General features: G+C 32.3%; 7 protein-coding genes, 20 non-coding genes and 1 pseudogene across 27 annotated transcripts; 6 read left to right on the forward strand and 22 right to left on the reverse strand.

Moving 5' to 3' along the window:
* Positions 1-11,380: 11,380 nt before the first annotated feature.
* On the reverse strand, positions 11,381-15,428 carry LOC131660423 (pentatricopeptide repeat-containing protein At4g21065-like). Its single transcript, XM_058929666.1, has one exon. The coding sequence runs from the start codon at positions 15,326-15,328 to the stop codon at positions 13,598-13,600; it is 1,731 nt and encodes a 576-aa protein (XP_058785649.1). The 5' UTR covers positions 15,329-15,428; the 3' UTR covers positions 11,381-13,597.
* A 1,532-nt stretch (positions 15,429-16,960) lies between these two features.
* On the forward strand, positions 16,961-19,676 carry LOC131660424 (beta-mannosyltransferase 1-like). Its single transcript, XM_058929667.1, has 3 exons — positions 16,961-17,063; positions 17,162-17,529; positions 19,125-19,676. The coding sequence occupies exons 1-3, from the start codon at positions 17,030-17,032 to the stop codon at positions 19,293-19,295; spliced, it is 573 nt and encodes a 190-aa protein (XP_058785650.1). The 5' UTR covers positions 16,961-17,029; the 3' UTR covers positions 19,296-19,676.
* A 6,467-nt stretch (positions 19,677-26,143) lies between these two features.
* TRNAK-UUU (transfer RNA lysine (anticodon UUU)) lies at positions 26,144-26,216 on the forward strand. The gene has a single exon. It is a non-coding gene; the product is annotated as a tRNA-Lys (tRNA).
* Positions 26,217-27,269: 1,053 nt separating this feature from the next.
* Positions 27,270-32,478, forward strand: LOC131660425 (uncharacterized; annotated as a pseudogene).
* Positions 32,479-34,399: 1,921 nt separating this feature from the next.
* LOC131654998 (late embryogenesis abundant protein-like) lies at positions 34,400-35,422 on the forward strand. The gene is made up of 2 exons (XM_058924911.1): positions 34,400-34,907; positions 34,998-35,422. Exons 1-2 carry the CDS (start codon positions 34,416-34,418, stop codon positions 35,253-35,255), a joined length of 750 nt encoding a protein of 249 aa, XP_058780894.1. The 5' UTR covers positions 34,400-34,415; the 3' UTR covers positions 35,256-35,422.
* An 11,399-nt stretch (positions 35,423-46,821) lies between these two features.
* LOC131660427 (bifunctional phosphatase IMPL2, chloroplastic-like) lies at positions 46,822-50,537 on the forward strand. The gene is made up of 9 exons (XM_058929669.1): positions 46,822-47,202; positions 47,283-47,361; positions 48,228-48,322; positions 48,412-48,461; positions 48,808-48,932; positions 49,118-49,184; positions 49,655-49,744; positions 49,893-50,004; positions 50,158-50,537. Exons 1-9 carry the CDS (start codon positions 46,953-46,955, stop codon positions 50,223-50,225), a joined length of 936 nt encoding a protein of 311 aa, XP_058785652.1. The 5' UTR covers positions 46,822-46,952; the 3' UTR covers positions 50,226-50,537.
* A 952-nt stretch (positions 50,538-51,489) lies between these two features.
* Positions 51,490-55,590, reverse strand: LOC131660426 (26S proteasome regulatory subunit 10B homolog A-like). The gene is made up of 11 exons (XM_058929668.1): positions 55,286-55,590; positions 54,858-54,996; positions 54,589-54,708; positions 53,426-53,562; positions 53,158-53,319; positions 52,993-53,079; positions 52,830-52,916; positions 52,604-52,741; positions 52,272-52,463; positions 52,075-52,173; positions 51,490-51,963 (listed from the first exon to the last, which is right to left on the reverse strand). Exons 2-11 carry the CDS (start codon positions 54,964-54,966, stop codon positions 51,889-51,891), a joined length of 1,206 nt encoding a protein of 401 aa, XP_058785651.1. The 5' UTR covers positions 54,967-54,996; positions 55,286-55,590; the 3' UTR covers positions 51,490-51,888.
* A 7,628-nt stretch (positions 55,591-63,218) lies between these two features.
* Positions 63,219-63,291, reverse strand: TRNAE-CUC (transfer RNA glutamic acid (anticodon CUC)). The gene has a single exon. It is a non-coding gene; the product is annotated as a tRNA-Glu (tRNA).
* A 1,409-nt stretch (positions 63,292-64,700) lies between these two features.
* Positions 64,701-64,773, reverse strand: TRNAE-CUC (transfer RNA glutamic acid (anticodon CUC)). Its single transcript has one exon. It is a non-coding gene; the product is annotated as a tRNA-Glu (tRNA).
* Positions 64,774-66,162: 1,389 nt separating this feature from the next.
* TRNAE-CUC (transfer RNA glutamic acid (anticodon CUC)) lies at positions 66,163-66,235 on the reverse strand. Its single transcript has one exon. It is a non-coding gene; the product is annotated as a tRNA-Glu (tRNA).
* A 1,412-nt stretch (positions 66,236-67,647) lies between these two features.
* TRNAE-CUC (transfer RNA glutamic acid (anticodon CUC)) lies at positions 67,648-67,720 on the reverse strand. Its single transcript has one exon. It is a non-coding gene; the product is annotated as a tRNA-Glu (tRNA).
* A 1,389-nt stretch (positions 67,721-69,109) lies between these two features.
* On the reverse strand, positions 69,110-69,182 carry TRNAE-UUC (transfer RNA glutamic acid (anticodon UUC)). The gene has a single exon. It is a non-coding gene; the product is annotated as a tRNA-Glu (tRNA).
* Positions 69,183-70,444: 1,262 nt separating this feature from the next.
* On the reverse strand, positions 70,445-70,517 carry TRNAE-CUC (transfer RNA glutamic acid (anticodon CUC)). Its single transcript has one exon. It is a non-coding gene; the product is annotated as a tRNA-Glu (tRNA).
* A 1,300-nt stretch (positions 70,518-71,817) lies between these two features.
* TRNAE-CUC (transfer RNA glutamic acid (anticodon CUC)) lies at positions 71,818-71,890 on the reverse strand. Its single transcript has one exon. It is a non-coding gene; the product is annotated as a tRNA-Glu (tRNA).
* A 2,032-nt stretch (positions 71,891-73,922) lies between these two features.
* On the reverse strand, positions 73,923-73,995 carry TRNAE-CUC (transfer RNA glutamic acid (anticodon CUC)). Its single transcript has one exon. It is a non-coding gene; the product is annotated as a tRNA-Glu (tRNA).
* An 11,854-nt stretch (positions 73,996-85,849) lies between these two features.
* Positions 85,850-85,922, reverse strand: TRNAE-CUC (transfer RNA glutamic acid (anticodon CUC)). The gene has a single exon. It is a non-coding gene; the product is annotated as a tRNA-Glu (tRNA).
* Positions 85,923-87,940: 2,018 nt separating this feature from the next.
* On the forward strand, positions 87,941-90,273 carry LOC131657633 (bifunctional phosphatase IMPL2, chloroplastic-like; the record flags this gene model as incomplete). The annotated part of the gene is made up of 7 exons (XM_058927008.1): positions 87,941-88,058; positions 88,148-88,197; positions 88,544-88,668; positions 88,854-88,920; positions 89,391-89,480; positions 89,629-89,740; positions 89,894-90,273. Coding segments are annotated over 7 exons (630 nt in total), but the record flags the coding sequence as incomplete, so codon positions are not given.
* A 951-nt stretch (positions 90,274-91,224) lies between these two features.
* LOC131660428 (26S proteasome regulatory subunit 10B homolog A-like) lies at positions 91,225-95,327 on the reverse strand. Its single transcript, XM_058929670.1, has 11 exons — positions 95,022-95,327; positions 94,594-94,732; positions 94,325-94,444; positions 93,162-93,298; positions 92,894-93,055; positions 92,729-92,815; positions 92,566-92,652; positions 92,340-92,477; positions 92,008-92,199; positions 91,811-91,909; positions 91,225-91,699 (listed from the first exon to the last, which is right to left on the reverse strand). Exons 2-11 carry the CDS (start codon positions 94,700-94,702, stop codon positions 91,625-91,627), a joined length of 1,206 nt encoding a protein of 401 aa, XP_058785653.1. The 5' UTR covers positions 94,703-94,732; positions 95,022-95,327; the 3' UTR covers positions 91,225-91,624.
* A 7,627-nt stretch (positions 95,328-102,954) lies between these two features.
* On the reverse strand, positions 102,955-103,027 carry TRNAE-CUC (transfer RNA glutamic acid (anticodon CUC)). The gene has a single exon. It is a non-coding gene; the product is annotated as a tRNA-Glu (tRNA).
* Positions 103,028-104,436: 1,409 nt separating this feature from the next.
* Positions 104,437-104,509, reverse strand: TRNAE-CUC (transfer RNA glutamic acid (anticodon CUC)). The gene has a single exon. It is a non-coding gene; the product is annotated as a tRNA-Glu (tRNA).
* A 1,388-nt stretch (positions 104,510-105,897) lies between these two features.
* TRNAE-CUC (transfer RNA glutamic acid (anticodon CUC)) lies at positions 105,898-105,970 on the reverse strand. Its single transcript has one exon. It is a non-coding gene; the product is annotated as a tRNA-Glu (tRNA).
* Positions 105,971-107,368: 1,398 nt separating this feature from the next.
* Positions 107,369-107,441, reverse strand: TRNAE-CUC (transfer RNA glutamic acid (anticodon CUC)). Its single transcript has one exon. It is a non-coding gene; the product is annotated as a tRNA-Glu (tRNA).
* Positions 107,442-108,831: 1,390 nt separating this feature from the next.
* TRNAE-CUC (transfer RNA glutamic acid (anticodon CUC)) lies at positions 108,832-108,904 on the reverse strand. The gene has a single exon. It is a non-coding gene; the product is annotated as a tRNA-Glu (tRNA).
* Positions 108,905-110,313: 1,409 nt separating this feature from the next.
* On the reverse strand, positions 110,314-110,386 carry TRNAE-CUC (transfer RNA glutamic acid (anticodon CUC)). The gene has a single exon. It is a non-coding gene; the product is annotated as a tRNA-Glu (tRNA).
* A 1,388-nt stretch (positions 110,387-111,774) lies between these two features.
* Positions 111,775-111,847, reverse strand: TRNAE-CUC (transfer RNA glutamic acid (anticodon CUC)). The gene has a single exon. It is a non-coding gene; the product is annotated as a tRNA-Glu (tRNA).
* A 1,401-nt stretch (positions 111,848-113,248) lies between these two features.
* TRNAE-CUC (transfer RNA glutamic acid (anticodon CUC)) lies at positions 113,249-113,321 on the reverse strand. The gene has a single exon. It is a non-coding gene; the product is annotated as a tRNA-Glu (tRNA).
* Positions 113,322-114,731: 1,410 nt separating this feature from the next.
* On the reverse strand, positions 114,732-114,804 carry TRNAE-CUC (transfer RNA glutamic acid (anticodon CUC)). Its single transcript has one exon. It is a non-coding gene; the product is annotated as a tRNA-Glu (tRNA).
* A 2,030-nt stretch (positions 114,805-116,834) lies between these two features.
* On the reverse strand, positions 116,835-116,907 carry TRNAE-CUC (transfer RNA glutamic acid (anticodon CUC)). Its single transcript has one exon. It is a non-coding gene; the product is annotated as a tRNA-Glu (tRNA).
* Positions 116,908-127,823: the final 10,916 nt, after the last annotated feature.

A 127,823-nucleotide genomic window follows, 5' to 3' on the forward strand; every position in this document is an offset into this window, starting at 1 on the left:
GTTTCAATTCAATTATTTAATTGAAGTGTATCATAAACAAAGAACTCTACATATTACGTGTAAATTGTCGATCAGAGATTAAAAATCGAACCCTAAACTAACCACTTACACCAAGTTAGTTCCCATATTGGCTAACTATTGTGATATAGTGTCCACCCACATGCATAGCACTTGTTTATACAATCAATTGGCAGTGTAGATTACACAAAAGTGATGTAACATAGACATTGTATAGATTAGTACACTTTAGCAATAAGTGTGGGGGTGCACCATTTTGTAGGTGCTACCCTTAAGTAAAGACATATAAGTTCCCATTTTCATGTTGGTTTGCCTTTGGAAACACAAATATATCAGTTATAACTTTGAGCTAAAGCAAAAGCTGTTACACCAAGTTCTTGGAAAGTAATGAAAAGTCATATTTTTTAGTTAAATATCAAGACATTAGTGCGCTCATTTTCTATGTACTATCACATAATTCCACGTGCAATGAACTATATGTATGTTAATCTATGGTTTGCATATGCCATGTTAAGTTCTGTGAGTACTTTTCTTGCATGAATCAATCTCATTAAATTAATGGTCCAGCATGTGGTTTAGTCACATGGAGAAACTTAAGCACTTAAATAACTTACTAATTATTTGTGAGGTTTATACCTATTTTTCTTTCTATTTATTGTATGTTTTGGAAGGATGTGTTAGAAAAAAATAAAAGAAGGATGGAGAGTTTCTTGCAATAGCAAAGGCTGCTTTGCTCATAGATATATAGGAAAAGTAAGCACGCCAACTTTTACTCATAAAGTAGTTTTAATTGGATGGAGTAAAGAAAACTATGTATTTATATTGGCAGCTTGTATATGACTTCAATTATAAAATTAGTGTATGGTGTAAACTAGGTACTTATGTAAGCAATTATGTAAATTAATCTATTAAATAAGATAGAATTGCAATAGGTGGTCAAATATTTTCTAGAAAGTTTTATTATTGTTTTCTAGAAAGTTTCAGCAATGTTGTATTAATCTTATGGTTGAATTTTGATTTGGGGGACCTTTCCTGGTTATGAATGGAATGTGAATTGAGATTTGATAGTGAATTTTTACCAAGAATTTCAATACTCTGTGCTTCAGTCCAACAGGGGATATGTGTAATCCAATTACAGTTGAATGCGCGATCTCAAGTATCCATTAATTTTTCATCCCTTAGATTTTTCTTCTTCTTTCACCTCTTAGTTCTAACTTGTATTGTATAAATATGAGGAAATCGTCTAATTTATTCTCTTTTTTTTTTTTTTTACTTTCTTGCTCAAACTCTTACTATTTCCGAAATAATTTTTCGTGATCTCTATTCCTTTCTTTAGACGCGTCTTCTTTGAAATGTTTGTGGATCTATGTGCTTGCAAGTTTTATTAGGACGTGATCGAAGCTCATAAACAAGCAAGATATGTCTATCCCTGATAACATCACGATTTTAATGATGATAACACATAAAGATGTAACATCCTTTAAAGTATGAGATATCTCGCCTTTCGCTCTCTTATTGTCTCTCTAAAATATATTTCATTCTCTCACACATTCTTAGTCATATTGCTTTGAGAAAAGTTCTTTTGTTTAGTGAGAAAGTTATTCTAGAAGGGATATTATAGTAAATTCACCAAGATTTATTTTTCCTCTTGAGTGAATTATTCTTCATTAGGAAGTGTTTGTTTGAGTTTGGAGTTGAACCTACTAAAAGCTCTTTTTGGATGATTAATGTTAGTCCCCATTTGGTTCGTGCGATCTGCCACTTGTTAATAAGGTCCCTTTTTGGGTTCGTGAAGAATAACCAGCGAAAAATCTCCACACCGGTCTTGAGCTCAACCTTTACAAAAGCTTAGTTGGTTTGTGGTCAACCTGGTATAAAATCTCGGTTTGGTTTGTGGTCAGACTGGTACAAAACATCAGTTCAGTTCGGAAGATAGCCAATTAAAAACTCCATCTTGGTTCAAGATAAGTTGGTACAAAATCTCCGTTTCACTTAGAGACTAACCGCTCAAAGCTCCATTCTTGTTTGGTGTGAAGACTAATCGTTTCATTCCACCGTTCGTTGTTTGATTTGAAGTAAACATGAAACTTCATTTTTTTTCCTTCTAAAATCTCTCAAGCATTATTGGACACTCTCCAGATTAATTCTTGGGGAGAAGAGTAGGTCATTTCCTTTAGACCTACCCTCTATAAGTCTCGGGTGTTATCTCTCTTCCCTAAACATTTTTACTTTTTGCTTAGTTTCTTTATTTTGATTTTCTACTGCATATCCAACCGTTTTTAGAAAATGGTTTTAAAATTTGATTTAGAAATAATTTTTTTTAACCAACATTTTTTCAAAACCCTAAAATTCACACCCCTCTTGTGTATGGAGTCACATATTCAACAAGTGGCATCAGAGTCTAACTCTGGTTCAAAGACTAATTGTCTTAGGAGGAGGATGACTTCCAACACTATTTTTAACACGAGATCTTTCCTAAACTCACCTCCATCGTTTAATGGTTATAGGTTTGAACTATGGATATCTATATTTAAAATTTTCATTCAAAGTCTTAATCATGAACTGTGGGGAACTATAACTAACGGCGCTTGTGGAGAAGTAGTAGATAAACCAAATTTTCTTTGGACCATAGAGGAAAAGAGAAAGTTTGAAGTTGATTTCAAATCAAATAATTTTTTAGTTACGTCTTTAGATGATATTCAATGTTTCTATGTTCTTAATTGTGTGCCCGCTAAGGAAATGTAGGACACACTTGAAATGATATATGGAGTTTCTCCAAGTGTCAAACAATATCGAATGAACACATGAGGCAAAGAGGATGAATGTTGTATTAATAAATTCTTCTCTAAATTTAGAAAATTTGAAAATAATGTTATAACGTTTGACAATAACAAATATCTAAGAGTTAAGAATTGGAATCAGAAATCTGATCCAATCCTTAAATCGAGAGATGTGAATGTTTATGACTTTCAAGAAAAATCAAAGAAAGAAGAAATTATTGAGAGGTTGAATTAATTATTTCATTTACTTAAGAATGAAGGTATGAGATAAAGGCTAGAAGAATCCTCGGCAACTTCATCAACACACTCATGCAAAAACAAGTCAACTCCAGTGATCTCCTTCGAAAGAACTGTCTATTAAGAAGTGTAACTTAGACCTTAAATATTATCTTGAGTTTCTAGAAAAGAATAATGAAATGCTTAAGCACGTAATAACTAATATTAAAAACCTAGCTGAAATATGAGATACTTGTGTCTAGATGAAAAAGAAAGTAACATATTAACATGAAACCCTAAGTATGGGGAAAGAAAAACTTTACTTAATTGTATCAAATCAAAGGCCTTCCTTAAATAAAACTGGATTAGGATTTAAGTCTAGTAGAACACATAATAAAGAATTAAATTGGAAGAAAGTAAATCGACATGTTTATAACTGTTCTCTGTGAAAATTTTGGCCATTTAGATTCGTTTTGCTTTGATAAATTGAGAAGGTATAAAGGTATCCAGTAACCCTAGACCTCTTAGAGCCACTAACACACCAGGGCTCAAGAAAATATGGGTGCTAAAGCTGAAAATCTAGTTTGTTTTGTAGGGATGTTTTACAGCTTTAATGAAGTCTTAGTGCATATTAAATGAAGTTGAGCAAAGCAAAAATATACCTTTGAGCATACAATAGTTTGAATTAAAGTCTATATATGGTCCAATGTTGCTCGTTGATGGTGTATATCAATGATCATGATCAAAGCAAGCCTCGTTGAGGATAGTCTCAACATCTCTGGTCTTTGATGATTAACTAAACTCTTAGTAGGATGAGAAGACCAGTCTACCGTAGAAATATTTATCTTGTATGTATTAACCAACTCTGATATCCAATGATCCATAGAGAAGGATCTGCAATAATATGTTGTTACTTCCTCGAAATGAAGAGTATTTATCAAGGTTACTTAGTAATCAAGATAGTACATTATTTAAAGGTTGAATGATCAGAAAAAATATAATTAACCATTTAAATAAGTGCTTTTAACAATCGTCCATCCGTTTAAAAAAACTTTGGTAATAAAATATATGGGTTTTTAATTTGTGTCAAGAAAGGGGTGCTAATAAATTGTCCAAGGTTCAAAAAGAAGTGATACTAAGCTAAAGTTCAATACAAGTCCTAAAAAGTCCAAAAAGATGAAATGCCCTAAATACTCTATTAGGCTCATGACCCAATCGATTAGATGAATTCAAATTCAAAATTTTGGCGCACCAAATAATTGATTACAACCATGAAAATCAGCGCAACAACTAGTTCTAACGCCCACCTGCCTAAATTGAATGCTCCTAATCAATTAGAACCCTCACCTAACAAGGTAATCAAAACTGGAGTAGGTATCAAACCAATATGCCTACGAGTTTAAGATTTTAAGGTTAGACCGGGATTAGACTTCAATTGAACAAGTTATAAGTGAATAAACTGGAGTAGGTGTGGTTTGCACTGAACTCGATTACCAATTTTCTTATGTTCTTTATTATTTTTACCTTGAAATATTATTGTTGTCATATTATGTTATTTCTGGACAAGTTGTCCTAGAAATCTGGTCCAACATATGTCCCTTGAGGAACAAAATTTCAATGAAGAAAGAGAAATCATGGCTAACCTTCCATATGCTTTAGCCATTGTAAGCTTGATGTACGCAATGGTCTATAAGAGACAAGACATTGGCCATACAGTGGGAATTATTAGTATGTTTATGTTGAATCCAAGTAAAGCTCTTAAGAAATAAGTTAAGTGGATTTTGAGGTATCTACGAGACACCACTAAGAAATGTTTGTACTTTGGCAAAGGAGAAATAAAAGTAGAGCGCTACGTTGATGCAGACTGTGTTGGTGATGATGATCATTGAAGAAGTATAATCGACTATATATTCATCACTGGTACTAAGGGAGTCAGCTGAATATCACATATAGAAAAGATTGTTGATTTATCCATTATAGAGGCTGAGTATGTAGCAGTAACAAAATCTAGCAAAGAATTGATATGGCTTCAAGGATTGTTAACGGAGTTGGATTTTACATAGGGAAAAAATGTTTTGTACAATTATAGTGTCAGTGTGATACATTTGGCAAAGAATTCACCATTTCATTCAAGAATAAAACATATTGGTCTTCATTATTACTTCATCAGATCTCTTCTTGAGGATGATGTGTTAACATTAAGCAAGTTTCAAGGAAGTGATAACCTAATTGATATGCTAACTAAGGTGGCGGCAATTTAAAAATTAGAGTTATGTTCAATTTCAGTTGGTCTACTAGAATAATTGAATGATAAGGGCCAATGTTTGATCGAGGTGTGAAGATCGATTGAAATCAGTGTAGGTCAAAAAAGAGAGAAAGAAGAATAAGCAAAAAGAAATAAAATAAAAATAATTAGAAATAAGAAAGGTATAAAGAAATTCAAGTACATGCTTGGGGAGAGAGAAAGAGATAAAACCTCTTTGTCATTTTTTGTTACCTACAAAAGTAGTGTGGTTTTATTTGTAATAACAAGTGAAAAGTGCATGCTACATCCAACAAATAAAGAGAAAAAAAATTAGTGATTAAATTTTGAGAGAAATATTTAAAGATGAGTATTTCTTAATTTCTTTTGAGAGAAATTAGTTGTGAATTTTATGAGAGAATGGTTATTATTAAACATTTTATATATTTAATTTTATATTAATTTTATTGTGTTTCGCATTATTCTTCTCTTTTACCATTTGACAATAGATAAAGTTTTAAATATTCTTTAAACAATTTGTAGATAGACATGCTCGTTTTTTTTTAATTTTAATTTAAGTAACATTTCAATTGCAACAATTTTAGTTAGAAGAGTGATGTCGACCTAATTGAGATCACCATCTTCCTCGCCTTTTTTTTTTTTTTAATTTAAGGTAACATTTCAATTGTTTTTTTTTTTATTTAAAGAAAGGACTGCCTATTTTAATCTCCTAATTAAATTAAATTAAGAAAATTGATTTAATTTTTTGAATTAAAAAGTCTAGCTAGTCAGCTAGCAAAACAGACTAACCCAATATAAAGATAAAATAATTTCACTCAAAAACATTAAGGGTCTGTTTGGTAAAAATAGCGGTTGGCTGATAAGCTAGCTGATAGCTTATAGCTTATGACTGATGGTTGATGACTGATGACTTATAGCTTATAGCGGATGGTTGAGACTGATAGTTTATAAGCTAATTGAAGTGTTTGATAAAATTAGCGGTTCAATTAACTTATAAATGTAAAATGACATAAAAGATATTTAATATATATTTATTTTATTTTAAATTAAAATAAATTATAAGGGTTAAAAATGAATTTTAATTAAAATAATAAGGATAAAAAAGGAAGAAAAAATGATAAGCTATAAGACATAAGCTAAAACGCTATTTGAAATAGCGTCTAGAAAATAAGCTATAAGCTAGTAAAATAAGCTATAAGCTCGTGATGAAAAGACTGTTACCAAACGGGTCTAAATTATCATATGAGTTTATAAGACATAAGACATAAGCTATAAGCTCGAAAATATGGCTTACCAAACAGAGCCTAAAACTTCTTTCATGCACTATACACGTTGAGGTGAAATTTTGTTCTCTTGCTCTCAATAGTTGCTTGTTGTCTTATCAACAATTTTTTAATCCCAAAACATGTAAGATATTTTGACAAATTTTGTAATTAAGTGAACGACACAACATTTTCCTAATATTTTTTAACTATGAAAATTAAGTTCTTTTCCCCTACCTAGCTATACCTAATATTCGAAAACTTTACACTTCTACGTCTTAAACAACGGGAACAAATATAAAATAATTAAGATATTTTTTTCTTCATACACATGTCATTTTTTAATTTATTTTATGAATAATAAGTACATGCACATGTCTTTGTATGGTACGTGTTGTTCCATAAAATACCAAAGTTTTGATAACAACTCAAAAATAATCAAACAAGTGTTGTTTATGAATATGGTTCATGTGTGTGTACTTAGGCAAGTTGTTTTCTTTGGGATCTTCTTTGGAAGATTAGGAAGAGAAGTCTTTGAAGAAAATGAATCATGAAAATAAAATAAAAGCAATAATAGTCATTTAATTTGCATTATATATTTTGTTCATAACAATAGAATATTTTAAACATGGAGGAATTTAAAAAATTAAATTGAGAGATGATTTAATTTTTTTAAAATTCTATGTTGTCGCAAAATTTTAAAAATTAAAATTAAAAATATTAATCATACATTTATCTTTTTATTTTTTTTTACAAAAATAAAAATAAATAAAGATTTTTCTCTTCTTCCTCTCATCTCATTCTCTTAAGCTTGTCACCCCCTTAATATTTCTAAAAGAGTAATACGATAAATAATTATATAACACTTAAATTTTTTTAACGCCTTATAATTTAAAAATGAAAAATAACATATTTTCTCCCCTCCAAAACATCCAACAATTTCTTTAAAGATTTTCCTCAAGTCTCAACTTTATAGCAGATGAGGTTAATATCCTCTCTTTATATACATCATCAATCACTAAAAACTTTAATAGAGGCAATTAAAGATGATATATGTTCGTTTACATTAGAACATCCCATGCCAATATGAAATGACCAATGCACCCTTTTGAATGCTTAAGCGTCATTTAGAGGATATTATTCTTCACTTTCAAAATAAGTGTCATACTTTTCACATTTTCATAATAAAAAAGAAAGATAATTTTATCAAATAGTCCTTATCAACTATTGGTGAATTCTTATTATTACTAATACAAAGGTTAAAAAATAATAAATATAAAGTATTAATGAGAGAACACAATTGAAAACTAAAGATTAAAATTACATTGAAAATTTAAAGTGACATTTATTTAGGACAAATAATTATTTCAAACATAACACTTCTTTTGGAAAGGATGGAATAGTTTTTTCATTGAAAGATATTTGTTTACAAGTCCAAACAAAAATCCATTTCACTTGCAATAGACTAATAAAATTTGTAGTATAGACTAATTTAAATGGTTGAAATTTAATTACTTATTTAATTAGAAAGTTAGAATATTAAAATGAGATGGTTTAAAATTACAAGTTTAAAATATTTTTTTTTTGATATGATCATAAGTTAGAATATTATGATAGAGGTGGTGGGTATAGAATAGGATATTAAAAATACAAATTTCATTTTCACCTTGGTGGAATTTTCTTCCCACACCCTTTTCCAATTTTAATTTTAATAACTTAAACCAAACGCACTCTTCAATAATATCAACATGCAATCTTTAGTTGTTCAAACAAAGAGTAACTTACATGGAAAGTAGTCCAATAGTTAAAACCATATAGAGATTAAAAAAAGCTCCAATATCCATCATAGAAACTTAATGGCCACCATTGAATTGGCATATATTTCTTTGCATGTACCAATATTTCAATTGGAAGGTTGACAATAAATTTGAAAGAATCATTTGATGTTTCAAACAGAATAAGGAATTATAATCTTCTCTTAAACATAATGGACAGAAATTCAATATATTATTTGAAACTTATTTTATCCACAATTATCATCCTAACCCATAGAAGAAGAAAAATCTCGAGATTAACAATTTGGATAAAAATATGGTTTTAGATAGAACATTATGAAAAAAAGTTAATTCATGTCAGTATAGTCAAGATCGAGTGTTGGGTTTTACGATCTTATGTGCTGAAGTTGTCTTTTAGTGCCACAATCTCCGAAAAAACTTTTTCCGTGCACTTTGTGGTCAAGATCATCGGTCGTAAGATAAGTAGCTCAAAAAACATAAATCAAACAAACAAGTCGAATCATCTAAGATATTATGTATTATCGTATCATGATAATCATATAAAAGACAACTTCAACACGTAAGATCGTAAGATCTTACGATCCATGATCTTGACCACAAAGTGCACCAAAAAAGTATTCTAATTATTTTTCCATGTATTATAATTTTCATGTCCTTGTGTGTGTATGTCAAATGACCATTTTACCCTTCGATAAGATCTTAAGTATCGTGCTACGATCATAGTTTTAAGATCTTTCAGAGACCGTCCGATCCTACTTAAGATCTTGTGTTTGACTATCTTAATCCATGTAGCCGATCCCACTTAGAGCATCCACATCCATACCACCCAATTTGGTGGTATAAATGGACCCCACTTAATATAATATATTATTTCACACTTCTCAATTATTTAAACCACTAATTAAAATTTGTAAATATTCATACTACCCATCTAAAAACTTAAAATGGGTCCCACTAATCACACAATATACACTAAAAAATTGAAAAGCACCGTAGCATTATTTGGATATGGTGGTTATGTAATACTACACCATTTGCATTCAATTATCCATACTATTATGACACAAGTGGTACATGTGGCAAATACCACCCCCTATATTTATGCTCTTAGTGGTATAATTGGTATAAAGCTTATTGCTGTTATTATTGTTGTATAGTCTTAACCCTCTCGTTTCTAAAGAAAAATGTGTCCGGTAATTCAGAATTTAGCCGATAAATAAGTAAAATCCGACAAATAATTGTTTCATTCATGATTCGAACTTCAATTCTTCTAAACGATTTAATTTATCTTTAGTTGAAGTTCATTATCTACTTGAGTCTAAACAATTGATTATTTTATTTTCAATTTTAATCTCTAGTAAGGAATAAAACCGTATATGCTTTATTTCTTATCAAACATATCTTTTTCCATTAATAACATTTCCCTTAACTCTGGTACACAAATGAAGAAAGAATAATTCCCAGTTTACAAAAGGGAAATAGATGAATGGACAATATAGTGGTCATGAAATAAAAGCATGAATCATATACATCTTTTAGTGATGCTCCATAATAGTGCTATATGTTATGTTATGTGAAGGAATGCAAGATTGTCTGTAAAGGAACAAAGATTCTCAGAATATTATTTCAATCAGATAATAAAGTTTCTCATACATCAAGGTTATATATTATCATTCAAAACCATTATTAGAAAAAGACAGTAAAAGAAGTAATAAGTCAAAAAAATACATTAAACCAATTATCAAGTTTTGTATATTGGAGTATTTGGTAATCACTTCTAAAATAGAAACTTTTTTGGTGCCTGTTTTTTGTTTTGAGTTAAATATACTAACTGATAAGATTCCCATACTAGGCTTGGTTAAGCTACAAAATGGTGACTCTTACTTGGTTTCCATTATTTGCCTAAGTGACAAAGTAAAGTTATAAAGGTGAAACCACTCAAATTTACATTTCATTTTCCTTTGCTTAAAACGAACAAAAAATTTGAAGACATTAATATTTTTTTTGGGTGCTCCTGCATTTGATGTCCCTGCACAGATACTAACTGAGCCGATTTAACGGGACAGTGAAGACATTAATTTAAACCAGCAACAGAAGTTATGAAAGTCGGTGTCCTTTGCTGTTCTGGTTTACATATAATTCTATTATTCTAAGTATGGGGTCTATATGATGTATTGATATAGGTGCAAACATTAGAAAATAGAGGCATGGGTGATGAAATCTCCCATGATGCTTTCTTTTTGGATTAGAATATTTGATTACATGTTTTGAAATTAAAGTTTAGGGTATTGTTTATTGGAAAGGGGGGTGAGCATGTGGCCAGCCATGCAATTGAATGGTTCACATGCTTTGGTAAAAAGTTGTCCTAACTCTGATTACATTTGACAGAAGTTTAGTATTTTAATTAAGATCTAATTGAAGTAGGTTAAAGTGATGTCATTCAGCAAGTGTGCTCTAGAATATGCCATCTTCTTAAAAATGAGTTAATCAATATATATAATGAGTTAAAAGTGTGAGAAAAAGGGTTTGCAAATCCTAGCTCATCTGACAAAAGCTGATATTGCTAGGCAGGACGTCATCACCAAGGTTCGAACCCTAGTAGTACTCACGGTTGTGTGTGAGTTTCTAGTAGTTATTACCATTTCGTCTAAGGATCCAAAAAATTGTGAGAAAAGGGGACGTGCACCGTCAATGTAAAATATAATATAATGAGTTCTCATTAGATGTCGGTTCAGTGAGTATATCCGTAAACTCTAAAAATATTCTTAAGTATGGTGTAACTGAGCATTATTAGAAAGGGAGAGGGTGAGAGGGAAGTAGTACTATTTAGTATTGGAGACACTATTCTTTTCCCTTTGCAAACACAGATTTTCAGTAAAAACTCATACGGTAACCAGAAACACATGAAATTAAAATTTTCTAAGAATTGAAGTTGGCAATATTCCTGAAAAACTAATAGGGAATATTGCCTCATGAACTGACAAAAGTACAGAAACTGATACCACTTGGAATCAAAATTAAGGTTAAGTTATGAAGCAATTCATATAGGTTCCTGACCATGGAAGTAATCTGATAAATTTAAAAACAGCTCCTGTCAGTTTCTCAAGTTCAATGCTACAAAGTAGTAAACAATAAGAAATGTCATTTTATAATATAGATGGTGACTTCACAGAGATCATAAGACAGCAAACAAGTTCTATTTTATCATAAATGACAGTATATCAGCAATGGTTTAGATCTCTCACTTTAACCTTTAAAATGAAGTTTAACTTCAGAGAAGCATTCCTTCATGTTTATAGTTCAAGATTGATGTCAGAATTTAAAGCGTCCTTGATTCCTATTTTGCCCCCAGTAATTTGCTCCTTAATTGATTGATAATTGTCCACCAGTCAGACTATTCTAGATTTTGAATTTTTCTGTTCACATAATCAATTATTAATTCTCAAATTCTTGATTTTGGACAAAAGATCTAAGCAGCTTTCTTCAGTGGTTGAATAGTTGGGTGCATGTTACCAACCAAACCCATGTTACAAACTACAAACACGAGGGAATCAGTTTGCTTCACCGTCAGAGCAGAACTATTATCAGGACAATAATCATGTTAAACTATGAGAATTAAAAAACAATTTCATTAGAAACAATTTTAAACTAGCCGAATTCATCTTAGCTTTTTTTATTGATTGTTGCTGTTTTCTATTCACCCCCTCCTTCTATCGACGTATATAAGGTGAACAATTTCATTTTATAGCATTTTTTCAGGTTCAAAACCTTCAAAGAATTCCTCCAAATAGAAACCATACAATAAGAAACATATGGCATTAATTTATTTTTGATTATCTAGTCCAAAATTTCTCTTTTTTTTTCTTTCCATGACAATAGTTGGAAGTTTTTTAATTAGAATAGTTCAAAGTTTTCTGAACATGACTAACTCTGATAGGACTCTGGGCTTAGGCCTAAGCCCAACAACTAAACCGAATAGGGAAGTTGGAGAGGAGTTGTATGATGTGGCATTTTGTTAGAAAAGGTGAGGGAATATAAGGAGAAGGAGGAAAATAGGGAGATCATTCAAGCATCTTTACTGTTAGAAACCTTTTGGTTGGGAACAGAGAGATTCATCTCTTATTTGAGCAGCATTTAGCTCTGGGATTACAAGGACTATCTTCTGAACAATTCTGGTTTTTAATAAAATTACATTGTTTTGCTTGTCTTTAATCCGGACTCCTATCACTCTGACGAAAAATATGAAATTGGATTCTGTGACGGGACTGGAGATAGGTCCATGAAGTTTGATTATAATTATGAATTTTAATTCGGACTCTTATTCTGGCTAGATAAATTATTTGTTCAATTCAATCATTAATTTTAAAAATCAACTGTGAATGCCAAAAAGAAAGGATAGGGACAACCTGTAAAGAGATTTTGATAGTTTGTAAGCTACATTAAGTTCAAACTTATGTGACACTGTAAATCTAAACAATGTATTATACAGCATTCAATCTAATTTTGTTGAGTGCAAAACTTCATATTTTTAATCTTATCTCCATATGAATACGACTTGGGGGAATAAGTACAATTATCATCAACAAGTATAATTTTGGTTCATTCTTAATGCAAAGTTTTTGACATAATTATCTAAGTCTGTGTATGCAAGTCATTAAAAAATCAACCTTTCTAAATAGTTATCATCTTTCAAAGTGTAAGTACTTAATGATTTGACAACACATAATCTAATAAAAATGTATATTCAATGAAACAACTTGATAAATTATCAAGTAGAAATATCTTTAGTTAAAGAACAGAATGTAATGACATACACGAAGGTAAGTATTTCACGAAGAAAAACATGCATATGCAGTTGCAACGTACCTGCAAATCGCCAACAGTATCTGACCAAAGAACTTCCAAAGAATGAGTTTGGTTCTCCATCTCTAGGTGTCCTATATGACCATATCTTAACCAAATAGAAACTGAATTATGTCGCAGTACTCTGAATAAGCACATTGTCATGGATTATGGATAGAACTATATCCCGTCTATTGGTATTTATAAAAAAAAAAAAAAAAAAAAGGGGCCATCACTCATGATTTATGTTTAAAATCTGAAAAAATGTCCATGCAAGTAAAAAAAATTCTTGGCATTTGCAATTTGTCTTGATAGCCAAATAAGGTATCAAAGCTAGCAGCTCATGTGACTGTACATGGGTTTTCTCTACAAGTTTTCCTTTTACACATTACAACATTTAATCCAAGGACAACTCTCATGCTACCAATAATCCTTACAAGAACAATCCCCATTTTTGAAATGATGGAATCGTATTCTGTCTCTTACGATGATGTCTCTTTGGTAAACCTTAGAGATTAGTTTCATGAATTCGTGACAGTCCTCGCAAGACCTTAGGTTCTTTACAATCCTGATTTTGGACCCAGGACGTATCCTGATCAGTCCATAAGCAAGCGCTAGCTTCTCACTATGATGAAGCAACTGAATGGCTTTCTCCTCATCATCCATCTCAAGCATTACCTCTGATACTTTAGGGTTATACCCTTGTTTTCTCAGCTTATCTACCATCTGATCCAATTCGACAAATATTTTCCCTGCTTCAGGGTGATTATAATCCCCCATGACAAATTCATGAACAACACCATCAATTTCAATCCTACTAGACCCTGGTGGCTTTACCAACCCCTTTTTATTCATCAATTCTCTCGTTTCTGCCTTGTCACACCACTTTCCTACAGACGCATAAACATTACTAGCAAGTATGTAACTTCCACTATCATGTTTACCCATACCTTGCAGCTCAAGGTGTTTCATCAAACGCTCGGCTCTTTCAGTATCTGCGTGAACTTTGCATGCCCATATCAAGGTCCTCCAAAGGACTGCATCAGGTTTCATTGGCATTGCATTAATGAAATCTTCAGCTTCCTTCAAACACCCTCCTCTTGCAAGAAGGTCCACCATGCAACCAAAATGTTGAATAGTGGGTTTCATACCGTAACGCTTCTGGACATCATTAAAAAACATATAACCTTCACGAACCAAGCCTGAATTCCTACACGCCGATAAAACAACCGTAACAGTCCTCTCATCAGGCACTACATTACACATTTCCATTTCAACAAACATATCAATCGCTTCTTTGCACATCCCGTGACAAGCAAGACCAGAAATCATCGCAGTCCAAACAAAAACATCTCTATCCACAACATCATCAAACACCTTTGTTGCACTCTCTAAACACCCACATTTCGAATACATATCAATAAGCGCAGTACAAACATTACCCTTCAAATAAATCCCCTTCTCCTTCACAATCCCATGCACTCTCCTCCCCACACTCAACGCTCCCGAATCCGCACAACCTCTCAAAACAGAAATCGCCGCAGCATCATTCACTTCAACCCCACTTACCAACATTCTCTCAAACAACTCAATCGCCTCAAGAGGAAGATCATGATTAACAAAACCATCAATCATCGACGTCCAAGAAACCACATCTCTATAAAACATTCTATCAAACACCTCACGTGCAACACCCAGTTCACCAACTTCAGAGTACATATGAACCAGCGCATTTTGAATATACAAATCAGAACCAAAACCCATCTTCGTAATCAACCCATGAACCTGTTTTCCTTGCGGAACAAGTTTCAAGCGCGCACAGCATTTTAAAACAAACGGATAAGTGAAGTTATCGGGTAAAGGCACATTGTGGTGATTGGTGGGTGATTGGAGCATGAAGAGGAAGAGGGAAAGTGCTTGGAGATGATGGGTGGGGTTGAGGGAATGAGAATAAGCTCGAATGATGGTGTTGTAGTAGTAAGAGTTGAGAGATGGGTTTGAGCTGAGGATGAGGCGAGCGTAGTTGAGGTTTCCGGAGGGGGAGAGAGCTGCGAAGGTGAAGAGGTTGGAGAGGTTTTGATGGTTTTGGGTTTGGGATTTGAGGAATTGAGCATGGAGTTGTAGAGCTTGGGACATGCTTGTTACTTCCATACTCAACCACCCTTACGGTTGTTACCATTGCACAACAAGGCCAAACCTCCCGTTTTTATTATCCTTACATTTTATCTGAAACCTGAGGCTCAATCTCTGGGCCCAAACGTTTTACAGCTAGATCATATATACGAGTTTATGAGAGGAGCAATCTCTGGATCCAAACGGTTTATGGCTAGATCATATATACGCACACAAAAATAATTTATTTTCAAATTTAAATTATTTTAACAATTTTCCATATTTTTTATTAAAATAATTAATAAATTATTTTAAATTTTTTCAAAAAATTTTGTTTCCCTCTTTTGAGTAATAATTATCATAACAATAATGTAGAAATATGATACCAGATAATTTATTGAAACGAAATTAACATACACTAAAAACTTTATGCGCGCCACGCAACAAGGTAACTAATAATGAAACTAGTGATACAATTTATTCAAAAGACTAAACAACTCTGAAATTTGACCTAAATTCCCCTGTGGGAACTCATTTTATTAAGACATGATGTGAAAGCTAGTTTATGGGGAGAAAGGATCATCGTCACAGAATTTGCATTGACATTTCTTGAAAAAGAGACCACATTGTCCAGAGAGTGCATTTTCTACTGTCTGACAGTAATGGTTACAAATTCCAGAATGGAAGCATCTTGCATGAGGCCATGTGTCACTGTTACGCAAACATATCTTGCTTGGTTTTGGTTCCTTATCTTCCGAAGAACCTGCACATTAAATAAACAACAACAATGTTAGTGTTTTCTAAACTATTAAAAAATGGTCACATAAAATACAATGTAGTACTAAATTAAACAAAATATAGTTTCACTTGCCATGGCCTGATGCTACAATGAGAATGACAGCAAAAAAAGCTGCAAAGACTTGAATACGATTAAGGAACATAGCCATGATTGTTAATTAATTGATATTATAAAATGAAATGAGGATGTGTGTGTATATATAGTAATAGTAATGTATGGTATATCTATTTTCATGCTTAAATGATGAACTCATGGTTAGGTTAAGTGCACAAATAATGTGTGCCTATGAAAGCATCATCATCTTAATTTTAATTTATTTATCTATAAAATAGAAAATAATTTCACTTTTACTTCATTCTATTTGTTCTTAATTTTTTTATATAATAATTATTAACGTATTTAATATTTGTTTTTTAATTTCTACCCATTATTACTATATATTAATTATATATTAATTATAATTTCAATAACCATTAAAATGAGAATTATAGAAAAAAAATAAAAAATGGTGACAATTATTATTATTATTATTATTTTAATATAGAATTAATATAATTAGGGTTTGTATTTAGAATTAAAAAGAAATTAATAAAAAAAAAAAGAAGTAAAAGTAAGCTACGTTATAAGCTGAATTGATAATATTAGTAAAAAAAATCTAAAGAAAGTGAAGTCCCCACGAGCATTACCTAAAAACAGCCGAACATCACCGCCGATTTCAGCAAGAAGCCAACACCCACCGTGATCTCTCCGCCATCGACAACATACTACCGCGAGCATTACCTAAAAACGGCCGAACATCACCGCCTTATATCTATTTGCCTTGTTTTATCTCTTCTCCACTCCGTTCATAATCGCCGAAGCTGTGGAACTCAAAATAAGGTTCTTTCTTTTAACCCATTCTCTTCTTCACTCTTTATTTATCGTTCTTCCATTCCATTCCGATGCGATTCTTTGTTAGGGTTTATGCTAGTTACAGTTAGGTTTATCCTTCTTAACTCAAAATTAGAATTGATTTTCTTGATACAAACACTATTCTGTTGTTTGTTTATTAAATCATCTTTTATATTTTGCAGTAAGATCCCAATTCAATGATGTGGAGGACTATGTTGCGTTCACACGCGCGTTCATTCGCCACCGTGAAAATCACAAGTTCCTATCGCCCAGCTCCTTTGTTGGAAGCTGGCAAGCTCCCAAGGATCCTAAGGAAGCCGAAGCAGTGCTTGCTCAGCTTCGGAGAGACTACGCAAAGCAAGTGAAGGAGGTTCGGAAGGAATATATAAGAGAAATGGAGGCTATGGCATTGGAGAAGCAACGGAAGGATGAGACTCAGAGGGAAGCACTTAGAGTTGCTAATGAAGAGCGTAAGAAACTTAAGGCTCAGGCTGCACAAGTTAGGGCTCAGGAACGAAATATTGCTCAACAACAGTTTCGAGAAACCCTTGTAAGTCATCTTTTCAATTTAGTATTTTGGAAATTGAATCTACGATTTGCATGTTGTGAATGAGTATGAGGATTTTTTGAGATGAATTGAAGATGATCAAGAGTTTATTATGATTTGGATTAAGGACTTGTTTGGTTAAACAACTTAATTAAGCACTTATAGCATAGTTACTTTTCACATAACTGCTTATGTATAAACTATTTATATAACTATATGAAATACAGGTAAACTATTTTTATGTTTGAAACAAACTGTTTTCATAAGCTATACTAAAGAACTTATGGAAGTAAGCTGAAAAAAGATTATGGATAAATCATTAGTTGTTTTCAGAAGCTCTCCAAAACAGTTTCTCATGTGTTTATGTCAGTAGATAAGCTTAAATAAGCCAATCAAAGAGGGTCGAAGTAAGCTGTAAACAGCTTATGGACAAATCATAAGTTTTTTACATAAGTTATCCCAAGCAATTTTCCAAGTGTCTATGCCGGTAGATAACTCAAATAAGACAATTCAATCGCCTTTCATTTGTATGCGTTGTGAGTTTAACTTATATTCAATTGCGTATTCCTATATAAATATTTATGAAGATATTTTAGGAATGATCTGACAAAGTGAAATTATGGTGTAATTTGTGCGTAAAAATGATTTACATTGTCTATGTATATAAATTAATCTTCTCATCACAATTTTGCTTCAAATAGGGAAACAAATATTTATATAAATTAATCTATCATTACAATTTTGCTTTTAATGGTCAAAATAGCTATTTAGATTTGCTTTTCCTTATTTTGAAATTTGAATATATTGTTTGAAAATTTGTTTGTTTATGTTTCATTTTTTGATTTGCACTTGTTTGTTTTCAATACTTGTTATTAGTTAGTTTAGGTGTTCTTGGTTTTCTTGATGACTGCTGATGTTGACCAACTATTGAGGAAACCTATCATTCTTATTAACTAGTAAAAATCTCGTACAAGAGCACGGCTCTAAGAAAAATAGTGGAAAACATATGTCTGAGATTCAACCACGTTCCATTAGTGTAAACTTTTTGTATGAATGATAGTTTCCTCCTTCTGATGGTTATGATAAGCTTTGTATTAGATTTTTCACTAGTGTTATCCAAATCCTAAACATGTCTATTGTCCCTGTTTTGATTTGACATTACAAACAATGACATTAGACTCTTGTAGTCTTGCTGTTGCTAGTTGAGAGATAGGCTGGTCACTGTTTATGGACAGTTTATTTATGTATCACGACTCAAAATCACTTACCTAATAACTTCAATGAGAATATATGTCTCATTTTATTACTATTTAATTAATTGGAAAGATAGCTGTTAAATATATAAAACCAAATGGATGTTGGGGTTGTCTATGAATTAACTTGTGTCTTTTTTTATATGTTCATATTTGAGATTTTAAATTTAACTTGTTCTTTTTTAACTTGGTCTAAACTTTAAATTTTAATAACCCATTGTTGGTATAGATTTTGCTTATTGCTATTTATACATTATGTTTGTTTCATATTTTTCAATAACCTAGTCATTGTTGGTATAGATTATGCTTATTGCTATTGATATATTTCTTATGTTCGTGGATTAGTTAAAAGAGAGAGCAGAGAAACTTGAAAATTGGAGGATGAAAGCCAAAAAGCATGAAGAGAAGAAGGCCGAGAAGAAAGAATTGTTGCATCAACGAAGTTCATTGTGGGTTGATGAAGCCGAACTCGAGAAGGAAATAACAAATGTTGTAATTGCTACAACGTATCTTTGAGCGGTTGAGCCCTTTGCAGTTTCATATCTACTTGGTGGGCCCCAATGTTCAAAGAAGCCTCATAGAAATAACTCTTATATGTTGAGCATATCATGTGCTTAGTTGTTGTTCTACACTAGTTGCATCATGAAGCATGGACACAAGTCTTTAGTTGGTTGGTCTTTTCGAATTTTGAAGCAAGTGCATAGGCATGAATTGCAAACCATGCTGCAATCTTTTACATGACTTGGTAGAATAATCAGATGGTGAATTTCATGCAGATTCCCTTCTGATTAACATTGTGAAACAGTGCTTTTAATTAGTTTTTTTTCTTTCTTCCTGACATTTCGTTAATTCAAAAGGGTTGTTTTGTTAATGATGGATATGAATAGTTTTCTGATATTCTGGTTTGAAGCGCAAATTACAGAATTTCCAAGTTTGTTAAATTCTGCAATAGCCAATTATAGACCTTTAATTATCTGGTAGCATTTGTGTATAAAAACAATATGTATGAAAACATCTTTCATGGATGGATTAGTCATCAGGCACACTCTTAAAGCCTTACCTCAATTCAAGTTGCAAACTGCAAGTATAGTTTGAATCTATAATTCTATATTAACTTGGGGAGCTCCTAATGAATTCATTAACTGTCTTTTTGTTCACGCTTTTCTCACAGTAGACAAACCAATTGCTTATAGATGCTTCCAGGTTCAGCCATCAGCCTCTCTTGACTTCCTATTTCAGCAACCTTTCTGTGTTGCAGCACTGCAATGCTGTCTCCGTTGCAAATGTCAAGAGACTGTGAGCTACCAAAATTTGTCTTCCGAACTTCCATAAGCTTATCAAGAGCTTTTTGGACAACTCTTTCTGTTATTGTATCCAGTGCACCTGTTTCTTCATCCAACAGAATAATGGTTGGATATTTCAGAATAGCTCTAGCAATTGTTACCCTTTGTTTTTGTCCTCTTGATAACTGTACCCTTCAGTCATTCTACTGATGAATTCATGAGCATTTGCTGCCTTCATTATATCTATTTTTGATAGTGGTGGCAAAATGAGCTGGTGCTTAAGCCCGCTTAAAAATATGAGGTAGAATAACTTGAGATTAATAAATTAGATAGAAGCGTGGTCTTTTTGATCATGTAGCTGAGTCTTACTTTTGTGGGACTAAGTTCGTTTCTTGTTGTTGATCTCCCTGGAACTATATATTAACTTCACTGGATTTTGATAAGCCATCTCACAGGCTTATGTTTCTCATACAAAATGTCTCTCAAATTAACTAAATATCATGCATCATACATACAGATATATGAAAAATTAAAAGAATAGGGTTATGGACACTGACACTATTATTTGGTCAAGCCAATGGAAAAATCTTAGTTAAACCTATGAACGGTCTTGCTTCTCCAAGCTTTGACTTTCATGGTTGTCCCTTATGATTTGTCCTTCTTGTCTTCTCCATTATATTGCATTAATGAGAATACTCATTTTAATATGAGGGTATAATATACAAACATGGTCGTGGGATTGATTCGCGTTATATATTTATTATTATTATTATTATTATTATTATTATTATTATTATTATTATTATTATTATTATTATTATTATTATTATTTGTTTATAACTACCGGTTTTGTTCAGTTCGGGGGTCAGAATACTGACATCAGGTCAACTGGTTGCATTGACATTTAGGATCTGTTTGGTTCAACGGGGGGAGAGGAGGGGAGAGAATTTAATAGAGGGGAGGGGAATGGAGGGGAGGGAATTTAACTAAATATATGTTTGGTTCAAAGAAGGGGAGGGGAGAGAAGGTGAGGGGTTTTTACCAACATGTATGTTTGGTTCACAAGGGGAGGGGAGGGATTTTAAAATTAAATTACCTTTTTATCCTTATAAATATTGTTATTTGTTCTTCGTAAAAATAATTCTAAATAACAATAGTATTGAGTAAATTTTCCCAAATAAAAACTTTTTCGTTCATAAATCATACTATAACACTAAACAACATCACACATTAGTTGAACTATAGATCTTCAACGCAAATCAAACAATTATCTGATCTTGATGATTCATCTAATCTAATAAAATAATTTCTATAATTAAAAATACATAGAATAATATTATAATGTTAAAAAAAAGACACAAATAGCAACCGCAATGAAACGTGAAATAACATAGAAAAATCTAGTCTTTAATAATTCAATAAGGACAATCTTGAAATTAAAAAAAATAATTGAGGATAAAATAGAGAAAATAATAAAATTTTGATTAATGAATCTTCCCTCCCCTCCAAATTTCCCCAATTTGGAGGGGAGCAAAAAGTGAGTCTAGGAGGGAATTTGCTCCCCTCCCCTCCCCTCTCTTCATAAAAAATGAACCAAACACATTTATTTATAAATATCCCCTCCCCTCCATCTACTTCCAACCAAACAGACCCTTAAGGATGTTATAATTTTTTTTCTATATTATTTAAAACTATTTTATTTTCTTACACTTAATATTTTTATATTTAATAATGTCTCACATTTAAGTAACACTTAATAATTTAATGAATGGATTAAATAATTTTGACACTTTATTACTACCTCTATTTTTTATTATATGTCGTTTTGGACTTTTTACAAATGTTTAAAATAATATTATTGTATGGAAACGAGAAATTATGAAGGTTTTACAAAATTATCCTTTGTTAATGACATGTGGAAGATAAAATTACATAATTGAAAAGAGAGAATAATAAATATTTAAGGATATAATAGAAAAAATATCAATAATTATTCATTGAAATTATAAAACGACTTAATTTAAATACAATATTTTTCAAAACGACTTATAATAAAAAAACAGAGGGAAGTACTTTACAAATAAACATAATAAAGAAAATATTTTTACTATCAATAATAAATATGTTACAAGTTTTAAATTCAATCATAATTCAATGACATATAAGGTTACACCTACAAATGGCTAGAACACTTTAAACATCTTCAAACATATATTATTCTTGTAATATATATTAATAATTAATAAAACAAAATTAAAACGAAAAGACTAAGAAAATAATTATTCACTAATCACCATGCAAAATAATGATAGAAACACATCTCTATTATCATTAATTTTATTGTTTTGAAAAAACACATTTCACGAAGGTAACATGGATTCCGTTGTATGTTTCCATATAATTTTTTTTTTCAATTGTATATTTTGCATGACTAAAATAGGTTTTAGTAAGAGCAAATAACAAGTTGTCTTAGCTTAGCTATTAGAATGTGTGGCTTTTAACCACGTGGTCGTGGGTTCGAGTCCCACCAACGGTGTTATATATTTATTTTGACATTTACGAGTGTTATTTTTTTTCTATATTATTTAATGTAATTGAAAACTACTTTATTTTTTTTACACATAATATTTTTATATTTAGGCTCTATTTGGCAAGTCATATTTTAAGTTCATAGCTTATAACTTATAAGTTCATATGATGATAAAAGACCTGTTTAGTAATAGTCTTTTTATCACGAACTAATAACAGCTTATTTTTTCAGATGGTATTTTAAATAGTGTTTTAGCTTATGACTTATATCTTATAATTTATTCTTTCAATAATACCCTTATAAATTTTAATTATTTTAAATGTGCATTTAATTATTAATTAATAAAAGTCTTTTTATGTCATATTACATTTACAAGCTAGTTAAACCGTTAATTTTACCAAACACTTTAATTACCTTATTAGCTACCAGTCATCAGACACAACTATAAGGTATCAGCCATCAGCCATAAACTATCGGTCATCAATTATAAGCTAACTTATCACCTAGTCGTTAATTTTACCAAACAGGGCCTTAGGCTCTGTTTGACAAGACATAATTTTGAGCTTATAGCTTATAAACTTTTATGGCAATTTAAACCTGTTTGATAACGGTCTTTTCATCATAAGTTAAAAGCTTATTTTGCTAACTTATAGCTTACTTTTTAGATTCTGTTTTAAATAGCGTTTTAACTTATAGCTTATAGCTTATAATTTTTTCTTCCTTGTTTATCCTTATTATTTTAACAAAAGTCCACTTTTATCCTTTATAATTTATTTTAATTTAAAATAAAATAATTATTATTAAATATCTTTTATGTCATTTTACATTTATAAGTTAGTTGAACCGCTAATTTTACTAAACTCTTCAATTAGCTAATCAGCTATTAGTCTCAAGTCTCAACCATCAGCTATAAGCTATCAGCCATCAGCCACAAACTATAAGCTATCAGTTAGTTTATTAGTCAACCGCTATTTTTACCAAACAGACCCTTAATAATGTCTCACATTTAAGTAACACTTAACAATTTAATGAATGAATTAAATATTTTTGACAATTAAATTACTTTACAAATAAACATAATAAATATATACAAATTATTATAAATTATAAAGTTAATACAAATTTTTAATTCGATCATAATTTAAAGACATCTAAGGTTACACCTACAAATAATTAGAACACTTTGAGCATCTTCAAAAATATATTATTCTTATAATATATGTTAATAATTTATAAAATAAAAACAAAAATACTAAGATAATAATCATTAACCATGCAATATAATGATATATCATTAATTTTATTGTTTTGAAAAATTATTAATGGAGGTCTTGGGCTGCGAAAAGGATGGAGGTCTTGGGCTGCGAAATCTTGAAACAATGAACCGAGTTTGCATGATGAAGCTTGGGGGCAAAATTATTAATGGCAACAAGGATCTCTGGTGTCGAGTGCTTCGAGGAAAATACAAGGTGGAGGATGTGACTACTGACTTTAAAGCTGGTAGTTTGGATTCAAATCTTTGGAAAGCTATAGTAAAGACTGCTCCAACCTTAATGGAGCTAGGGAAATGGAGCATTGGCAATGGGGAAAATATTCATGCTTGGCAAGATAGTTGGATTGAGAGAGGTTGCTGCATGAAGGATAGAAATATATGTATTCCTACTCATTTAACAGATGCTAAGGTTTGTGATCTTGTGGGGGTCGATGGTGAGTGGGATTGACATATTTTAAGCTGGCTGCCTCATCAATTAAGGCTGCAGATTACAGCAATTCACCCTCCGCTAGGGGATTCGCATGAGGATAAATTTGAAGTCTCTTCCAAGGATGATGAAGGCCTGTCTATAAGCAGCACTTATAAGCTTTTGATGGAGTATAATGAATCGGTTCTCAGCAAGAAGTGGAAGAGGATATGGGATCTTCGAGTTCCGGAAAGAGTCCGATTTTTTATTTGGATGCTGCACCATGATAGACTTCTTACGGCAGTTAGAATGGGACAGTTTGGGCTGAGTAATGCTGTTTGTGGTGTGTGTGGTAATTATTTAGAAAGCATCATGCATGTGTTTAGAGATTGCATGCAGATTAGAAGTATTTGGGATAGAACTATTCTTAGGGATATTGCTCACCGTTTCTATACAGTTGAGTTACAGGAATGGTTGCATCTTAATATGGAAGGCAATTTTGTTACTAGCATTCAAGGTGTTGGTAATTGGCCAGAATTTTGGTCCACAGCTTGTCATGCAATTTGGAACTGGCGAAATAAAGAAAAGCACGCTGAGAATTTCCGTAGACCTGTAGATTTGATTAGTGATATTGCTACAAATATTCTTCATTACAAGGCTGCTGCTTGTAATAATCTTGTCATGGAGCGAGACAAAATCACATTTCAACTTAAATGGTGCAGGCCAGAAAATGGATTTATCAAAGTCAATGTTGATGGGGCTCACTCTAGTGGTGGAGGATCTAGTTGTGGAGGGCTTCTTCGAGATGAGGAGGGAAGATGGTGTGGGGGTTTTGCTAGAGGAGGGGGTAGTAGTAATTCCTTGGTGGCAGAACTGTGGGGTATTCATGAGGGGCTGAAATTGGTGGTGGAGAAAGGTTTTAAGTATGTGGTGCTTGAGTCGGATTCGAAAGAAGCTGTGGATATTAGTAATAGGCAGAGTGGAAGTAATTTGAGCAATAGCAATTTGGTGCGTAAAATCCATTTTTGGATGAATGCTTTAGAGAAGGTGGAAATTCGGCATATATATCGTGAGTGTAACGGTTGTGCGAATCGTCTTGCTAGCTTCGGTAAAGAGTTTAAGATTGGTTATGTGTCTTTTCCAACGATCCCTAGTTGGCTTGTTGATTTTTTTGTTCAAGATTCTAAGGGTGTTTTGTACCCTAGAATTGTGTGTGTTTAGTCCTTTTGTTCCTTGGGCTTAGGCCCTCCCCTTAATCAAAAAAAAAAAAAACACATTTCATGAAGTTAACATGGATTCAGTTGTATGTTTTTATATAATTATTTTTTTTTCAATTGTATACTTTGCATGACTAAAATGGATTTTTTAAAAGAAAAGTTAACAAGCCGTCTTATCTTAGTTGGTAAAGCGTGTGATTTTAACCACGTGGTAGTGGGTTCGATCCCACAGACGACAATATATATTTATTTTGACATTTAAGGGTGTTATGCTCTTTTTATATATGTTATTTAATGTAATTTAAAACTACTTTGTTTTTTTGCACTCACTTAATTTGATATTTAATAGTGTCTCACATTTAAATAACACTTAATAATTCGATCATAATTCAATGACATCTAAGGTTACACCTACAAATGGATAGAGCACTTTGAGAATCTTCAAACATATATTATTCTTGTAATATATATTAATAAAACAAAATTAAAACGAAAAAACTAAGACAATAATCATTAACCAATCACCATGCAAAATAACGATAGAAACACATTTCAAGAAGTTAACTTGGAATCAGTTGTGTGCTTCCATATAATTATTTATTTCAATTATAAATTTTACATGACTAAAATGGATTTTAGTAAGAGCAAAGCAAAAGCCGTCTTAGCTCAGCTGGTAGAGCGCGTGGCTTTTAACCACGTGGTCGTGGGTTCGATTCCCACAGACGGCGTTATATATTTATTTTAACATTTTAACATTTCAGGTTGTTATGCTCTTTATATATATATATATATATATATATATATATTATTTAATGTAATTTAAAATTACTTTTTTTTTTACATTTAATAGTGTCTCACATTTAAGTAACTTCAATGACATTTAAAGTTACAGCGCTAGAACACTTTGAGCATCTTCAAATATATATTATTTACTAGTTAATAAGAATGACAGGTTTCCTCAATAGTTGGTCAACATTAGCCGTCATCAAGAAAACCAAGAACACCTAAACTAACTAATAACAAGTAATGAAAACAAACAAGTGCAAATCAAAAAATGAAACATAAACACACAAATTTTCAAACAATATATTCAAATTTCAAAATAAGGAAAAGCAAATCTAAATAGCTATTTTGACCATTAAAAGGAAAATTGTAATGATAGATTAATTTATATAAATAGTTATTTCTCTATTTGAAGTAAAATTGTAATGAGAAGATTAATTTATAAACGTAGACAATGTAAATCATTTTTACGCACAAATTACACCATAATGTCACTTTGTCAGATCATTCCTAAAATATCTTCATAAATATTTATATAGGAATATGCCATTGAATATAAGTTACACTCACAATGCATACAAATAAAAGGCGATTGAATTGTCTTATTTGAGTTATCTACCGACATAAACACTTGGAAAATTGCTTGGGATAACTTATGGAAAAAACTTATGATTTATCCATAAGTTGTTTACATCTTACTTCCACCCTCTTTGATTGGCTTATTTAAGCTTATCTACTGACATAAACACATGTGAAACTGTTTTGGAGAGCTTATGAAAACAACTAATGATTTATCCATAATCTTTTTTCAGATTACTTCCATAAGTTCTTTAGTATACCTTATGAAAACAGTTTGTTTCAAACATAAAAATAGCTTACCTGTATTTCATATAGTTATATAAATAGTTTATACATAAGCAGTTATGTGAAAAGCAACTATGTTATAAGTGCTTAATTAAGTTGTTTAACCAAACAAGTCCTTAATCCAAATCATAATAAACTCTTCATCATCTTCAATTCATCTCAAAAAATCCTTATTCTCATTCACAACATGCAATTCGTAGATTCAATTTCCAAAATACTAAATTGAAAAGATGACTTACAAGGGTCTCTCGAAATTGTTGTTGAGCAATATTTCATTCCTGAGCTCTAACTTCTGCAGCCTGAGCCTTAAGTTTCTTACGCTCTTCATTAGCAACTCTAAGTGCTTCCCTCTGAGTCTTATCCTTGTGTTGCTTCTCCAATTCCATAGCCTTCATTTCTCTTATATATTCCTTCCGAACCTCCTTCACTTGCTTTGCGTAGTCTCTCCGAAGCTGAGCAAGCATTGCTTCGGCTTCCTTAGGATCCTTCGGAGCTTGCCAGCTTCCAACAAAGGAGATCGGCGATAGGAACTTGTGATTTTCACGGTGGTTGTTATGGTGGAAGTGTGACGCACGTGTGGCGAATGAACGCGCGTGTGAACGCCCGATGGTTCTTTTAATTATTACATTCTTTTTTCTTTATGGGAATTATTTCATCCTTATGTACAAAAAAAAAACCTTAAATTACATTTACTCAGTAGTTAATAAATTATAAATTATTTTTGACCAAGGCATTAATATTTTCCAAAGCTACATCTAGTTTGGACAAAAGAATTTCCACTAGTAAAGTGGCAGGCAGGTAGCAACAGAGAGTCCCAAACGGCGCACAACAATCAAACCGTTCCCAACACTCTCATCATATTCTTCATCTTCTCTCTCTGAATTTGCCGATTTCAACAATAGGTTTTCATCGATTGCACCTCTGTATTCGCCGATTTAATTTTCCTATAATTCATGTTTATGCGCCTAATTTCAAAATCATAGCTTTAATTACGATAATAACAATATTAATAATTATTTATTTTTATTATTCATAGTTTTTGGGTCTTGACTTTGAATACCGTTTTTTCAGTATTTATTATGGATCCTTCTGACTTTACCACTCTGCTTCATCTCTAGGATTTTCCATTTCCCTTTATTTATATATTTCATCACTCTTTCACTCTCTATCTAGCTCAATCGTTTTATCCTTTTTTTGTAGGGAAATTTCATTTCTGTTTTTCTTCCCAATTCCTACTGATTTTAGGTTACTACACACTTTTTCCCCAATTCTTCTGTTTTCTAATATACTGATTGTATTGCTTTTGATGTGTATTTCGTTGTAGCACTGACACCTCTGAAGAAAGACTTGTTGTGTCAGACACCCACACAGACATTTGTGATTATATTTAATTTATTAATTTTTTTCATATTATTACGCATGGTGGCGTGTCAGTGTCAGTATTGTGTTCCGGTGTGTCCGTACTTCATAGTTTTTTTTTGTTTTTTTAGAAGTGTTTTAAATTGAAATTGTGTTTAACTTCAAAAATAGACTGGTTGAGTGTCAATGATAGTTTGTTTTTCTGGATTATGGTTTTCAGTTTTTCATTGTCACGGTATTGTTCTTTGCAATTGATTATATGTTTTTTCTGGTCACTGTTGCAGGATGAGAGTTGTTGTTTAGATCTGTGTTTTAGGATGCAATTGGTGATTTGGTGGCTGCTTTTTAGTGTAAGAAGCTAAAGGCCGTTGATACTTCGTAATGGGTGCTGCTTGTTTTGTTGCTGCTAAAGATAAAACTGTACAGAGTGGATCGACTAATGAGAATTCACATCGGAATATTTGGTGTTCGCCGACGTGGAGCTTTCGTTGGGATCATCGAGGAGGACACGTAGCTGGTGAAAATACTTCAATAATCTGGTTTTCGGATGGGAATAGCAGGAATGATGGATCGGAGAATAAAAATGAATCGGGTCGTGTATTAGATGATGGAAGTCCGTTGCAGAACTCTCAACCGAATGCTAGCCGAAAATCTCCGATTTCTGAAGGGACTGGTGCAAATGTTAGAGATTCAAATTCAGGTAACCTTCAAACAAACAGTTAGATGTCTGCATTTAACTTTGGACCTACATGGGTTGGACTGTTTAGAATTGTATTTTGTGTCAGTTATTTTACAATTCATGTTGTTTAGATCCCACATCAATTAGAAATATGGCCAAGATATTCCATATACGACTGGAAAAAAACTTCACCTTAAGAACTAACTTGTCGGGTTAAGTTATATATAGACCAAAGTTTGAGATATATGTCCATATTCTAGATGTCTAGTTGTAAATGCGATGGGGTGTTGTTACTGGGCCACCCACACTTGCCCATGCTTTAATTAGAGTTGGAAAATGAGCATTTACCCACCCACCAAAAACCCACTCAAAATAACGGGGCAGGGAAGACATTGCATCCCTAAAGCCTAAAAGTGACAAAAAAGCATGCCCGCCTCCACTATAAATCAGGATGGGGCAGGATTGACAGAGTAGAGGGTACGGACCTAAAACCTTGGTTCCGCCTGGAAAAAATTGCAGGTTTGTTTTTATGCCACTAATAATGCTTGGGCTATGCTTGACATTAATTACTATCTTTTGATGTTTAGTTAGGCTACTTGGTGAGGTACATCACATTAAATTTTGAGACATGGTTATGCCTTCTCAAATATACGTCTATCAACACTAATAAATTTTTTCCTATCCTACCCTCAAATTAATGCCATATGATTCACTCCCAGGTCAATTATACTACACTGCAAATTTATGACAATGTTTAACACTCACTAGTTAGTAATAATGTTTTTGTAGGTTGTTAGTACTTCCTCCATCTCATATTTAAGTGTCTTTTAAGGTTATGCACTCTTTAAGAAAATCATATTTCTATGCTAAAATGAGTTCCATTTACCAAAGGTCCTTTATTATTAGTAATTGGTTAGTGGAGTGGTTGAGTGATTTGAGCTACAATGAATAAGGGTATAGTAGTAAAAATAATAATAATTGTTTCACGAATAATCTGAAAAAACAAATAGTATGAGACACATGGATATCTTAAATGAGACATTTAATATGAGATGGAGGGAGGGAGTAAGCCCTTTCATTTATTTGCAATTTTTCTTAAGCTGTGTTAAAAAATGAAAACCTAAAGCAATACTTTTGTGGGTTAAGTACAAACTCAAGTTCTAAGATGGTTTCAGAGTCTTTTTTTATCCAATTAAAGCTTAATAAGAGATTTGCATCAAATAAACATGACAAAATAATGACATTGACTGTAAACTTGTAATCATGATGGTGTTGATGATAGTCCATTATTTGTGTTAGCCTCAGTTAAATCTGACTACCTGAACCTTTTTTCTAAGTTTTAAACTAGGTAATCAAAAGCTCTGCTTTATGTTAACCTGTAATACCATACTACAGGCAGTCAATTCTGCAAGTTTTTTTCTTATTAAATGTAAGTATGGTATGACACCATTACAATGTAACCGATCCAGTCATTGACGATTGTTCTGTCAACTGGTCAACTGGTTCTTATGTAGTATCTGGCATGGTTATTCATGTGTATTGCAGATGTATCTATTTCAAGGTCTGTGTCTATCGATGCAAGCATGGAACATGTGAGATGATACAATGATTTTTTTTTTTTATAAAAAATTCTTTCATTTTTGCTTAGATTTTGTTGGTAATGGTATGGTTTCTTTTACACTCTACTAACTATAATAAATCACTTTCTAGGCAAATGGGTTGGGAGAATCATCGTTAGCATCTTGGCCATCATCTGCAAAACCATTATTGCATTCAACTCCATTGTTGGCATCTCCTTTATCATCCCAACACCACATGCTTCCACCTAGCTTTACCCCATCAAGGTGGTCCGGTCATTCCCCAAGACACCAGCTGTTATGGCCAACTTCTGATATTCGAATGCAAGCATGTAAGTCGCCCGGCAGCTTCTCTCTGTCAGAGGAAAGACCTGTGTTTCCTTCATGGAGCAACAGATCAAGAATGCGCTCCTGTGGGGGATCTTCAGATGGTTGGTCTATACCTGGCTTCTCTGAGTTGATGGGAGCTCACCACAGACAAAGATGGTCATTGGATAGTGAGTCCTTTGGTTCTAATTATAAAAGGATAGCTAGATCCGGTAGTTGGTTTTCAACCTTGCCCGTTGATTTGAGAACATGTGGCGTTTGCTCAAAGGTTTTAAAGGAGAAGTCTCCTTGGAATACCCAAAAGATATATATAAATAATGACCTTTCTGTAGTTGCCGTTCTTATCTGTGGACACGTCTATCATGCTGAATGTTTGGAGAATATGACAGCTGATATTAGTAAGTACGATCCAGCTTGCCCAGTCTGTAGCTTTGGTGAGAAACAAACTGTGGAGTTGTCCAAAAAAGTTCTGGACGAGAAATGGATTTGAAGGCTAAAAATCAGACATTGGAGAATCGGGTTGACTACAGTGATATTGAAAATGATGATTCCATTGCATTTTATAGCATTAAAGTGAAAGAACCTATAGGTAAAGGCAAAGGTAAAGTTACTCGGATGGACTCCAGTTCTCGTGGGAGAAGCTCCTTTGGGAAACCTTTTTTGAGACGATTCTTTACATTTGGATCAAAAGGTTCCAAATCCACGATAGATAGTCACCCTACAAAAAAGAAGGGCTTCTTTTGGACAAAATCAAGCAAATAATAAGCTTCTTCTTGGTTATTTGGAGGTTAGTTTCCTTTTTTTTTCTTTGTATTGCATGCACCAAATTATCAGAAGCATCCTCAATAATTGCTAATTCAATGTATAACAATAAAGAAAGAAATACGTTTTTGCTCCTTTTCCAATTTATAGATAGAAAGTTATTTTACTTCCGGATTCTTTCTGGTCTGGCTTCATGCAGCAGAAATCGAACTTTCATAGTTCAAACTCCTTGTTAGACTTAGTTACATAGACTTTAGCTGTTTAGCTTAGCATTCTAGAAAGCCCAAGTGATTCTTTAGATTAACACGATTCTTTTCACCACCTTTATAGCAGGCTCTACTCCACTGTTGATAATCTCTGCACCATTCAAAGGATTATGGAGCATCTATACGCACTACTAATCTGTGATTTCAAGAAAATTAGAGGCTGAAGTTACTATGTAAAGAACACATACAAGTATCTTTTTGTGTTGTACAGGTTGATTTGTTTATTTTATGGATATGATTCATATATCCAAATGATGTTATGTCGTCCATGATTCTTCTTGTATGTAAGGCATGGCAATAGCCCAATGGTGTTTCTGGTGTCGGACGATAGTCTCTACAGATTAATAGACAATCGCGATACAAATTATTTTGATTGACTTTGGTTGGTTGCTTTTAATAAAAAGAAAGTTTCTGATCTGCTATCATCAAATTTGTGCCTAAATTAATTAGTGCTATGTGAAGCAAAATTGTAATTTTCATCACTTGAACTTATTTTAAAAGCCAATTGAATCTTAGACCTGTACCCTATTTCATTAAATGGTATTTTCTTCTCTTCTTGCTTTATCACCAGCTCCATTGATTCATTATTACGCGAATCCGTTGACTTCATCAACTATAACTTTGGTGTTGGAGAGTTTAACTTAGTAAGAGGGCTCTGTTAGATGACACAAATAAAAGATGAATGAATTATTATCTATTATGATCCATATAATATTTGACGAAATGGAGATTTCAGAACATCAAATATTCTTTCTTCAAGTCAAACTTTATTGTCAAAACTCAATAATAAATTGATATTAAAGTTTGTGTTGAGAGAAAGAATATAACAAGAAAGTAATACTGGAGTCTAGAGAAAGGAAAAAAAAGTAATATTTAAATCTATTTGAAAATTGTTATAAGACATAATTTACTCGTTTAACTAGATTTCACAACACTCTTAACACAAGAGTATAAGAGAAAAAAAAAATTCAAATACAAATTTAAAATATTTCTGATAATGAAGAACTTGAATTCTTTATATAATATTGAACTCTCTTCCTTTACGATATTAAGTGATGTGTGACTTCTTCAATATGTATATTTTTAATCAAACTCAACAATCTTCACTTTGATTGAAAATATCACATTAGTTTTCATTATTTTCATTGACAATCATACTCCATCATAAAAGTATAGTCCCTTGGTTTCATCGACAATCATAGTTCAAAAACTATCATACTCCACCATGAAGACTATATTTCATTTGAAATTAAACCACTCGAAAATTTTCATATTATATCATCGACAATCATATACTATATCAAGACAAATATATTTCACTTGAAGCTAAATTGCTCAGAAAATTTCACATGCCGAACGGATATCAGACTGAAAATTATGGTGCAACTTTTATATTGATGGGAAGCTCTTCAACCACCGACATCATAATACACCTTGTGTAATATTGATTGTATCTAACATTTTTTTTTTTGAACTTTCTAGAGGTACAAAACAATTCTCCCATCAATTTCTTCTAGGCTAAATTGCTTAGCGAAACTTGTAATTCTAGCTCAACAACTCTTTCACACCACCATTCTTCTTTTTTGATGTGAAAGATCAAACAAAGTTACAACCACATAACATATTAAAAACTTTAATATAGTAAATTTCCATCCTCTGATGATCCATTCCGCCCTTCCGTATAGCCAGATCGAAACAAAATTTTTTTTTGGAGTTGGTGAAAATATACATATTAAAAGAAATCATACATCGCTCAAAAATTTTATAAAGGAAGACGGAGTATATATAAAATATTCCCATTTCTTCATTTGATTGATTTAAACTCTTATTTTGTTTTTTCTTTTTTAAGCTCTGGAGTGTGGTGATTCTATTCTTGGTTATGTTTGGAGTGTCGTGTTTGTATCAGCTCTGATGTCTGTTTAACCTGTTATTAATTTTAATGCAATTAGCTTTTGTCACACAAAAAAAAAAAATATATCAGCAGCTGAGAGAGATAACAAATGTGCATGCTCAGTACATCGCCATTGGACACATGTAAGTACTGAATATATTTATATACTCCTGGATAAGATGATTTATCATTCAAAAGTTCAAAAAGCAAGCAAGCAAACAAAATGTAGAGCAGAAGCTTGCAATGGGACACGTGTCCTCATGCATGTTACGTGGCAACGGATATGATCGATACCGTGTTCACCACCTACGTGTTAGCACAAAGCAACATGCACACGCCACACTGAATTCTCCACCGCCCATTGTTTCTTCTTTTGCTTTTATATAATAACAACCCAACAACAATATAACAACAAATGCATGCAGAAAATGGCTGGAGTACAGATAAGAGACGAATTTGGAAACCCAATTCCACTAACTGATGAACTCGGTAACCCAGTTAAGTTAACTGACGAACATGGCAATCCTATCCACCTTACTGGTGTAGTAACCACCGCCCCCACCGCTACTCTTGATAATCCCACTAGAGGTTCCGGTACGGCCACCACTGCTCTTAATAATCCCACTGCAGGTTCTGGTTTTGGAACTTCTGGTACAGCCACCACTACTCTTGATAATCCCACTACAGGTTCTGGGGCCACCAGTACTCTTGATAATCCCACTACAGGTTCTGGTTTTGGAACTTACGGTACTGGTACTTACGGTGGTGGTGCAACTACACACACTAAAACAACAGTGGCAGATCTAATTTCCACCGAACCAGCCAGACAGAAGGTCCATCACACTGATCAGCCTGCAGGAAGAGGACTCCCTCGTTCCACCAGTTCAAGTTCAAGCTCTAGCTCTAGCTCAGTATGTATAATACTATCTCTATCTCTATATAATGTATCTTACTGATTCTGATTGGTTTGTTTTTGGTTGAAATTGTTTTTTTAAATTAAGTCGGAGGATGATGGAGAAGGTGGGAGGAGGAAGAAGAAAGGAATGAAAGATAAGATAAAGGAGAAGCTTCCAGGAGGAGGAGGAAGAAACAAGGACGAGCATAATTCAGAGACAACTACTAATGTTCCGGCTGCTGGTGGTCACAACCCCCAGCCAACAGCAACGGCAACCCACCATGCGGCTGAGGCAAGTCATCATGAGAAGAAGGGTATACTTGAGAAGATCAAAGATAAATTGCCTGGACACCACAACCATTGAAGTTATCTATATCTATATATTTTCTGTGTGAGGGTTCTATATATGTAAATTAATCTGGATGATCTATTTAGTTAATCTAGTTTGTGTGTATTGTACTAAATGACTAATATTGAGTATTTTAATTTAACCTTTTCAGAGGTTATTAATAAATTGACTCATTATTAATAGTCTTGTTGGTTTGGGTTTTTAGCTATTTCCAAGGAAAAACAAATTCTTTAATTATAAACTAGGGCGGTCTAAATAGGGGTGGAAATAGGCTGGGCGAGCTAGGCTTTGCTAAGCCTAAGCCTGGCCTGTCAAAAAAACTGAAGTTTAAGTCTGGCCTGTGGTCTGTCGTAGGCTTATTTTTTAGGCCTGAGTCTGGCCTTTTCGAAGGCCTGGTTAGCCTGTTAGCCTATATAAAAGCCTATTTGTTTTAGACATATGTATATAAGCAATTACAATAATGTTTAAATAGACTAACTAACTAAAAGATCAAGAGACTAAAAATTTGTTTGCATTGACTTATTTTAACTTACCTCTTAGCATAATTTTTACATGACTATTTGTTTAAGAAAACTTATGAAAACAATGTTCATCAAATGTTTTCATCTTATTTTTACAAGTTCTTCAAGATAATCAAATTTTATTTATGTATTTTAATTCAAAGTATAAAACATAACATAATGATAATAAAAAAGTATCCATATTTATTTAAATAGGTCGGCCTGATAGGTTTAAAAGGCTTCTTTTACGGCCTGAGGCCTAGCCTTTTTAACTAAATAGGCTTATAAAAAAGTCTAGCCCTTTTCTATTTAAAAATAATGTGTGGTCTGGCCTGAGCCTATATAGGCTAGCCTGTAGGCCCCTGTTATCGGCCTGGCCTATTTCCTCCCCTAGGTCCAAAAAAACAAACGAAATAATATGAGCCGGAGGTTATCTATTGCTACATCCATCCCAAAGCTGTTAAATGTATGAATATGCAAAGAGTTCTTCGTTTCATGATACATATAGCACCATGACTTTCCATTAACTTTAATAATTTTAATAAAAATGTTTAGTATAAAAGCTAATTCTCGTGATTATATTGCAATATTGCGTCCACAGCTAAATACATGTTGAATAAGGTTGAGAAGATTAAATTGAATATGAATCACTTGTTGGAGTTTTTATTTTAAATTTCTTTATCCACCTCTCTCTTTTTTTGGCCACCTCTGATGAAAAACCCAAAATACTCTTTTGGAAATGCATTTTTGAAACGTTTTTTTTTTTTTAAATTTGTCTTATTTCAGAAATACATTTCTGAAAACACGAAAAAAAATGTGTTTTCGGAGATGCATTTTCGAAAACACCCCCTTTTCAAAAATCCATTTCCGAAAACACATTTTTCAATAATTATTAAAAAATTAAAATCAAGGTGAATCAATACAATTAATAGGTATAAAATGAAGGTGAATCAATAAAATGAAGGTGAATCAATAAAATCAAGGTGAATCAAAATTTTCTAAACAATTTTAAAGTTAAAAATTATTTTACTAACTTATATAAATCAAAAACATTTTAATTCCATAAGTAAATTTTGAATTATATATAATTAAATATAAAATTTATTCATTAAATAAAATTAAGACAAAATCATTTTTTAATTTTTTTAAACTAAATAAAAAATTATAATTCATTTTTAATTATGAATCAGAATAGAAATATATAATAATAATTACTAATTTTGTAAGTGAAATATATGAATATATAATATATAAGTATATAATAATTATTATAAATTAAAACACTCATTTTTATAATTTTTATAATTATTATATAAATATAAAAGTATATTTATAATTAATATATAATAATTATTATATAAATATATAAATATATAATAATTTTTGTAAATAAATATTAATTATTATAATTATTATATAAATATAAAAATTAAAACATTCATTTTTTTTAATTTTTTTTGTAAATACATAATAATAATTATAAATATATAAATATATAAATAAAAATTATAACTCATTTTATAAGTGAAATTATTTTAGTTTTTTTAATTAAAATTATTTTAATTTTTAAAATATGAATCAGAATAGAAATATATAATAATTATTATTCATAACTCATAAATTATATTAAAATATATAACTATTATTATTCATTACTCATAAATTATACCAAATTTATGATATATGAATTAATTAATATCCTAAATTTAATTTTTGGAATTTTTAGATTTTTTTTTTGTTTTTTCGGAGATGCATCTCCGAATTAATCAAAATCTCAATTTTTGGGATTTTTTCGAAAATACACTTCAGAAGTCTGGAAAAATTTAGAAAAAAAATATTTCGGAAATGCATTTCCGAAGCAGAGGTAAAGTGGGGTTTTCGCTGGGAGTGACCCCCCATAGTGAGGTGGATAAAGAATTTTTATTTTTTTGACTTTATACCACCGGTTCAATCCGGTTCGATTTCGGGCGGGGATCGAACCGTGATTCTCCCAACCAAGTCCAGCGCCAATTACTACTGGACCAACGAACGATGGATAAAATAATAGTTATAATTTAAACATTATTATATTTTAGGATTTAAAAATGGTTTTGAAACATAAATAATAAATAAAAACACTTTTGAAACATAAATAATAAATAAAAACGAGGGTTTTGAAACATAAATAATAAATCAAAACGGTTTTGAAACATAAGAAACATAAATGAACAATAATAGATAAACATAAATGAACAATAATAAATAAAAAGAAACATAAACGAACTTAACGAATTTGATGTGTGTATTTAATGAACGAATTTGAAGGTCTTCATTGGTTAGAAGAAGGTCTTCATTGGTTAGAAGAATACCATATAGCTGTATTCAATGGCAAAGTCAGAAAAATTATAAAGCTTGGACAAAATTTACACTAACGATACATTAGAAGGAAGCATTCAGAATCAGGCTAACAAATTTTGGCTCAGATACATGAGTCATTGCCTGGTCAATTGCTTGAGCAGTCGATCTAGACATCCTTTCATTGCTATTACGGTACGCCTCTTGTGCTATCCATAATAGATAATTCCAAAGGGGTGGTTTTTGCAAGAAAGCATCTCCATTTGCAAAGGAATTCCACCTTGAGAAAGCTTTTGAGAACTGGATGTCTCCTTGAAATTACTATAACAAAAAATATGTAGAGAGAAATATATCAAACAAAACAAGTGTTCTAATTTTACAAATTAGTCTTCTTCACAATTCAAGGGAGTACTATCCAAATAATACCTTGGCATTTCACATTTCAAAACTTCAACGGAGATCATGTAAGGTGTTTCTCCCTAGAATTCAAGAGAATTGCTTCATCTTCTGGCATATGAAGCACGCCATACATGCCTTTTCTCAGTGGAAAACAGACTCCTAGAAATATATGACTAGAAGGATTCATATAGAAGTAAGATATCTACTTATCATAATAAATGGAAAATCAGTAACTTGTTTTGTAGACATAAAAAATATATATCTTTACAGTAAGGAACTAAAAACTGTCAACAATTGCAATTACACTAAAAAACTTCATGAACATATAATTCTTTGATGCTTCTTGAATATATAAATCACTAGACAATGTTTCGTAAACACGATAACAGCAACTCGGACCTGCAACCAAGAGATTTCAAGACAGAAAAACAAAAGAACATGGCTCAGGAATTTCGCCGAACACTTGGTGTGCATAGCATGAAATGATAATTTCAGCAACAGTTACTCACTGATTCATAAACCACAACCTGCAACAACAATGAATAACATCACAACAACAATTCCGCATCGAAAAATCGAGTTTAAAAGTGAAAGAAAAAGAAGAAGAAAAGAATTCGCGACGATTCATCATCTAAACACGATCATTGTTCCTTCCTAAGTGAGAGAGAGACCGTTGACTTTGATATTTTGATTCTTGAGTGAGAGAGAGACCAATGCGATGAGATTTTGAAGTTCATGCGAGATACAGAAGAGCCCGGGCAGCTGTCCTAGGTCGTCGGGCGCTGGCGTCGCCCCTGGCTGTAGTTTGGTGAAGACGTATCTGAATGTTGACGAAGGTGAGATAAGTGTCATAGTGAAGACGAATCTGAATGTTGACATAGGTGAGATAAGTGACAAATGTTAGGGTTTTTTTTTGGAGAAACGACTATTATGTATTGAGCAAGAGATAATTGTGCTTTTATGTAAATAAATATTACCTTTAACCACAATTGAGAAGATGAACAGTGATGAAATTATTGAATTTTACACCGTGGTTGACTAAAAGAATAGTTTTGATATATAAGAACAATCTCATTTGTGACCATAAAATGGAAAATTGAAGCAGCTGAGAATTGAACCATGTAACTTGTACATTTCACAACGGGTTTCAACTATAACATATGTCTTTTAGTAAATACAAAAAAAATATCTAAAAATAATTTATTATCACGGTTAATATTGAGGCTGTTGTAATATTTTTGTAATAGTGTTGTGGTAAGCCTTGATTTCAAACTATGATCGGTGTGAAAGAGATATTTTTGAATTTTTACTAGTGTGTAATGAACCATTCTCTTATTTAAACTAAATTACGGTCAAGATTAAGTTCAATTGAATTCTTGGACTTTAGCTTATCTCCTTCTCGATATGTGTACAACTTTTAGATGATAGTCATTTAAAACGAACAAAATATTTTTTATAAATAAAAAAGTAGAAATAATATTCTTACTAAATAAAATATAAAGTGAAAAGTATTATATTATAAGTGATGTCAATAGTATAAATTAAAGATTATGATTGAAATGAAAATAAATAATTAATATTTTATTTTAAAAAATGGGTCACCCATTTTAAAATATTTATTTTAGGGTTTAATATACTTCACCCCCTGCCAATAGCGAGTTTCGGTTTGGCCCCCTTGATTGTTTTTTTTAGCGAACGCCCCTTATAAAACTCAAAACCTGGATTTACCAAACCCTTTTACCACATTTGCTGACTGGGCTTTGACTTGGAGATGATGTGGCAAAAGAGTTGTATAATTAATTAATTGAATTATATTTAACCACTAATACCTCCACTTTCCACCACCACCACCTCCACCTCCACCTCCATTGCCACTTCCTCCATATCCATTATCCCTGCTTCCACCATAACCAACACCACCATATCCTCATCCTCCCCCACCATGCAATGTATTCTGTGTGCTTCAACATCTTTCTTTTGGTTAGTAATTTCATGAGTTTGGTTTTATGTTGAATATCAATACGTGCCTGCCCCTCCTCTGCGTTCTTTATTTCCAATGGCAAGTGATGATGCTTTAGACTTGTTGTCTAAGATGTTTAGATATGACACAAAGGAATGAATTTCAGTGCAGCAGGCATTAGAACACTAGAACACAGGTATTACCTTTTAAAGATTCTGTTAACGAAAAAATTAATTTATTTTTTTTTCGTTTTCCTTAATTTAATCTCATCTTCCACACCAATATAGGAAAGATCCTGTTATTTTGAATTTGAAAGATTGATAAAATTATGCAGACTGAGGTGAACTTGTCCTAATTAAGTAATGTTACAAATAATTAAAATATGAAATAAAAAATATTCACAGAACCGATAATTTTCTGTGTGGCAATATTTTCAAAACCGAAAAACAACAGTTTTGGTGTTGAGTTTATGGCTATGATGTGTTGCATTGCAATTGTTGAAGTTGTGCTTTAGTTGTGAGTTGGCAGTGAGAACAATTTGTGCAGATTGTTGAGAGATCGGTAATGATGAATTTATAGTGCAGGTTGTTGTGAATGATGATGATAGTGCTGCGACTCGGTGTCGGTTTCCCGTTGTCGGTATTGGTTCTGATTTCTCCTGTGTGTTGTCGCTGATGTCGTGCGATGGGTGTTGAAGCCTTGAGGATGTTGCCTTGAGGATGTTGTCCTCTTATTGATATAAAACTTATAAATATAAAAAAAATCTTTCAATGTAATGTTTTGATGCAAGTATTCATATACATGATGCAGGTAGCAAATAATGTCACTTGATTTTTCTATCTTTGGATTAAAACCTCCCAACAGACCAACAATTAACAGGTTAGTGGATAAGTATATAATAATATGGATCATCCAAACGTTTCAAAGCTGCATAATAATGTTTTTCTTTTGTTCTGCAGTGCTGACAGATCACATGGAGAAGCTGCTATGAATGTTTAGAGATGTTTACATGAAGAAGTTGCAGTGCAAGCTGATAAGCATCTCATTTCAGCAGCCGAGGGCATTTTTTGTAGCCATTGCGGATCGTTGTTGATGTTGTAGTGCATCGTTTGGTTGAAGATGTTGTGTCTAATGTTGGGATTGTGGATATGGAGGAAGTGGAGGTGGAGGTGGTGGTGGTGGAAAGTGGAGGTATTAGTGGTTAAATATAATTCAATTAGTTAATTATACAACTCTTTTGCCACATTATCTCCAAGTCAAAGCCCAGTCAGCAAATGTGGTAAAAGGGTTTGGTAAATCCAGATTTTGGATTTTATAAGGGGCGTTTGCTAAAAAAAAAAACATTCAAGGGGGCCAAACCGAAACTCGCTATATTGACAGGGGGTGAAGTATATTAAACCCTTTATTTTACAAATAGATCATTATTTTGTGAGAAGTGAATATATCACAAAAATACAAAATTTATTTTTGAAGTAATTATAATTTATCTTTTATAAATGTATTCACTATTTATAGGAAAAATGTGATTTTTATTTTTTAAAAATTGATTGTAACACTCCATACATAAATGGCTAGTATATTATGCATGAAACATTAAAAATTGATATTGAGTACATACAAAAGGCAAGATATAAGATGATCCATTTTAAAATACAACATGAAATTCTCATAAGAATTACAAAACATGTTTCTTCAGTGGATCTGTACAGCGGAAAATGAGATCTGACGAGGTCTCCGAGCCATCACCACTTCTAAGTCTTTAGTCCAAACCTGCTACTGACCAAACACTACTAAACTGCACCTGAAAAAAATAAGTTGATTGGGGTGAGATTACTAAATCTCAGTGATTCCTCCTATCCTATGGGTCCACTCGGATCTACAAGGTACATGCATCAAAACCGAATCCACCATTGATTCGGGGTTTATCCTCACATCCGGTACAAGTACGGAGAAAACAAGGAATCGTCCATCATAGGACTCATCATATCACAAGTATATCACAAACAAGTATGCAAAACCCGTATCCATATACGGGGAATCAAGAAGTGTAATAAACCTCTGCTAGATTATAGAATGAACGCACTCTCGATGGGTTCGCCCATGCCTATTGTCAAGGGACTTGTACAAGCACACTGCAAGATGGTTAAACGGGTTCGCGCAAGCCTAAATGGTCGCGAGATGACCTTAACCTAATTGGCGTCATTGTCCCATTAACCTTCTTCACGCAAGTGAGTTACGCCAAGTACAAACCGCCACCTTGACGCATGAGCCCACAGGGCGAAAGCCTAATAGTATTCTACATGACTTCACTAGAGGTGAGTTACCGAAAATGTATTGGCCTACGTGGCCACATAATCCCACCATACCGAGCACGCAAGTGTGTTAACGCCAAGTGAGTAAAAAGCCCCGTATGGCACTCACGAGCACACTGCAATGGTAGCTCAGGTGCACGACCTTTGATCACATCATCGGACTATTCTACGGACCCCATGGTCCGGGAAAATACCTTGACTTCATAGTAAGAGGTATATCCCAACCTAGCCCCCGGCCACTTCAATTCAAGCATACGCACACACAACAAGCGTAAGGTCATAAACAACATCAAAACATGTTATTAGCAAGGATTTAGGCATAATCTCTCAAACCCTTAAACCCCAAAAAGCTCCCAATTAGATAAAACCCCATTTTCTATCTAAAGAACTCACCATAGGTTTAGAGAGGTTAAGATTGTGTTGTTGCTACCATTGGACTCCCTCCTTAATCAACACTTCACCTCTAACATGATCAAACCCGTAACCACTCTTTGACACACATTCAGCATGGACCTCCCAACTTCAAAATCGTTTTTCTCCACAAATAAACAAGCTATTAGAACGAAATAATATACCAAATCGAAGAGACTTCCGTGTAGAATCCAAATCTTCGAGAATTACCTGAATCGGAGTTGTGAGCAGAGAGTCATGATCAGTTTAGTGAGAGCTGTCCATGGAGTACGAAAATGGAAACTTGAAATGAGTTGCAAGACTTCTTCCACTTCTCTCTCCACTTCTCTTTCACAAAATTCTGAATTTGGAATGATGTGCCTCTACCAACCAATCAAATGTCATGCAATATAAGGTTAAGGTCCAATGTGCCCCTCAACTAAACCAAAATTACCACCTTGCCATTTGGTTTGCTTCTAACCAACATCTTTCTATTCCAACTAACCTTCTCTTAATTATCATTAATCCATTATTTCCCTCTTAACACCTCATAATTATATGAATAATCATGCCTAGAATAATATGGGGTATTACATTCTCCTGACAAATACTAATATTCTTTTATCAAAATTATAACAAAAAAAATTATGTAAATAACCATTTTTTTAATTTTGTTCTCATAATAATTATCATTTTCACTTATTTCTCAAAGTAATTCACTTTTAAACCAAAATAAAATAAAATTAAGAGGTGTTTTTAATTGAATTGGCGACTGTATGTGATGTAGTCAATATAAATGGTGACTGCATACATTTCATAAGAGGTATCAGCACTTCGATCTTGTATATTGTCGTCAATTCAATTGTGACATCTCTTATGAATTGTATGTCATTATCATTTGAATTGGTTAGTCGATCATATAGATTGTCGTCAATTCAATTGTGACATCTCTCATGAATTGTATGCCATTACCATTTGAATTGGTTATACCACATGGCAGTGGTAAATCAATTGACCATACCTTTTATTCTTTTAAATAGAGGTGTTAATCTATAATATAAGAAAATAAGTGGTTCTGGCTTTTACAAAATTACCCATCCTTACTTTTTGTACACCTATTAAAATAAGGGTTAATGAACATTTTGGTCCTTATAAATATTGCAGATTTCGTTTTTAGTCCCTCCAAAATTTTCCTTTAAGAAATCGTCCCTTCAAAATTTTTCGTCTAAACTATTAGTCCCTAACGTCAATTTGCTAGAGATTAGCTACGACTTTAGCCACCGATTAGCTACGAAATTTGACGTTAGGGACTAATAGTTTGGAAGAAAAATTTTGAAAGGACGATTTCTTGAAGGAAAATTTTGGAGGGACTAAAAATGAAATTTGAAATATTTAAAGGGACGAAAAAGTTCATTAACCCTTAAAATAATTGGTTTTTTGGTCTATCCACACAATTGTCCATTATAATCTTAATATTTTATTCAACTATATTATAACTTATTTTCACCATTCTTTCTCTCTCTTCACCTTTTTAGTTTTCTACCATAATCTCTCTATACTTCATTTACTCTTTAAAAAAAATGGTATTTATGATCCACAAAATTTTAATAAAAAATAATAATACGGGAAAAAAATTATTATTGATCTAAATATTTTTGTATACAAACATTTACTATTCATTCAGATATTTTTGTAAATGATACCTAAACATAAATAATATTTGTATCACAAAAATCTATTATTGATCTAAATATTTTTATATAAGAAAAATATTATTTATGATCCAAAAAAAATTTATTCAAAAATGGTATGCAAGAAAAAATCTATTATTGATCTAAATATTTTTTATACGAAAATTTACTATTCACTCAAATATTTTTATAAATGATATATAAACAAAAATAATATTTGTATACAGAAAATTTTTATTATTGATCTAAATATTTTTATATACGGAAAATGATATTTATGATCTAAAAAAATTTATTCAAAAATGGTATACGGGAAAAAATATATTACTGATCTAAATATTTTTATATACGAAAATTTACTATTGATATAGATATTTTTGTAACCATTACCTAAACATAAATAATATTTGTATACGGGAAAAATCTATAATTGATCTAAATATTTTTCTATACGAAAAATGGTGTTTATGATCCCAAAAAGTTTAATTCAAAAATGATATACGAGAAAGAATTTATTATTGATCTAAATATTTTTATATACGAACATTTACTATTGATCCAGATATATTTATAAACGATACCTAAACATAAATAATATTGTATGCGGAAAAAAATATATAATTGACCTAAATATTTTTCTATATGAAAAATACTATTTATGATCCAAAAAAATTTAATTCAAAAATGGTATACGGGAAAAAATATATTAATGATATAAATTTTTTTATATACAAAAATTTACTATTGATCCAAATATATTTATAAACGATACCTAAACATAAATAATATTGTATACGGGAAAAAAATCTATAGTTGACCTAAATATTTTTCTATATGAAAAATTGTATTTATGATCCAAAAAAATTTAATTCAAAAATGGTATACGGGAAAAAATCTATTAATGATCTAAATATTTTTATATACAAAAATTTACTATTGATTCAGATATTTTAGTAAACGATACCTAAACATAAATAATATTTGTCTACGGGAATTTTTTTTATTGATCTAAATATTTTTCTATATGAAAAATGGTACTTATGATAAAAAAAATTTAATTCAAAAATGGTATACGGAAAAAAGTCTATTATTGATTTAAATATTTTTATATAAAAAATTTACTATTGATCCAGATATTTTTGTAAATGATACTGAACATAAATAATATTTAAATACGGGAAAAATCTATTATTGATCTAAATATTTTTATATACGAAAAATGTAATTTATGATCCATAAAAAATTTATTCAAAAATGATATACGGGAAAAAATCTATTATTGATCTAAATATTTTTTTATACGTAAATTTACTATTCATTCAAATATTTTTATAAATGATACCTAAACAAAAAAATATCTGTATACGGAAAAAAATTATTATTGATCTAAATATTTTTATATACGAAAAATGGTATTTAGATCCATAAAAAATTTTTTCAAAAATGGTATATGAGAAAAAAATTTATTATTGATCTAAATATTTTTATATACAAAAATTTACAATTTATCCAGATATTTTTGTAAATGATATCTAAACAGAAATAATATTTGAATACGGGAAAAAATATATTCTTGTCTATATATATTTATATATAAGAAAGATGATATTTATGATTCAAATATTTATGATCCAAGAATGATATAAGAGAAAAAAAAATTAGTATTGATCTAAATATTTTGATATACGAAAAATTTATTATTGATCTAAATAATTTTGCATTTTAAATATTCTATTTAAAATAATATATTATGTAAATAAATGCGCGTATCAGACCAGAACTCGTGCGTATGCACGGATTTGTCACTAGTTCATATGACAACACTTCTTTAGTCTAATTTTTTTATTTAAAATAGATTACTATAGGTAAAAATGAGAGTGATTATAAAAAACTAAAATAAAAAAGATGCTTGTTTGTAGAAATATTTTCAAAATTGTAGCTCAACTATTCCGTCAAAAAAATTATACTTTAATTAAAGTTACTATTATTTAATCCCAAAAAATAAGCGCTTATTTACCGGTGTTGTGTACTCTACTCGGTGGTGGTGCTCCGGTGGTGTTAGAATCCATAAAAAATAGGGAAATTGATTAAGTAGCCACCGTAACCACCTCCGCAACTGAACTGAAATGTTGCTATCACAGTGCCATCTTCTTCACTCTCAAATTCCTAATAACACCTCCCTTCTCCATCTCCAATCAAACAAATTGACCTCTCCGTCATCTTCCAGACTCAGACTCAGAGCCATGGCCTCCTCCTCGCATCCTCACCAACTTATTCACTTCGCCGATGTCGCTAACAAAGCCGCCGACGCCGCCGGAGACGTCATCCGCAAATATTTCAGAAAAAAATTCGACATTATTCACAAACAGGATCTCAGTAAGTAATTCACTCACGATTTCTTCAATACTTCACTTTCATGATTATTGTGATAATAATGTTTTGACTCTCTCACGCAGGTCCTGTCACCATTGCTGATCAATCCGCTGAGGAAGCTATGGTTTCTGTCATTCTTGACAATTTCCCTTCTCATGCTGTGTAACTCTTTTTCCCTACTTTTTTTATTGCACTTTAGTTCTAGAATATTTGCAAAAGTTGTTATAGTTTTCTTTCAGTTCTGAGATTGGGATCAATTTATGTTGAGCTTTGCATTTACATTGGAATTTGGATGTTGTTGGTTTCTCTATAATATAGAAAGTTAAATGACAATGGGATTTGTCCTTGTTTGGATAAATAGCTTACTTGCAGCTTATCATGGAGAGTGTGTAAGCTATTTCTATAGTATTGGATACAATAAAGTTAGTTTTTTTTTAAACAAGCTATGAGCTGTTTTTTTAAGTTATCTCTGAGAACTTATGGAAAGAAAGTGAAAAAACAACCAACAACAATGTCATAAGTTGTTTTCATGAGTTCTCTTAAATAGACTCACAAAACTTATGTTAGTAGATAAGCTCAAATAGACTCATAAGTTGTTTTCGTGAGTTCTCTCAAATAGACTCAAAGCAGATCTTTAGGGTTGTTTAGATTGGTTTATTTGAACTTACGGAAGAACTTATGAAAACAATTTATCACAATTTCATAAATTGTTTTTCAGTTTATTTCCATAAGTTCTCCATAATAACTTTCGAAAACAACTTATGGTTTAGAAGAAAACAGTGTGAATTTATTTTATCATTTACTATAAAAAGTGCTTATAATAAGAGCTTATGTATGATAAACATTTTTGCAAATTAAGTTGTTAATCTAAACAGAATTTTAGACTGAAATTGTTTCTGCATTTTGTTGATGTGGACTTGGAATTTGGAAGTAATAACTAGGAAAACATAACCTACAACCGGATTGTAGATTCTGTACTATAAATTATTGAAACACTGAACCTGGATTTCACACCAATTAAATTGCAGTTATGGAGAGGAAAAAGGGTGGAGGTGTAAACAAAACAGTGCTGATTATGTTTGGGTATTAGATCCCATTGATGGAACTAAGAGCTTTATCACTGGTATATTTCCTTAACCTCATTAATATTGGGTCACTAAGAGTACTCGAACTTACATTTTTTTAACTTTCCTCATTTTTATTCCATTTCAGGAAAACCCTTATTTGGCACTCTCATTGCTCTTTTGCAAAATGGCACACCAGTAAGTCATTATCTCATCTCTTACTACTTCAATGCCTATGTAGAATTTGACGGTGTCATTTTATTTTCCTATGAAATTATTGAATCTGTCTTATTGAAGAGTGAAAAAAAACAGGATTGTCAATCATCTTATAGTCTTTTCAATTTAATCAGTTAATTGAGTAGACAAATTGAGGATGTTAAAAATCACCTTGATTTCGTTAATATTTTACCTACGTGTTTGAATTGTAGACAAACTGAGGATGTTATTAAGATGAACTACAAGATGCAATCAGCCGTGTTATCGTTTTCAGTTTGTTGAGTGAGTATTATACTTTATGTTTTGACTTTTGTTTCCTTTTCATCAGATCCTTGGCATAATTGATCAACCTGTTTTAAAAGAAAGATGGATTGGGATAACTGGAAAGAAAACTACTCTGAATGGACAAGAAGTGTCCACACGCACTTGTGCGGACCTTTCTCAAGCATACCTGTAGGCTTTTCTTCTTTTTCCTTTGCAAACTTTATTATGAACAGTTCTTAAGTTCTAGAGGGATAACAAGGATTTTCTAGAAAACCGCAGTTAATATTTTTTTCATCTACTGCTTTCAACATGGTTGCCATGGATTTCACAATTCTTTATGGTAGCTAATTTAAATTAATCTATTCACAACCCAGGTACACTACAAGCCCGCATCTTTTTAGTGGAGATGCAGAAGAGGCATTTATCCGAGTTAGAGACAAGGTCTGTTGCATTTCTTTACCAAATTGTAAACATAAAGATAGTGCATATAATAATATCATTAATAGATAAATATGTCTATCAAGTACTTGCTTTGATGCGGTATGTTTTTCATAAATAGAATACTAGTTCAATTTCTATTTATGACATGGGTCTTGTTTCTTAACAACCAGAATTGGCATATAAATTCACTGATGTTATCAATTCAATCTATCTATCATTGTTGTGTATTGCTGACTCCACCTTTCCTAGTCAAGTGATTTCTTAATCCTATGCACTGTGTAAATATCTAGCCCTGTCAGCTTACAGTATTGCACTACTGTTTGGCTTGTTCTTATTTATGTGTATGCTGTGAACTATTCTATGAATGATGATTGTTTCTGACAGTAATGATGATATATAATTTTCTTTCCCAAAAGATACATCTAGATTTCTTATCGTCATTCAGATATTCTATCTTTTGCACTCCTCAGGTTAAAATTCCATTATACGGTTGTGACTGCTATGCATATGCTCTTTTATCTTCTGGCTTTGTGGATCTTGTAGTTGAGTCCGGTCTGAAGGTATTCACTATTGTCCAATCTTTGGTTGCTTGTTTTATTTAAGAATTTTGTGATCTTTCAGAGAAAAACTCAGATGATTAAAACCATATATGGGTTGTTATACTCATTATCTAAATATTTTCCTTGGGCAAACTTTTGTGTTTTTCAGCCGTACGACTTTCTTGCATTGATACCTGTTATTGAAGGCTCTGGAGGTGTCATAACTGATTGGAAAGGACATCAACTCCGTTGGGAAGCTTCGCCACTTTCAATCGCTACAAGTAAATTCTCATTCAACATCTCTCCTTTAAAGTCTTGCCTGATTTCTAATCCTTTCTTGAGTAGTATTTGACAGACATAATAAAACAGAATAGAACATATGGATTTTTGCTCTCTTTGGTTCCATTGTTGTCTTAAAGAATTGCCTGTTACAGGTTTTAATGTTGTAGCCGCCGGTGACAAACAGATTCATCAACAAGCTCTAGATTCATTAAAATGGTAGTATGGATGCTTCAAGTCTCTAATCTTCTTCAGAAGCCAATTTCTAGTTTAGATGTTCCTAAAGACGCGTATTATGATTCCATTGTCACGCATCTATTTATCAAAATCTGAGATGTACTATATAAGGAAAGGTGAGTAGTCAGTGAAGGATAATTGTCAGAGTACAAATGTAGAAGAGATGCTAATTCAGTCTTAGGACATGGTTTCGTTCAGAGTGGCAAAACTTATTCTTAAGAATGGAATGCTGAAAATAAAATGTAACTTTGTTTGTTATGAAAGAATAAAAATATGTTCCTAGATGCAATTTATACCAGAGGTATTCTTTTTCTTCCCATGAAGACAGGATTTTTAAGAATCAACCAATTTAAAGAACAAAAAATTTTAAATCCATAAATAAGTTGTAAATAATTCAATCAAAACACTAGAGAAATAGATATTAACAAATATCATTTTCCTATTTATAAAATAGAATTCATAAATTCATAATAAAAGAAAATATAAATAAAATGTAAATAGTCCTAACAAAAAATAATTATACCAACTAAACTGAACCAACTTGTACATCAGGGAACAAGTATTTAAGGCTCAAAATGAAGGGTGGAGAGGACCGCCCCTAGCAAGTTGAGGACGGGGCATTCACAGAATACTGTAGGGTGGAGGACCGCCCATAGCAAGTTGAGGGCAGGGCATTCCTAGGGAGACAAGGCGTTCACCACGAGATACTTTACATTAATCGTTTTGAAGTCATTTTGAATAAGTAAAATTTCACATAAGCTCTTTTACCTCAATCTTGATTTAAATCAATAAGATAACTGAATTATCTATATTACCTTACATCCATTCACTTCTTTTTGGTGTAATCATAAAACCACTCTCTTCAAACTCAAATTTAACAAAATCAGTTTTATAAAATTCAATTTAATCAAAATCACGTTTGCTTGTTTACAATTCATAATAGCAACTCAAAATCCTGTTTGTTAAACACTCTTGATAGTTAATCCACATATACGATAGACTTCTCTTGCTTTCAAATATTAAAAGAAAGATACAATGTCATGTGAATATTTTGAAAGATGTGATTCTGTGAGGAGCGTCACCTTCTAAAACCCTTGCTTTAGAAATAAAACAAAAATCTTTTTTATAATTAAAACACAGGATTCCACATAAAAGTTCACTGACTATTAATTGCACTGCCAAAGAAATATTTAAACTTATGTGTTGGTGTAGTGGTCGAGCACCATATACCAAATACTGAAGAAAAAAAAAACATTAAATAACTAAACTCCAACAAATTTGAATACAAGTTCTTTATGTTGAAGGATGAACTTTCACATCAAAACAACTAAGACAAATAAATTGCAATCAAACTTCCAAGAAAAAAAAATTAAATAAAAATTTCATTTTGGTACTTCACATCCAAAAATGACTTCCCTTAATATTTTGCTTAAGACCTACGAATGAGGTAGGCCAACCTTGAATACTGTAAGTATGTAACACTAACCTATAGTTGAACTGCAAATCCAACAAAAACTATCCAAGCTTACAAAGCAAAAGTATGTCAATTGGTGGGCTAGAAGAGACCAAACAATGAAAATGGAGTACTAGTTGCTCCAGAAGTTCTTTGGGTGGTGCAAGATAAATAGATGTACCACAAAAAATGAGATTTATTCTTTCCCAAAATCCGCATTGTAATGGGCACTTGCTTCCAGTTTCTTTGCTTCAGTCAATTTGCGGACGGCCTGGAAGTTCAGAAAGATGTAAGGATGACGAGAATTTCAGATAGGCATCCTACTCCAAAATTTATGAAACTTAAAGGATCTATTAAGTGTTATGAAATGTAAGCACTTTACCTTCATGAAATCTTCATGAATTACATAATCACGTTCTGCACGAATGGCAGCCATCCCAGCTTCAGTGCAAACATTACGAAGATCAGCACCATTGAACCCCTGAAGTCAATAAAATACATAGAACCATAAGGAACAGAAGGTGAAATATATTTCAACATGCATGAGTATCCTTAAAACTTCTGCTTTTTTTACTGTACCTCAGCAAGCTTAACAACTGCTTCATAATCAATTTCACCATGCTTTGCAATTCCAGCAGCATGGATTTTGAGGACTTCCATCCTGGACTGCTCATTTGGTAGTGGAATTTCAATTTTCCGATCAAGTCGGCCCGGGCGAAGAAGGGCAGGGTCAAGAACATCAGGCCTATTTGTAGCCATAATAATTTTAACCTAGATATAACATCAAAGTTAAGCCGCTATTTTATGTAGAGATTATGGAAGCAACAAAGAAAAAGCCAATAAATGTAATCAACTTTCTAGTTAGTGTAGATCTCCAAAACGTTAAGAATAATCAACAGGATGGGAATCACCTTTCCAAGCTGATCAAATCCATCTAGCTGGTTAAGAAGCTCCATGAGGGTTCTTTGAATTTCCCGATCAGCACTTGTTCCCTCACTGAAACGCCGTCCACCAATGGCATCAATCTCATCCATGAATATGATGCAAGGCTAAACAAAACGATAGAAACAGTAAAAATCAATTCTGAGTAGGTATTTAGAATGAAAACCAGTTTGACGGAATAAAAGTTCTTCCTACCTGATGATCACGAGCATATCCAAACATTTCCCTAATCAGTCTTGAACTTTCACCAATATACTTATCAATTATAGCACTGGATACAACCTGAAATGAAGTATAACTTTGATTAAAATGACACATCAAGCATTTGGTGCACAGAGCGCAAAGAACAAAATACAACCTTCAAGAAGTTAGCTTCAATATTGCTGGCAATTGCTCTCGCTAATAATGTCTTCCCAGTTCCAGGAGGTCCATAGAGAAGAACACCCTGAGAGAAGTAAATTTAGTTACTTTTCCTTTAATAAATAGTTAGTCATAAGTCATAGAAATGTCAGTATATCCTTACCTTCGGTGGTTTGATTCCAACCCTAAGAAAAAGCTCGGGATTCATTAGAGGCAGTTCAATTGATTCCCTTAGTTCTCGAATCTGATCTGAAAGCCCTCCAACTGCAGAATAGCTAACATTCCCAGGGTCTTCGTGTAGCATATTATACACAACTGGGTCAACCTATTAAATAGTGATAGTGATTAAAACACAAACATGACATCACTGTAAAAGGGGTTATCATGAGCACAAAAAAAGTCCAAGATTAGATGATGGATGGGGTATATACTTCACGGGGAAGAATTCGCATAATGGTTAGTGTAGTCATATCCAGCACAACTCGAGTTCCTGAAGCCAGCTTCTCCTTGTCCACCTTACTACGACAGCCCACAACATACCTTGGTCCACTGCTCGCTTTAACAATCACTAAAAACATTCAAGTAAAATGCACTGCTTAGATGATCCATCTTCAACCAATCCACTAATTCATGACTAAGAGAAGAACAATCATAATAGAGTTTACAAAAGAAAAACAACAATGCATAAATAAAGGTTATGCTTGTTCGAGCAGGTAAATATTGGGAAGGTGAAAAACTAAATATCATTTCCATCCTCAATTCTAAATACAAGAATATCATAATGTTTTCCAAAATTTGTATGAAAATGGCAAAACATTCTCAAACCAAGCTAGCCCTTAGAATAAGTGTTGTCAATAGTGAGTTGCGAAGAATAGTGGTTTGTTCACATTCCGCTACACTACAATCCTATAGACCCGCATAGCCACTGCGAAACAATAGAAAATTGGTAGATTCTACTATGCTATAGTCGATAGTTGACAACACAGCTTAGAATGCAAATCACTTTGCACTCGTTTGTTTGCTACAATCATAAATGTGTGAAGTTTGAAAATGGAATTCCAGTAGTAATTTACAACACATGGCACGAAGGTGAGTTGAAAGTGATTTCCCATCTTCTAATAAGCCACAAGTAGTAAAAAATCAAAACCTATCTGTTCTACGCCGCTCACAAAGCAAAGGAAGCGAACGCGAACAGGTGTTCCCTCATTCTTGCCAAAAGTAGACAACTCCGCACCCTGAGGCATCACTCTTAGGTATCCAAATTCATTATCACTCTCAAATCACTTTTCATTCTCTCTCACTAACATGAGCGTTGGAGTGCTAACCTTGCAGGTCAGCCCCCTCTCTGCCACACCAAAAACTTGCTCCACCATATCAAGATTTTCCTGCACCGTTCACCAAACAACTCGGGTTCCAGCACGGAACACTATCCACCCCAATCCCATTTCCACTAATTCAAACAATCATAACCTAAATTTAACCGAATCACCAAACACCCAATTCATAAAACATGCTAAACTTACTCAATCATACAAAAAAACATACATGTAATGTAGATTCATTATAGGTAAAATGCACGATAAATGAATCTTACTGCGTTGATCATCAAGAGGCCTAAGAACCTCGCCAACAATTTGACCAACACTCTGAAAAGACTTCAAATCATCCTCTGTTTTATTGAAATCCTTCTTCGCATTCCGCAATTTCTCTCTAACTGAACACAAGACAACATAAATTCAATGAAAAACAACAAAGAAATAGCAATTCGCACAGTAAAAAAATATTCGAAAAATCAATGAAATAAGAGAATGTGAATAATAGTAATAATAATTAAAGAGAAATAATTAGGGTTTTGGTGTTCACCTGATCGAATTCGGGAATCGAGTTCCTTGTGATTGAGAAGCTTTCTGCGATAATCTTTGACGGCATTGTTACGACGTCGTATGGCATCATCGGACTCGGTTGACGACATGGTGTTCCAACGTTAGGTTAAAGACTGAAACTGAACTCAGATGTTTTGTTGTTAATATGAATAAAATATGATATAGGTGCTACTCTTTCTTGTTTGCCCAATATATATATATATATATATATATATATGGAATAAAACACATCTTGAGAAGTAATTATTATTATTATTTTATTAAAATGAGACACAATTTGACACGTGGCAGTGGGCATAAGAGTCTTTTCCATGACATATATATTTCTTATATTATAGATTAAAAATAAAGGAATAAACAAATTGATTCACAGTGACATAAGAATAGACGTATATGAGAAGAATTTACCTGGGAGGGAGTTCCGGAAGGGAGGTAGCACGGTGCACAAATTGATTCACACTGAGCTAAGTAATAATCCCTTGACAATTGTTAGAAACCGTGTACGGGTATCGTTGGTTCTTGGCTTCAACCTGGGATTAGCTGCAAAATTGATGATAAGTTTCATGCTCAGAACGACAATCCATGCCAACTTGTACGCTCAATTGTTTGTTTTGTTTCATGGAAGCAAAGAAAACAAGAGCAAGTAGAACGATAGAGTGAGAGAGAGGCGCCGCTGGCCCTCTTCGATCTGTTTTAGGTTTTTTCTAAAAAAAACAACCTTCTTTGTTAGACCCGGTCCGGCTCAAACTTTTTTTATTTTATTATTTCAGTTTTTGGGCTTTTCTCCCCATTCCGGTTTTTGACACTCCGTGGCCTAATAATTCTCTTTTAGTTTCATTTAAATATTTTCTTTAAAAGGGGATTTAGTATTTTAATTTAAGTATAGAATTTATTTTTCCAATCTCTTATTTAAAATACCAAAAAAATATATATTGTTAGGACAAAGTTTTCTTTTTATGTATTTTTCATATGTTTAGAACTATGTTTTTAATTAAAACATATTAATACTCCAAAAATATTTTAGATATTTATGTTTATGATTTTATTACCATTCCCTAGATGTTACTTTTGAAGTTAGCAATGTGGATCTTACCTTCAACAAGAACATTGAGGGTATTTTTATTTGGTCGTATCATGTTAATGGTAATCACATAGATAAAAGCAGATACACGTGGCTTCTTAAAGACATTGATAGAGTCGCCACCCAAAACATTGTTGATATATCCCTAAAGACCAATGATCTTATTATTGAACTTTAATACCATGTTTCATTGGTTTAGTTAATTGGAAAAAAAATTGCTCCCCAAAAAATCATGGATGGCCTCGGAATCATAGCGGCCAGGATGCAAACACTTATCTTTTGGAAAAACTAGTATGTTCCAAGCAAATAGGTATTCTTCTGGTGCCTAAATTCTCTTTCACGCTATCGTTGTAGACTTTCCCACTTGGAGTTCCACAATCAATACCAAGAATGTTTTCAATAGATTTTTGTTTAGAGTGCTAGTTCTAAAACTTCGTCATTCAAGTTGAGTCACTAGATCTCCCTTAAGGTTCTTTGTGTCATTGCCCTTTATGTTCATTTTCATAATTTAACTCTTCATATGAAAAGATGTTTGCTCAAATAATTTTCCCATGCTCAAATAATTTTCCCCACCTATGCATCAATTAAATATATGGAGATTTAAATTGATAAGTTGGCTCAGTAGCTCTCACAACCATCTCAAGTAAGCACCACAATTATAAATCCAATAAAGCATAACATCGTAAATGTTATTACTACAAGATGCCATGAAGCTATCAGAGAACAACCTCTCAAAGAAACAATAAATGTGAGTGAAACATATCTCGACTTCACAAGCGTGGAGATGGAAATTCGAGAGCTTGTTGAAAAAGAGAAAAATGTTTAAGAAGAACCAACCAAAAAGTTGTCGAGGTCAGAGATAAGACATCTTTATCATCATAGATTTCTTGAACAAAAAGATGACAAGAGTTTGGAAATATTTTGTGGATGTGTTCAAAAACTTCCAAAACATTTGATATCCTAAATTACTAGAGAAAATGCTCATAAATAGATGAATTTTCAATAATTCAAGTGTTGCACCCTATTACTGCGGGGTGGTAACCGGTTACAGGGTCAAAAAATGCTTTTGATACCTGATAAGTTGTTCTGGAGTTAATGTAACCGGCTACCGTAAAAGTGGTAACCTGTTACACCTGAGGTGTTTTGTTTTTATTTTTGGTTATGCTTCAGTGGTAATTGGTTACCAGTCAAAATTTTGGGTTTTTAGACAATTTTAGGGGTGTTCAAAACTAAACTGGTCCAATATAAAACCATAAAATTGAACCGAACCAAACTTAAACCGTAAAAAATCGCTTATGGTTCGGATGTATTTGGGTCATTTTTAACAAAACCTCACGGTTTGATTTGGCTTGCGGTTTGTAATTTATAAATCGAACCAAACCGCATTACGTTACAACCAACATTCACTTAACCCATGTCAAAACAAATTATGGCTTGATGCCTCTTTCATTATCTTTTCCTCTATAAATAATACATACAGCCTCAATAATTACATAATTATCACTACTAATTACAAATATCTTGATTTGAATTATAATTATATACAATTACTAATTTCCTAAGTTATATAAAATATAATAGGAAACTAATAATATCATATTTCCTTATTGACATTCCCCCTCAAATTGATGCGCCTTGTCAAGCATCATCAATTTGCTAACGAGAAATTGATGTCGAGGACGAGGAAAAGCCTTGGTGAATATATCAGCAAGCTGAAGTTGTGAGGTGACATGCGGAAGAGATATAGTGTGATTCTCAAAGGCTTCCCGAATAGAATGACAATCCACCTCGATATGCTTAGTTCGTTCGTGAAAAACAGGATTGGCAGCAATTTGAATAGCACTAGTATTGTCAGCATAGAGAGGTATTGCTGTTTGCTGAGAGAAACCAAGGTCAGTTAGAAGACCATGAAGCCAAATAATTTCCGAACAGGCTGTTGGCATAGCTCGATATTCAGATTCAGTGGAGGACTTGGAAACTCGTGCTTGTTTTTTTACTTTTCCAAGAAATTAAAGCGGAACCAAGAAACATGCACCAACCGGTGACATATCGTCGAGTATCAGGACAACCTGCCCAATCAGCATCGTTATAGCCAACCAAATCAATGGATGATCCAATAGGAAAGAAGAGGCCACGGTGAGAGCTACCTTTCAAGCAACGAATGATGCGACGAACAACAGCCAAATGAAGGTGTCGAGGAGTGTGCCTAAATTGACTGACTTGTTGGACTGCAAATGAGATGTCGGGGCGCGTAATTGTTAGATAATTAAGACTCCCCACTAGTTGACGATATAAAAGTGTACCAGGCAAAAGATCACCCTCATCACGATGGTATTTGACGTTAACTTCAAGAGGAGTATCCACCGGAGCAGCAGATTGGAGCCCCGCCAAGGAGATTAGATCTGTAGTATACTTGTGTTGATGAAGAAAAATGCCATTGGAATTAGAATGAACTTCAAGACCCAAGAAATAATGCAGGCAACCAAGATCTTTCATCTGAAATGAGGCTTGAAGTTGTTGTTTAAGTTGTTGTATGGCCACTTGATTAGAACCAGTAATGACCATGTCATCAACATAAATAAGAAGAAGCACAATTCCAGTAGTCGTGCGATGGATGAATAAGGAGGACTCATATTGACTTTGAGTAAAAGAAAATCCAAGAACAATAGATAGAAATTTTTCATACCATGCCCGAGGAGCTTGTCGCAGGCCATATAAAGAGCGTTTAAGCTTGCAAACACCTGGAGAGGATGAAAATAGACCCTGAGGAGAAGTCATATAAATATTTTCTTCAAGGTCCCCAAATATTTTATTCAAGGTCCCCATGAAGAAAAACATTCTTCACATCCATTTGATGAAGGGACCAGCCTGCAGAAGCAGCAATAGAAAGCATTGTTCTAATGGTAGTCATCTTGGCTACAGGAGCAAACGTCTCATCATAGTTTATTCTATATTCTTGTTTGTTTCCCAAAGCGACCAAGCGAGCCTTGTAACGATTGAGAGAACCATCAGAATTCAACTTCAGAGAATATACCCATTTGCAACCTATGGGCTTCACATCAGGTGGACAAGAGACAACGTCCCAAGTAAAGTTATCCTGGAGTGCTTGTAGTTCATCTTGCATTGCTTTAACCCAACATGGGTCTTTAACTGCCTGTGAATAACATGTAGGAACAACTATATTCGATCAGGTGGTAGATAAAGAAGTATGCCAAGAACCATACCTATCTGGGGGGTGAGACTCTCTTGTGGATTTCCGCAGTGGTTCTAGCGCAGGTTCAGGTGGCGGATCAGTGTTGAGAAGTGGCGGGGAGCGCCTAACATACACAAGTCCGGGTTTAAAACGCTTTATAGACCGAGAGACCTCTTGGAAATTGGGTAGAATAGAAACATCATAAGAATTATGGGAAAGATGCGGGAAAAAGAATTGATGATCAAAGAAAATCACATAGCGAGAAATACGGATGCGATGTGCAGAGGCATCATAACACAAGAATCCTTTTTGATTAAGACTATATCCCATAAATGCACATTGGACAGATTGTGCCTCAAGCTTATGACATTCACGAGGCGATAAGTGAAGAAAACATACACAACCGAAAGTGTGAAGATTATGATAATTGGGATGAGTGTTAAAAAGACGAAAGAAAGGTGTATCAAATCTAGAACCTGAGATGGAAGACGGTTGATCAATAAAACATCGGTGGACAAAGCTTCAACCCAAAATTTTGATGGAACAGAGGCTTGAAGCAGTAATGTTCTTGTAACATCAAGCAAGTGCCGGTTTTTGCGTTCAGCAATGCCATTTTGTTGAGGTGTATAAGGACAAGACCGTTGAAAAATAATTCGTTTTTGCTGTAAGTATTTTTGAAACTCGTGAGAGGTATACTCTCCTCCCGAGCCAGTGCGTAAAATCTTAATGCTGGTTTGAAATTGGTTCTCAAGATATGCCACAAAGTTCTTAAACATAGTGAAAACCTCAGCTTTAGAGCGTAATAAATATAACCAAGTAAATCGACTATAGTCATCTATACACGCCACAAAATATTTATATTTAGCATGAGATAAAATAGGAGACATACCCTAAACATCACTATGAATAACATCAAAACATTTGGTAGCACGGTGAGTAGGAGAAGAAAAAGGAAGAGTTTTACTTTTACCAAGTTTGCAAACAACACAAGGAATGGAAGAACTAGACATAACTGTCTTGTTTCCAATCAATCCACTTTTTATTAAATGAGAGAAAACGACAGAATTCGGGTGACCCAACTTTCTATGCCAATCCTCACATTGATGAGGAACATTATTACAAGTAAAAGAAACATTACTAGAATTAAACTGGAGAGGAAACAAACAACCCACTTTATGCCCCCTCGCGATCACTTTCCCCGACACGTGATCCTGCACAGAACAACCAGCACGAGAGAAATTAACATCGCAATTATTATCCACCAATTGTCCAACTGAAATCAAATTTGAAACAAGTCCAGGGGATACAAACACATCCCGAAAAGAGGAATTAATGTCACCAACAACACTTATAGGAAGAGTATTACCATCTGCAATCTGAATTTTTCGGTGCCGTTGTATGTGTGAACATTATGCAAATTTTCAAGGGAGCCAGTCATGTGATTGGAGGCCCCGGAATCAATAAACCAAGGTGGAGAGGCAGTGTAATAATTACCTTGGATGCCTAAGGCAGAGAGGGCAGAGAGTACCATTTGTTGCACACTTTCTGGAGTCAAGGCAGCAACAACATTGTTGGAGGCAGCAGCGGCATAGGTCTGGCCTATTGGCATGAAAGGCCTGCACTGGTCTCTTTTTGGGCCAGGTCAGGCATTCTGCAATGATGTGACCATGTTGCTTACAGTAGTTACAAAATTTCTTGTTACAATTGCGAGCAATGTGGCCAAACTGTTTGCAGGAAAAACATTGAACTTGCTTCATATCACGCGATTTCCCTTTACTTTGGGCAGAATAGGCCACAGAAACGACATCCATAGTAGTATTGTCGTTTGACATGGCCCCTTGAGTTAACAGACGCTGCTCCTCCCGCAGTAATTCTCCAAGACACACATCTAAAGAAGGAGGTGGAGATCGATTCAGCAGTCCAGCACGTACAGCTTCAAATTCTGGTCTAAGTTTCATTAAAAACTGATCCCGCTTGCTGACTTCATAAATAGTTTGAACAACAATGAGTGCGGCCCCAGAAAGATCACCATGTAAAATAATTGAATGTTCAGCCCACAGATTAAGGAACCCAGAATAGTAGTCTTGAATCGAAAGACCGCTTTGACGATAATTAGCTATGTCAAGTTCCAACTGGAATCTTTTTGCATCATTGTTTTGGTTGTAAATGCGCTTCAGGTAATCCCACATGTCCTTAGCAGTAGAATAGGAACGCAGATTATTAACCATGTGGGGTTCGATGTACGCGAGAATCCAAGATATAATTTGAGCATCCTTTGTATGCCATGCCTCCAATGCAGTTTTGTCAGTTGGAAGTGTTGAAGTACCATCAACATGGCCCCACACACCTTTTCCTTTCACGTACATCCTAAATTGAAACTCTCAAGCAGCATAATTTTTGGCCGTAAAACGAACACAGAAGAAGTTCTCTTTTTCCATGAGAAAACGGCGAATAACGAAACGAAGTGATCAAAAATAGATCGCACAATACTCGTGCGCAAGGAACAAAAAGAGTTGATCAACTACTATTGCAGTAGTTGTTACTCCTCTAAGGGTTTTTTTTTATAAAAAACTAACAAGACCAGAGAACTAAGAGGAAAAAAATCACGGTTCAAGATTCAAGAGCTCTTGATACCGTGTCAAAACAAATTCTGGCTTGATGCCTCTTTCATTATCTTTTCCTCTATAAATAATACAGCCCCAATAATTACATAATTATCACTACTAATTACAAATATCTTGATTTGAATTATAATTATATACAATTACTAATTTCCTAAGTTATACAAAATATAGTAGGAAACTAATAATATCATATTTCCTTATTGACAACCCACATCCAACCCAAATTCAAACCTGTTATACTTTAATCTTACGATTACAAATGATTTTTCAATTTCGCACACTCGAGGTTTCAGTTTAAGTCTTCTCAAATCTCGCCTAGCAATATCACGCCTTCTTCTCATCTTCTTTTCCATGTACATATCACCTCTTCTTCTCTAGTCTCTCATCTCTTAAGTTCTTTCTTTTCCATTTTATTATTTTTATTCTACTGTTCTCTCTTCCAACTACGTTTTTAATATTTCTTTTATTCTCTAATCTCTCCTATCTTTTGTTCTTTCTTTTTCATCTTCTCTAATCTTTCACTTCTCTCTTTTTTTCTATTTCATTATAATGTTTTGATATTGTTTTATGCTACTATTTTTATGTTTTTATTCCACTTTTATCTAATTTTATTTATGTATATTAAATGAAAAGTTGTTGTCTAAATATGACGATTTTTGCTATTATTTGATAACGTATAAATGACTAAATACAAAGTTATGTTGTCATCTATATGTGTATGTATGACTCAATAATTTTAAAAAAAATCGAACCAACCCAAACTGCATTAGCTTTATGTGATTTGATTCGGATTTATTTATAAAAGTCAACAGAACTGCACACTTTTTCTCTTGCGCTTCGGATATTTTTCACCTCAAAATCGCTCAAATCGCATCGCAAACACCTCTAAGCAATTTTATGGCTTATTTTGGTTTGCAATTTATTTTATATGAATACCCTCATTTAATATAATATTTTGGCTAATAATTATATTAGTTTATTAATGCAATTTAGATGCTCTCTATCTTCCTCTCTCTCTCGCACACATTTCTCTTCATCTATCACTATCTTCTTCTCTACAAGCACCAAAAATCTCCATTGATTTACAAAGTGTAACCGTATATTCTAACAATAATTGCTAAATAATTGCTAAATTTATGAAAGACATCATCACTTCTAAAAAGATATCAATATCAATAGATAATAAAACAATTCTTCTCCACAATCACCAAAACCCTCTAAAAGAAAAAAAAACAATTATATTTGTTTTTGAAAAAAGTCACTTACAATTTTTTTAAAATAAATAAAAATAAACTAACGTAATAATCAAATTTTTTTGAGAAGAAAGGAAAGAAGAGGATGTATTAATTTCGGTACTATTATTTATTTTTTTAAATGGTTACCAGTACTAATAACACAACCATTTATATGCTACGCTTAATGCATATAGAAAACATTAAAAATTTCCGTAGCCGGGACTTGAACCCGGGTCTCTCGGGTGAGAGCCAAGTATCCTGACCAACTAGACTACAACAGAATGCTGACATTATCTTTTCCTCTATAAATAATACAGCCTCAATGATTACATAATTAACACTACTAATTACAAATATCTTGATTTGAATTATAATTATATACAATTACTAATTTCCTAAGTTATACAAAATATAGTAGGAAACTAATAATATCATATTTCCTTATTGACAACCCACATCCAACCCAAATTCAAACCTGTTATACTTTAATCTTACGATTACAAATGATTTTTCAATTTCGCACACTCGAGGTTTCAGTTTAAGTCTTCTCAAATCTCGCCTAGCAATATCACGCCTTCTTCTCATCTTCTTTTCCATGTACATATCACCTCTTCTTCTCTAGTCTCTCATCTCTTAAGTTCTTTCTTTTCCATTTTATTATTTTTATTCTACTGTTCTCTCTTCCAACTACGTTTTTAATATTTCTTTTATTCTCTAATCTCTCCTATCTTTTGTTCTTTCTTTTTCATCTTCTCTAATCTTTCACTTCTCTCTTTTTTTCTATTTCATTATAATGTTTTGATATTGTTTTATGCTACTATTTTTATGTTTTTATTCCACTTTTATCTAATTTTATTTATGTATATTAAATGAAAAGTTGTTGTCTAAATATGACGATTTCTGCTATTATTTGATAACATATAAATGACTAAATACAAAGTTATGTTGTCATCTATATGTGTATGTATGACTCAATAATTTTAAAAAAAAACTGAACCAACCCAAACTGCATTAGCTTTATGTGATTTGATTCGGATTTATTTATAAAAGTCAACAGAACTGCACACTTTTTCTCTTGCGGTTCGGATATTTTTCACCTCAAAATCACTCAAACCGCATCGCAAACACCTCTAAGCAATTTTATGGCTTATTTTGGGTTGCAATTTATTTTATATGAATACCCTCATTTAATATAATATTTTGGCTAATAATTACATTAGTTTATTAATGCAATTTAGATGCTCTCTATCTTCCTCTCTCTCTCTCGCACACATTTCTCTTCATCTATCACTATCTTCTTCTCCACAAGCACCAAAAATCTCCATTGATTTACAAAGTGTAACCGTATATTCTAACAATAATTGCTAAATAATTGCTAAATTTATGAAAGACATCGTCACTTCTAAAAAGATATCAATATCAATAGGTAATAAAACAATTCTTCTCCACAAACACCAAAACCCTCTAAAAGAAAAAAAAACAATTATATTTGTTTTTGAAAATAGTCACTTACAATTTTTTTAAAATAAATAAAAATAAACTAAAGTAATAATCAAATTTTTTAGAGAAGAAAGGAAAGAAGAGGATGTATTAATTTCGGTACAATTATTTATTTTTTTAAATGGTTACCAGTACTAGTAACACAACCATTTATATGCTACGCTTAATGCATATAGAAAACATTAAAAATTTCCGTTGCCGGGACTTGAACCCGGGTCTCTCGGGTGAGAGCCGAGTATCCTGACCAACTAGACTACAACGGAATGCTGACATTATCTTTTCCTCTATAAATAATACAGCCTCAATGATTACATAATTATCACTACTAATTACAAATATCTTGATTTGAATTATAATTATATACAATTACTAATTTCCTAAGTTATACAAAATATAGTAGGAAACTAATAATATCATATTTCCTTATTGACAACCCACATTCAACCCAAATTCAAACCTATTATACTTTAATCTTACGATTACAAATGATTTTTCAATTTCGCACACTCGAGGTTTCAGTTTAAGTCTTCTCAAATCTCGCCTAGCGATATCACGCCTTCTTCTCATCTTCTTTTCCATGTACATATCACCTCTTCTTCTCTAGTCTCTCATCTCTTAAGTTCTTTCTTTTCCATTTTATTATTTTTATTCTATTGTTCTCTCTTCCAACTACGTTTTTGATATTCCTTTTATTCTCTAATCTCTCCTATCTTTTGTTCTTTCTTTTTCATCTTCTCTAATCTTTCACTTCTCTCTTTTTTTCTATTTCATTATAATGTTTTGATATTGTTTTATGCTACTATTTTTATGTTTTTATTCCACTTTTATCTAATTTTATTTATGTATATTAAATGAAAAGTTGTTGTCTAAATATGACGATTTTTGCTATTATTTGATAACGTATAAATGACTAAATACAAAGTTATGTTGTCATCTATATGTGTATGTATGACTCAATAATTTAAAAAAAAAAACGAACCAACCCAAACTGCATTAGCTTTATGTGATTTGATTCGGATTTATTTATAAAAGTCAACAGAACTGCACACTTTTTCTCTTGCGGTTCGGATATTTTTCACCTCAAAATCGCTCAAACCGCATCGCAAACACCTCTAAGCAATTTTATGGCTTATTTTGGGTTGCAATTTATTTTATATGAATACCCTCATTTAATATAATATTTTGGCTAATAATTATATTAGTTTATTAATGCAATTTAGATGCTCTCTATCTTCCTCTCTCTCTCGCACACATTTCTCTTCATCTATCACTATCTTCTTCTCCACAAGCACCAAAAATCTCCATTGATTTACAAAGTGTAACCGTATATTCTAACAATAATTGCTAAATAATTGTTAAATTTATGAAAGACATCATCACTTCTAAAAAGATATCAATATCAATAGGTAATAAAACAATTCTTCTCCACAAACACCAAAACCCTCTAAAAGAAAAAAAAACAATTATATTTGTTTTTGAAAAAAGTCACTTACAATTTTTTTAAAATAAATAAAAATAAACTAAAGTAATAATCAAATTTTTTTGAGAAGAAAGGAAAGAAGAGGATGTATTAATTTCGGTACAATTATTTATTTTTTTAAATGGTTACCAGTACTATGCTACGCTTAATGCATATAGAAAACATTAAAAATTTCCGTTGCCGGGACTTGAACCCAGGTCTCTCGGGTGAGAGCCGAGTATCCTGACCAACTAGACTACAACGGAATGCTGACATTATCTTTTCCTCTATAAATAATACAGCCTCAATGATTACATAATTATCACTACTAATTACAAATATCTTGATTTGAATTATAATTATATACAATTACTAATTTCCTAAGTTATACAAAATATAGTAGGAAACTAATAATATCATATTTCCTTATTGACAACCCACATCCAACCCAAATTCAAACCTGTTATACTTTAATCTTACGATTACAAATGATTTTTCAATTTCGCACACTCGAGGTTTCAGTTTAAGTCTTCTCAAATCTCGCCTAGCAATATCACGCCTTCTTCTCATCTTCTTTTCCATGTACATATCACCTCTTCTTCTCTAGTCTCTCATCTCTTAAGTTCTTTCTTTTCCATTTTATTATTTTTATTCTACTGTTCTCTCTTCCAACTACGTTTTTAATATTCCTTTTGTTCTCTAATCTCTCCTATCTTTTGTTCTTTCTTTTTCATCTTCTCTAATCTTTCACTTCTCTCTTTTTATCTATTTCATTATAATGTTTTGATATTGTTTTATGCTACTATTTTTATGTTTTTATTCCACTTTTATCTAATTTTATTTATGTATATTAAATGAAAAGTTGTTGTCTAAATATGACGATTTTTGCTATTATTTGATAACGTATAAATGACTAAATACAAAGTTATGTTGTCATCTATATGTGTATGTATGACTCAATAATTTTAAAAAAAAACCGAACCAACCCAAACTGCATTAGCTTTTTGTGATTTGATTCGGATTTATTTATAAAAGTCAACAGAACTGCACACTTTTTCTCTTGCGGTTCGGATATTTTTCACCTCAAAATCGCTCAAACCGCATCGCAAACACCTCTAAGCAATTTTATGGCTTATTTTGGGTTGCAATTTATTTTATATGAATACCCTCATTTAATATAATATTTTGGCTAATAATTATATTAGTTTATTAATGCAATTTAGATGCTCTCTATCTTCCTCTCTCTCTCTCTCGCACACATTTCTCTTCATCTATCACTATCTTCTTCTCCACAAGCACCAAAAATCTCCATTGATTTACAAAGTGTAACCGTATATTCTAACAATAATTGCTAAATAATTGCTAAATTTATGAAAGACTTCATCACTTCTAAAAAGATATCAATATCAATAGGTAATAAAACAATTCTTCTCCACAAACACCAAAACCCTCTAAAAGAAAAAAAAAACAATTATATTTGTTTTTGAAAAAAGTCACTTACAATTTTTTTAAAATAAATAAAAATAAACTAAAGTAATAATCAAATTTTTTTGAGAAGAAAGGAAAGAAGAGGATGTATTAATTTCGGTACAATTATTTATTTTTTTAAATGGTTACCAGTACTAATAACACAACCATTTATATGCTACGCTTAATGCATATAGAAAACATTAAAAATTTCCGTTGCCGGGACTTGAACCCGAGTCTCTCGGGTGAGAGCCGAGTATCCTGACCAACTAGACTACAACGGAATGCTGACATTATCTTTTCCTCTATAAATAATACAGCCTCAATGATTACATAATTATCACTACTAATTACAAATATCTTGATTTGAATTATAATTATATACAATTACTAATTTCCTAAGTTATACAAAATATAGTAGGAAACTAATAATATCATATTTCCTTATTGACAACCCACATTCAACCCAAATTCAAACCTATTATACTTTAATCTTACGATTACAAATGATTTTTCAATTTCGCACACTCGAGGTTTCAGTTTAAGTCTTCTCAAATCTCGCCTAGCGATATCACGCCTTCTTCTCATCTTCTTTTCCATGTACATATCACCTCTTCTTCTCTAGTCTCTCATCTCTTAAGTTCTTTCTTTTCCATTTTATTATTTTTATTCTATTGTTCTCTCTTCCAACTACGTTTTTGATATTCCTTTTATTCTCTAATCTCTCCTATCTTTTGTTCTTTCTTTTTCATCTTCTCTAATCTTTCACTTCTCTCTTTTTTTCTATTTCATTATAATGTTTTGATATTGTTTTATGCTACTATTTTTATGTTTTTATTCCACTTTTATCTAATTTTATTTATGTATATTAAATGAAAAGTTGTTGTCTAAATATGACGATTTTTGCTATTATTTGATAACGTATAAATGACTAAATACAAAGTTATGTTGTCATCTATATGTGTATGTATGACTCAATAATTTAAAAAAAAAAACGAACCAACCCAAACTGCATTAGCTTTATGTGATTTGATTCGGATTTATTTATAAAAGTCAACAGAACTGCACACTTTTTCTCTTGCGGTTCGGATATTTTTCACCTCAAAATCGCTCAAACCGCATCGCAAACACCTCTAAGCAATTTTATGGCTTATTTTGGGTTGCAATTTATTTTATATGAATACCCTCATTTAATATAATATTTTGGCTAATAATTATATTAGTTTATTAATGCAATTTAGATGCTCTCTATCTTCCTCTCTCTCTCGCACACATTTCTCTTCATCTATCACTATCTTCTTCTCCACAAGCACCAAAAATCTCCATTGATTTACAAATTGTAACCGTATATTCTAACAATAATTGCTAAATAATTGTTAAATTTATGAAAGACATCATCACTTCTAAAAAGATATCAATATCAATAGGTAATAAAACAATTCTTCTCCACAAACACCAAAACCCTCTAAAAGAAAAAAAAACAATTATATTTGTTTTTGAAAAAAGTCACTTACAATTTTTTTAAAATAAATAAAAATAAACTAAAGTAATAATCAAATTTTTTTGAGAAGAAAGGAAAGAAGAGGATGTATTAATTTCGGTACAATTATTTATTTTTTTAAATGGTTACCAGTACTATGCTATGCTTAATGCATATAGAAAACATTAAAAATTTCCGTTGCCGGGACTTGAACCCAGGTCTCTCGGGTGAAAGCCGAGTATCCTGACCAACTAGACTACAACGGAATGCTGACATTATCTTTTCCTCTATAAATAATACAGCCTCAATGATTACATAATTATCACTACTAATTACAAATATCTTGATTTGAATTATAATTATATACAATTACTAATTTCCTAAGTTATACAAAATATAGTAGGAAACTAATAATATCATATTTCCTTATTGACAACCCACATCCAACCCAAATTCAAACCTGTTATACTTTAATCTTACGATTACAAATGATTTTTCAATTTCGCACACTCGAGGTTTCAGTTTAAGTCTTCTCAAATCTCGCCTAGCAATATCACGCCTTCTTCTCATCTTCTTTTCCATGTACATATCACCTCTTCTTCTCTAGTCTCTCATCTCTTAAGTTCTTTCTTTTCCATTTTATTATTTTTATTCTACTGTTCTCTCTTCCAACTACGTTTTTAATATTCCTTTTGTTCTCTAATCTCTCCTATCTTTTGTTCTTTCTTTTTCATCTTCTCTAATCTTTCACTTCTCTCTTTTTATCTATTTCATTATAATGTTTTGATATTGTTTTATGCTACTATTTTTATGTTTTTATTCCACTTTTATCTAATTTTATTTATGTATATTAAATGAAAAGTTGTTGTCTAAATATGACGATTTTTGCTATTATTTGATAACGTATAAATGACTAAATACAAAGTTATGTTGTCATCTATATGTGTATGTATGACTCAATAATTTTAAAAAAAAACCGAACCAACCCAAACTGCATTAGCTTTATGTGATTTGATTCGGATTTATTTATAAAAGTCAACAGAACTGCACACTTTTTCTCTTGCGGTTCGGATATTTTTCACCTCAAAATCGCTCAAACCGCATCGCAAACACCTCTAAGCAATTTTATGGCTTATTTTGGGTTGCAATTTATTTTATATGAATACCCTCATTTAATATAATATTTTGGCTAATAATTATATTAGTTTATTAATGCAATTTAGATGCTCTCTATCTTCCTCTCTCTCTCTCGCACACATTTCTCTTCATCTATCACTATCTTCTTCTCCACAAGCACCAAAAATCTCCATTGATTTACAAAGTGTAACCGTATATTCTAACAATAATTGCTAAATAATTGCTAAATTTATGAAAGACTTCATCACTTCTAAAAAGATATCAATATCAATAGGTAATAAAACAATTCTTCTCCACAAACACCAAAACCCTCTAAAAGAAAAAAAAAACAATTATATTTGTTTTTGAAAAAAGTCACTTACGCTTAATGCATATAGAAAACATTAAAAATTTCCGTTGCCGGGACTTGAACCCGGGTCCCTCGGGTGAGAGCCGAGTATCCTGACCAACTAGACTACAACGCAATGCTGACATTATCTTTTCCTCTATAAATAATACAGCCTCAATGATTACATAATTATCACTACTAATTACAAATATCTTGATTTGAATTATAATTATATACAATTACTAATTTCCTAAGTTATACAAAATATAGTAGGAAACTAATAATATCATATTTCCTTATTGACAACCCACATCCAACCCAAATTCAAACCTGTTATACTTTAATCTTACGATTACAAATGATTTTTCAATTTCGCACACTCGAGGTTTCAGTTTAAGTCTTCTCAAATCTCGCCTAGCGATATCACGCCTTCTTCTCATCTTCTTTTCCATGTACATATCACCTCTTCTTCTCTAGTCTCTCATCTCTTAACTTCTTTCTTTTCCATTTTATTATTTTTATTCTACTGTTCTCTCTTCCAACTACGTTTTTAATATTCCTTTTATTCTCTAATCTCTCCTATCTTTTGTTCTTTCTTTTTCATCTTCTCTAATCTTTCACTTCTCTCTTTTTTTCTATTTCATTATAATGTTTTGATATTGTTTTATGCTACTATTTTTATGTTTTTATTCCACTTTTATCTAATTTTATTTATGTATATTAAATAAAAAGTTGTTGTCTAAATATGACGATTTTTGCTATTATTTGATAACGTATAAATGACTAAATACAAAGTTATGTTGTCATCTATATGTGTATGTATGACTCAATAATTTTAAAAAAAAACGAACCAACCCAAACTGCATTAGCTTTATGTGATTTGATTCGGATTTATTTATAAAAGTCAACAGAACTGCACACTTTTTCTCTTGCGGTTCAGATATTTTTCACCTCAAAATCGCTCAAACCGCATCGCAAACACCTCTAAGCAATTTTATGGCTTATTTTGGGTTGCATTTTATTTTAGATGAATACCCTCATTTAATATAATATTTTGGCTAATAATTATATTAGTTTATTAATGCAATTTAGATGCTCTCTATCTTCCTCTCTCTCTCTCTCGCACACATTTCTCTTCATCTATCACTATCTTCTTCTCCACAAGCACCAAAAATCTCCATAGATTTACAAAGTGTAACCGTATATTCTAACAATAATTGCTAAATAATTGCTAAATTTATGAAAGACATCATCACTTCTAAAAAGATATCAATATCAATAGGTAATAAAACAATTCTTCTCCACAAACACCAAAACCCTCTAAAAGAAAAAAAAACAATTATATTTGTTTTTGAAAAAAGTCACTTACAATTTTTTTAAAATAAATAAAAATAAACTAAAGTAATAATCAAATGCATATAGAAAACATTAAAAATTTCCGTTGCCGGGACTTGAACCCGGGTCTCTCGGGTGAGAGCCGAGTATCCTGACCAACTAGACTACAACGGAATGTTGACATTATCTTTTCCTCTATAAATAATACAGCCTCAATGATTACATAATTATCACTACTAATTACAAATATCTTGATTTGAATTATAATTATATACAATTACTAATTTCCTAAGTTATACAAAATATAGTAGGAAACTAATAATATCATATTTCCTTATTGACAACCCACATCCAACCCAAATTCAAACCTGTTATACTTTAATCTTACGATTACAAATGATTTTTCAATTTCGCACACTCGAGGTTTCAGTTTAAGTCTTCTCAAATCTCGCCTAGCGATATCATGCCTTCTTCTCATCTTCTTTTCCATGTACATATCACCTCTTCTTCTCTAGTCTCTCATCTCTTAAGTTCTTTCTTTTCCATTTTATTATTTTTATTCTACTGTTCTCTCTTCCAACTACGTTTTTGATATTCCTTTTATTCTCTAATCTCTCCTATCTTTTGTTCTTTCTTTTTCATCTTCTCTAATCTTTCACTTCTCTCTTTTTTTCTATTTCATTATAATGTTTTGATATTGTTTTATGCTACTATTTTTATGTTTTTATTCCACTTTTATCTAATTTTATTTATGTATATTAAATGAAAAGTTGTTGTCTAAATATGACGATTTTTGCTATTATTTGATAACGTATAAATGACTAAATACAAAGTTATGTTGTCATCTATATGTGTATGTATGACTCAATAATTTTAAAAAAAAACCGAACCAACCCAAACTGCATTAGCTTTATGTGATTTGATTCGGATTTATTTATAAAACCTGGGTCTCTCAGGTGAGAGCCGAGTATCCTGACCAACTAGACTACAAAGGAATGCTGATATTATCTTTTCCTCTATAAATAATAGAGCCTCAATAATTACATAATTATCACTACTAATTACAAATATCTTGATTTGAATTATAATTATATACAATTACTAATTTCTTAAGTTATACAAAATATAGTAGGAAACTAATAATATCATATTTCCTTATTGACAACCCACATCCAACCCAAATTCAAATCTGTTATACTTTAATCTTACGATTACAAATGATTTTTCAATTTCGCGCACTCAAGGTTTCTGTTAAAGTCTTCTCAAATCTCGCCTAGCGATATCATGCCTTCTTCTCATCTTCTTTTCCATGTACATATCACCTCTTCTTCTCTAGTCTCTCATCTCTTAAGTTCTTTCTTTTCCATTTTATTATTTTTATTCTACTGTTCTCTCTTCCAACTACGTTTTTGATATTCCTTTTATTCTCTAATCTCTCCTATCTTTTATTCTTTCTTTTTCATCTTCTCTAATCTTTCACTTCTCTCTTTTTTTCTATTTCATTATAATGTTTTGATATTGTTTTATGCTACTATTTTTATGTTTTTATTCCACTTTTATCTAATTTTATTTATGTATATTAAATGAAAAGTTGTTGTCTAAATATGACGATTTTTGCTATTATTTGATAACGTATAAATGACTAAATAAAAAGTTATGTTGTCATCTAAATGTGTATGTATGACTCAATAATTTTAAAAAAAACCGAACCAACCCAAACTGCATTAGCTTTATGTGATTTGATTCGGATTTATTTATAAATGTCAACAGAACTGCACACTTTTTCTCTTGCGGTTCGGATATTTTTCACCTCAAAATCGCTCAAACCGCATCGCAAACACCTCTAAGCAATTTTATGGCTTATTTTGGGTTGCAATTTATTTTATATGAATACCCTCATTTAATATAATATTTTGGCTAATAATTATATTAGTTTATTAATGCAATTTAGATGCTCTCTATCTTCCTCTCTCTCTCGCACACATTTCTAAAAAAACAATTATATTGTTTTTGAAAAAAGTCACTTACAATTTTTTTAAAATAAATAAAAATAAACTAAAGTAATAATCAAATTTTTTTGAGAAGAAAGGAAAGAAGATGATGTATTAATTTCGGTACAATTATTTATTTTTTTTAAATGGTTACTAGTACTAATAACACAACCATTTATATGCTACGCTTAATGCATATAGAAAACATTAAAAATTTCCGTTGCCGGGACTTGAACCCGGGTCTCTCAAGTGAGAGCCAAGTATCCTGACCAACTAGACTACAACGGAATGCTGGCATTATCTTTTCCTCTATAAATAATACAGCCTCAATAATTACATAATTATCACTACTAATTACAAATATCTTGATTTGAATTATAATTATATACAATTACTAACTAGTAAAGGACCCGTGCGTTCGCACGGGTCACGTAAAGTCGATATAAATAATAAATAAATATATAACGATGGTTAATAAATATATATAAAAGTGTCATACTCTAATTTTTGACCCCCCTGAGATGGCATATCTTCAGGATTTTTCATCAGGTCAAGACAAGTTCCCAGAGCAGTCATTTCTCCATCTGGTACCTAATCAAGGAGGCTCAAAGACAAGAAAGCTCAGGCAAAGGATCAATCAATACAAGGATTAGTCCCTAATACAATCATGAGGCTCAAAGACTTCACTTTTCTCACCTATGATTGATTAGACATCCAGTCATATGAGTACAGGTTTACTCAGGTCACCAGATTAGGGTTTTGAGCCTATCAAGGACTGAAATCAGGGATCACATTTGGGAAACCCTAAAAAACCTCAGAGGGTCATTCAAAGACATCAATCATCTTCAAATAACTCATATTACAAGGTCTACTGGACATCACACTTCAATTCAAAGTCTACAGTCATTACTTTCACATGGTCGACAAATTAGGGTTTTGACCTAATTCACCAAGATAGTTGACTTCTGATCAGGGCATGAATCCAAAACTCAAGACATGATTTAAGGATCTCTACTACCTCCATATAATCCATTTATATCATCCATTTGGGGAGAAGATCTTATTTCTACACAAAAGCCCAAAAAGTCACTTTGTCAGGAAAAAGTCAACTGTGAAGGATCATCATTGACTTTTAAGGTTTTTGGTCAAAAAATGACTTTCAAAGATCAATATCATCAATATATGGATGTCAAAGTCATTTGGCCAAAGAAATTCAAAGAAATTCATCAAGGAGCGAAAAGTCGGGAATTAGGGTTTTTGAAGGCATGGTGAGATCTCAAAATTTCACCTACACAACTCAAAAAACTTCCAACATGAAAGTTGTAGATCTTGCAAAATAAAACAACATCTTACAAAGGAACTTTTTTCAAAAGATCAACCATTTATGAAGTTTTGGAAATTTTGAAGTTTAGGTCATAAACACTTGGAAATTTTTCTAAGTGTTTTAACCTAGTTTTCTTCCAACTTTGACCTCATTTTTCACAAATTTCCCAAATGATTCTGAAGAAGACATAAACTAATGATTTGAAGTAGGTGTTTAGGGCTTTCCAAATTGTGTTCAACCTTCTCCAAATTCAATTTGAGCTAGGAGTTATGCTTGTTCAAAGTTGGCCTCATGAAGTAAAATTATAGGTCATGGACACTTTTGGACTTTGCAAATTTTGTGCAAATAACCTCTCTTATGGATGCTACACGACCCATAACACATCTGAAACCATGCCATGCATTCATTTTCACCATGCCATAAGGATTGAAGAAGATTCTAAAAACAAGAACATGTGATTATGTAATGATTACATTTGTGAATTTATGGCAAATTGATGAATCACCCAAGGAATCTTCTCACCAACCAATTAGAGCTCATTTCTGGCTCAGAATTGTCCCCTAAGATCAAGCAAAATCGAGGGCTAGGGGATTGATCAAATGGAATCAAAATTCTCATCATTGCATAAGAGATATTTGCAAAATTCCTTCATGGCTAAGAAAGCAAATCAACTTCACTAAGGAAGCTCACTCCTCTGCAGCTATACTGATCCATTTGCCTATAAATACAGATGCATTCCTCATTCAAAAATACACCAAAGCAACCATATTACTTGCTTTCTCTTTCTCTCCTCTTGTTCATTGTTTTTCAAAGTTCTTTGGCAAGAAGAATCGATTTCTTCAAACCAGAGCTTATCTTTGGGAAGTGAGCATTCTAACATCTCAAGGGAGGTCATTTGAGGTGATCCAAGCACCTGGATCACTTCTGTAAGTGGAGGAACACCATTGTTGCTCTCACTTTGGAGCATTTGCAGTTGGAGGTCCATGGAGTGATTCAGGAGGTTTCAAGCCAAGCCAATCATCCAGACACACTCCTCAGGTCATAGTGAAGCTAACCAGATGGCTGCAGCTCACCTGTAACTCCAAATTCAACAACCTCCATGTTCACTTGAAGCTGAAATCGAAGGAGGTCCATAGAACAATTCAGAAGGATTCAGGCTACAATAAGCATCCAGTTAGCATCATTGAGTCTCAGGGAAGCTATTGAGATCATTCATTCAAGCTCAGTTGCTCTCAATCATCCTCACGACCTTCAGTTTCAGAGGTAAGTTTCTGAACTCCCTCTCTTTAATTTAAGTACTCTTTGTGAAATATCTCGATTCTATCTTGTTCAGCATCATCAGAGGATTGAAAACCCTCTATCATCATCCATTTATCTTTCAGTATAGTCATTTAATTTGATTTTGAAATTTTAGGGTTCTTCACGATTTCTGGTAAATTAGTTAGATGTAGTTAATATTAATTCATGTTAGTTACATATTTAGAATCGTGAGTGAATTTAGAGCAAGTTTCATGTTTACATCGTGGCAAATGGTTGAGAAACGAGTGAGTTCAGAAATTCAAATTCATGGAGCTTGAGGTTGAAGACGAAGATGGTGGTGGCGCGCAAAATTCAAATCTCAGGGCAGAGTTTATTTTATTTTGAGTGATATGCGTTTTATTAATGACTAAACAACTTGCCCTAGTGGCCACACATGCGCCCTTAGTATCATCATGCCACAAGTCTGGGGTTCGAATCCCCCTCGCCCCAGACTTTTTGTTTCTTTTATTTTTCAAAGATTTACAACTTGTTTTGAAACATAACCAAATGGATGCAAGTTACTATCACCACACGCGCGTTGGCTCAGTGGTGTTTGTTTTGTGTGTGTGACTTAGAGGGCGTGAGTTCAAGCCTTGGTGAAGACATTTCTATATTTTTTACCACTTTTCACACTTATTTTCTTCACAACTTCACATAAATATTTAACCTATCAAATTAATTTATTTTCACTTCATTTTTCACACACTTATCATTTAATATACTTATTTTGTGAATAATCAAAAAAATCATAAAAATATTATTTATTTCTTGAATTTTAATTAGGTTTAAAATAGTATGTTTTTAAGTGTTTTCTTAAATACTTTAAATATATATTCTCACTTTATTTTAACCTAATCACTTTGTAAATAATTTTATGATAAAACCCTAATTATTTAGGTCTTAATTAAATAAAAATCTTAATTTTTACTTTAATTAAGTTGACTTTTGTCAAATCTCAAAACTATTTTCAATCTCTGATAAAATCAAATGATTAGGGTTTTCAAACAACAAAACCTTGTGTCATTCCAGATCATTTTCAAATTGCTTTTGCACCAGTACTGCAAAGTACTGGGCCTCTAATAGAGTGTAAGTCCCAAAAACCTTCTCTTCTTAGCTTGTTTTCAAAACTGTATTTTCAAAATCTTCTTTCTGTTTTCAAAACATTCTTCTGGTATTTGAAGGGCATTATTCCCGGTGAAACTCTTCAGATACCTATGTGACCTTTGTCCATCTTCACTTCTTCTGTTTTCAAAAACCATTTACTATTTATCATATATATTCAACTGTTATCAACAAAACAACAAAAATACTGTTGAGGCTCTGTACATACTTCTTCAAAGGCCTCCACTCCATCCAGGTTAGGCTTTACAAGCTTTCAATTTACAGTCTTCATTTAAAATACTGTCAAATATAAACTGTGCATATATTAGTTTAGAACTACGTTTGAGTATAAACCTTAGGACAGTTAAACTATATATATATTATAGGAATATGGCCTAGGATTGAGAATGTCTTCCCGGTGAAGGCTCTTTCCTAATTAGAGATCTGTAGTTCAAACCCCCAAGATGAATTATTCCCGGTGAAACATCTTGGTAAAAACCTTAGAATCCAAAATATAGGACACATCCACCCAAAGAGGAATTATTCCCGGTGAAACCTCTTACCCATTTGCTTAGAGCCAAAATAAGTTCAAAACCACATAGCTTTCTCTTGTGCTATAACAAGGACCCTCGATTAGCCTCCTCTTGGGCTTTGTACAAGGACCCACAGGCTTCTTAAAAGCATTTCCAGCTTCCTCTTGAGCTTGTATACAAGGACCCATCAGGTTTCTTATAAACATAGGAACAGGTCTTTAGTCACCTTTTAGCCTACCCTGGTGAGTTTCTTCCAATTTAAACCAGACTTTAAACAAGCTAAGTTTGTCTCAATTTCACATTGAGTACACTTTTTGGAATGAGAGACATGGACAGTCTCTGTCACCCTTATCTTCATCAATCTTCCTTAGCAGAGTCTAGGATCTATGTTTTGATCATCCTCAGCATTGAGTCAGCCTTCATCTTGGGCTTTAAACAAGAAGTCTCCACTAGATAATCTTTCTGCCAATCCTTTCATCCCTTAATAATGGAGTGCTACCCAAATCAATCACTTTGTCAAAACCCCTGGAAAGGGTTAGCCTCCAACATCTGTCTAAAATGTCAAAATCCCTGGAAAGGGTTAGCTTCCACACATTCCTTCATTTCAATAAAAACCCCTGGAAAGGGTTAGCCTCCAACATCTGTCTAAAATGTCAAAATCCCTGGAAAGGGTTAGCTTCCACACATTCTTTCATTTAACAAAAACCCCTGGAAAGGGTTAGCCTCCAAAGTCAATTAATAAAAAGTCAAAGACTCATTGCTCTTAGGAGATAATTTCCCCAAAAGAGTCAAAACCCCTGGAAAGGGTCAGCCTCCAAAAAAACATGATAAAGTCAGTCTTTTTTAACAGACAAATTCACCAGCTGAGTCAAAATCCCTGGAAAGGGTTAGCTTCCAAAGAGAAACAGTCTTTTAATAAATAAAATCTCCTCAGTAGAGTCAAAACCAACAAAAACAGTTAGCCTCAACCTTGGGCTTCATACAAGGCACCCAAACAATAAAACTCCCCTGTCAAGAGTCAGCCTCAACCTTGGGCATTGTGCAAGGCAGATAATAGAGTCTCCCCAGTAAGTCCTTCATCACTTAGTAGCCACAACCTTGGGCTTTGTACAAGGCAGATAAACCATATCTTTCATGTGTCAAAGATTCCTAACACTTAGGATCTTTCCCCATATAGTCATCCATACTTAATTCATTTAAGAGTCCGCCACAACCTTGGGCTTTGTACAAGGCAGAAAATAATGTTTTCCCTAGCAACAGTTAGCCACAACCTTGGGCTTTGTACAAGGCACACAAATAGAGTCTCCCTAAGTAGAGTCAGCCTCAATTCTGGGCTTTGTACAGAACACAAAATACCCTGTAATTAACCCCCAGTGGAGTCATCTCTCAGAGTCAAATAATAATTAATTAATCAATCAAAAAGCCTCAAGCTTGGGCCTCATACAAGCCAGCTAAATTCAAATCTTTTATACAGTAGATAGACATAGCTTATCTCTATAAAGAGATATTTTTACTACTCTACCACATTCAAACAAACAGACATTTCAATTTCAATTTCAACCAAAGTCTCCCATTTAGGACTCTGAAAGACATGCTCTGGCACATCCCCAGACTTGTACACTTTCCCTAATTTGGACGAGCAACTTTCTTTCATTTAAGAGGCATCTGACTGGCATACTTGCACACACACAAGTAAGGTCCCCCTCTTGAATGAAATGAATTCAGTTATTCTGTCACACTTTCAAAATGTTTGTGGTAGAATAGTACTAATACCTCTCTGTAGAGATAATTTCATGTCTCTTTACTGTAAACAGAGATTTAATTCCAAGCTTCAACCTTGAGCTTCAAGCAAGGCACAAAAACAATTAATTTCCCTAGTTAGTTCCCCGAACTACATTAAGCTCTGACTTCCACTAGGGATATGTAGGCATGAGGTTCACAAGGAATCTCAGCGAGCTAATAAAATACCAAAAATAGTCAGTCTGTCTGTCTGTCTGTCTTTTCAAATCAATTCAATTCTCTCTCCTAACACAAAGGAGAAACTTTCCCAATCATTAGCAGCAAACACAAACACAATGACACAGAGAAGGTTCCTGTAGAGTACTACAGATATGTAGGGTGTTTAAACACTTCCCTATGTATAACCGACTTCCCGGACTCCAGAATTTCTAGTCTAGGTGTAAATCCCCACACTTAGCAAACTCCTAGGGTTTAGTTGAGATCTTTTTTCCCCTTTCCTATTCGTAGGACAAATAAGAAAGTTCGTGTGATATCGTAGGAAGAACTGAAATAAAATTCATCCCACCACGGGCGCATTCTCCTTCCAAATTTCGCGTGAAGGGTTTAGCGTGCCGTCCTCCCAAGTGAAACGGGGAGGTAAAAGAAAACGACACCACAAAAAGATACGCAAATTAAAAAGAAAAATCATTTGAAATTATAATTGTCATATAAATATTAATTTAATTTAGTTAGAAATTTATATAATTAAGTAATCATATACCTTTGTGTTCGCACACATCATATAATATCATTACAAATCTATCATGAGTAGTCATCTACCCGTTCGTTTGCACGGATTGCACAATGTTATAAATAATAAAATAAATATAATATATGAGATTATATTTATTTGATTCGGTAACATGTACCAAATTTTTTGTCCAATTTTGTTCATTGTCACCCATACCCCCTATCTTATTATAATCATTTGAAATCTTTTTCACTTATTTTAAATAAATTTTTTGATATATTTAATAGATTTATTTTTTCAAAAATATCAGTTATGGCTTAATATTAACATATAAAAAATAAAGAAAATAAATAATATAGTAATGGTTAAAAATATAAATAAAATATATACAAATTAAGTAGCTTTGTCCCGTCGAAAAATGTATATTTTAGTAGAAAAATAAAGAAATTAATTAAGAAATCATTTACCTGTGCGTTCGCACATTTTGTATAATATCGTTATAAGTAGTAAATTAATATAATATAGTGATGGTTAAAAATGTATATAAAATACAAAAAGAATAACAAATTTTTGTTCTTATAACAAATTATGTATTCACCAGTCATAATTGTCTCAAGTTAAATGTAATTTTATAAGTAGTTTCAGCCCGTCAAATTTTTGTTTTTATAAGAAATTATGTATTCAACTATCATAACTGTCTCATGTTAAATGTAAAGTGGCAAATAATAACGATATGCCATCAATATTGATGACATATCGTTATTATTGTCACTTGACTCAATTACATATTAGTTAAAAAATTAAATCTAAATAATATAAACAATATTTTTCCTTTTATAAAAATAAGGATCCAGGTAAATAAATAAATAAAAGTCAAATGATCCATTATTAAAGAAGGTTTATAACTATGTATTAAAAATTTAAATAGATATTATTGTTAATTATTATCCATGTATCACATATATTAATAGTTATAGATAAATTTAAAGAATAAATTAATCTAAAAATATATATTAGTCTAAAATAATATATTATTTAAAATTAAATCAAATTAATTTTTGAAGATATAAAAACGTGTTATCAATACCTCTTAGGATGCAAAGAACGTGTTATCAATTCCTTATTAATACCTGGATAATAAAAGGTATAAATCAAGTTAATATATAGAATATTAGATTTAGAATATTAATTTATTGGAATAGGCCATTTATTGGAATATGCAAGTTTGACCGTTTTGAAAAGTTTAAAAACCGTTTTCTTTATCTTTTTATTTAAATAAGTGGTTATCCATATAGATTTGCTTATTCTCTTATGTGTTTTTAAGTTTTCATTGTCTTGTGCGGTGTTTGTTGGTTTTCCCGTCTTTAGTACGGTGTTTGTTGGTTTTCCCGTCTTAGTACGGTGTTTGTTGGTTCAGATGGACACATTTACTTCAAATCATTGCAGATTTGAGGAAGACTTGGGCGTCAATGTTGCAGATCCAGAAGTATGAATATTTTGGTGACTTTTATTTTGTCATATTTGTAGGCACTTTTAATTTGCCGTTGTATGCTATTAACCTAGGTGTTGCAAGATTGTTTGCAGATTCACCTTTTTTCGTTTTTAGCAATCTTGAATTTGTAATGATCGATGTATTTTTCAATTTGAATGAATGAATATCTTTTTAGTCAAAAAAAAAAAACAAATGCGTGTAACCTAAATTCCAATAATAAATGTGACAGTATGAAATATTTGGTAATTATTAGAATTAAATATATGGTGGAAAAACAGGTTATTTAAAATTAAATCAAATTAATTTTTGAAGATATAAAAACGTGTTATCAATACCTCCTATAATGCAAAGAACGTGTTATCAATTCCTTGTTAATACCTGATAATAAAATGTATAAATCAAATTAATATATAGAATATTAGATTTGGAATATTAATTTATTGGAATAGGCCATTTATTGGAATATGCAACCATTTTGAAAAGTTAAAAAACAGCGTGTAAACTAAATCACAATCATAAATATGAGAATATGAAATATTCACACGTGTAAATTAAATCTTAATCATAAATGTGACAGTATAAAATATTCCTTCTAATTATTATATTATAGTACTATAGATAAAAATATGTAGCTATCAAAATTTCAAAAACACAATTTATTATCATTATTAAAAATATTATATAGAATATTAGAATTTGAAATATTAATTTATTAGAATATGTCACTTATTTATTTTTTCATCACTGAATATGTCATTTATTAGAATAGGCAAGTTTAACCATTTTGAAAAAGTTAAGAAACAGGATGCGTGTAAAGCAAATCCCAACCAATCATAAATGTAACAGGTATGAAATACTCCTTCTAATTATTATATTATATTATTATATTATATTTCATAAGGATAGTAAACTAACATCCAAAATATCCTTCTAATTATTATATTATATTATATTATATTATTATATTATACTTCATAAAGATAATATACTGACATCCAAATATATACTAACATTCAAATATATTATGGAATGAGAGATTTATAAAATATTATATTATTTAAAAATATAAATCATATTAATTTTTGAAAGATACATTATAAAATAATATATTTTTTATTACTTATAATTAAAAAAAATATTTATTAAATAATTATTTCTCTTAGTTTTTTTTTACAAATAAGAGCGTTATTTTATAATAAAGAGTAAGATTTTTTTTTAAAATCATATATTTTTCTAAAAAAATGGTTGGTAATTTTAATTATTGTGTTTGATCTTTCAAAAATAAATTGGTATATTATTGTGTATAATTTTAACATATATAAATTATTAAATTATTAAATACTAATGTACAGATTTATCACAGTAATCATTAAATAGATTTATTACAGTAATCAATAAATAGATTTATTAAAATAACAAATAATGAATTTATTATAAATTATCTGATTTTTTATGCAATAACAATTGCTATCTTTAAAAATAAATAAACTATCTTTGTCAAAATACATATATTATAATTATTAAAAGTTAAAATATTGTATACTGTAGGCTTGTTTATTTTACATATAATTTATTGGTTCACATGGTATATTTTTATTTGTAATTGAATTCCTATTTATAATAGTATACATGTATTTGAGAATTGACCATTAACCATTAAGTTTTTATGCAACAATTTTAATAATAAAAAATAAATAAATAAATAAATAAATAAATAAGGGAAAAGAGAGAAAACGTGGGATATTTTGTAACCTCAGATTGTTCTCTCTCATACCACTTCATCATCTCCTTCACTCTCACCACCTATTCCCACCATTGTTGATTTCTCTCACCATAAAAACTCAATCGATTTGAAAATTGTGAATACTGTTCCACTCGTTTCTTTGTCCTCACCATGAATCCACAAACCAAATTCTCAAACATTAGACTATCATCATTTAATTTCAAAATTTCCTCAAAAACCCTATAGTTCTAAAGCTAAATTAAATGACAATGGTATGCAATTTTACACAATAGTTATGGGGTTATTAGTCAGTGGAAGATATCACATATATTAGTAATGAGAAAATAATATAATGAAACGACATGAAAATTTATGACCCAGAGCTAGTCCATTGATTTTTGATTTCGGGGGAGCTCCAAAGTATTAGGTAGGTGTCAAAATCTTCTCTTCTTTCATAAGCTCCATCTTTGTTCTTCTTGCGGTTTATGTTGTTGCTTCTGTCAGTGATGAGTTTTTGTGATGCTTGCTGTTGAATTGTTTGCAAGTTTAATGAGGTTGTACGTTTCAGTTATGTTTCACAGTAGAGGTGTAGAGCTTTGATGTATTTTGCTTATTGAACCTTTTGCAATAGAGGAAATTGAAAGAAACTGTGAATGAGGATAGAAATAAATAGAAGGGGCAAATAAAGTTTGAAGTTTGAATCCAAAGGTTTTTAGTGTATTTCCAATGCGTTTTTGGTGTATTTCCAAGACAGTATGCGTGCAAAAGTAAGGAATCAAAACATTGGAATATTAACTGAAAATGCTACTACACGTTACACGGTACTCAATACGTTTTTTTGTAAAAGAAAATGGACAATTGAAAAGTTATTAAATGATGAAAAAATCTACTCATTAATGAAAGTATTAAAGAAGATACAATTACCGCTATGTCCCTGAATATCACTTTCAAATTGGTGAATATAAGGATATTGAAAGAATTTCATATGTCATGTACTTTATTATATTAAAAGTAGATTTCCTAAGTTATACAAAATATAGTAGGAAACTAATAATATCATATTTCCTTATTGAAAACCCACATCCAACCCAAATTCAAACCTGTTATACTTTAATCTTACGATTACAAATGATTTTTCAATTTCGCACACTCAAGGTTTCAGTTTAAGTCTTCTCAAATCTCGCCTAGCGATATCACGCCTTCTTCTCATCTTTTTTGCCATGTACATATCACCTCTTCTTCTCTAGTCTCTCATTTCTTAAGTTCTTTCTTTTCCATTTTATTATTTTTATTCTACTGTACTCTCTTCCAACTACGTTTTTAATGTTCCTTTTATTCTCTAATCTCTCCTATCTTTTGTTCTTTCTTTTTCATCTTCTCTAATCTTTCACTTCTCTCTTTTTTTCTATTTCATTATAATATTTTGATATTGTTTTATGCTACTATTTTTATGTTTTTATTCCACTTTTATCTAATTTTATTTATGTATATTAAATGAAAAGTTGTTGTCTAAATATGACGATTTTTGCTATTATTTGATAACGTATAAATGACTAAATACAAAGTTATGTTGTCATCTATATGTGTATGTATGACTCAATAATTTAAAAAAAAACCGAACCAACTCAAACTGCATTAGCTTTATGTGATTTGATTCGGATTTATTTATAAAAGTCAACAGAACTACATACTTTTTCTCTTGCGGTTCAGATATTTTTCACCTCAAAATCGCTCAAACCGCATCGCAAACACCTCTAAGCAATTTTATGGCTTATTTTGGGTTGCAATTTATTTTATATGAATACCCTCATTTAATATAATATTTTGGCTAATATTTATATTAGTTTATTAATGCAATTTAGATGCTCTCTCTCTCTCGCACACATTTCTCTTCATCTATCACTATCTTCTTCTCCACAAACACCAAAAATCTCCATTGATTTACAAAGTGTAACCGTATATTCTAACAATAATTGCTAAATAATTGCTAAATTTATGAAAGACATCATCACTTCTAAAAAGATATCAATATCAATAGGTAATAAAACAATTCTTCTCCACAAACACCAAAACCCTCTAAAAGAAAAAAAAAGAAGGATGTATTAATTTCGGTACAATTATTTATTTTTTTAAATGGTTAGTAGTACTAATAACAACCATTTATATGCTATATATAATGCATATAGAAAACATTACAAATTTTCATTGCCGGGATTTGAACCCGGGTCTCTCAGGTGAGAGCCGAGTATCCTGACCAACTAGACTACAATGGAATGCTGGCATTGTTGTTAATTTTTAAAATTATAATTATAGTATTGAAGCATGGTTTTGGTAGTTTACACATGCAGAATGCAGATTGGCAAAGATGTTACAGCAAGTCTACTAAGCTGCAATGGATTCAAAGACCGACACCAAAACAATATTTGTCTTTTTGGTTAATTGAATCTCATTGGTTTGATTGTTTATGTGTGCGCAATATATTTGGAACGGAAGGATTCTCACACCCTTAGTTCGTGGAGAGGCAGTCAGAGAAAATATGGTTCACATATTTTTTTTAGCATCTCTAATGTGAGAATAAATTTTGATTGTTTGTGGATTTAAATTGTCACATTGTTTTTAAACAATTTTAATTATTTTTCTTCAATGGTAATTATAAATAAGTAATATATATTTGACCCCATCAATTTATATTATTTTATTTACACAATATTTTAAATATATTAAATTAATTAATTCAAGTAATATATATATGTGTATATATACATTAAATTTAAAAATACATAAATGACGAGAAATAAAATAGATAATAATAAAAAATATGTAAAATACATAATGATGACAAATAAAATACATAATGACAAGAAATAAAATACATAATAATGGAAAATACATAAATTAATTTTCATTGTTCTCGTGCCCAAATCATTTCCAAATATATTCCACCAAGTCCGCTTGAAGTTGACGATGATTTTGTTTTTGATGAATATTGTGATTTTCGTTGCATGTATGCTCATAAAAAGTGTGGATGAGAACCGTTAGATACTTCAGCGGATGGAATGTCAATATCGACATGATCATAATAAAAATTACCATCATATGTGTCACGTTCGTCTTCAACAATCATGTTATGCATAATGATGCATGCATACATGATATGTTTCATTGTATTCATGTGCCAAGACCGTGACGGACCACGTACAATTACTAATCGAGATTGAAGCACTCCAAAAGCTCGTTAAACATCATTTTTAACTGATTTTTTTGCAGGTTGACAAATAATTTTCTCTTTTCTCCTTGCAACATTAGGATTGGATCGAATTCTAGTGTGTCGAAGGGTAGCTTCTGGTTCGAAAAAGATTGTGTCAAAGACATATATAATGTAGTCGAAGTGTGTTCTAGTACGTGGGTGTTGAAATGTTAGGGTTGTTAGTATTTCGAATTGGACCTGTTTGTTATGTCCAATTGTTTAAGTTAACTTGTACCCTAAGTTGGCTTGTAATGGATATTTGTGAAAAAGCCTATTAGTTTAGTATGTTAGGTTATATTATAAATAGCATACTAGTCTCTCATCATTGCATACGGAAAATCCTAATTTAAGGTGAGAGGGTTATTTGTTATTCTTGTAGCTTGTAATCTTGTTTAAAGAGAAAGGAAATAATAACAGTTATAACCAATCCTTGTTGTTCTTCGTGTTTATCATCTTTTCTACCCTTGTGTGTTTCTTGATCTCAAAGAAACAATTTATCCTTTGTTTATCAAGGCATCCTTTTAATAACAGACAAGATAGTACCACATATAAAATGACAATGGGATTTGTCCTTATTTGGATAAATAGCTTTACTTGCAGCTTATGAAATTGTGATAAATTGTTTTCATGAGTTCTCTCTAATAGACTCACAAAGCAGATCTATAGGGTTGTTTGATTGGCTTATTAGGGTTGTTTAGATTGGTTTATTTGAACTTATGAAGACAATTTATCACAATTTCATAAATTATTTTTTCAGTTTATTTCCATAAGTTCTCCATAATAACTTTCGAAAACAACTTATGGTTTATAAGAAAACTGTGTGAGTTTATTTTATCATTTGCTATAAAAAGTGCTTATAATAAGAGCTTATGTATGATAAACATTTTTGCAAATTAAGTTGTTTATCTAAACAGAATTTTTGACTGAAAATGTTTCTGCATTTTATTGATGTGGACTTGGAATTTGGAAGTAATAACTAGGAAAACATAACCTACAGCCGGATTGTAGATTCTGTACTATAAATTATTGAAACACTGAACCTGGATTTCAATCCAATTAAATTGCAGTTATGGAGAGGAAAAAGGGTGGAGGTGTAAACAAAACAGTGCTGATTATGTTTGGGTATTAGATCCCATTGATGGAACTAAGAGCTTTATCACTGGTATATTTCCTTAACCTCATTAATATTGGGTCACTAAGAGTACTCGAACTTACATTTTTTTAACTTTCCTCATTTTTATTCCATTTCAGGAAAACCCTTATTTGGCACTCTCATTGCTCTTTTGCAAAATGGCACACCAGTAAGTCATTATCTCATCTCTTACTACTTCAATGCCTATGTAGAATTTGACGGTGTCATTTTATTTTCCTATGAAATTATTGAATCTGTCTTATTGAAGAGTGAAAAAAAACAGGATTGTCAATCATCTTATAGTCTTTTCAATTTAATCAGTTAATTGAGTAGACAAATTGAGGATGTTAAAAATCACCTTGATTTCGTTAATATTTTACCTACGTGTTTGAATTGTAGACAAACTGAGGATGTTATTAAGATGAACTACAAGATGCAATCAGCCGTGTTATCGTTTTCAGTTTGTTGAGTGAGTATTATACTTTATGTTTTGACTTTTGTTTCCTTTTCATCAGATCCTTGGCATAATTGATCAACCTGTTTTAAAAGAAAGATGGATTGGGATAACTGGAAAGAAAACTACTCTGAATGGACAAGAAGTGTCCACACGCACTTGTGCGGACCTTTCTCAAGCATACCTGTAGGCTTTTCTTCTTTTTCCTTTGCAAACTTTATTATGAACAGTTCTTAAGTTCTAGAGGGATAACAAGGATTTTCTAGAAAACCGCAGTTAATATTTTTTTCATCTACTGCTTTCAACATGGTTGCCATGGATTTCACAATTCTTTATGGTAGCTAATTTAAATTAATCTATTCACAACCCAGGTACACTACAAGCCCGCATCTTTTTAGTGGAGATGCAGAAGAGGCATTTATCCGAGTTAGAGACAAGGTCTGTTGCATTTCTTTACCAAATTGTAAACATAAAGATAGTGCATATAATAATATCATTAATAGATAAATATGTCTATCAAGTACTTGCTTTGATGCGGTATGTTTTTCATAAATAGAATACTAGTTCAATTTCTATTTATGACATGGGTCTTGTTTCTTAACAACCAGAATTGGCATATAAATTCACTGATGTTATCAATTCAATCTATCTATCATTGTTGTGTATTGCTGACTCCACCTTTCCTAGTCAAGTGATTTCTTAATCCTATGCACTGTGTAAATATCTAGCCCTGTCAGCTTACAGTATTGCACTACTGTTTGGCTTGTTCTTATTTATGTGTATGCTGTGAACTATTCTATGAATGATGATTGTTTCTGACAGTAATGATGATATATAATTTTCTTTCCCAAAAGATACATCTAGATTTCTTATCGTCATTCAGATATTCTATCTTTTGCACTCCTCAGGTTAAAATTCCATTATACGGTTGTGACTGCTATGCATATGCTCTTTTATCTTCTGGCTTTGTGGATCTTGTAGTTGAGTCCGGTCTGAAGGTATTCACTATTGTCCAATCTTTGGTTGCTTGTTTTATTTAAGAATTTTGTGATCTTTCAGAGAAAAACTCAGATGATTAAAACCATATATGGGTTGTTATACTCATTATCTAAATATTTTCCTTGGGCAAACTTTTGTGTTTTTCAGCCGTACGACTTTCTTGCATTGATACCTGTTATTGAAGGCTCTGGAGGTGTCATAACTGATTGGAAAGGACATCAACTCCGTTGGGAAGCTTCGCCACTTTCAATCGCTACAAGTAAATTCTCATTCAACATCTCTCCTTTAAAGTCTTGCCTGATTTCTAATCCTTTCTTGAGTAGTATTTGACAGACATAATAAAACAGAATAGAACATATGGATTTTTGCTCTCTTTGGTTCCATTGTTGTCTTAAAGAATTGCCTGTTACAGGTTTTAATGTTGTAGCCGCCGGTGACAAACAGATTCATCAACAAGCTCTAGATTCATTAAAATGGTAGTATGGATGCTTCAAGTCTCTAATCTTCTTCAGAAGCCAATTTCTAGTTTAGATGTTCCTAAAGACGCGTATTATGATTCCATTGTCACGCATCTATTTATCAAAATCTGAGATGTACTATATAAGGAAAGGTGAGTAGTCAGTGAAGGATAATTGTCAGAGTACAAATGTAGAAGAGATGCTAATTCAGTCTTAGGACATGGTTTCGTTCAGAGTGGCAAAACTTATTCTTAAGAATGGAATGCTGAAAATAAAATGTAACTTTGTTTGTTATGAAAGAATAAAAATATGTTCCTAGATGCAATTTATACCAGAGGTATTCTTTTTCTTCCCATGAAGACAGGATTTTTAAGAATCAACCAATTTAAAGAACAAAAAATTTTAAATCCATAAATAAGTTGTAAATAATTCAATCAAAACACTAGAGAAATAGATATTAACAAATATCATTTTCCTATTTATAAAATAGAATTCATAAATTCATAATAAAAGAAAATATAAATAAAATGTAAATAGTCCTAACAAAAAATAATTATACCAACTAAACTGAACCAACTTGTACATCAGGGAACAAGTATTTAAGGCTCAAAATGAAGGGTGGAGAGGACCGCCCCTAGCAAGTTGAGGACGGGGCATTCACAGAATACTGTAGGGTGGAGGACCGCCCATAGCAAGTTGAGGGCAGGGCATTCCTAGGGAGACAAGGCGTTCACCACGAGATACTTTACATTAATCGTTTTGAAGTCATTTTGAATAAGTAAAATTTCACATAAGCTCTTTTACCTCAATCTTGATTTAAATCAATAAGATAACTGAATTATCTATATTACCTTACATCCATTCACTTCTTTTTGGTGTAATCATAAAACCACTCTCTTCAAACTCAAATTTAACAAAATCAGTTTTATAAAATTCAATTTAATCAAAATCACGTTTGCTTGTTTACAATTCATAATAGCAACTCAAAATCCTGTTTGTTAAACACTCTTGATAGTTAATCCACATATACGATAGACTTCTCTTGCTTTCAAATATTAAAAGAAAGATACAATGTCATGTGAATATTTTGAAAGATGTGATTCTGTGAGGAGCGTCACCTTCTAAAACCCTTGCTTTAGAAATAAAACAAAAATCTTTTTTATAATTAAAACACAGGATTCCACATAAAAGTTCACTGACTATTAATTGCACTGCCAAAGAAATATTTAAACTTATGTGTTGGTGTAGTGGTCGAGCACCATATACCAAATACTGAAGAAAAAAAAAACATTAAATAACTAAACTCCAACAAATTTGAATACAAGTTCTTTATGTTGAAGGATGAACTTTCACATCAAAACAACTAAGACAAATAAATTGCAATCAAACTTCCAAGAAAAAAAAATTAAATAAAAATTTCATTTTGGTACTTCACATCCAAAAATGACTTCCCTTAATATTTTGCTTAAGACCTACGAATGAGGTAGGCCAACCTTGAATACTGTAAGTATGTAACACTAACCTATAGTTGAACTGCAAATCCAACAAAAACTATCCAAGCTTACAAAGCAAAAGTATGTCAATTGGTGGGCTAGAAGAGACCAAACAATGAAAATGGAGTACTAGTTGCTCCAGAAGTTCTTTGGGTGGTGCAAGATAAATAGATGTACCACAAAAAATGAGATTTATTCTTTCCCAAAATCCGCATTGTAATGGGCACTTGCTTCCAGTTTCTTTGCTTCAGTCAATTTGCGGACGGCCTGGAAGTTCAGAAAGATGTAAGGATGACGAGAATTTCAGATAGGCATCCTACTCCAAAATTTATGAAACTTAAAGGATCTATTAAGTGTTATGAAATGTAAGCACTTTACCTTCATGAAATCTTCATGAATTACATAATCACGTTCTGCACGAATGGCAGCCATCCCAGCTTCAGTGCAAACATTACGAAGATCAGCACCATTGAACCCCTGAAGTCAATAAAATACATAGAACCATAAGGAACAGAAGGTGAAATATATTTCAACATGCATGAGTATCCTTAAAACTTCTGCTTTTTTTACTGTACCTCAGCAAGCTTAACAACTGCTTCATAATCAATTTCACCATGCTTTGCAATTCCAGCAGCATGGATTTTGAGGACTTCCATCCTGGACTGCTCATTTGGTAGTGGAATTTCAATTTTCCGATCAAGTCGGCCCGGGCGAAGAAGGGCAGGGTCAAGAACATCAGGCCTATTTGTAGCCATAATAATTTTAACCTAGATATAACATCAAAGTTAAGCCGCTATTTTATGTAGAGATTATGGAAGCAACAAAGAAAAAGCCAATAAATGTAATCAACTTTCTAGTTAGTGTAGATCTCCAAAACGTTAAGAATAATCAACAGGATGGGAATCACCTTTCCAAGCTGATCAAATCCATCTAGCTGGTTAAGAAGCTCCATGAGGGTTCTTTGAATTTCCCGATCAGCACTTGTTCCCTCACTGAAACGCCGTCCACCAATGGCATCAATCTCATCCATGAATATGATGCAAGGCTAAACAAAACGATAGAAACAGTAAAAATCAATTCTGAGTAGGTATTTAGAATGAAAACCAGTTTGACGGAATAAAAGTTCTTCCTACCTGATGATCACGAGCATATCCAAACATTTCCCTAATCAGTCTTGAACTTTCACCAATATACTTATCAATTATAGCACTGGATACAACCTGAAATGAAGTATAACTTTGATTAAAATGACACATCAAGCATTTGGTGCACAGAGCGCAAAGAACAAAATACAACCTTCAAGAAGTTAGCTTCAATATTGCTGGCAATTGCTCTCGCTAATAATGTCTTCCCAGTTCCAGGAGGTCCATAGAGAAGAACACCCTGAGAGAAGTAAATTTAGTTACTTTTCCTTTAATAAATAGTTAGTCATAAGTCATAGAAATGTCAGTATATCCTTACCTTCGGTGGTTTGATTCCAACCCTAAGAAAAAGCTCGGGATTCATTAGAGGCAGTTCAATTGATTCCCTTAGTTCTCGAATCTGATCTGAAAGCCCTCCAACTGCAGAATAGCTAACATTCCCAGGGTCTTCGTGTAGCATATTATACACAACTGGGTCAACCTATTAAATAGTGATAGTGATTAAAACACAAACATGACATCACTGTAAAAGGGGTTATCATGAGCACAAAAAAAGTCCAAGATTAGATGATGGATGGGGTATATACTTCACGGGGAAGAATTCGCATAATGGTTAGTGTAGTCATATCCAGCACAACTCGAGTTCCTGAAGCCAGCTTCTCCTTGTCCACCTTACTACGACAGCCCACAACATACCTTGGTCCACTGCTCGCTTTAACAATCACTAAAAACATTCAAGTAAAATGCACTGCTTAGATGATCCATCTTCAACCAATCCACTAATTCATGACTAAGAGAAGAACAATCATAATAGAGTTTACAAAAGAAAAACAACAATGCATAAATAAAGGTTATGCTTGTTCGAGCAGGTAAATATTGGGAAGGTGAAAAACTAAATATCATTTCCATCCTCAATTCTAAATACAAGAATATCATAATGTTTTCCAAAATTTGTATGAAAATGGCAAAACATTCTCAAACCAAGCTAGCCCTTAGAATAAGTGTTGTCAATAGTGAGTTGCGAAGAATAGTGGTTTGTTCACATTCCGCTACACTACAATCCTATAGACCCGCATAGCCACTGCGAAACAATAGAAAATTGGTAGATTCTACTATGCTATAGTCGATAGTTGACAACACAGCTTAGAATGCAAATCACTTTGCACTCGTTTGTTTGCTACAATCATAAATGTGTGAAGTTTGAAAATGGAATTCCAGTAGTAATTTACAACACATGGCACGAAGGTGAGTTGAAAGTGATTTCCCATCTTCTAATAAGCCACAAGTAGTAAAAAATCAAAACCTATCTGTTCTACGCCGCTCACAAAGCAAAGGAAGCGAACGCGAACAGGTGTTCCCTCATTCTTGCCAAAAGTAGACAACTCCGCACCCTGAGGCATCACTCTTAGGTATCCAAATTCATTATCACTCTCAAATCACTTTTCATTCTCTCTCACTAACATGAGCGTTGGAGTGCTAACCTTGCAGGTCAGCCCCCTCTCTGCCACACCAAAAACTTGCTCCACCATATCAAGATTTTCCTGCACCGTTCACCAAACAACTCGGGTTCCAGCACGGAACACTATCCACCCCAATCCCATTTCCACTAATTCAAACAATCATAACCTAAATTTAACCGAATCACCAAACACCCAATTCATAAAACATGCTAAACTTACTCAATCATACAAAAAAACATACATGTAATGTAGATTCATTATAGGTAAAATGCACGATAAATGAATCTTACTGCGTTGATCATCAAGAGGCCTAAGAACCTCGCCAACAATTTGACCAACACTCTGAAAAGACTTCAAATCATCCTCTGTTTTATTGAAATCCTTCTTCGCATTCCGCAATTTCTCTCTAACTGAACACAAGACAACATAAATTCAATGAAAAACAACAAAGAAATAGCAATTCGCACAGTAAAAAAATATTCGAAAAATCAATGAAATAAGAGAATGTGAATAATAGTAATAATAATTAAAGAGAAATAATTAGGGTTTTGGTGTTCACCTGATCGAATTCGGGAATCGAGTTCCTTGTGATTGAGAAGCTTTCTGCGATAATCTTTGACGGCATTGTTACGACGTCGTATGGCATCATCGGACTCGGTTGACGACATGGTGTTCCAACGTTAGGTTAAAGACTGAAACTGAACTCAGATGTTTTGTTGTTAATATGAATAAAATATGATATAGGTGCTACTCTTTCTTGTTTGCCCAATATATATATATATATATATATATATATGGAATAAAACACATCTTGAGAAGTAATTATTATTATTATTTTATTAAAATGAGACACAATTTGACACGTGGCAGTGGGCATAAGAGTCTTTTCCATGACATATATATTTCTTATATTATAGATTAAAAATAAAGGAATAAACAAATTGATTCACAGTGACATAAGAATAGACGTATATGAGAAGAATTTACCTGGGAGGGAGTTCCGGAAGGGAGGTAGCACGGTGCACAAATTGATTCACACTGAGCTAAGTAATAATCCCTTGACAATTGTTAGAAACCGTGTACGGGTATCGTTGGTTCTTGGCTTCAACCTGGGATTAGCTGCAAAATTGATGATAAGTTTCATGCTCAGAACGACAATCCATGCCAACTTGTACGCTCAATTGTTTGTTTTGTTTCATGGAAGCAAAGAAAACAAGAGCAAGTAGAACGATAGAGTGAGAGAGAGGCGCCGCTGGCCCTCTTCGATCTGTTTTAGGTTTTTTCTAAAAAAAACAACCTTCTTTGTTAGACCCGGTCCGGCTCAAACTTTTTTTATTTTATTATTTCAGTTTTTGGGCTTTTCTCCCCATTCCGGTTTTTGACACTCCGTGGCCTAATAATTCTCTTTTAGTTTCATTTAAATATTTTCTTTAAAAGGGGATTTAGTATTTTAATTTAAGTATAGAATTTATTTTTCCAATCTCTTATTTAAAATACCAAAAAAATATATATTGTTAGGACAAAGTTTTCTTTTTATGTATTTTTCATATGTTTAGAACTATGTTTTTAATTAAAACATATTAATACTCCAAAAATATTTTAGATATTTATGTTTATGATTTTATTACCATTCCCTAGATGTTACTTTTGAAGTTAGCAATGTGGATCTTACCTTCAACAAGAACATTGAGGGTATTTTTATTTGGTCGTATCATGTTAATGGTAATTACATAGATAAAAGCAGATACACGTGGCTTCTTAAAGACATTGATAGAGTCGCCACCCAAAACATTGTTGATATATCCCTAAAGACCAATGATCTTATTATTGAACTTTAATACCATGTTTCATTGGTTTAGTTAATTGGAAAAAAAATTGCTCCCCAAAAAATCATGGATGGCCTCGGAATCATAGCGGCCAGGATGCAAACACTTATCTTTTGGAAAAACTAGTATGTTCCAAGCAAATAGGTATTCTTCTGGTGCCTAAATTCTCTTTCACGCTATCGTTGTAGACTTTCCCACTTGGAGTTCCACAATCAATACCAAGAATGTTTTCAATAGATTTTTGTTTAGAGTGCTAGTTCTAAAACTTCGTCATTCAAGTTGAGTCACTAGATCTCCCTTAAGGTTCTTTGTGTCATTGCCCTTTATGTTCATTTTCATAATTTAACTCTTCATATGAAAAGATGTTTGCTCAAATAATTTTCCCATGCTCAAATAATTTTCCCCACCTATGCATCAATTAAATATATGGAGATTTAAATTGATAAGTTGGCTCAGTAGCTCTCACAACCATCTCAAGTAAGCACCACAATTATAAATCCAATAAAGCATAACATCGTAAATGTTATTACTACAAGATGCCATGAAGCTATCAGAGAACAACCTCTCAAAGAAACAATAAATGTGAGTGAAACATATCTCGACTTCACAAGCGTGGAGATGGAAATTCGAGAGCTTGTTGAAAAAGAGAAAAATGTTTAAGAAGAACCAACCAAAAAGTTGTCGAGGTCAGAGATAAGACATCTTTATCATCATAGATTTCTTGAACAAAAAGATGACAAGAGTTTGGAAATATTTTGTGGATGTGTTCAAAAACTTCCAAAACATTTGATATCCTAAATTACTAGAGAAAATGCTCATAAATAGATGAATTTTCAATAATTCAAGTGTTGCACCCTATTACTGCGGGGTGGTAACCGGTTACAGGGTCAAAAAATGCTTTTGATACCTGATAAGTTGTTCTGGAGTTAATGTAACCGGCTACCGTAAAAGTGGTAACCTGTTACACCTGAGGTGTTTTGTTTTTATTTTTGGTTATGCTTCAGTGGTAATTGGTTACCAGTCAAAATTTTGGGTTTTTAGACAATTTTAGGGGTGTTCAAAACTAAACTGGTCCAATATAAAACCATAAAATTGAACCGAACCAAACTTAAACCGTAAAAAATCGCTTATGGTTCGGATGTATTTGGGTCATTTTTAACAAAACCTCATGGTTTGATTTGGCTTGCGGTTTGTAATTTATAAATCGAACCAAACCGCATTACGTTACAACCAACATTCACTTAACCCATGTCAAAACAAATTATGGCTTGATGCCTCTTTCATTATCTTTTCCTCTATAAATAATACATACAGCCTCAATAATTACATAATTATCACTACTAATTACAAATATCTTGATTTGAATTATAATTATATACAATTACTAATTTCCTAAGTTATATAAAATATAATAGGAAACTAATAATATCATATTTCCTTATTGACATTCCCCCTCAAATTGATGCGCCTTGTCAAGCATCATCAATTTGCTAACGAGAAATTGATGTCGAGGACGAGGAAAAGCCTTGGTGAATATATCAGCAAGCTGAAGTTGTGAGGTGACATGCGGAAGAGATATAGTGTGATTCTCAAAGGCTTCCCGAATAGAATGACAATCCACCTCGATATGCTTAGTTCGTTCGTGAAAAACAGGATTGGCAGCAATTTGAATAGCACTAGTATTGTCAGCATAGAGAGGTATTGCTGTTTGCTGAGAGAAACCAAGGTCAGTTAGAAGACCATAAAGCCAAATAATTTCCGAACAGGCTGTTGGCATAGCTCGATATTCAGATTCAGTGGAGGACTTGGAAACTCGTGCTTGTTTTTTTACTTTTCCAAGAAATTAAAGCGGAACCAAGAAACATGCACCAACCGGTGACATATCGTCGAGTATCAGGACAACCTGCCCAATCAGCATCGTTATAGCCAACCAAATCAATGGATGATCCAATAGGAAAGAAGAGGCCACGGTGAGAGCTACCTTTCAAGCAACGAATGATGCGACGAACAACAGCCAAATGAAGGTGTCGAGGAGTGTGCCTAAATTGACTGACTTGTTGGACTACAAATGAGATGTCGGGGCGCGTAATTGTTAGATAATTAAGACTCCCCACTAGTTGACGATATAAAAGTGTACCAGGCAAAAGATCACCCTCATCACGATGGTATTTGACGTTAACTTCAAGAGGAGTATCCACCGGAGCAGCAGATTGGAGCCCCGCCGAGGAGATTAGATCTGTAGTATACTTGTGTTGATGAAGAAAAATGCCATTGGAATTAGAATGAACTTCAAGACCCAAGAAATAATGCAGGCAACCAAGATCTTTCATCTGAAATGAGGCTTGAAGTTGTTGTTTAAGTTGTTGTATGGCCACTTGATTAGAACCAGTAATGACCACGTCATCAACATAAATAAGAAGAAGCACAATTCCAGTAGTCGTGCGATGGATGAATAAGGAGGACTCATATTGACTTTGAGTAAAAGAAAATCCAAGAACAATAGATAGAAATTTTTCATACCATGCCCGAGGAGCTTGTCGCAGGCCATATAAAGAGCGTTTAAGCTTGCAAACACCTGGAGAGGATGAAAATAGACCCTGAGGAGAAGTCATATAAATATTTTCTTCAAGGTCCCCAAATATTTTATTCAAGGTCCCCATGAAGAAAAACATTCTTCACATCCATTTGATGAAGGGACCAGCCTGCAGAAGCAGCAATAGAAAGCATTGTTCTAATGGTAGTCATCTTGGCTACAGGAGCAAACGTCTCATCATAGTTTATTCTATATTCTTGTTTGTTTCCCAAAGCGACCAAGCGAGCCTTGTAACGATTGAGAGAACCATCAGAATTCAACTTCAGAGAATATACCCATTTGCAACCTATGGGCTTCACATCAGGTGGACAAGAGACAACGTCCCAAGTAAAGTTATCCTGGAGTGCTTGTAGTTCATCTTGCATTGCTTTAACCCAACATGGGTCTTTAACTGCCTGTGAATAACATGTAGGAACAACTATATTCGATCAGGTGGTAGATAAAGAAGTATGCCAAGAACCATACCTATCTGGGGGGTGAGACTCTCTTGTGGATTTCCGCAGTGGTTCTAGCGCAGGTTCAGGTGGCGGATCAGTGTTGAGAAGTGGCGGGGAGCGCCTAACATACACAAGTCCGGGTTTAAAACGCTTTATAGACCGAGAGACCTTTTGGAAATTGGGTAGAATAGAAACATCATAAGAATTATGGGAAAGATGCGGGAAAAAGAATTGATGATCAAAGAAAATCACATAGCGAGAAATACGGATGCGATGTGCAGAGGCATCATAACACAAGAATCCTTTTTGATTAAGACTATATCCCATAAATGCACATTGGACAGATTATGCCTCAAGCTTATGACATTCACGAGGCGATAAGTGAAGAAAACATACACAACCGAAAGTGTGAAGATTATGATAATTGGGATGAGTGTTAAAAAGACGAAAGAAAGGTGTATCAAATCTAGAACCTGAGATGGAAGACGGTTGATCAATAAAACATCGGTGGACAAAGCTTCAACCCAAAATTTTGATGGAACAGAGGCTTGAAGCAGTAATGTTCTTGTAACATCAAGCAAGTGCCGGTTTTTGCGTTCAGCAATGCCATTTTGTTGAGGTGTATAAGGACAAGACCGTTGAAAAATAATTCGTTTTTGCTGTAAGTATTTTTGAAACTCGTGAGAGGTATACTCTCCTCCCGAGCCAGTGCGTAAAATCTTAATGCTGGTTTGAGATTGGTTCTCAAGATATGCCACAAAGTTCTTAAACATAGTGAAAACCTCAGCTTTAGAGCGTAATAAATATAACCAAGTAAATCGACTATAGTCATCTATACACGCCACAAAATATTTATATTTAGCATGAGATAAAATAGGAGACATACCCTAAACATCACTATGAATAACATCAAAACATTTGGTAGCACGGTGAGTAGGAGAATAAAAAGGAAGAGTTTTACTTTTACCAAGTTTGCAAACAACACAAGGAATGGAAGAACTAGACATAACTGTCTTGTTTCCAATCAATCCACTTTTTATTAAATGAGAGAAAACGACAGAATTCGGGTGACCCAACTTTCTATGCCAATCCTCACATTGATGAGGAACATTATTACAAGTAAAAGAAACATTACTAGAATTAAACTGGAGAGGAAACAAACAACCCACTTTATGCCCCCTCGCGATCACTTTCCCCGACACGTGATCCTGCACAGAACAACCAGCACGAGAGAAATTAACATCGCAATTATTATCCACCAATTGTCCAACTGAAATCAAATTTGAAACAAGTCCAGGGGATACAAACACATCCCGAAAAGAGGAATTAATGTCACCAACAACACTTATAGGAAGAGTATTACCATCTGCAATCTGAATTTTTCGGTGCCGTTGTATGTGTGAACATTATGCAAATTTTCAAGGGAGCCAGTCATGTGATTGGAGGCCCCGGAATCAATAAACCAAGGTGGAGAGGCAGTGTAATAATTACCTTGGATGCCTAAGGCAGAGAGGGCAGAGAGTACCATTTGTTGCACACTTTCTGGAGTCAAGGCAGCAACAACATTGTTGGAGGCAGCAGCGGCATAGGTCTGGCCTATTGGCATGAAAGGCCTGCACTGGTCTCTTTTTGGGCCAGGTCAGGCATTCTGCAATGATGTGACCATGTTGCTTACAGTAGTTACAAAATTTCTTGTTACAATTGCGAGCAATGTGGCCAAACTGTTTGCAGGAAAAACATTGAACTTGCTTCATATCACGCGATTTCCCTTTACTTTGGGCAGAATAGGCCACAGAAACGACATCCATAGTAGTATTGTCGTTTGACATGGCCCCTTGAGTTAACAGACGCTGCTCCTCCCGCAGTAATTCTCCAAGACACACATCTAAAGAAGGAGGTGGAGATCGATTCAGCAGTCCAGCTCGTACAGCTTCAAATTCTGGTCTAAGTTTCATTAAAAACTGATCCCGCTTGCTGACTTCATAAATAGTTTGAACAACAATGAGTGCGGCCCCAGAAAGATCACCATGTAAAATAATTGAATGTTCAGCCCACAGATTAAGGAACCCAGAATAGTAGTCTTGAATCGAAAGACCGCTTTGACGATAATTAGCTATGTCAAGTTCCAACTGGAATCTTTTTGCATCATTGTTTTGGTTGTAAATGCGCTTCAGGTAATCCCACATGTCCTTAGCAGTAGAATAGGAACGCAGATTATTAACCATGTGGGGTTCGATGTACGCGAGAATCCAAGATATAATTTGAGCATCCTTTGTATGCCATGCCTCCAATGCAGTTTTGTCAGTTGGAAGTGTTGAAGTACCATCAACATGGCCCCACACACCTTTTCCTTTCACGTACATCCTAAATTGAAACTCTCAAGCAGCATAATTTTTGGCCGTAAAACGAACACAGAAGAAGTTCTCTTTTTCCATGAGAAAACGGCGAATAACGAAACGAAGTGATCAAAAATAGATCGCACAATACTCGTGCGCAAGGAACAAAAAGAGTTGATCAACTACTATTGCAGTAGTTGTTACTCCTCTAAGGGTTTTTTTTTATAAAAAACTAACAAGACCAGAGAACTAAGAGGAAAAAAATCACGGTTCAAGATTCAAGAGCTCTTGATACCATGTCAAAACAAATTCTGGCTTGATGCCTCTTTCATTATCTTTTCCTCTATAAATAATACAGCCCCAATAATTACATAATTATCACTACTAATTACAAATATCTTGATTTGAATTATAATTATATACAATTACTAATTTCCTAAGTTATACAAAATATAGTAGGAAACTAATAATATCATATTTCCTTATTGACAACCCACATCCAACCCAAATTCAAACCTGTTATACTTTAATCTTACGATTACAAATGATTTTTCAATTTCGCACACTCGAGGTTTCAGTTTAAGTCTTCTCAAATCTCGCCTAGCAATATCACGCCTTCTTCTCATCTTCTTTTCCATGTACATATCACCTCTTCTTCTCTAGTCTCTCATCTCTTAAGTTCTTTCTTTTCCATTTTATTATTTTTATTCTACTGTTCTCTCTTCCAACTACGTTTTTAATATTTCTTTTATACTCTAATCTCTCCTATCTTTTGTTCTTTCTTTTTCATCTTCTCTAATCTTTCACTTCTCTCTTTTTTTCTATTTCATTATAATGTTTTGATATTGTTTTATGCTACTATTTTTATGTTTTTATTCCACTTTTATCTAATTTTATTTATGTACATTAAATGAAAAGTTGTTGTCTAAATATGACGATTTTTGCTATTATTTGATAACGTATAAATGACTAAATACAAAGTTATGTTGTCATCTATATGTGTATGTATGACTCAATAATTTTAAAAAAAATCGAACCAACCCAAACTGCATTAGCTTTATGTGATTTGATTCGGATTTATTTATAAAAGTCAACAGAACTGCACACTTTTTCTCTTGCGCTTCGGATATTTTTCACCTCAAAATCGCTCAAATCGCATCGCAAACACCTCTAAGCAATTTTATGGCTTATTTTGGTTTGCAATTTATTTTATATGAATACCCTCATTTAATATAATATTTTGGCTAATAATTATATTAGTTTATTAATGCAATTTAGATGCTCTCTATCTTCCTCTCTCTCTCGCACACATTTCTCTTCATCTATCACTATCTTCTTCTCTACAAGCACCAAAAATCTCCATTGATTTACAAAGTGTAACCGTATATTCTAACAATAATTGCTAAATAATTGCTAAATTTATGAAAGACATCATCACTTCTAAAAAGATATCAATATCAATAGATAATAAAACAATTCTTCTCCACAATCACCAAAACCCTCTAAAAGAAAAAAAAACAATTATATTTGTTTTTGAAAAAAGTCACTTACAATTTTTTTAAAATAAATAAAAATAAACTAACGTAATAATCAAATTTTTTTTAGAAGAAAGGAAAGAAGAGGATGTATTAATTTCGGTACTATTATTTATTTTTTTAAATGGTTACCAGTACTAATAACACAACCATTTATATGCTACGCTTAATGCATATAGAAAACATTAAAAATTTCCGTAGCCGGGACTTGAACCCGGGTCTCTCGGGTGAGAGCCAAGTATCCTGACCAACTAGACTACAACGAAATGCTGACATTATCTTTTCCTCTATAAATAATACAGCCTCAATGATTACATAATTAACACTACTAATTACAAATATCTTGATTTGAATTATAATTATATACAATTACTAATTTCCTAAGTTATACAAAATATAGTAGGAAACTAATAATATCATATTTCCTTATTGACAACCCACATCCAACCCAAATTCAAACCTGTTATACTTTAATCTTACGATTACAAATGATTTTTCAATTTCGCACACTCGAGGTTTCAGTTTAAGTCTTCTCAAATCTCGCCTAGCAATATCACGCCTTCTTCTCATCTTCTTTTCCATGTACATATCACCTCTTCTTCTCTAGTCTCTCATCTCTTAAGTTCTTTCTTTTCCATTTTATTATTTTTATTCTACTGTTCTCTCTTCCAACTACGTTTTTAATATTTCTTTTATTCTCTAATCTCTCCTATCTTTTGTTCTTTCTTTTTCATCTTCTCTAATCTTTCACTTCTCTCTTTTTTTCTATTTCATTATAATGTTTTGATATTGTTTTATGCTACTATTTTTATGTTTTTATTCCACTTTTATCTAATTTTATTTATGTATATTAAATGAAAAGTTGTTGTCTAAATATGACGATTTCTGCTCTTATTTGATAACATATAAATGACTAAATACAAAGTTATGTTGTCATCTATATGTGTATGTATGACTCAATAATTTTAAAAAAAAACTGAACCAACCCAAACTGCATTAGCTTTATGTGATTTGATTCGGATTTATTTATAAAAGTCAACAGAACTGCACACTTTTTCTCTTGCGGTTCGGATATTTTTCACCTCAAAATCACTCAAACCGCATCGCAAACACCTCTAAGCAATTTTATGGCTTATTTTGGGTTGCAATTTATTTTATATGAATACCCTCATTTAATATAATATTTTGGCTAATAATTACATTAGTTTATTAATGCAATTTAGATGCTCTCTATCTTCCTCTCTCTCTCTCGCACACATTTCTCTTCATCTATCACTATCTTCTTCTCCACAAGCACCAAAAATCTCCATTGATTTACAAAGTGTAACCGTATATTCTAACAATAATTGCTAAATAATTGCTAAATATATGAAAGACATCATCACTTCTAAAAAGATATCAATATCAATAGGTAATAAAACAATTCTTCTCCACAAACACCAAAACTCTCTAAAAGAAAAAAAAACAATTATATTTGTTTTTGAAAAAAGTCACTTACAATTTTTTTAAAATAAATAAAAATAAACTAAAGTAATAATCAAATTTTTTAGAGAAGAAAGGAAAGAAGAGGATGTATTAATTTCGGTACAATTATTTATTTTTTTAAATGGTTACCAGTACTAATAACACAACCATTTATATGCTACACTTAATGCATATAGAAAACATTAAAAATTTCCGTTGCCGGGACTTGAACCCGGGTCTCTCGGGTGAGAGCCGAGTATCCTGACCAACTAGACTACAACGGAATGCTGACATTATCTTTTCCTCTATAAATAATACAGCCTCAATGATTACATAATTATCACTACTAATTACAAATATCTTGATTTGAATTATAATTATATACAATTACTAATTTCCTAAGTTATACAAAATATAGTAGGAAACTAATAATATCATATTTCCTTATTGACAACCCACATTCAACCCAAATTCAAACCTATTATACTTTAATCTTACGATTACAAATGATTTTTCAATTTCGCACACTCGAGGTTTCAGTTTAAGTCTTCTCAAATCTCGCCTAGCGATATCACGCCTTCTTCTCATCTTCTTTTCCATGTACATATCACCTCTTCTTCTCTAGTCTCTCATCTCTTAAGTTCTTTCTTTTCCATTTTATTATTTTTATTCTATTGTTCTCTCTTCCAACTACGTTTTTGATATTCCTTTTATTCTCTAATCTCTCCTATCTTTTGTTCTTTCTTTTTCATCTTCTCTAATCTTTCACTTCTCTCTTTTTTTCTATTTCATTATAATGTTTTGATATTGTTTTATGCTACTATTTTTATGTTTTTATTCCACTTTTATCTAATTTTATTTATGTATATTAAATGAAAAGTTGTTGTCTAAATATGACGATTTTTGCTATTATTTGATAACGTATAAATGACTAAATACAAAGTTATGTTGTCATCTATATGTGTATGTATGACTCAATAATTTAAAAAAAAAACGAACCAACCCAAACTGCATTAGCTTTATGTGATTTGATTCGGATTTATTTATAAAAGTCAACAGAACTGCACACTTTTTCTCTTGCGGTTCGGATATTTTTCACCTCAAAATCGCTCAAACCGCATCGCAAACACCTCTAAGCAATTTTATGGCTTATTTTGGGTTGCAATTTATTTTATATGAATACCCTCATTTAATATAATATTTTGGCTAATAATTATATTAGTTTATTAATGCAATTTAGATGCTCTCTATCTTCCTCTCTCTCTCGCACACATTTCTCTTCATCTATCACTATCTTCTTCTCCACAAGCACCAAAAATCTCCATTGATTTACAAAGTGTAACCGTATATTCTAACAATAATTGCTAAATAATTGTTAAATTTATGAAAGACATCATCACTTCTAAAAAGATATCAATATCAATAGGTAATAAAACAATTCTTCTCCACAAACACCAAAACCCTCTAAAAGAAAAAAAAACAATTATATTTGTTTTTGAAAAAAGTCACTTACAATTTTTTTAAAATAAATAAAAATAAACTAAAGTAATAATCAAATTTTTTTGAGAAGAAAGGAAAGAAGAGGATGTATTAATTTCGGTACAATTATTTATTTTTTTAAATGGTTACCAGTACTATGCTACGCTTAATGCATATAGAAAACATTAAAAATTTCCGTTGCCGGGACTTGAACCCAGGTCTCTCGGGTGAGAGCCGAGTATCCTGACCAACTAGACTACAACGGAATGCTGACATTATCTTTTCCTCTATAAATAATACAGCCTCAATGATTACATAATTATCACTACTAATTACAAATATCTTGATTTGAATTATAATTATATACAATTACTAATTTCCTAAGTTATACAAAATATAGTAGGAAACTAATAATATCATATTTCCTTATTGACAACCCACATCCAACCCAAATTCAAACCTGTTATACTTTAATCTTACGATTACAAATGATTTTTCAATTTCGCACACTCGAGGTTTCAGTTTAAGTCTTCTCAAATCTCGCCTAGCAATATCACGCCTTCTTCTCATCTTCTTTTCCATGTACATATCACCTCTTCTTCTCTAGTCTCTCATCTCTTAAGTTCTTTCTTTTCCATTTTATTATTTTTATTCTACTGTTCTCTCTTCCAACTACGTTTTTAATATTCCTTTTGTTCTCTAATCTCTCCTATCTTTTGTTCTTTCTTTTTCATCTTCTCTAATCTTTCACTTCTCTCTTTTTATCTATTTCATTATAATGTTTTGATATTGTTTTATGCTACTATTTTTATGTTTTTATTCCACTTTTATCTAATTTTATTTATGTATATTAAATGAAAAGTTGTTGTCTAAATATGACGATTTTTGCTATTATTTGATAACGTATAAATGACTAAATACAAAGTTATGTTGTCATCTATATGTGTATGTATGACTCAATAATTTTAAAAAAAAACCGAACCAACCCAAACTGCATTAGCTTTATGTGATTTGATTCGGATTTATTTATAAAAGTCAACAGAACTGCACACTTTTTCTCTTGCGGTTCGGATATTTTTCACCTCAAAATCGCTCAAACCGCATCGCAAACACCTCTAAGCAATTTTATGGCTTATTTTGGGTTGCAATTTATTTTATATGAATACCCTCATTTAATATAATATTTTGGCTAATAATTATATTAGTTTATTAATGCAATTTAGATGCTCTCTATCTTCCTCTCTCTCTCGCACACATTTCTCTTCATCTATCACTATCTTCTTCTCCACAAGCACCAAAAATCTCCATTGATTTACAAAGTGTAACCGTATATTCTAACAATAATTGCTAAATTTATGAAAGACTTCATCACTTCTAAAAAGATATCAATATCAATAGGTAATAAAACAATTCTTCTCCACAAACACCAAAACCCTCTAAAAGAAAAAAAAAAACAATTATATTTGTTTTTGAAAAAAGTCACTTACAATTTTTTTAAAATAAATAAAAATAAACTAAAGTAATAATCAAATTTTTTTGAGAAGAAAGGAAAGAAGAGGATGTATTAATTTCGGTACAATTATTTATTTTTTTAAATGGTTACCAGTACTAATAACACAACCATTTATATGCTACGCTTAATGCATATAGAAAACACTAAAAATTTCCGTTGCTGGGACTTGAACCCGGGTCCCTCGGGTGAGAGCCGAGTATCCTGACCAACTAGACTACAACGCAATGCTGACATTATCTTTTCCTCTATAAATAATACAACCTCAATGATTACATAATTATCACTACTAATTACAAATATCTTGATTTGAATTATAATTATATACAATTACTAATTTCCTAAGTTATACAAAATATAGTAGGAAACTAATAATATCATATTTCCTTATTGACAACCCACATCCAACCCAAATTCAAACCTGTTATACTTTAATCTTACGATTACAAATGATTTTTCAATTTCGCACACTCGAGGTTTCAGTTTAAGTCTTCTCAAATCTCGCCTAGCGATATCACGCCTTCTTCTCATCTTCTTTTCCATGTACATATCACCTCTTCTTCTCTAGTCTCTCATCTCTTAAGTTCTTTCTTTTCCATTTTATTATTTTTATTCTACTGTTCTCTCTTCCAACTACGTTTTTAATATTCCTTTTATTCTCTAATCTCTCCTATCTTTTGTTCTTTCTTTTTCATCTTCTCTAATCTTTCACTTCTCTCTTTTTTTCTATTTCATTATAATGTTTTGATATTGTTTTATGCTACTATTTTTATGTTTTTATTCCACTTTTATCTAATTTTATTTATGTATATTAAATGAAAAGTTGTTGTCTAAATATGACGATTTTTGCTATTATTTGATAACGTATAAATGACTAAATACAAAGTTATGTTGTCATCTATATGTGTATGTATGACTCAATAATTTTAAAAAAAAACGAACCAACCCAAACTGCATTAGCTTTATGTGATTTGATTCGGATTTATTTATAAAAGTCAACAGAACTGCACACTTTTTCTCTTGCGGTTCGGATATTTTTCACCTCAAAATCGCTCAAACCGCATCGCAAACACCTCTAAGCAATTTTATGGCTTATTTTGGGTTGCATTTTATTTTAGATGAATACCCTCATTTAATATAATATTTTGGCTAATAATTATATTAGTTTATTAATGCAATTTAGATGCTCTCTATCTTCCTCTCTCTCTCTCGCACACATTTCTCTTCATCTATCACTATCTTCTTCTCCACAAGCACCAAAAATCTCCATTGATTTACAAAGTGTAACCGTATATTCTAACAATAATTGCTAAATAATTGCTAAATTTATGAAAGACATCATCACTTCTAAAAAGATATCAATATCAATAGGTAATAAAACAATTCTTCTCCACAAACACCAAAACCCTCTAAAAGAAAAAAAAACAATTATATTTGTTTTTGAAAAAAGTCACTTACAATTTTTTTAAAATAAATAAAAATAAACTAAAGTAATAATCAAATTTTTTTGAGAAGAAAGGAAAGAAGAGGATGTATTAATTTCGGTACAATTATTTATTTTTTTAAATGGTTACCAGTACTATGCTACGCTTAATGCATATAGAAAACATTAAAAATTTCCGTTGCCGGGACTTGAACCCAGGTCTCTCGGGTGAGAGCCGAGTATCCTGACCAACTAGACTACAACGGAATGCTGACATTATCTTTTCCTCTATAAATAATACAGCCTCAATGATTACATAATTATCACTACTAATTACAAATATCTTGATTTGAATTATAATTATATACAATTACTAATTTCCTAAGTTATACAAAATATAGTAGGAAACTAATAATATCATATTTCCTTATTGACAACCCACATCCAACCCAAATTCAAACCTGTTATACTTTAATCTTACGATTACAAATGATTTTTCAATTTCGCACACTCGAGGTTTCAGTTTAAGTCTTCTCAAATCTCGCCTAGCAATATCACGCCTTCTTCTCATCTTCTTTTCCATGTACATATCACCTCTTCTTCTCTAGTCTCTCATCTCTTAAGTTCTTTCTTTTCCATTTTATTATTTTTATTCTACTGTTCTCTCTTCCAACTACATTTTTAATATTCCTTTTGTTCTCTAATCTCTCCTATCTTTTGTTCTTTCTTTTTCATCTTCTCTAATCTTTCACTTCTCTCTTTTTATCTATTTCATTATAATGTTTTGATATTGTTTTATGCTACTATTTTTATGTTTTTATTCCACTTTTATCTAATTTTATTTATGTATATTAAATGAAAAGTTGTTGTCTAAATATGACGATTTTTGCTATTATTTGATAACGTATAAATGACTAAATACAAAGTTATGTTGTCATCTATATGTGTATGTATGACTCAATAATTTTAAAAAAAAACCGAACCAACCCAAACTGCATTAGCTTTATGTGATTTGATTCGGATTTATTTATAAAAGTCAACAGAACTGCACACTTTTTCTCTTGCGGTTCGGATATTTTTCACCTCAAAATCGCTCAAACCGCATCGCAAACACCTCTAAGCAATTTTATGGCTTATTTTGGGTTGCAATTTATTTTATATGAATACCCTCATTTAATATAATATTTTGGCTAATAATTATATTAGTTTATTAATGCAATTTAGATGCTCTCTATCTTCCTCTCTCTCTCTCGCACACATTTCTCTTCATCTATCACTATCTTCTTCTCCACAAGCACCAAAAATCTCCATTGATTTACAAAGTGTAACCGTATATTCTAACAATAATTGCTAAATAATTGCTAAATTTATGAAAGACATCATCACTTCTAAAAAGATATCAATATCAATAGGTAATAAAACAATTCTTCTCCACAAACACCAAAACCCTCTAAAAGAAAAAAAAACAATTATATTTGTTTTTGAAAAAAGTCACTTACAATTTTTTTAAAATAAATAAAAATAAACTAAAGTAATAATCAAATTTTTTTGAGAAGAAAGGAAAGAAGAGGATGTATTAATTTCGGTACAATTATTTATTTTTTTAAATGGTTACCAGTACTAATAACACAACCATTTATATGCTACGCTTAATGCATATAGAAAATATTAAAAATTTCCGTTGCCGGGACTTGAACCCGGGTCTCTCGGGTGAGAGCCGAGTATCCTGACCAACTAGACTACAACGGAATGTTGACATTATCTTTTCCTCTATAAATAATACAGCCTCAATGATTACATAATTATCACTACTAATTACAAATATCTTGATTTGAATTATAATTATATACAATTACTAATTTCCTAAGTTATACAAAATATAGTAGGAAACTAATAATATCATATTTCCTTATTGACAACCCACATCCAACCCAAATTCAAACCTGTTATACTTTAATCTTACGATTACAAATGATTTTTCAATTTCGCACACTCGAGGTTTCAGTTTAAGTCTTCTCAAATCTCGCCTAGCGATATCATGCCTTCTTCTCATCTTCTTTTCCATGTACATATCACCTCTTCTTCTCTAGTCTCTCATCTCTTAAGTTCTTTCTTTTCCATTTTATTATTTTTATTCTACTGTTCTCTCTTCCAACTACGTTTTTGATATTCCTTTTATTCTCTAATCTCTCCTATCTTTTGTTCTTTCTTTTTCATCTTCTCTAATCTTTCACTTCTCTCTTTTTTTCTATTTCATTATAATGTTTTGATATTGTTTTATGCTACTATTTTTATGTTTTTATTCCACTTTTATCTAATTTTATTTATGTATATTAAATGAAAAGTTGTTGTCTAAATATGACGATTTTTGCTATTATTTGATAACGTATAAATGACTAAATACAAAGTTATGTTGTCATCTATATGTGTATGTATGACTCAATAATTTAAAAAAAAAACGAACCAACCCAAACTGCATTAGCTTTATGTGATTTGATTCGGATTTATTTATAAAAGTCAACAGAACTGCACACTTTTTCTCTTGCGGTTCGGATATTTTTCACCTCAAAATCGCTCAAACCGCATCGCAAACACCTCTAAGCAATTTTATGGCTTATTTTGGGTTGCAATTTATTTTATATGAATACCCTCATTTAATATAATATTTTGGCTAATAATTATATTAGTTTATTAATGCAATTTAGATGCTCTCTATCTTCCTCTCTCTCTCGCACACATTTCTCTTCATCTATCACTATCTTCTTCTCCACAAGCACCAAAAATCTCCATTGATTTACAAAGTGTAACCGTATATTCTAACAATAATTGCTAAATAATTGTTAAATTTATGAAAGACATCATCACTTCTAAAAAGATATCAATATCAATAGGTAATAAAACAATTCTTCTCCACAAACACCAAAACCCTCTAAAAGAAAAAAAAACAATTATATTTGTTTTTGAAAAAAGTCACTTACAATTTTTTTAAAATAAATAAAAATAAACTAAAGTAATAATCAAATTTTTTTGAGAAGAAAGGAAAGAAGAGGATGTATTAATTTCGGTACAATTATTTATTTTTTTAAATGGTTACCAGTACTATGCTACGCTTAATGCATATAGAAAACATTAAAAATTTCCGTTGCCAAGACTTGAACCCAGGTCTCTCGGGTGAGAGCCGAGTATCCTGACCAACTAGACTACAACGGAATGCTGACATTATCTTTTCCTCTATAAATAATACAGCCTCAATGATTACATAATTATCACTACTAATTACAAATATCTTGATTTGAATTATAATTATATACAATTACTAATTTCCTAAGTTATACAAAATATAGTAGGAAACTAATAATATCATATTTCCTTATTGACAACCCACATCCAACCCAAATTCAAACCTGTTATACTTTAATCTTACGATTACAAATGATTTTTCAATTTCGCACACTCGAGGTTTCAGTTTAAGTCTTCTCAAATCTCGCCTAGCAATATCACGCCTTCTTCTCATCTTCTTTTCCATGTACATATCACCTCTTCTTCTCTAGTCTCTCATCTCTTAAGTTCTTTCTTTTCCATTTTATTATTTTTATTCTACTGTTCTCTCTTCCAACTACGTTTTTAATATTCCTTTTGTTCTCTAATCTCTCCTATCTTTTGTTCTTTCTTTTTCATCTTCTCTAATCTTTCACTTCTCTCTTTTTATCTATTTCATTATAATGTTTTGATATTGTTTTATGCTACTATTTTTATGTTTTTATTCCACTTTTATCTAATTTTATTTATGTATATTAAATGAAAAGTTGTTGTCTAAATATGACGATTTTTGCTATTATTTGATAACGTATAAATGACTAAATACAAAGTTATGTTGTCATCTATATGTGTATGTATGACTCAATAATTTTAAAAAAAAACCGAACCAACCCAAACTGCATTAGCTTTATGTGATTTGATTCGGATTTATTTATAAAAGTCAACAGAACTGCACACTTTTTCTCTTGCGGTTCGGATATTTTTCACCTCAAAATCGCTCAAACCGCATCGCAAACACCTCTAAGCAATTTTATGGCTTATTTTGGGTTGCAATTTATTTTATATGAATACCCTCATTTAATATAATATTTTGGCTAATAATTATATTAGTTTATTAATGCAATTTAGATGCTCTCTATCTTCCTCTCTCTCTCTCGCACACATTTCTCTTCATCTATCACTATCTTCTTCTCCACAAGCACCAAAAATCTCCATTGATTTACAAAGTGTAACCGTATATTCTAACAATAATTGCTAAATTTATGAAAGACTTCATCACTTCTAAAAAGATATCAATATCAATAGGTAATAAAACAATTCTTCTCCACAAACACCAAAACCCTCTAAAAGAAAAAAAAAAAACAATTATATTTGTTTTTGAAAAAAGTCACTTACAATTTTTTTAAAATAAATAAAAATAAACTAAAGTAATAATCAAATTTTTTTGAGAAGAAAGGAAAGAAGAGGATGTATTAATTTCGGTACAATTATTTATTTTTTTAAATGGTTACCAGTACTAATAACACAACCATTTATATGCTACGCTTAATGCATATAGAAAACACTAAAAATTTCCGTTGCTGGGACTTGAACCCGGGTCCCTCGGGTGAGAGCCGAGTATCCTGACCAACTAGACTACAACGCAATGCTGACATTATCTTTTCCTCTATAAATAATACAACCTCAATGATTACATAATTATCACTACTAATTACAAATATCTTGATTTGAATTATAATTATATACAATTACTAATTTCCTAAGTTATACAAAATATAGTAGGAAACTAATAATATCATATTTCCTTATTGACAACCCACATCCAACCCAAATTCAAACCTGTTATACTTTAATCTTACGATTACAAATGATTTTTCAATTTCGCACACTCGAGGTTTCAGTTTAAGTCTTCTCAAATCTCGCCTAGCGATATCACGCCTTCTTCTCATCTTCTTTTCCATGTACATATCACCTCTTCTTCTCTAGTCTCTCATCTCTTAAGTTCTTTCTTTTCCATTTTATTATTTTTATTCTACTGTTCTCTCTTCCAACTACGTTTTTAATATTCCTTTTATTCTCTAATCTCTCCTATCTTTTGTTCTTTCTTTTTCATCTTCTCTAATCTTTCACTTCTCTCTTTTTTTCTATTTCATTATAATGTTTTGATATTGTTTTATGCTACTATTTTTATGTTTTTATTCCACTTTTATCTAATTTTATTTATGTATATTAAATAAAAAGTTGTTGTCTAAATATGACGATTTTTGCTATTATTTGATAACGTATAAATGACTAAATACAAAGTTATGTTGTCATCTATATGTGTATGTATGACTCAATAATTTTAAAAAAAAACGAACCAACCCAAACTGCATTAGCTTTATGTGATTTGATTCGGATTTATTTATAAAAGTCAACAGAACTGCACACTTTTTCTCTTGCGGTTCGGATATTTTTCACCTCAAAATCGCTCAAACCGCATCGCAAACACCTCTAAGCAATTTTATGGCTTATTTTGGGTTGCATTTTATTTTAGATGAATACCCTCATTTAATATAATATTTTGGCTAATAATTATATTAGTTTATTAATGCAATTTAGATGCTCTCTATCTTCCTCTCTCTCTCTCTCGCACACATTTCTCTTCATCTATCACTATCTTCTTCTCCACAAGCACCAAAAATCTCCATTGATTTACAAAGTGTAACCGTATATTCTAACAATAATTGCTAAATAATTGCTAAATTTATGAAAGACATCATCACTTCTAAAAAGATATCAATATCAATAGGTAATAAAACAATTCTTCTCCACAAACACCAAAACCCTCTAAAAGAAAAAAAAACAATTATATTTGTTTTTGAAAAAAGTCACTTACAATTTTTTTAAAATAAATAAAAATAAACTAAAGTAATAATCAAATTTTTTTGAGAAGAAAGGAAAGAAGAGGATGTATTAATTTCGGTACAATTATTTATTTTTTTAAATGGTTACCAGTACTAATAACACAACCATTTATATGCTACGCTTAATGCATATAGAAAATATTAAAAATTTCCGTTGCCGGGACTTGAACCCGGGTCTCTCGGGTGAGAGCCGAGTATCCTGACCAACTAGACTACAACGGAATGTTGACATTATCTTTTCCTCTATAAATAATACAGCCTCAATGATTACATAATTATCACTACTAATTACAAATATCTTGATTTGAATTATAATTATATACAATTACTAATTTCCTAAGTTATACAAAATATAGTAGGAAACTAATAATATCATATTTCCTTATTGACAACCCACATCCAACCCAAATTCAAACCTGTTATACTTTAATCTTACGATTACAAATGATTTTTCAATTTCGCACACTCGAGGTTTCAGTTTAAGTCTTCTCAAATCTCGCCTAGCGATATCACGCCTTCTTCTCATCTTCTTTTCCATGTACATATCACCTCTTCTTCTCTAGTCTCTCATCTCTTAAGTTCTTTCTTTTCCATTTTATTATTTTTATTCTACTGTTCTCTCTTCCAACTACGTTTTTGATATTCCTTTTATTCTCTAATCTCTCCTATCTTTTGTTCTTTCTTTTTCATCTTCTCTAATCTTTCACTTCTCTCTTTTTTTCTATTTCATTATAATGTTTTGATATTGTTTTATGCTACTATTTTTATGTTTTTATTCCACTTTTATCTAATTTTATTTATGTATATTAAATGAAAAGTTGTTGTCTAAATATGACGATTTTTGCTATTATTTGATAACGTATAAATGACTAAATACAAAGTTATGTTGTCATCTATATGTGTATGTATGACTCAATAATTTTAAAAAAAAACCGAACCAACCCAAACTGCATTAGCTTTATGTGATTTGATTCGGATTTATTTATAAAACCTGGGTCTCTCAGGTGAGAGCCGAGTATCCTGACCAACTAGACTACAAAGGAATGCTGATATTATCTTTTCCTCTATAAATAATAGAGCCTCAATAATTACATAATTATCACTACTAATTACAAATATCTTGATTTGAATTATAATTATATACAATTACTAATTTCCTAAGTTATACAAAATATAGTAGGAAACTAATAATATCATATTTCCTTATTGACAACCCACATCCAACCCAAATTCAAATCTGTTATACTTTAATCTTACGATTACAAATGATTTTTCAATTTCGCGCACTCAAGGTTTCTGTTAAAGTCTTCTCAAATCTCGCCTAGCGATATCATGCCTTCTTCTCATCTTCTTTTCCATGTACATATCACCTCTTCTTCTCTAGTCTCTCATCTCTTAAGTTCTTTCTTTTCCATTTTATTATTTTTATTCTACTGTTCTCTCTTCCAACTACGTTTTTGATATTCCTTTTATTCTCTAATCTCTCCTATCTTTTATTCTTTCTTTTTCATCTTCTCTAATCTTTCACTTCTCTCTTTTTTTCTATTTCATTATAATGTTTTGATATTGTTTTATGCTACTATTTTTATGTTTTTATTCCACTTTTATCTAATTTTATTTATGTATATTAAATGAAAAGTTGTTGTCTAAATATGACGATTTTTGCTATTATTTGATAACGTATAAATGACTAAATAAAAAGTTATGTTGTCATCTAAATGTGTATGTATGACTCAATAATTTAAAAAAAAACCGAACCAACCCAAACTGCATTAGCTTTATGTGATTTGATTCGGATTTATTTATAAATGTCAACAGAACTGCACACTTTTTCTCTTGCGGTTCGGATATTTTTCACCTCAAAATCGCTCAAACCGCATCGCAAACACCTCTAAGCAATTTTATGGCTTATTTTGGGTTGCAATTTATTTTATATGAATACCCTCATTTAATATAATATTTTGGCTAATAATTATATTAGTTTATTAATGCAATTTAGATGCTCTCTATCTTCCTCTCTCTCGCACACATTTCTAAAAAAACAATTATATTGTTTTTGAAAAAAGTCACTTACAATTTTTTTAAAATAAATAAAAATAAACTAAAGTAATAATCAAATTTTTTTGAGAAGAAAGGAAAGAAGATGATGTATTAATTTCGGTACAATTATTTATTTTTTTTAAATGGTTACTAGTACTAATAACACAACCATTTATATGCTACGCTTAATGCATATAGAAAACATTAAAAATTTCCGTTGCCGGGACTTGAACCCGGGTCTCTCAAGTGAGAGCCAAGTATCCTGACCAACTAGACTACAACGGAATGCTGGCATTATCTTTTCCTCTATAAATAATACAGCCTCAATAATTACATAATTATCACTACTAATTACAAATATCTTGATTTGAATTATAATTATATACAATTACTAACTAGTAAAGGACCCGTGCGTTCGCACGGGTCACGTAAAGTCGATATAAATAATAAATAAATATATAACGATGGTTAATAAATATATATAAAAGATACGCAAATTAAAAAGAAAAATCATTTGAAATTATAATTGTCATATAAATATTAATTTAATTTAGTTAGAAATTTATATAATTAAGTAATCATATACCTTTGTGTTCGCACACATCATATAATATCATTACAAATCTATCATGAGTAGTCATCTACCCGTTCGTTTGCACGGATTGCACAATGTTATAAATAATAAAATAAATATAATATATGAGATTATATTTATTTGATTCGGTAACATGTACCAAATTTTTTGTCCAATTTTGTTCATTGTCACCCATATCCCCTATCTTATTATAATCATTTGAAATCTTTTTCACTTATTTTAAATAAATTTTTTGATATATTTAATAGATTTATTTTTTCAAAAATATCAGTTATGGCTTAATATTAACATATAAAAAATAAAGAAAATAAATAATATAGTAATGGTTAAAAATATAAATAAAATATATACAAATTAAGTAGCTTTGTCCCGTCGAAAAATGTATATTTTAGTAGAAAAATAAAGAAATTAATTAAGAAATCATTTACCTGTGCGTTCGCACATTTTGTATAATATCGTTATAAGTAGTAAATTAATATAATATAGTGATGGTTAAAAATGTATATAAAATACAAAAAGAATAACAAATTTTTGTTCTTATAACAAATTATGTATTCACCAGTCATAATTGTCTCAAGTTAAATGTAATTTTATAAGTAGTTTCAGCCCGTCAAATTTTTGTTTTTATAAGAAATTATGTATTCAACTATCATAACTGTCTCATGTTAAATGTAAAGTGGCAAATAATAACGATATGCCATCAATATTGATGACATATCGTTATTATTGTCACTTGACTCAATTACATATTAGTTAAAAAATTAAATCTAAATAATATAAACAATATTTTTCCTTTTATAAAAATAAGGATCCAGGTAAATAAATAAATAAAAGTCAAATGATCCATTATTAAAGAAGGTTTATAACTATGTATTAAAAATTTAAATAGATATTATTGTTAATTATTATCCATGTATCACATATATTAATAGTTATAGATAAATTTAAAGAATAAATTAATCTAAAAATATATATTAGTCTAAAATAATATATTATTTAAAATTAAATCAAATTAATTTTTGAAGATATAAAAACGTATTATCAATACCTCTTAGGATGCAAAGAACGTGTTATCAATTCCTTATTAATACCTGGATAATAAAAGGTATAAATCAAGTTAATATATAGAATATTAGATTTAGAATATTAATTTATTGGAATAGGCCATTTATTGGAATATGCAAGTTTGACCGTTTTGAAAAGTTTAAAAACCGTTTTCTTTATCTTTTTATTTAAATAAGTGGTTATCCATATAGATTTGCTTATTCTCTTATGTGTTTTTAAGTTTTCATTGTCTTGTGCGGTGTTTGTTGGTTTTTCCGTCTTTAGTACGGTGTTTGTTGGTTTTCTCGTCTTAGTACGGTGTTTGTTGGTTCAGATGGACACATTTACTTCAAATCATTGCAGATTTGAGGAAGACTTGGGCGTCAATGTTGCAGATCCAGAAGTATGAATATTTTGGTGACTTTTATTTTGTCATATTTGTAGGCACTTTTAATTTGCCGTTGTATGCTATTAACCTAGGTGTTGCAAGATTGTTTGCAGATTCACCTTTTTCCGTTTTTAGCAATCTTGAATTTGTAATTGTGGTGTCGTTTTCTTTTACCTCCCCGTTTCACTTGGGAGGACGGCACGCTAAACCCTTCACGCGAAATTTGGAAGGAGAATGCGCCCGTGGTGGGATGAATTTTATTTCAGTTCTTCCTACGATATCACACGAACTTTCTTATTTGTCCTACGAGTAGGAAAGGGGAAAAAAGATCTCAACTAAACCCTAGGAGTTTGCTAAGTGTGGGGATTTCACCTAGACTAGAAATTCTGGAGTCCGGGGGGTCGGTTATACATAGGGAAGTGTTTAAACACCCTACATATCTGTAGTACTCTACAGGAACCTTCTCTGTGTCATTGTGATTGTGTTTATTGCTAATGATTGGGAAAGTTTCTCCTTTGTGTTAGAAGAAGGAATTGAATTGTTTAAAGAAAGACAGACAGACAGACAGACTGACTATTTTTGGTATTTTATTAGCTCGCTGAGATTCCTTGTGAACCTCATGCCTACATATCCCTAGTGGAAGTCAGAGCTTAATGTAGTTCGGGGAACTAACTAGGGAAATTACTTGTTTTTGGGTGCCTTGCTTTGAAGCTCAAGGTTGAAGCTTGGAATTAAATCTCTGTTTACAGTGAAGAGACATGAAATTATCTCTACAGAGAGGTATTTGTACTATTCTACCACAAACATTTTGAAAGAGTGACAGAATAACTAAATTCATTTCATTCAAGAGGGGGACCTTACTTGTGTGTGTGCAAGTATGCCAGTCAGATGCCTCTTAAATGAAAGAAAGATGCTCGTCCAAATTAGGGAAAGTGTACAAGTCTGGGGATGTGCCAGAGCATGTCTTTCAGAGTCCTAAATGGGAGACTTTGATTGAAATTGAAATTGAAATGTTTGTTTGTTTGAATGTGGTAGAGTAGTAAAAATATCTCTCTATAGAGATAAGCTATGTCTATCTACTGTATAAAAGATTTGACTTTAGCTGGCTTGTATGAGGCCCAAGCTTGAGGCTTTTTGATTGATTAATTAATTATTGACTCTGGGAGATGACTCCATTGGGGATTAATTACAGGGTATTTTTGTGTTCTGTACGAAGCCCAGAATTGAGGCTGACTCTACTTGGAGAGTGTTTATTTGATGGATTTTGTTTGGTGTTCTGTACAAAGCCCAGAATTGAGGCTGACTCTGTTTAGGGAGACTCTATTTGTGTGCCTTGTACAAAGCCCAAGGTTGTGGCCGACTGCTGAGAAAAATTGGGTTTTTTATACTATGACTCTAGTTAGGGAAAACATGATTTTCTGCCTTGTACAAAGCCCAAGGTTGTGGCGGACTCTTAAATAAATGAATTGAGTATGGATGACTATATGAGTAAAGATCCTAAGTGTTAGGAATCTTTGACACATGAAAGATATGGTTTATCTGCCTTGTACAAAGCCCAAGGTTGTGGCTGCTGAATGATGAAGAACTCACTGGGGAGACTCTATTATCTGCCTTGTACAATGCCCAAGGTTGAGGCTGACTCTTAACAGGGGAGTTTTATTGTTTGGGTGCCTTGTATGAAGCCCAAGGTTGAGGCTAACTGTTTTTGTTGGTTTTGACTCTACTGGAGATTAAAAAGACTGTTTTTCTTTGGAAGCTAACCCTTTCCAGGGATTTTGACTCAGCTGGTGAATCTGTCTGTTAAAAGACTGACTTTTATCATATTTTTTGGAGGCTGACCCTTTCCAGGGGTTTTGACTCTTTTGGGGAAATTATCTCCTAAGAGAATGAAATTATTCTTTTGACTTTTTATTAATTGACTTTGGAGGCTAACCCTTTCCAGGGGATTTTATTGAAATGAAAGAATGTGTGGAAGCTAACCCTTTCCAGGGATTTATTGAAATGGAGGTTGATTTTAATTGACTTTGGAGGCTAACCCTTTCCAGGGGTTTTTATTAAATGAAAGAATGTGGGTAGCACTCCATTAATTATTAAAGGATGAAAAGGTTGGCAGAAAGATTATCTAGTGGAGACTCTTTGTTTAAAGCCCAAGATGAAGGCTGACTCAATGCTGAGGATGACCAAACATGGATCCTAGACTCTGCTAAGGAAGATTGATGAAGATAAGGGTGACAGAGACTGTCCATGTCTCTCATTCCAAAAATGTACTCAATGTGAAATTGAGACAAACTTAGCTTGTTTAAAGTCTGGTTTAAATTGGAAGAAACTCACCAGGGTAGGCTAAAAGGTGACTAAAGACCTGTTCCTATGTTTATAAGAAACCTGATGGGTCCTTGTATACAAGCTCAAGAGGAAGCTGGAAATGCTTTTAAGAAGCCTGTGGGTCCTTGTACAAAGCCCAAGAGGAGGCTAATCGAGGGTCATCGAGGGTCCTTGTTATAGCACAAGAGAAAGCTATGTAGTTTTGAACTTATTTTGGCTCTAAGCAAATGGGTAAGAGGTTTCACCGGGAATAATTCCTCTTTGGGTGGATGTGTCCTATATTTTTGGATTCTAAGGTTTTTGCCAAGATGTTTCACCGGGAATAATTCATCTTGGGGGTTTGAACTACAGATCTCTAATTAGGAAAGAGCCTTCACCGGGAAGACATTCTCAATCCTAGGTCATATTCCTAATATATATATATAGTTTAACTGTCCTAAGGTTTATACTCAAACGCAGTTCTAAACTAATATATGCACAGTTTATATTTGACAGTAATTTAAATAAAGACTGTAAATTGAAAGCTTGTAAAGCCTAACCTGGATGGAGTGGAGGCCATTGAAGAAGTATGTACAGAGCCTCAACAGTATTTTTGTTGTTTTGTTGATAACAGTTGAATATATATGATAAACAGTCAATGGTTTTTGAAAACAGAAGAAGTGAAGATGGACAAAGGTCACATAGGTATCTGAAGAGTTTCACCGGGAATAATGCCCTTCAAATACCAGAAGAATGTTTTGAAAACAGAAAGAAGATTTTGAAAATACAGTTTTGAAAACAAGCTAAGAAGAGAAGATTTTTGGGACTTACACTCTATTAGAGGCCCAGTACTTTGCAGTACTGGTGCAAAAGCAATTTGAAAATGATCTGGAATGACACAAGGTTTTGTTGTTTGAAAACCCTAATCATTTGATTTTATCAGAGATTGAAAATAGTTTTGAGATTTGACAAAAGTCAACTTAATTAAAGTAAAAATCAAGATTTTTATTTAATTAAGACCTAAATAATTAGGGTTTTATCATAAAATTATTTACAAAGTGATTAGGTTAAAATAAAGTGAGAATATATATTTAAAGTATTTAAGAAAACACTTAAAAACATACTATTTTAAACCTAATTAAAATTCAAGAAATAAATAATATTTTTATGATTTTTTTGATTATTCACAAAATAGGTATATTAAATGATAAGTGTGTGAAAAATGAAGTAAAAATAAATTAATTTGATAGGTTAAATATTTATGTGAAGTTGTGAAGAAAATAAGTGTGAAAAGTGGTAAAAAAATATAGAAATGTCTTCACCAAGGCTTGAACTCACGCCCTCTAAGTCACACACACAAAACAAACACCACTGAGCCAACGCGCGTGTGGTGATAGTAACTTGCATCCATTTGGTTATGTTTCAAAACAAGTTGTAAATCTTTGAAAAATAAAAGAAACAAAAAGTCTGGGGCGAGGGGGATTCGAACCCCAGACTTGTGGCATGATGATACTAAGGGCGCATGTGTGGCCACTAGGGCAAGTTGTTTAGTCATTAATAAAACGCATATCACTCAAAATAAAATAAACTCTGCCCTGAGATTTGAATTTTGCGCGCCACCACCATCTTCGTCTTCAACCTCAAGCTCCATGAATTTGGATTTCTGAACTCACTCATTTCTCAATCATTTGCCATGATGTAAACACAAAACTTGCTCCAATTTTACTCACGATTCTAAATATGTAACTAACATGAACTAACATTAACTACATCTAACTAATTTACCAGAAATCGTGAAGAACCCTAAAATTTCAAAATCAAATTAAATGACTATACTGAAAGATAAATGGATGATGATAGAGGGTTTTCAATCCTCTGATGATGCTGAACAAGATAGAATCGAGATATTTCACAAAGAGTACTTAAATTAAAGAGAGGGAGTTCAGAAACTTACCTCTGAAACTGAAGGTCGTGAGGATGATTGAGAGCAACTGAGCTTGAATGAATGATCTCAATAGCTTCCCTGAGACTCAATGATGCTAACTGGATGCTTATTGTAGCCTGAATCCTTCTGAATTGTTCTATGGACCTCCCTCGATTTGAACTTCAAGTGGACATGGAGGTTGTTGAATTTGGAGTTACAGGTGAGCTGCAGCCATCTGGTTAGCTTCACTATGACCTGAGGAGTGTGTCTGGATGATTGGCTTGCCTTGAAACCTTCTGAATCACTCCATGGACCTCCAACTGCAAATGCTCCAAAGTGAGAGCAACAATGGTGTTCCTCCACTTACAGAAGTGATCCAGGTGCTTGGATCACCTCAAATGACCTCCCTTGAGATGTTAGAATGCTCACTTCCCAAAGATAAGCTCTGGTTTGAAGAAATCGATTCTTCTTGCCAAAGAACTTTGAAAAACAATGAACAAGAGGAGAGAAAGAGAAAGCAAGGAATATGGTTGCTTTGGTGTGTTTTTTGAATGAGAATGAGGCCTCTATTTATAGGCAATTGGTTCAGTACTGAGTGAGAATGTGAGCTTGCTTAATGGGAGAGTTTGGTTTCTTAGCCATGAAGAAATTCAAAGAATATCCCAAGTGCAATGATGAGCTCTTTGATACCACTCCCTAGCCATCGGTTTTGTTTGATCTTAGGGGACCAAATTGCTGCAGAAATGAGCTCCAATTGGTTGGGAGAAGATTCCTTTGATGAATCACCAATTTGTCATAAATTCAAAAATGCAATCATTACATAATCACATGCATTTGTTTTTGGAATCTTCTCTAATCCTTATGCAATGATGAAAATGGATGTATGGCATGGTTTCAGATGTGTTATGGGTCGTGTAGCATCCATAAGAGAGGTTATTTGCACAAAATTTGCAAAGTCCAATTTGCACATGACCTATAATTTTACTTCATGAGGCCAACTTTGAACAAGCATAACTCTTAGCTCAAATTGAATTTGGAGAAGGTTGAACACAATTTGGAAAGCCCTAAACATCTACTTCAAATCATTAGTTTATGTCTTCTTCAGAATCATTTGGGAAATTTGTGAAAAATGAGCTCAAAGTTGGATGAAAACTAGGTTAAAACACTTAGAAAAATTTCTAAGTGTTTATGACCTAAACTTCAAAATCTCCAAAACTTCATAAATGGTTGATCTTTTGAAAAAAGTTCCTTTGTAAGATGTTGTTTTATTTTGCAAGATCTACAACTTTCATGTTGGAAGTTTTTTGAGTTGTGTAGGTGAAATTTTGAGATCTCACCATGCCTTCAAAAACCCTAATTCCCGACTTTTCGCTCCTTGATGAATTTCTTTGGCCAAATGACTTTGACATCCATATATTGATGATATTGATCTTTGAAAGTCATTTTTTGACCAAAAACCTTAAAAGTCAATGATGATCCTTCACAGTTGACTTTTTCCTGACAAAGTGACTTTTTGGGCTTTTGTGTAGAAATAAGATCTTCTCCCCAAATGGATGATATAAATGGATTATATGGAGGTAGTAGAGATCCTTAAATCATGTCTTGAGTTTTGGATTCATGCCCTGATCAGAAGTCAACTATCTTGGTGAATTAGGTCAAAACCCTAATTTGTCGACCATGTGAAAGTAATGACTGTAGACTTTGAATTGAAGTGTGATGTCCAGTAGACCTTGTAATATGAGTTATTTGAAGATGATTGATGTCTTTGAATGACCCTCTGAGGTTTTTTAGGGTTTCCCAAATGTGATCCCTGATTTCAGTCCTTGACAGGCTCAAAACCCTAATCTGGTGACCTGAGTAAACCTGTACTCATATGACTGGATGTCTAATCAATCATAGATGAGAAAAGTGAAGTTTTTGAGCCCCATGATTGTATTAGAGACTAGTCTTTGTATTGATTGATCCTTTGCCTGAGCTTTCTTGTCTTTGAGCATCCTCGATTAGGTACCAGATGGAGAAATGACTGCTCTGAGTACTTGTCTTGACCTGATGAAAAATCCTGAAGACATGCCATCTCAGGGGGGTCAAAAATTAGGGTATGACAGATGCCCCTATTTAAGTTTCTTTTATCTGGAGGGAGAGAGATTGAGATCTCGATCTCTCCTGCGTAAAAGAGACTTAAATATCAAAGAATGCCCGAATTTTGGGCGCTCCTGAGATGTTGTAATTGATAAAATCTTTGCATGATTTGATCCCGTTGTCGCACTTGGCGGGGGATGAGGAGACAAACTCCTGTAGAAATACTTGATGTGGATTCTGGTGAATGGATGGCAATGTAGGATGCGCAATCCATCTTTTTTAACTAAGTGTTGATACTTAGAAAAAGGTAAACAACCTTTCCTCGTTTCGGATGTCCATATCTCGAAACTGGTCTTGGTTGCGTTTGGACAATATCTCAGATAAAGAGAAAATTTCCAAAGGTTTGTTTCCTCATCAAACTTCTCATCAGCACTTGGAGACGAGACGCCATTTGATGGTAGTAAAGAAACTTCAAGGGTTTGTTTCCTCGTCAAACTTCTTATCAGCGCTTGGAGATAAGATGCCATTTGACGGCTGTAAAGAAACTTCAAGGGTTTGTTTCCTCGTCAAACTTCTTATTAGTGCTTGGAGATAAGATGCCATTTGACGGCTGTAAAGAAACTTCACCATCTTCCTTTTTGACTTGACGTCTTTGAAAGAATGTCATATGGCCTCATGATCTTTTGAGGGGCTAATGACTTTGTTTGAAGGCGGACGAACTGTTTTCAGGGTGAAAACTGCCATTCGTCAACTGATGCCTGGGGAATCAACGAACTGTTTTCCTAAGAGGAAAACTGCCATTCATTGACTCTGTGGGGAGCTAAGCATCCCATGAGCAGACAAACTGTTTGAAGAAACTGCCATTTGTCGATCTCTTGAGTATTTAACAGACAAACTGTCTTTTCTTGGGAAAAGACTGCCATTTGCCAATTGCTAGGGGAACAAACTGTCTTCTGCCGGGGAAGATTGCCATTTATCGACCCTTGTCATGAAAGAAAGTGAGCAAACTGTCTTCTGCTGAAAGAGACTGCCATTCGCTGACTCTGTTATGATAGAAAGTGAGCAAACTGTCTTCTGCTGAAAGAGACTGCCATTTGCTGACTTTGTTGTGATAGAAAGTGAGCAAACTGTCTTCTGCTGAAAGAGACTGCCATTTGCTGACTTTGTCGTGATAGAAAGTGAGCAAACTGTCTTCTGCTGAAAGAGACTGCCATTTGCTGACTTTGTTGGGGAATCTGAACTATCTTCTGGATGAAGACTATCATTTGCTGACTCCGCTAGGGAATCATTTGTCGATCTGCTGGGAGATTCTGAATTTTCCCTTGACAAGAAATGGCACCTCTTGACCCTGCTGGGGAAATACCAGACCTGTAGGGAGTTCCGGAATGTGAAGCAGACTATCTTATCTGAAGAAGACTGTCGAATGTCGCTCTGCAGGAGATTCTCGGTTGAGGAATTCCAAAAGTGAACAAACTATCTCTTTGAGGGAGACTACCATTTATTGACTTGCTTGGGGAAATCTCTCTACATGGATCGTTGTCTTGAAGGAACAAGTTTCTCCAGGACTTGCAGGGGAAACTTGAGTTCATGCCCTCATGATTCGGGCATTCTCATGATTAAAAGCCTTAATTTGACTATGCAGTTGTGATGTAATGTATGCATGAATATTATGACAATTATAAAATGTAAAGTGAATGTGAATAGAATTGTCGCGGATGTGAAATCCTATGATACGACTTGAATTCTTGTTGATCAGAAGATGTCCTCTTCTTGGAGTTCGAACTCTGTTTGGAATATCTGGCTATCAGTTGTCCGCTGTCCGAAATGAGTAATATGAATTGAAGTAAAGATCCGTCATTGGGAGATGTTCGCAAAGCGACCTCATGGGGAAAACTTGGTTCCCGGAGTCTCAACCATTCTCGGAGCAACTGTTTGCATTCTTCCTATTGTTTGTAAACTTTAGAAAGAAATTTCACCTTTATTTTTGCAAGTAAATTCATTTTTATTTTATGAAAACATTTGTTTCAAGAAAATGACTGTTAAAACTTAAAATGCATTTCAAGAAACTGAATAAGACTAGATTGCAAAGGAAAGCACAAGGCTCAAATTATTATATATGGAATGGTAATCAGCCAAATGCTTGATTCCATGGAGTATTTACAAAGTTGGAAATTGGTAATTTTCGGGAAAAGGGCTACGATGAAACGTGACGACCGTTATCTTTCCTTTCCACTCCGAGTTGCGCTGTATTCGTGCTTTGTAGAAGATGACCTACTGCTGATGAACACTCCGCTATGGATTTTGAATGATCAAGTTTGTCCTGAACACAGTTACTTGCCATATATCCCTAACTTTTGCGTAAACTACCCCTTTCGGGTTTTAAGTCTACCGAGATTGATTATATATACTTTTTTTTTTATGTCTCTAACTTTTGCCAGAATCCCCCTTTCGGGTTTTCGATTCACCGAGACGCTCTTTTTTGCCTAAGTCGCTCTTTGCGAGTTTTCAACTTAGCGAGCTGTTCTTTTTTTTGTTTATTTAGGCGAAGTATTTCTTGACTGCGTCGACGTTCACAGGACGGGTGAATTCTTCTCCATCCATAGTCGTGAGTATTAAGGCTCCTCCTGAGAAAGCTCTCTTGACCACGTAGGGGCCGTCATAATTGGGAGTCCATTTCCCTCTCGAATCTGTGAGAAAAGATTGAATCCTTTTGAGTACAAGGTCGCCTTCTTTGATTGTGCGAGGTCGAACCTTTTTGTCGAAAGCTTTCTTCATTCTTTGTTGATATAGCTGTCCGTGGCATAAAGCTGTCATGCGCTTTTCTTCGATTAAGTTCAATTCATCGAATCTGCTTTGACACCACTCGGCTT

The sequence above is a fragment of the Vicia villosa genome, linkage group LG3 (genome assembly GCF_029867415.1).
Source record: "Vicia villosa cultivar HV-30 ecotype Madison, WI linkage group LG3, Vvil1.0, whole genome shotgun sequence".
NCBI lineage: Eukaryota > Viridiplantae > Streptophyta > Magnoliopsida > Fabales > Fabaceae > Vicia > Vicia villosa.

Bases quoted from the DNA above. Each gene is read 5' to 3' on its own strand.
- LOC131660423 (XM_058929666.1), bottom strand. From the start codon at position 15,328: ATGGAAGTAACAAGCATGTCCCAAGCTCTACAACTCCATGCTCAATTC.
- LOC131660424 (XM_058929667.1), top strand. From the start codon at position 17,030: ATGCGATTCTTTGTTAGGGTTTATGCTAGTTACA. The intron at 17,064-17,161 runs GTTAGGTTTATC...TATATTTTGCAG, and splicing joins TAGGGTTTATGCTAGTTACA to TAAGATCCCAATTCAATGAT. The intron at 17,530-19,124 runs GTAAGTCATCTT...TTCGTGGATTAG, and splicing joins AACAGTTTCGAGAAACCCTT to TTAAAAGAGAGAGCAGAGAA.
- LOC131654998 (XM_058924911.1), top strand. From the start codon at position 34,416: ATGCAGAAAATGGCTGGAGTACAGATAAGAGACGAATTTGGAAACCCA. The intron at 34,908-34,997 runs GTATGTATAATA...TTTTAAATTAAG, and splicing joins CAAGCTCTAGCTCTAGCTCA to TCGGAGGATGATGGAGAAGG.
- LOC131660427 (XM_058929669.1), top strand. From the start codon at position 46,953: ATGTTGCTATCACAGTGCCATCTTCTTCACTCTCAAATTCCTAATAAC. The intron at 47,203-47,282 runs GTAAGTAATTCA...TCTCTCACGCAG, and splicing joins TATTCACAAACAGGATCTCA to GTCCTGTCACCATTGCTGAT. The intron at 47,362-48,227 runs GTAACTCTTTTT...ATTAAATTGCAG, and splicing joins AATTTCCCTTCTCATGCTGT to TTATGGAGAGGAAAAAGGGT.
- LOC131660426 (XM_058929668.1), bottom strand. From the start codon at position 54,966: ATGTCGTCAACCGAGTCCGATGATGCCATACGACGTCGTAACAATGCC. The intron at 53,320-53,425 runs GTATATACCCCA...ACTATTTAATAG, and splicing joins TGCGAATTCTTCCCCGTGAA to GTTGACCCAGTTGTGTATAA. The intron at 53,080-53,157 runs GTAAGGATATAC...TACTTCTCTCAG, and splicing joins TTGGAATCAAACCACCGAAG to GGTGTTCTTCTCTATGGACC.
- LOC131660428 (XM_058929670.1), bottom strand. From the start codon at position 94,702: ATGTCGTCAACCGAGTCCGATGATGCCATACGACGTCGTAACAATGCC. The intron at 92,816-92,893 runs GTAAGGATATAC...TACTTCTCTCAG, and splicing joins TTGGAATCAAACCACCGAAG to GGTGTTCTTCTCTATGGACC. The intron at 92,200-92,339 runs GTGATTCCCATC...TGTTATATCTAG, and splicing joins GATTTGATCAGCTTGGAAAG to GTTAAAATTATTATGGCTAC.